This window comes from Triturus cristatus, chromosome 2_1, assembly GCF_964204655.1.
Source record: "Triturus cristatus chromosome 2_1, aTriCri1.1, whole genome shotgun sequence".
In the NCBI taxonomy this organism is placed as follows: domain Eukaryota; kingdom Metazoa; phylum Chordata; class Amphibia; order Caudata; family Salamandridae; genus Triturus; species Triturus cristatus.
This window is the reverse complement of record NC_140581.1, coordinates 174,425,791-174,569,969: the sequence shown is the minus strand read 5'-3', so window position 1 is coordinate 174,569,969 and position 144,179 is coordinate 174,425,791.

The following is a 144,179-nucleotide window of genomic DNA, read 5'->3' as shown; positions in this document are numbered from 1 at the left end:
ATGCCTGTGTTCTCTGAATAATTAAATGTTCAATGTGATGTGTATTATGATGTACCCCCACATGAAAATCCCAATAAAGTTTGTTTAAAAAAAAATAATAATAATGTATGTCCTTGCCTATTACTGGGCTATTATTTTGTAAATACCAGTGTTGTTAGAGTATGTAGAATATTGCAGCATGCTGTTGTTGTGATGGGTGTGCAAAAATTACTCAATCTAGTTTCTTTAGCTTTTTTTCTATGAAGAGACTATTCTCTCTGTTTGATCCCCTACCCCCTGCTTGGCTATATTCAGTGTTGTCTCTGTGTATCCTTTAGATCAAAACCACTTCACCATATGAAAATATGTCCTTCCAAATGTCTCTTTCGTGCTGAAGTCCCTCCTTGCTTTTAACAGTTGACTATGCAGAATACTTTCCTTTAATGCATGCAGATTGAAACTGGTGGCAGGTAAACTGTAGGTACTAATTTTATGTCTTCCACCCTTATTTTAACATCCATTAATTCTAGTTTTTCCTTCTCTACTGTACTACTAAAATGTAACTTCAAGGTATTTTGATTTATCATTGACGCAGATACTATAGCTCCTTGTTTATTGTCTCTCCATATAATAAATAGATCATATATAATTCACAACCAAAGAACAATGACAAGACTCTTCTATGTCTGATTCACTGATTACCTTCTCTCTCCGTAACCCATGTGCAAGTTTGCTTAGCTGGGGGCGAAGCAGGATCCCATCGTTGTGCCCTGATTCTGTTTCAGAAATTAATTGTCAAATATGAATGTTTTCAGTTAAACACAACGTCATCATTCTTACCAGAATCTGTGTTTGGTGGTACAATGTTCTTGGTCTAGATCTTAAAAAATGCTTAGCTGCTCTAAGCCTATCCCCATGTATGATGGTGGGGCCAAGAAGAAGGGAGATTCTAAAACAATTATTTTCCATGTTAATTTTGTATAGGAAATGTCTGTCGCAGCTACAGAAAAAGAAAGCTTAACTAAATTATACCAAGATTGGCAAAAAGTTAAGACTTTACTCTGAAAGTGTGCTTTCCTTTATTTGGTTTAATCTGTGTAACCATTTTCATGAAATTTGCTTTTAAAAAGTTGCTTTGGGTAGTCATGAATGGGTTAAAAAGGTGGGTATATTTGGACGGTATGTCCTGCAGCAGTTCCACAGTAGACTTTTTTTTTTTTAATTAGGGCTTGCTGATTGGTCGAGGGGGCTTTTTAGGGCTGACTGATTGGCCAAGGGTGCTTTTTTCTCCTGTTGGACTGCTCCAGTACAGGTCCCACAGACTTCATGATGTGACTGGCCAGCCACAACTTGGGAGAAAATGTTCCATTCTGCCTGGGATATGACTCCAGGGTTAGACATTTGAGGATACTCTCTCGGAGGACTTTTTGTGTCAGTATCTTGTAGGTCCAAAGCATTTACTTTGAAAAAAATAGAATGTCCAAAGCAATTTTAGAGCCACAGGGGCTACTGGGCTCCAACCATGGTTGTTTGAGATGGATGAGGTTGTTTGCCTTTTGTATCCTAAAGTCTATCCTACTGTAGCTCTGTAAACTGGACCAAATACAACCTTTTACGCACTTGTCTCTCAATGTACAGAGGGAAAGCAATTACAGGCTTCTTGGAACCTAGTGTAGGGTACAAGAGCTCAGGGCTCAATAGACAAAACACAGATCCAATAACGTAACGTTCAGCCAAGCGCAAATCGTTAATGTACAAAGAAAGTACTTTAATCGTACAAGATCAGGGCTTCACACTGCAGCAGAAACATGACTTTCACTAACAGCATCATCAGCGCAGCACCACACTCTTAAGCCCATAGCAAACTGCAGGATGACACAAGATACTTCTTCTATAATAGTGTAATGCAACTGGAAGAGACCCCTTCACAATGCCCATCATTCCTGGTTGTCCTTTGTAGGAATTTCAGCTTTCTCAGGGTGCGCCTCATGTTGGGACATGCTTGGCTTTTCCTCCTTGACAGCCTCTCCTGCTTCAGGCCCAGGCACCATCCTTTCCTCTTTCAGTAGGCAAGCAGATGTCTTGGTGCTTCAGGACCTCGGGTTCCCCAGAAGAGAGTCCAGGTTACAGTTGAGGTTCCCTTACCTCTGTGGAGGCTGCCTGTCAGTCAGATGATAGCCCTGGTTGCACAGCACAGCACTTCCTTTCTTGGTCAAGAAGTTATTAGGAATTGAAACAGAATTGGGTGATTTGAATCCCTTTCTTTACATATTTTCCAAACAGAGCTAGCTGATCCACTGTGTAAGGCTTTAGAACCTGTTTGGGTTGGTTCTCCTTCAGATGTCATTTTCACACTACTCTCCAGATTAAACCTTTGTCCAAAGTGATGGCTCATACAGCAGGTAGCGATGGGGCTACCTCCAATCAGCAGTATCCAAAACAGGCACAATGTAAGGTCTTTCACCTGGCTGTCATCAGCCTTCCTGAAGCAGTAACCAGGAAAAGACAAAAGGCTGGCCCTGTCTGGAAACGTCATCACCATAAAAAATAGAAATTGCATTCCCACCCTCACCAAATGGCAGTGCTCAGGAAGAACTAATCAGCAGCCCTTCGCTAACAAGACCCTCATTGAGTTTCTAGGGGAAACCTTGTCTCCATAATTCATTTCAATGTGTATGGGTCAGCACACTCCAACCACAGAAAAGCATGCAATACAATTCCATTGTTTGAGGAAAATGTCCTCATCTACAAGATGTGACATGCTAAACTAGCAGCATTCAAATTGCATTTCACCAGCCTGATAGATCACACTCATACAATACATAAAGTCCTACTTCCATGCATGCACTTTGCATTCATTGCATCTACAAGCACTCAACATGTCAGTGTAAGGTTTCACATAACAGCAAAACTTTAAACGAGATGAGCCAGTTGACTTGCCTCTCCTTAACCCAGAGAAAAACGCATATTCACAATGTACATGTAAAGAACACTACATGTTGTCACCTCCGCTGTATTTGATGCAGTCAGAGTATGAACAGTGGTCTAACACACTGTATGAAGGCTTAGTGTAATCTGCTAGCTCACAAAACAGCTTCTAGTCCTTCTATTACCAGGAACAGGCCTAGGGCTCTGCGTACAGGCTAAATTAGCATGATGCCAGGACCAAAATAAATGTCAGGATGTCAGTTTCATTCAGGGCATAGTATGTACCCATTCATTTGCAGGGGACATTCCTGTCTCCACAAGCTAGGAAAAATGGAATAGGACTCCCGTTCTATTTTATTTGTTTGCGGAACTTATGCAGTAATTAAGGGGAGCAGCCAGGGGCATTCATATTGGGCTGCTAGAGGTGAGGTTCTTGGACCAGTGCAAGATTAACCAAAGCGAAAACGATTGCTAAGAATGTTTCTTTAATCAAGAATGAAAGTTGGAGGGTTGAAAACAAACATATATTGTTGTAGTTCTGACCATAAACAGTATGGTGCTCTTATTCCCATGAACTGTCAAAATGCTTCTAGGTAACCAAAGACTTTAGGTTCCAAGTGGGATTGTGGTTGCAAAGCTGACACTTAAAGGAATTGATTGAAATGCACAACCAGGAAAAGAACCTGTAGCGTAATTTGACTCAACACAGGAAATCTCACCTAGTCCACATTCAGTGAGGATTAACAGATTAATAGCTCTCTCTTGATGCTGTGGTTGATGGTGCATGGCTAGTTGAGTGATTTGTTTGTATAATTCTAATAACGATCAAGACTCCTCCATGCTTACTAATTACATGGCTCCCAGGTGTTTGCTTTCAACTTCTTTGAGGGACAGATTGCGAGAGCAGCTGCAGGTTAACGATGCCCTTAGATTTCCAGGGCTACATGCACACTTCACTGAAAGAATCAGCATGTGTTTACCCTTTGCCAATAGGTGCAAGTAAATCCAGTGCCCCCTGTTTGTGATAGGGATTGGGGATTACAATTATTTCTCATGAATAAGGAATTCCGATTGAATGGGGGTCAAACAAAAAATTGCTTGATTAAGTCCCAGCTCTTTGTACACATCAATTCTGATGGATACTTCTGCCTGTGGATTCCTCACCTTTTGAATACACCCTGCGTCAGCATTCGGCGGGAAAATTATTTCCTAGCTCTCCCACGTCGACGAGGACGTCACAATGGACCGGCTCCGCTGGCGGCACCGTATGACGTCATCAGAGCCACAAAAGGACCTTGTCGGCGTGCTGACGTCAGTTCCCTTTTTTCCGCACCGTCGACGCTCAATGTTTTTTTTCAGGGCTCTCCATTTTCATCTTGAAAAACTTTGTATCTCGTACTTTGTCAGAATGGCTACTTCTAGGAAGACCGGATTCAAACCCTGCAGAGAGTGTGGCGGACACATGTCTATCACGGATCCGCATGATGACTGCCTGTGGTGTTTATCCTCAGACCACGACGTCGAGGAATGCAGGAGCTGCAGGAAAATGAATCCTAAGGCTATCCAAGAACGTGAAGCCAAATTGTTTATGGCGCAAGCCAAGAAGGAAAAGAGAGGTAGGAAGAGGGCGAAGTCTTCGTCTTCTCACACTTCGAGGTCAAAGAAGCACAAAAAATCCAAGAGGAGACATACCTCTCTACATCGTTCTTCAAAGGCCAGGGTCTCGAGATCGAAGTCGCCGACTCCAGCTGAGCGACCTCGGAGAAGGGACTTCATCTCTCCAACTCTTTCTCCTCAAGCGACGCCAGTGCCATCGCCGGCTGCGGCGTCGCAGATTTCAGAGGCTTCTTCGCTTCATGAAGAATTACCGGCTCCAGCAACGTCACTGGCGCCGGGAGGGTCCTCAGTTGAAGAAAACAAGGACCCCCTGAACAGCAAAATAGTTCTACTCCTAGGACAGGGTAATATACGTATAGTAAAATAAACTCCTAGGCAGTCTCCATATAATAAAAGACCATCTATCAAATTTTGTTATAGGGAAACGAGAAAAATGCTTAAAACATCAATTCAATACAGGCATAATAAATTTTATTTCTTCATGTTGTTCATTTTTTTAGAAAAGGAAATTTCATATCACATATTACATACAATATAAGTTAAAAGAAATGGATCAACAATAATAAAAAAATACACAATACAATACAATATAAAATAGGTGGCAGCTTGTAATGAATAATCGTAATCGACGCGCGTTTCGGCGTTCACAACGCCTTCATCAGGAGTAGCCACAAAAGTATTTAAAATATCACAAATCGATCATTTTTGGGGAAATCTGCATTACCGATGTTGTCTATCCGGTATAGATAATTGTTTCGACAAGTTAGAGGATTGGCAAGTTCGTCTAAGGATCAATCCTATTTTTATGTGAATTTTGATACAAAATCTTTTATCTCTCTTCTGGTTTGGGGGAAATTATTAGTCCAAACTGAGCATTAATCAGCATATTCACGTCGTTTAATTATATAAATAAAATTGATTGAAGAACAAATTCATAGTACGTGTAGCTGTAAGGATAAACGTAGTTGTAGCGTTGTCATATAGTTTAAGGGTGAGTTCCACGAATGATTTTTCAGGAACCTTATTTTGTTTTAGCGGGGCTGAAAATGGCCTCCGGGAGGGTCCTCTCCAGGCCATGTGGCTTCACCTGTGTGGGCGCCGTCCCCGGCTCCGCAGGCTCCAGTGCGACCTCAGGTGACTCCCCTACAGGAAGGTACGGCTCCATATCCTCCTTTTCCTGCTCCTGGGGCTGACTTCGCATTTTCTCAATGCGATGTTTGGTTTATTTACAAGAGCCTCGACTCCTTTCCGGAGCGCCTTCAGGCCCCGTAGGTCCTCTGGCGTTCAACCTGGGTGTGTCTCAGTTCTATCCGCAGGCACCTTTCATGCCTTTTATGCCGTTGACTCCAGCTTGGCATTTCCCGGCGCCGAGATCGTCTACTCCGGCTCCCCGGACTCCTTCAGCTGCTGAGTCTGCTCCACCTCGGATTCGATCGACGTCGACGTTCGATGTCGAGGCTCCTCCATCGACTCCGCTGGTGTCTTCTCCGGCGCCGCGTGTAGCTCCACCGACTTCATTGCCTAAGCAACGCTCCAGGAGAGAGGCTCAGAGATTGCCTGAAGAGGAGGAGTATTTGCAAGAACAGAAGGAAGGAGAAATTGTGGACTCTGTGGATGAGTTTGAAGGCCTTCAGGAAGCTAGTGGCCTAGATACTTCCCCTGAGTATGACTTACCATCTGCAAGTGGTTGTCTTGTGCGGGACGTTGCACCTTATCATGTTGTCATAAAGAATGCAAAACCAAAGGGGATGATGGACGGAGTGGTGAACAATGCAAGCACTCACCCCCAGTCAACTGATCTGGGTTTAATCCATCATCATTCTGTAGCTCACTCCGCCACCCCAGTTCAGACATGGCCATATGCAAATCAGTCTGACCCTGTGCCTCATGGGAACAGTCCAGCCCGAACTGCCAAGCCATGTCTTCCCTGGACCGGAAACAAGCATCCTGGGACCGGTTTCGGGTTCATAACCCTACTCCGCCAGGCTATCTTGAATCCAGTGGCAAAGTGAGCAAGGGACCCACGTCTGGCCATACCCTGCCAACTTAGGGCGAACAAAGCAAAACCAAAGGGGATGATGGACGGAGTGTTGAACAATGCAAGCACTCACCCCCAGTCAACTGATCTGGGTTTAATCCATCATCATTCTTTAGCTCACTCCGCCACCCCAGTACAGACATGGCCATATGCAAATCAGTCTGACCCTGTGCCTCATGGGAACAGTCCAGCCCGAACGGCCAAGCCATGTCTTCCCTGGACCAGAAACAAGCATCCTGGGACCGGTTTCGGGTTCATAACCCTACTCAGCCAGGCTATCTTGAATCCAGTGGCAAAGTGAGCAAGGGACCCACGTCTGGGCATACCCTGCCAACTTAGGGCGAACAAAGCAAAACCAAAGGGGATGATGGACGGAGTGTTGAACAATGCAAGCACTCACCCCCAGTCAACTGATCTGGGTTTAATCTATCATCATTCTTTAGCTCACTCCGCCACCCCAGTACAGACATGGCCATATGCAAATCAGTGTGACCCTGTGCCTCATGGGAACAGTCCAGCCCGAACTGCCAAGCCATGTCTTCCCTGGACCGGACACAAGCATCTGGGGACCGGTTTCGGGATCATAACCCTCCTCAGCCAGGCTATCTTGAATCCAGTGGCAAAGTGAGGAAGGGACCCACGTCTGGGCATACCCTGCCAACTTAAGGGGACAAAGCAAAACCAAAGGGGATGATGGACGGAGTGTTGAACAATGCAAGCACTCACCCCCAGTCAACTGATCTGGGTTTAATCCATCATCATTCTTTAGCTCACTCCGCCACCCCAGTTCAGACATGGCCATATGCAAATCAGTCTGACCCTGTGTCTCATGGGAACAGTCCAGCCCGAACTGCAGAGCCATGTCTTCCCTGGACCGGAAACAAGCATCCTGGGACCGGTTTCGGGTTCATAACCCCCCTCAGCCAGGCTATCTTGAATCCAGTGGCAAAGTGAGTCATAAAGAAGGCATCTGATTTATTGGGCCTTAAACTTCCCTCTGCTAAGATTAGGTCCAACATACTGACAGAAGTTTTGAATATTTCTTCAACTTCTGAGCCCCTACTTCCATTCACAGAGGCTCTGACAGATCCAATGCTGGAGGTGTGGCGGAACCTTTGTCTGCTCTGGCTGTTTCTTGTTGTATCTCGAGAAGATACAAGCCTGCCCCTGGTGATCCGGCTTTTTTGTCATCACATCCGACACCGGAGAGTCTAGTTGTCCAAGCTTCTAGTCTTCTGGTGCTTTTCCTACCATTTTGGGACTCAAAAAAGATGGAGCAATCTGCGAAGGCGTTTTCTTCTGCAAGTATGGCTCTAAAGTCAACTAATGCGACTTGCCTTCTGGGACGATATATATACATGCATTGGTGGACTCTGTTGTTCAGTTGGCTCCTAAGTTGCCTGAGGAGGATCGTGGCAACTTCTTGGAAGTCCTTTCAGATTTGCAGCACGACAAGTGATTCAGTCAGGCATGGACACTGCTGACTCTGTGGCTCGTGTTATGGGGTCTTCTGTGGATACAGGGAGACAGGCATGGCTCAAGTCTTCAGGGTTTTCGGCTGATGTACAGACAACCTTGTTAGATTTGCCCTTCGATGGGTCAAGGCTCTTTGGTTCTAAGGCGGACTCAGCCTTGGAACGTTTCAAATACAGTAGAGCTGCCACAAGATCTTTAGGCCTCCAAGTGCAGTCTAGAGGTTATGGGTACAAGAGATATTGGGGCTTTGGGAGATCTGCTTCCTTTCGTGGCCGCCAACAATTTCAGCAGAGCCATCAACAGCAAAATCCCTTGTACAAATCGTACAGAGGCAAGAATAAGAGAGGCCTCGAGTGCAAATCGTCAACAGGCCTCTTCCTCTACCTCCCCTCCCGCCACCGTTGGTACATCAGGAAAGTAGTTCTAGATTCCCCATCTTGGAACATGTTGGTCCAGTTGGAGGTCGGGTGTCCCACTTTCTACAAGATTGGAGACTGATCACATCAGATCGTTGGGTCTTGAATCTTGTTGCGAATGGGTACGCCCTCCCATTTTTGGAGTTTCCTCCTCCTTACCCTCCTCGCCAGGGTGGTTGTTCAGAAGACCACTCGCTGCTTTTGCAGCAGGAGGTTCTTACATTACTCCAAAAAGGTGCGATAGAGGTGGTTCCGGAGCAGGAAAGGAGTCAGGGTTGTTACTCCCGATATTTCCTGATCCCCAAAAAGGATGGTCGCTTGAGACCAATCTTGGACCTTAGGATTTCGAACCTTTACCTCAGGCAGGAAAAGTTCAAAAATTTGACCTTGGCTCAGGTTCTCCTTGCGCTGCAACAGGAAGACTGGATGGTGTCCATCGATTTGCAGGATGCGTATTTTCATCTTCCCATACTGAAGTCGCATCGGAAGTATCTCTGGTTCACGGTGGGATCGCAACATTACCAGCTTGCGGTTCCTCTGTTTGGTCTCACTTCCGCGCCTCAAGTCTTTACAAAGGTGATGGCGGTGGTAGCGGCTCATCTCAAAAGGTCAGGGGTTCCTGTTTTTCCCTACCTGGACGACTGGCTGTTGAAAGTGGAGTCTCCAGAGTTGGTTTCACGCCACTTGCAAGTGACAACTCATCTGTTGTTCAAACTGGGTTTTTGGATAAATGTACCCAAATCTCACCTGGTGCCTTCTCAGCGCAGCCTGTTCATAGTGGCAATACTGGACACTTCTGTGTGCCGAGCATACCCGCCTCCGGAGAGGCTTCTCGACATACAGGAAATGATTGAGCGATTGTTCCAGTCCTGAAGGCTCTTCGCCTGCTCGGTCTGTTCGCTTCCTGCATTCTGTTGGTCAACCATGCACGCTGGCACATGAGAGCACTCCAGTGGTACCTCCACTAGCAGTGGTATCAGCACAGCGGAGATCTCGGGGAGAACATCAGAATCTCCAGAGAAGCTGCATCGGAGCTGTATTGGTGGAGTGTGCAGGGCAACCTGTCTCAAGGAAAGCCCGTTCAGCCTCCTCCGCCGGTGGCCACAGTGATCACGGATGCCTCCACTCTCGGGTGGGGTGCTCATCTGGGGGATCTGGAGGTCAAAGGCCTTTAGTCTCCAGAAGAACGGTTGCTTCAAATCAACCTTCTGGAATTGCGGGCGATACATTTGGCACTGAAGGCTTTTCTCCCTTCCCTTCGCAGTCAGTCGGTTCAGGTCCTGATGGACAACACTACCGCGATGTGGTACATCAACAAACAGGGAGGTGTAGGGTTGTATCGCCTCTGTCGAGAGGCTCTGCGGCTCTGGTCCTGGGCTCAGGGCCAACAAATTTGTGTGTTTGCAAATCATCTGGCTGGTGTGTTGAATGTTCGTGCGGACAGTCTCAGTCGGCGTTCCTCGGCCGATCACGAGTGGCGGCTTCATCCGGAGGTGGTCCATTGCATCTTTCAGATGTGGGGATCTCCTCGGTTGGACCTGTTTGCCACTCACGAGAATGCGCACTGCCCGTTATTTTGCAGTCTCCAGTTTCCGATGTAGGGAGCTTTGGGGGATGCGTTTCAGATAGATTGGAGCTAACAACTCCTTTACTCGTTTCCTCCCATACCCTTGATTACTCGGGTTCTGAGGAAGATTCGCCAAGACTGGGCCCAAGTTATATTGATCGCCCTGGATTGGCCAAGAAGGGTGTGGTACACAGACCTACTTCACTTCTCATCGCACCCTCCGCTCCATCTCCCTCTCAGGGCACACCTCCTCTCGCAGTCGCAGGGGCAGGTTCTACACCCCCACCTCCAGAGCCTGCACCTTCATGCCTGGAGATTGAACGGGGCAACCTGAGTTCTTTCTCTCTCCCGCCGGAGATAGTGGATGTTATTTTATCATCCAGGCGACACTCCACTAAGTCTCTTTACTCTTCCAGATGGTCCAGGTTTGTTAAGTGGTGCGGAGAGAGAGATATTGACCCTTTGAAGGCCCACTTGTCTAATATTTTGGAGTTTTCTCTTTCTTTAGCACAGCAAGGTTGTGCTGTAGCCACCGTTAAGGGCTATTTATCGGCTTTGTCAGCCTTTTTATGTTTGCCGGACCAGCCGTCTTTATTTAAGGCCCCCATTGTCATGAGGTTCATTAAGGGCCTTACAAATAAGTTTCCTCCCACTCCTTTCATTATGCCTCAGTGGGATTTGAATCTCGTACTCACCTTTTTAATGGGTTCTCCATTTGAGCCTCTTCACTCTTGTCCGTTGAGGCTTCTTTCTTTTAAAATGGTTTTCTTGATAGCCATTACCTCGGCTAGGAGGGTAAGTGAGCTTCAAGCTCTTAGTTCGAAACCTCCTTTCCTGACCATTCATGCGGATAAGTTGGTTTTGAGGACCAGGGCTGCTTTCCTTCCCAAGGTGGTTACCCCTTTTCATATGGGACAATCCATCACTTTACCCACCTTTTATCCTCCCACTCACCCTTCCAAGGAGGAAGAGAGACTGCATTGGTTGGACCCTAAGAGGGCTGTCAGCTTGTATTTGGATCAGACTAGAGATCTGAGGCTAGACGATCAGCTCTTCGTGGGCTATGTTGGGAAAATGAAAGGCAAGGCAGTGCACAAGAGGACGCTTTTCAGGTGTATTATCTTGTGCATCAAGATTTGCTATGCCCTGGCCAAGAAGGAACCGCCTGAAGGTATCGGAGCTCATTCCACCAGAGCTAAGTCTACTTCTTCTGCTTTGGCTAGAGGTGTTCCTGTTCTTGATATCTGTAAGGCAGCAACTTGGGCCTCCCTCCACACCTTTGCAAAGCATTACTGCTTGGACTCTGAGATTAGGAGGGATGGCCATTTTGCTCCCTCTGTTTTGCAGGAGTTTTTGGTCTAGTCAGGTAGACACCCTCCTCCGGGGAGGTATGGCTTTGGGAATCTATTCAAACGGTGAGGAATCCACTGGCAGAAGTATCCATCAGAAGAACAAGTTACTTACCTTCGGTAACACTTTTTCTGGTGGATACAATATCTGCCTGTGGATTCCTCACGCTCCCACCCGCCTCCCCGTTGTCCACCTGTTTCTACCTAAACATATTTTATTTTAATATGTCTTAATCATGTTTATATTTTAATAATGAGAAATACTTACTCTGTTGCTATTTCTCTATAATTTTATTGATTATGCTTTTGTGAATTTATATACATGTATATATTTGGTATGCTATATTTGCATTTGAAAATGTGTCGGTCCGCCCATTTGCCTCAGTGGCACGGAAAAAATGGGTGGAACTGACGTCAGCACGCCAACGAGGTCCTTTTGTGGCTCCGATGACGTCATACGGTGCCGAGTAACGAAGCCGGTCCATTGTGACGTCCTCGTCAATGTGGGAGAGCTAGGAAAGAATTTTCCCGCGGAATGCTGGCGCAAGGGTATTCAAAAGGTGAGGAATCCACAGGCAGATATAGTATCCACCAGAAAAAGCGTTACCGAAGGTAAGTAACTTGTTCATATGGTTCAGTGAGTTCTTCAGATCGGACCGGCTAGATTCAATAATGGCCCTGTTCAAGCACCAAGTAGATGATCAAACCTGACTACCTAGAGGAAGTAAAAGTCATAACAAGGGTTAAAAAAAGTGAACCTGCAACTGGAGGAGCTACCTGAGGGAAGGTGCTAGCCCAACATCAGCTACCTCCCAAATGGAACAAAGGCACATGGCTGACTCGCCCCTTGTGCCTGGTTGGCGGAGTGGTCAACAGCACAAATTGAAGTGCCTTCCTGGGCTGGGCCCTGATGCCTGTGCTCCTCAATCTAGCCTGTCTGTGTTTCAAGCTAGTGGGAGTGACTCATCAGGTAGCAGGACAACCTGCATAGGAAGGCGCCAGTACTATGAGGGAACCCCAGATCCTCTTGATAAAAACACCATGCTGCTCAAACTCCCGGACCTGAACCCCAATAGTTTCAGATACTGGTTGCTTTAAGGGTTTAGAAGGGAGCTACCCTAGCTGCTCAGGCTTCCACAAATGCATCCCAGCGGTCACTGTGTGAGTCGCTATGATTGGCTGTTCTCCGCAGCACCTTCTTTAGCAGAGGGGCCCAGTCCACAGGTACGTCTTAGGGCAGCTGCCAAATTGAGTGGCTCAATGTGCAGAGGTCAAGTCCTGGCTCCTGCCAGCCATGGCAGGTGGTAGATGGCTGATCGGCAGGTAACCCTCCCTTGTTTTCAGGTACCTGGTTGCATGGACCCGGTTAGGGGTTTGAAGACTTGTGTGGTCCTACCCAGGCATCTGTGCCCCCTCCCGGGTGGACTGGCAGCAGAGCTCCTTGCCTCTGCTTCTGTGAGAGCAGCTAGTATACCAGTAGCCATGGAGTAGTGCTCCTGTTTGAGCTTCTGGTAACATGTTTTTAACCGCTGAATGTGACTGGGTGCTAGGTTGTATCACTATGTGAGCAGCAGACAGATGGTGCTGCCTTCCATCCGTCTCTCCTGCTGCTATAGGTCGATGAATGTTGCAAAGATCTCTGTTTGAGGGGTGCTTGATTGTCAGTCACACGGGGGCCTTCCCAGGGTCTGGCTGGGCTTTCTATGGTGAGCTATCCTTCCTTTTCCTCCCAAGGTGAGACCTCGGTCGCCTGTTGCAGAACCCTTAGTCTTGGCACAGATGTTCGCCACCTGTTTGCCTGGCCTCCCTCTCCTAGGGAGGGAGGTGCCTGTCATGTGGCTGAAACACCACAGGTGCCTGTCATGTTGCTGAAACATAAAGAGTGTCTTGTCTGTGTGTCACATGTGGCTACCTAGGGAGGGCTAGGCGCCTGTCATGTGGCTGAAACACCAAGAGTGCCTGTCTGTTGTCGCATGTGGCTATCTGTGATGTCCCATGTGTTCTCTCACATACTGCCTCTGGTGCCCTTACTGTGACTAGGGCTGGGAGGCTTGAGTACCCCTTTGGGGTATGAGTCATGACTCCTACCCCCTGGGCTTCAGATTCTGCTCTTGAAAATGGCACACTGCCATGGCCCCTGGGTGATAGAAGCTCCTGACATGGGTCGCTTTTGCCCAGCTAGTTCATCCATCTTCCTAGGCATTGTCATCCACAATATTGGGGAATGGATTGCGGATGAAAGGGGTCCACCTCCCTCGTCCTAGGGCACCCTTTGCTACATAATTTATAGATGACTTGATTTTGGTTTAGGGTTTCATAAGTAGCTCAGTTGCTATTTTGTTGTGGTTCATTGAAAGTCATCCTTTGAGCCACACATTTGTGTTTGTGGGCGTCTCTACTGTCAGCATTTGTCTATCGCTGAGAGAAGGCACAATGGCCCAAAGGAGGCCCCCTCCATGAATCTATGTGGTGTGAGGGGCCTCTCCCACCCTGCACTGCAGAGTGCAAGGTGGGGTACACAATTCCTTTGCAGTTCAGCATGATAACCAAATGGCCCAAGTGGCCACAAGCGAAGGCAGGCTGGTCGGTGGCTCTAGGGCTTTGTGGTTAGCAGCTCCAGTGGACCTAGGCACTCTGGCTAGCAGCTCTAGTGGGCCTGGTGTATCTGGTAGGTGACAAGCCGTGGCCATCTGGCTGGCAGCTGGCCACAGCCAAAAGGTCAGCTGTTGGTAGACGAGATAGCCAAGGGCTGGCTGGCATGGCCATCTCCAACTTGTCACTCGCTCTGGGTTACATAAGCCACTCCACTTTGTAGGGGCTTAATATTCAAGAAAATGGTGAGATGTTAGTGTGAGGGGAAAGGTTGGGCTGCAGCTCCAGGATCTGGCAGAGCCACTTTTCCTACCCACTGCCCGACTCGGGAGGATTCTTGTGTTTCACCTGGGGCCGAGCTTTGACCAGAGTGGAATGGGGCTCAGTAAAGGCAACCTGGATGCCTGTGGCCTGGTCTCATGGGTCAGAGCTCCAGTGATAACATATTTTGCACCTTGCCAAAATACTCCCAGTTTTTAGAAACTCTAAACCCTCTGACAAAGCGCAGGCTAAAACCAACTTACCAACCTGAGCCAGCGAATGTGGTGGACTGTAAACCACTTATGCATTACATGATAATGGTACATTCTATGCAATGATCTGTTCTGTGAGACTACATATTATTTGTAGTGTTAGTGATTTCTGAAACTCCTTTCACCATGGATATTCACACTCAAGAAATCCACACTATATATTTTAAAGACTTTATTAAAATGAATGTCCTAATCTAGTGTAGATAATGTGTATATGTGAAACTATAAAAATAAATGGCAATGAAATCAATGAATATGCAAAATATTAAAAAGAATTGCAACATTGTTAGATTTCAATAATTCATTGTATTGAATTATCAAATCAGTCTTTCGTAACCCACCTCACTTTTCCAGACCCTAACTAAGTTTCTCTGAGGAGCTAAAAGCCTTCCGTAGGGATGGTTCCAAAAATAAATTAAATGTAGGTAGGGGGTCGGTCCTTTGCACATGGGTTGACCCCAGTTGGGGACCATATATATTTTTTTTACAACATGTGTTTTCCCCTCGCAGGGTGATTGTGCCCCCAGAGGAAACACACATTTTTAAAAAATGCCACATTTGCCACATAACCTATCATCCACTGCATAACATGCAGAGTATATAAGACAAAATGTGTAGCTCAAATTTATCAAATGTTACAAAAAATGTGGCGGTGTTCACATGCAGGGAAGCCCCTGTGCCAAGGCTGACTGGACATCTTTCAGTTGCTTACTTCTATATTTGGTTGCCATACTGATGCAAATGAAGTGAAATCTGTGCACAGGCATTAGCATATTTGCAAATCACAAAATAAAGTAACAATAACAAAAAAATCTGCCCCATTTTGCCGCATAATGTGCCTTTTCTTGCTGCATAATTTAGTCAACCCTGTCGCATAATGTGGTGCTCTCCTGCTGCATAATTCCAGTGACCCTGGTTATAGAACTGTCAGTCTTCACAAGGAGAAGGCCTGGGCACAAAGTTGCAGGGGCTGTTATGTGAAGGTTTACTTCTTGAGAGATTTTTGGCTTCATGAAATAACTTTTATGCTGGCAGTGGCCCAGCAGCACCATCAACAATACATTTTTGCTTAAGCTATGACAAACGTATGCTGTGGTATTGGCTATGTGGCAGGTAAAGTAGTACTGTGGTTTTTTTTAGTCTTTTTTTTTGTGTGTTTGGAGAATCCACAGCTTCAGCGAGAAAGATAAGAGAAAGGTACTTTTTTTGTTAATTTACTGTTGCACACATCTCACAGGCGTACACACCCAACAACCGATTTAGAACAACATTTCTTCCCTCTTCATAGGATAGTGTTTTAGAAAGAAGGTTTTAGCCAGTTGCAGAGATGACTGCTGCCCAGGCCCTAACTCGAGTTATGGAGGACAGGTATGAGGCAGGAACAGATACTGAGACGGCATCTTTGGAAAAGGAAGATTTTTCAGTTGGCGGAGCTCCATCCAAAGACTCGTCTTTCAGCGATTCTGAGGGACAGGATGACAGCAGTCCTGATGTCCCTTCAAAAGTACAATGTGTGCACCGAAGCGACCGGAGCAGGGTAGACCAACCAAGAGAGCAGGCAGATAAAGCAGCAAGCACAGATAAAGTGTTCTCTGGCAGCCCCCCAATTTAGTGCAGCCCCAAATTCCCCCGTTCACTGGTGACGCTAGATGACAGGCAATTTTTTCTCAATTGACTATACCCATTCCTTTTTGGATGTTCACATCCTTCAGCAAATGGTGCAGCAAAGACATTTGTGTGCAGAACAATTTCTGAAGCAGCATGTAGGCATTGTGGGGCCTCGCTGTAGTGCACACCAGTGGACTCCCACCGCACTTGAAGAGTTGAATATATTTTTGGGCCTTACATCAAAATGAGATAGTGCACAAACCAAGCTTGCAGTCCTACTGGTCTACTCGCACGATTTGGGTAACACCCACCTTCGCACTGTACATGTGCAGAGGTCGATTTTGCTTTTGCAGCGTATGCTGCATTTGAGCGCTAATTCTGCTGTATTGCCCCACAGCCATCCAGACCATGACAGATGTTTCAAAATTAGATCTTTCGTGGAAAATTTGTTCACCCAGTTTTCAGAGATGTATACTCCTGGAAAAATATAGCCATTGATAAGTCTTTGATCCTGCACAAAGGGTGGCAGCTGATCTGTTCCAGTCGCAAGCACAAGGCCCAGTCACACAAGTGCCGCAGCATTTTTATCTGCACAAGTAGGGTAATGCTGGATGTTAGGAATTCTGTGGATTCCTGCAGATTCCGGATGTTTCCATTACAGAAATGCAAGGAAAATAAGTGATTTCAGGTAAAGTTAGAGGTTTCCAGTACATTGTGGGTAAGAAAACCTCATGGGAGTGAAGTCGCTCAAGATCCCCTTGGACGTAAAGTGGTTCCTACTAGTGGTGTCGAGGGAGAAGTCTTGGCCCAAATATCAGAAAATCTGATTCTTACGGGCTACAGGGGTGGCCAAGCAGAATATAGAAGTAGGAAAAGGTGTGGGGAGCATGGCGGGCATATAGGGTTTGATGATTACTCATGCTCGAAGGAAGATTAACAACTGCCATATAGAGTGTGATTGGCCATTAAAGCGCCTTTATGAATTGCAACCAGAGTCATGCTTTTGAATGTTGCCTCTTCTTAACAGCGGCGGCTGTCAGAGAACGGGGGTGGCAGACTACAAAAAAAGAAGAAACAAAAAGAACACCTACCTTTTGCCGGCCGCCGTCTCTCCTCCGCTTCAGTCCGTCTTACGCCGCCATCTCTCCTCGGTTGTGGTCTGGAAGCAAGAAGCACCCAGGCTCCCTCCCCTTAGCCAATCACAACACTGCAATGCAGCGTTGTGATTGCTCTGAGTGCCGTGGTTCGGCGCTCAGACAGGGAGAAGGAGCCTGTGCATGTTCCCCACCAGGCTGTGTAAAGCAGCCTGGTCTGGAACATGCAAAGTGCGCATGACTGTTTGGCCGGGCCAAGACGGTAGGCCAAGAAGTCCTGTGCGCTAGGAGTGTGCAAACCACTCCTCCCCCTGTGCCACCAGTCCCGCCCGCTCTAACCCAGCCCCGTAGTGAAAAATGAAATGATAATAACCAGGTTATCATTTTATTTTTTTCATTCTCCTGCTCTGCGAGCAGTGGGGTGATGCTCTTACGTCTTAGCAGAGGAGCCGCCCCTGCTTCTTAAACTGCCATATATGCACCACGATATATGTTGTTTCTTGATTGTAAGCACTGTATGATGAGCATGGTTTCAATAAAAAGATGTGTTAAAAAAAAGAAGACCTCTTGGGATCTAGGCAAGGCACATCACCCTGAAAACCCCTGGTTGTCTAGTTCTCAGAAATGTCTGTGGTTTGCAGGTAAGCATGGGTGTCGTCACAGCACGCTCCCAAATACTGCAGCTAACTCTATTGCTTATCTCTCTACGTAGTGCTTAAGGGCCTTTTGTGTTTGATGTTTCTAAGGGCTTCTGGGTAAAATTGCCTAGTGAGAACCATGCAAACCAGCTGAGCTAGGGTCCAAAATCCACAGCTACCCGATTTAGAAAAAAAGGCTGCATTTTCAATGGAAAAATCTGTACAAATGTGATGTGTTTATGCTGCGTTTTGGGCCCTTTCATGTTACGGGCACTAGGCCAACCCACACAAGTGAGTTGCATTTTGTATCAGAAGGATTGGGGGAATGCTAGGTGGTAAGAAATGTGTAACTTCCTGCAGATTCCAGAAGATTTCCTCACAGAAATGTGCGGAAAATGTGTGTTTGAAAAACTATTGTACGGTGCAGCTCAGTTGTTGGCTGTGGGCACCTTGGATTCTTGGAGAACCTACAAACTCTATATAGCCCCGCAACCGAAGGGTCTAGTGGACGTAATGGTATATTGCTTTTGTAAATAGGCTATCGTGACAAAAAGTTATAGTCCTAGGATCCCGGCTGTGGTTAGGTCCGACGCTAGAGAAGCATCGAATTGATGGTTACTCGCGTCCACCAGTGCCGTGGACAGCCGTGCACATCCTGGCTGAAGTTTCAGCTTAACCCTCCAGAGGTTCGCTAGAAGGACGAGCTTCATAATATGATATGTTAACCCCCTTCACCTTTTTTCTGGATTGATTTGAATCCACCCCATTGGGACGGTACTATTTAGGACACCCCTATGACCGTTACACATACTACAGAGTAGATTAGGTTTTTCAACCCCCACCCACCCCCGGTCCTGAAGAAACGCCACACATCCAGTTGGAGTAATTTAGGCATGAAACATGTCGACCTTTTAATCCACCTGCACCTGTCACTACACGTAATTAGCTGTTACAGGTTGAATGCCTCCTGTCAGCCTAGACTTCAGTAGTCTTTTTTATTAATAGCACAGTGTCCAGTTAATAAAGGTCCCCTGGAACACTGATAGCTATTTTTATTTTTTTACTCACACACACACCACACCCACTCTACTCACTATTCTATGCCCCTCCATCCCCATTCATAGGGCCTCCTGGCGTATTCATCTAAAAAACCTGAGGAGCCAGTTGGGCATTGCAGCACCGGCCCAACTAGGAGCTGCCCTATGATGAAGCATGACACCTCTCGGGTGTGTGAGCGCCCTGCACCTCCGCTTGGGACAACACCTGGTGGCCTGCCGCCCTCAGGACCCCACCCACCCTGACAGACCACGCCCGGAACCTCAGCATCATCCTCGACTCCTCTCTCTCCATGAACCTCCAGATCAATGCCGTCGCATCCACCAGTTTCAACTGCCTCTGCATCCTCCATATCACCTTTAAATGGATCCCCCCTGACTGCAGAAAAACTATCACCCACACACTCATAACCAGCAGACTTGACTACGGCAACACCCTCTACGCCGGACTCAACAGAATTCTTCTACACAAACTCCAAACCATCCACAGTGCCGCAGCCAGACTCGTCCTTGGGACACCGCGTCACAAGCACATGACCCAACACCTACGAGGCCTCCACTGGCTCCCCGTCGAGAAGAGGATCACCTTCAAACTCCTCACCCACGCGTACATATCCCTCAACAACATCGGAACCAAATACCTCATCGACAGAGTATCCTTCCACGTACCCAAAAGGAACCTCCGCTCCGCCGACCTCGCCCTGGCCGAGGTCCAACGCATCCGCAGAAACAGAACCGGCGGGAGATCCTTCACCTACATCGCAGCCAAGACCTGGAACAAGCTCCTGGTTAACATCAAACGCTCCCCGACCCTGCACACATTCAGGAAGGACCTCAAGACCTGGTTCTTCAACTAATCCGGAGCCGCTCCCCCCTACCCCTAGCGCCTTGAGACCCTCACGGGTGAGTAGCGTGCTCCACAAACCCCTGATTTATTGATTGATTGCTCCTAATTGGAGCTCTCCCCTCCCTGATCCTTCTCTCACCTGGGTTCCCCCTTGTCCTTCCTTTCTCTATCGTTCCCTTTCCTTTGCCCTTTCCCCTTCCCCTCCACCCCACCAACCCTCCACTTTCCTCTTAGGAACTGCATACCACTTTTGATTCACAAGTTACATTGTCACAAGTGAACATTTTTTCCTACTGGTTTTCAATACTTCTTTAGTTCAGCAGTTAGTTTCCGTGGGAAAACCTTGAGGATCTATACATGTGACCCCTTGCTGAATTTAGAATTTAGTCTACTTTTCAGAAATCTATAGCTTTCCTAGATCACCACGGGTTATAAACTGGTTTCCACCACAAACTGGAATTAGGTTGAATGCACAAACAATAGGAAAAATGGGCTACATCTTTGAAAAATGTCAAAACCTTCGTAACAAAATGGATTTTGGTTGAGCTCTGCATGTTCCTATAAGCTGGGAAGATGGTGAATTTAGCACAGCAAACCGTTGAGGCCATTTTTAGGAAGAAACAACACTTCTATCTGGAGCACTTTTTTCCTATGTTTCCCAAAAAACTCAAATGTTTCTGTATTTTACCTGTTTTCTCGGTCTTCTCCTAGGGAATCCACTGACTATGTGTACTTTTAGAATACCCAGGAAGTTGGAAAAAAAGGATGCACAATTGTTGTGGATACCTTATGCGGACAAAATATTAATGGAGGCCTAAGCATGAACTACCCCAAATAGTCAAAAAAGAGCTCAGCACTGGGGGAGGGGTATTCTCTAAACCCCCCTTTTTTAACCTGACACCTATCAATTCATAAACCCTAAAACACCATTTCCACTCTATACCCCTACCCGCCCCTAAACCCTAAAACACTGTACCACCCTATACTCCTACCCACCTCTAAACCCTAAAATGCCCTTACCACCCTCTATGCCTCTACCCATCCCTAAAGCCTAAAACCCGCTTACCACCCTATGTCCCTTGCCAGCCTAAAACACCCTTACCACTCTATACCCTTACCCACCCCTAAACACTAAAAATATCCTTTCCACTGTATACTCCTACCCACCCTAAACCCTTAAAATATCTTTACCACCCTTTACTTTTATCCACCACCAAACTCTAAAATGCCTTATCACCCTTTACTCTTACCGACCCTAAACCCTACAAATACCCTTACAACACTATAACCATACCCACCCCAAACCTTAATTTATATATATAGATATATTACCTAGTGGTGGTCACCACAAGGTAGTTATAGTTAGGTCTGCTTTTCCATAGAAAGAGCGTTTTTAGTTTGCTAATAACTTTGGCCTCGTTTCACAAAACGTTCCCCAAAAAACTTTCATCCACCTCAGCTCCATCCTGGAAAGTTTTGGGGTGATCCGTTATAGTGGGAACAGAGAAAAAAGGGGGGTCTCAAAAAGAAAAATTCCCATGCATTTTACATAAGACTTCTTTAGACAAGCCTGCAGCAAAAACTCTTGGTCCGCAGATTGTGATTTGGTGTAAATCTGTTCAGTAGTTTTTGAGAAATGTAGGGTCAAAATTAATTGTATATTTTGTCAGATGGGTCCGCAAGAGTTTCGCGGGTGTCCCGCGAGAGCACAAATTCAAACATGGAGCCCTGTGATTGGTCTAGAGGCCCTTGAGCCTCATGCTCTCTCAGAAGCAGAAGCCTCCTGCAAGTCCCGTGAGAGTGAGCGCTCTGATTGGCTGGCTGTTGGAGTTTTGGAAATGAAATGCTCGCCATTACTGTTTTCCGAGAAAAATTGCAGGTGTTGTGTGACTGAAGTAAAAAGCTATACAAGGGGACAGCACAAAGGCATCCTGTCCCCCTAGATTTGGAGAGGCAGGGCCCGATTCACAAAAGTAAACGTAGACTCTTAATATAAACTTAGACCAAACGTCTTAGTTTATAACTTTGGGAATTCACAAAGGGCATTTACGAGTAATATCTTTATGTCCGCACTGGAGCTGGATCTCTGCCCCGAGTGCGGACATAAAGATAGTACCCGTAAATGCCCTCTATGAATCCCCAAAGTCGTAAACTTAGACGTTTGGTCTAAGTTTAGACCAAATGTACAAGTTTACCTTTGTAAATCGGCCCTGAAGTCTATAAGACATAACTACTATGATGAAAATTAATGTATATTGTTTTTAAAAAAAATTACGATCTCACAGAAATATCGCAGGATCATATATAGTAAAAAAGAGTAGGTGAGTTCTCAATACACTTCACTAGTAGAAATGCTAATTGTGGTGTTTGTGATTGAGAGGAAGTGTGTAAGACATATGTACTGTGATGAGTATAAGGCTAAATAAAAAAAAAAAATAATATTACAATCTCGTGATACTCTTTTTTTTTTTGCAAATCTGTTTTTATTGAGTTTGAGTTTAGACTTTCGTACAGGAAGACATTGTACGGCATCACGTTACACATTCAGTAAGACATAAACTTATACAGACTTATAGAACATGCCGACTGCCAAAACGGGGGGGGGGGAACAGCCTGATGTCTATGTGCGCACCCACCACCACCCCCCCGGGAGCCAGCCACTTCACCCTTGACAATTCCGATGTCCTCTATGCAGGGGGGGCCAGCACCACCACCCACCAGCCAGTGAGCCGTACGAGGGCAACTAAGCTCGCCTACACAACTGAGGCGTCAATAAAGTCGGGAAGGTTACGTGTAATACAAAAGGAAGAACCCATAACAATGGCAGCGTTGACAGCGATTCGCTTGGTGCGCTCCTACCCCCTTCCCACCCCGACCCCCCCCCCCAAACTCCAGGAGTACCCCTCAAAGTCCCAATGGGCGCAGATGTCCCCGAGCGTCCCCATACGCCCCATCCATGAGCCAGCGATAACGGGGGCTATGCTATGCTATGCTATCTCGTCAGCGAGTCTGCCAACACTGCGCCGCCGCCTGCGCCAGTGCCATCCTGTCTGGCCTCGCCTGTGCAGCCTGTGGCACCCTCCCCCTCCGAGCGCCGAAACTCAACAAGCAACTGTTCCCAGCGGTCCGCCATGGGCTCCCTCCGCAGCCCCAGGGTGTCCTCCCTACGGATAGCCGCCCCCTCCGCCCTGGCCCATGCCTGAAACGATAAACTCCAGGCCCGTGCGTGCGGCGGGTCGTGCGCCTTCCATCTCCGGGTGATGAGGCGCTTCGCCACCACGAGCCCCAGATCCAGGAATCCGGACGCTACCTTGTCCCTGGGCGGCCTGGTAAATTGGTGCAAGACGTGCTCGGGCCAGTCGAAGGGAATGCTGCGCCCTGTGCTCCCCTGCAACTGCCCACTAACCGCCCTCCAATAGGTGTGCAACACTGGGCAGCCCCACAGCAAGTGCAGCAGCCCCGCCCCTAGCTCACGGCACCGAGGGCAGAGCGCGTCAGCGCGGTGGAAGTATCTATTAATCAGCTCGGGTGTGAGGTAGGCCCTATGAACTATGAACAGCTGGATTTGACGGAACCGCATATTGCGGGGGATACGCGCTGGGCTCTTGAGGACTCTCTCCCACTTCCTGTCCGTCAGCGGCCTCCCCAGGTCCAGCTCCCACTTGCCGCGGAGTGGGCCCAGATCAACCGCCGTGTGCTCTCGCAACGAGGCGGCGAACCAGCGAACCAGGTGTCCGCCCCTCCCCATGACATGTAGATATTGCATGGTTAGGTGTTGGGCAGGCTCTGTGGCCATGCTTCCCCATTTGGCGGTAAGGCTCGCCAGCAGTGAGCGGTGTGTGAGGAACCCGCCGGGTGGGAGCCCGTCCTCCGACACCAAGGTTTCGTACGGTATCAGCTCACCATCCCTGTATAGGTCCCCCAGCGTGTGTACGTCCGCCGCCCACCAGCCCGTCAGCGCGGGGGCCGCGAGCACCCCCCCACCTCCAGGAGAACCCTCTAGGGGTATCGCCGGCGCATATGGCACCACCGCGCATGTGAGGTATAAGGCCCTCCGGAAGCACCTGTGCGCCACCGCCAGGAGGAGCGGCAGCGGTCCCGCGACCGCAGCCAAGGGGTGGAAAAGCCCGGTCACACGCTCCAGCGAGTAGGGGGCAGCCACCGTGGCTGTGTCATCTCTGCCCCTGTCTGCCAACCAGCGGGCAATCCATTGCAGCTGGGCCGCCAGGTAATAATGCTCAAAGCAGGGCGCCGCCAGACCTTCCCTGTCCGTCGGGAGGAAGAGCTTTGCAAGCGATAACCTGTGCCTGGCGGTGCCCCAGACAAAATCCCGCAGCATCCGGTTAAGTCTGCCAAAAAAGGCGGGGGGGACGTACAGTGGCAGGTTGACAAAGTAGTACAGTAGACGAGGTAGCATGACCATTTTGGCGAGCGCCACCCTGCCCGTGGTCGTCAGCGGGAGCGTGTTCCAAAAGGCCACCTGTGACCCGAGCGCCGTGACCGCCCTCCCCAAGTTGCCATCAAACAGGTCGGCTGGGCAGCGGTAAATGTGTATCCCCAGGTATCGAAAGGTGCCGCCCCTCCACTACAATCTCGTGATACTCTTACGGGATCGTGAAAAATAGGAAGGTGTAGGTAGTCTTTTAATACACTCTGGTATGCACACTTGTTATTATAGGAAGGAGTCTTTTTGGCAATGGTGTTAATCAGAGTCTTCTATTTACGCCCATCGGCTGGAAAGAGTTGTGAGTAGAGATACAGCTCTTCCATACCCTACTATGCACACCTATCATCCAGGAGCGGGATCTCAGTGAAGAAGCCAATCCTACCCCACACCTTAATATGCACACCCGTCATCTGAGAGACGGCTTTGAAAGGAGAGACCAGTTCCTCCCCATAACCGGCTGCGCACACCCGTTATTGCAGAGAGAGACCTCAGCAGAGAGGCCAGTCTCTCCACATATTTTACTACACACAACCGGTATCTGAGAGAGATGTCTGAAAGGAGAAGCCAGTCCCTCCCCACACCGTACCACGCACACCCATCATCTGATAGAGGGGTCTGAAAGGAGAGACCTGTGCCTCCCCACACCCTACTACGCACACCCGTCATCTGAGAGAGGGGTCAGAAAGGAGAGGCTAGTCCCTCCCCACACCCTACTATGCACACCCGTTATTACAGAGAGGGGTCTCCTCAGAGAGCTAAGTCCTTCCACACACTCTACTATGCTCATCCGTCATCTGAGATAGGGGTCTGAAAGGAGAGGCCAGTCCCTCCCCACAAGCTAGTACAAAAACCCATCACCTGAGAGAGGGGTCTGAAAGGAAAGGCCAGTCCCTTACCACACCCTACTATGCACACCCGTCATCTAGGAGAGAAGTCTGAAAGGAGAGGTCCATCCCATATACTACTATTTCCCTTCAAATATGTTGCAATCCTATGAGAATCTCCAGAGAGTATTATGCAAGCTTCAGGGAGTGAAGCTTGTTGCATGAGGTTAGTGCAATCACATGAGCATCCCGCGAAACCCACATGGAAAATTATTGAGCCTGCCACGAGGTCAGTGATGTCATCAATGAAGTCATTTGAGATGTCATCAGGATACTTTATTTGGATTCAAACCATCAAAGAAACAAAAAAATTACCATATACAACGTACAACAACTTTTGCTTCATTCAATAATTTGGTATATAAATATAATATAATGAATAAAACAATAAAATGCAAACATAAAACTTGGCCCCAACAACCACACACAATATGATTTCATTACTGATGTTGCTTTCCAACTATCAAAATAATCCATCACGTTATAATCTTATTTCTACAAAAAGTGTAAAATTCTCCCCAGTTCCTAATGGATAGTATTTGTTATGTATTAAAAAGTGCAATGTTTAAAAAATTGTTTTTAGAGGGAAATAGCCAATAAGTAAAAACTATAAAACATGTTTTCATGTTACATAAATACTTAAAATTGTTTTCTCAAGACAACACATGCACTGAGGATACTTGAATTTACAATACTTTCAAAAACTTCTCCTGCTTAATCCAGATGTTAAACAAGAACCGGCTCACAGAAAACACAACCGGACCAGATGTATCAGTCATTAATATTATTTTCTCCTCTCTAAAATGAAGTACCCCCAAGGACAAACAGATTTGTCGCACCCATTTTCTGCGCGCACCTTGATATTCAGGACATACAAACATCACATGATCAAGGGCCTCAGGATACATACCACAAACTGGGCATGAATCAGGCGAGGAGTTATTATTCCAACGATTGAAGGGGCAAACAACCTGTTCCAAATCTGATAAACAAGCTCTTGGCCAGTGATGGCGTAATAATGTCCATGTAGTTTTCAAAAGCTGGAATAGGTTTAAATGCCAAGAACTTCTCGGTAAGGTTGCCCTGAAAGGCCCTACTTGTCTCTTGCCATACTAGGGACCAGTAGGTCGATTTTAAAATCTGTTTATCCGCCCTACAAAGTACTAAAGGCGAATCTCACATTCTGATCAAACCCAATTTTTTACACAAGTCACATATAAACCTTAACCAAGGGATCTTCATGGCGAGATCCAATTTCATCACATTGCTCAAAGAATCTCTGTATTCGCCTAATTCAGGAGTAATCCAAAGACAAATCCAGAACAGTAATGATTTTAAGTGCGCTTGGTTAGATACTCTTTTTATCCCTGTGTCAAAATAGAGCGGATCCAAAGGTGGTGCTTGTGAGGACCGAGAGCAATGCTTTGAAAAATGAGTTCTCCGTCACTGCGAGCCTAGAGGTGTCAGTGTAACTCCAAACTTCAGTGTCACAGTACAGCGCTTTGGGCCTTCGCTTGATAGACTTCCAAGGCTGAGGAGATAGAATGCGAATATGTATTTTTCTGAAAGCTTAGAATGGCCTTTGATCTATGTGATATTGTGAGGGCTCCTTTATTTATTGGGTTGGCCCACCTAAATGTGTCTGACAGTTTCACCCCCAAATAATCGAAGCTGAAAACACTTTCCATATTGTTATTGTTACTGTTATGTGCTTTTATAACGCGCAATAACTACTCCGAAGAGTGTCCCAGCGCGGAACCAAGAAGAGTCTCTAACTGCACAACCAGCATCTACGGGAACAGATGAGTCTTTAATATTTTCATAAAAGCTAACGGGTTCTGAGTGTTGCGCAGTGAAAATGGGAGGGCATTCCAAGCCTGGTCAGCCTTAACAGCCAGCGAACAGCCACCCAGCTTGTGGCGGAAGAAGCGAGGCACCCTAGCTAGAGGGAGGGCAGAAGATCGTAGTTGTCTTAGCGGGACATAGAAAGAAAACCGTTTCTGTAGGTAGGTGGGCCCGTGAGCATAGAGGGCTCGGTGAGCAATCACCAGAGATTTAAATTTGACCCTATCCACCACGGGAAGCCAATGGAGGGCGCGGAGATGGACACGCACACCACTCCTCTTAGCGATTCCCAGGAGCAGCCCGGCGGCCGCTTTCTGAATTACCTGAAGTCAATTCAGGGAATATCCAGGGATGCCAATATACACTGCATTAGCGTAATCCAATTGAGACAGGATTAATGCCCGAATGACCGTCTCTTTGGCAGACCTAGGAAGGAGAGAAAGAAAATTCCTAAGTGTTTTAAGGAGGCCAAAACAGCTACCTGAGATCTTTTTCACCTGAACAGAAAAGGAGAGGTTGTCCTCAAACCACACTCCTAGATTTTTTTTACGGATTTCCCATTGGAGGTTGGAAAAGGAAATCCAGGAGGCCAAATCGTATTTCTGAATTTAGGGGAAAATTTACCGTAAAGAAGGATCTCAGACTTGTCTTCGTTACACTTGAGTTGTGCCATCGCAACACACTAAAAAACCAAAGACAAGCACTGCTGTACAGACAATACTGAGTCCTCATCCTTACCTCACGTACAGAGAAGCTGGGTGTCGTCAGCATATGCTATCACCTTAGCCCCCAACTCCTCGGCTAAATAAACCAGAGGAGTAACATAGATATTAAAAAGAAGGTGGCTAAGGGAAGACCCCTGTGGGACACCAGTGGTGACCACCTGCGAAGTGGAGGCGGCTGGAGGCAACCAGACCTGTTGGGCCCGCCTCTCCAGGAAGGACCTCAGTCATCCCAAGGCCGCACCAGAGACACCAATCTCAGTGAGACGGGTGAGCAGCTTGGAATGCGGGACCGTATCGAACGCTGCCGACAGGTCGAGCATTACCAGAGCTGCTCTCCCACCGGCATCTAAGCAATCACGGATGGCTTCGGAGATCTCCACCAGCGCTGTCTCTGTACTGTAGGAGGAGCGAAACCCGGACTGCGCTGGGTGCAGGGCGTCTGACTTTTCAACAAACTCAGAAAGTTGTCTGGAGACCACCTTCTCACATACTATGGCTAGGCTGAGTAGGAGGGAAATAGGGCGATAGTTCCCTGGAATCAAAGGGTCAAGGGTAGGCTTCTTCAGAAGAGGAAGGATTTTAGCCTGTTTCCAATCCATCGGTACCGGGGCATCACAAAGGGAGGCGTTAATGATTGCATGAACCTCAGGGTTAATAATCTCCGCTACTGCTGCAAGCAATCTCGCTGCAAATGGATCCGTGGGAGAGCCCGACTTCAGGCCCTTCAGAATTTTGAGAGAGCTGATCAGATCCACAGGGGAGAAGGCTAGCAGAGCGTGCCTTGGGGCAGCCGGCGGTATTGCAGTAGGCCCAGGGACAGAAGGAGGACCAGGGCAGGAAGTAAAGACCGCCTGGATCGCGCATATTTTATCTAAAAAAAAGTTAGATAAAGTATTGCACCAGCCCTCAGTGGCCGGGAGAGCACACGTTTGAGCCGCAGGAGACGTAAAACTCTGAACTATATGGAAAATCTCCATGGAGTTGTTACGGGCCTCCTCAATACGGGCTGTGAAGTATTGCTTTTTAGCTTGTAAAATGGCTGCATAGTAGATTTTTTGCCTGCCCCTGAGAGGAGCCTTAGCCAGGTGGCAGTAATCACTACGGCAGCAGAACCGTTCAAGTTTTTTACATTCCTGTTTTGTGGTAAATATTTCGTTACCGGTACTATTTTTTATGCGGTAAAGTCTATTAAGAACAACTCAGTAAAATGAGATGCAGAATCCGTGATATTAGAGGTTTAAAAAGGCTTTATTCCTATACAAAGGAATACAATTCGAATTGTTGGCGTTCTATTCCATCACCACGAAAGTTCAGGAAGGAAGGGCATATATTATTGACAGGTAATCATTTTTATAGAAAAGGCATTACAGTGAAACAGATGCAGTAGGCGTATCAACTGATAAGACAAAATAGAATATGCATGCGTAACTAGAATAGGCGTAACTAGAAAACGTCATTATACATGATATCAAAAGTGGGTGGATCCATAAGAGAATCCTGCAATGTCAGCAGAAATATTTGGCAGAGATGCGTGCGCAGCCGCATGACGTGTGATTGACGTGCAACTAGAGGGAGAAAGGGACTTGACATTTAGCTCTACATGTGGAGACAGAAGTCTGGGGTTATGTCAACCTAATCCCAAATCATATCTAATATCCTATGTTTAAAGAACTGTGTTATCCAAAAAGAGAGGTCTCTTAGGATAGAATCTTATTCTATACTGACTATACTGACTGTTAGTGCGTGTACAAGCGTCTAAGTGTCTACACTAGATGCGAGGGGGTAGGAATATTCCATGGTAACAGGGCTATGAATTACTTGCATGAGGACAGCGAGGCCTGGCCCTTTGCACGGTAGCTGGAGGAATGTTTACCTAAACTGCTAGACAGGAATGCATCGGATGAGGGGCGGAGGAGATAATCTTGAAGGTGAAATACAGTTTTTGGCAGGCGACGGGCTGGATCAGGCACCGTTAGCCGTGCAGGGAATAAGACAAAGTTCATGGTCACAGATGCGGGCTCAGACTGGAGCTTTCAGAGAGAGAAGGCAGGAAAAGGCTTGATGACAGAATTCGGGCCTACTCGCCTGAATCTGTAAAATGTGGAAAGTGAACCACATAAAGTCGGTGGCCTTTCATACTTAGAAAAGGAATATCTGACCCATTCATGGTGGATCTGAAAGAGGACATATTGACGATGGACGCACATATATTTGCGTCTTCAAAACTGGAGCAGGAGGGAACATACATGTACTTATAGCATGTACATGGAGCCGTTGGGGTCTACGATAGGGGACATAACTGATCACAAAATTCATATTTCCTCATTCCCTCCTTGTCCCCTTCGGACCCTTAGGAGATATCGATCTTCATCAATCCATCGATCTGTTCATATAGCATCATTTGCTCTTCTTTCTTCTTCCGGTATCTCGAACGAAAACTTGGATGTGGGATACACGAGGTGGCACACAGACCACAAATCGCTGGCCCACATTGTAAACATAAGCAGCAACTGAATAGTATGAGAAAGCCAATACCTAGGAAGGAGAGCATTCTCCATCCCCAGGCTGACAACACGCCCCAGAACCAACCGGACCAAGTCCAGGTGCCTGGATTCTGGTGTATCTGGCTTACAATCTTATGAAGGCGGGTTATGGCTTTATATACTGACGGCGAATTTTCTGGTATGAAAATGCAACAACTTGATCCGATGACCCTACAAGCTCCGCCCCTATCGGCCAGGATGACGTCAAGGACAAGACGATTTTGAAGCACAACAATCCGCATAGCAGACTGCTCTTCTGTTAAATTGCCTAAGGCGGAAATAGTTTCGTTCACTACTGCTTCAAGGGTTCTGGTTAATCTACGTATCAGCTTACTATTAGTAACTGTACCTATATAGGGAAAGAAACCTTTATTGAAATCTGTGTATTTTTCCTATGCTGTTTCAGTGTAATCAACAATTGGGAGATCTCTCTGCTGTCTATTGTGTACTAAATGGGTATTTCTGTGATAATCAGGAGGAGCTAGGAAAACAGGTGGTAGAAGGAATGCTATGTAACAGGTACCATCCCAATCTAAAGGTAGACGTATATATGCGGTCTGGCCACATATAAAGTAGGAATGACGAGAAGCTCTAAATGTAGACTTGCCTTGATCACTGAATTTTATTACAGTGGTGCATTTACTATGGCCCATGTGTATGGAGCCATTCTTTCTTATACATAGTTCCCCTTTTACTGGGAATACGGACATGGCGGGCAAGATTGGTGTAGCCTCTGATTCAACGTTCAGGATCATGAGGTTAAGTGTAAAATTACCTAATCCATATACTTCATTTTCTAGATCAGTTCCTGTTCTTTTGGGAAGTCCCTCCTTGTTAGGGTAGCAGACTTTAAGCAAAACTAAGTTCAGGTTTCCCCATACCCAGTTGTCTTGATAAACTGCGGAATTCGAATCTAGGGAATTAATCAAACTAAACCATGCTCCACAGGAGCCATTGTGTGTGAACGGATAGGGAAAGAGGGGCAAAACTCCCTTATAGTTCTGATAGGGAGGGAGTCGGCCACATATCCAACAATTTGTGGCATTGCTGGTTTGATGGGAATGATGTAGCATACTAATGAAAGTGTTATTGCGCAGCGCAAATCTATAAGACAATTCATGTGGAGGTAATTCACTAAAAGAATGTTCTGCAGTTATATTATAAGCACGCTTAGGAATAGGGTAATACATGTGCAATAGGATGCTGACAATGATGATCAAAAGACTTAGAAAAAACAAAATTAATAATGTTACTGTACAATGACTACGAAATGATTTACAATACGCATGCTTCTTGAGCAGCATTTGATTATTTCTTTCTCTATTCCGGTCCAGAGGATACATGTCAGAGACAAATTCAACCGATTCACCTTGGAGAGGACTTAAACAATCAAATTGTCTGACTTACTAGACCTCAATTTTAGTTTATACAGTTCTGGTTTCGTTAATTCAGCCAAAGGAAGCTTTGAGTCTGTCTGTGAGGGAATGCAGGGTTGAGTCTCTACGCTGGATGGTAGTCCATAAAATTTCTTGATATGACTCGAGTGCAACCACCCTTTCCTTCCCTCGATTTTCACAGCTGTCCTTGTGGTAAGTAGAACCAACTTCGGTGACTTCCACCTAGGATCCAGTTGGGTCTTCCGATCGAAATTCCTGACCAAAACCAGATCCCCAGGAACCACGTCATGGGGTTTCACCTCAGTATTGTCGGGAAAAGCTGCGGATACCTGTGAACGACAAGATTGTAGTGCAGACATCAAGGAAGCCAGGTAATCTGTCAGCATATTACAGTCAACGTCAGTTATTTTACGAGGTATAGGCGTCCCCCACATATTTGGTGGTCTACCGAAGATCACCTCATACGGGGATAGCCCTGTTCGAGAATGTGCTACCATTCTCATGTAAAAGAGCGCAACTGGTAAGGCTACTATCCAATCGACTCCTTTTCTCTACATATTTTGGACAATCTAATTTTCAGAGTTTGATTATGACGTTCCACGAGACCTGCCGCCTCGGGATGTCGGACACAGTGGAATTTCCATTGGTATCCTAATAGAAGGGAAACATGTTTCATTAGTTCGGATGAGAACGGCTGGCCGTTATCTGAGTAGACAACACGTGGTAAACCGTACTGTGGGAAGAATTCTCGAACTAACTGTTTGGCAGTAGTCGGGGCAGTGTAATCTGAAACCGGGTATGCTTCTGTCCAACGGGAAAGAGCACAGACAACTACGAGAACATATTTGAATCCTCGACATCGTTCCATCTGGATATAATCCATCTGGAGGACTTCAAAAGCATGATCGGGAGTTTGGAATCCACCCTGTTCTACGGGGATGCTTTTACCTGGATTAAACTGACAACATATCATACAGGTACGAACTTTTTGTTTCGCTGCGGCTCGCAAGTGTTTGTTGAACCAAATGTGTTGAATGCTGTCTAGCATAGCTTTTTCTCCTAGGTGCGCTGGACTATGTATAGTGTTAATGATGACTTGGACCATTGAGTCGGGAAGAAACCATATAGATTTTTCCTTCGTCATCCATCCTTGATCTGTTTGGATCCCTCCTAATTCAGTCCATTTCTTTATTTCTTCTGGTGTAGCATGTGTCTGTATGTCAATTACATCAAGGGCGGGATCCTTAACTGTCATGCAATGTGTTGGTGTCAGGACTATTGTCTTTGTCATGTCAGTTGTGTGAGTCTGATTCTGAGCGGTCTGTTTAGCTGTTCTGTCAGCTAGGTCATTACCCTGAGAAATGATATCGGTAACTTTTGTGTGGGCTTTGCATTTCATAATCGATATTGCAGTAGGTAAATGAATGGCGTCTAATAGGGCTTGAATGAGGGGTCCGTGTTGTATGTGGGCACCGTGAGAAGTTAAATAACCTCTCTCTCGCCACAGTACGCCGAAGTCATGGACGACTCCGAATGCATAACGTGAATCTGTGTATATGTTGACTTTTTTATTTGTGGCTTGAATACAGGCTTGTGTCAGAGCGATGAGCTCTGCTGCTTGAGCTGACAAAGTGTTAATACAATTTGTTTCAATGACTTCAGTATCTGTTGTGACTGCGTAAGCGGCCACTAACTCTCCTGTACTTGTTCTCATACATGACCCATCTACATATAATGTCAAGTCTGGATCTGACAAAGGGATGTCTGTCAAGTCTTGTCTGGGTTTCGTCGTGATAGTAATGACCTCGACACAATCATGTGCCAATGGATCTGTTCCGCCTACTGGTAACAGTGTGGCAGGATTTAACGTATTACAACGTCTGATTTCTATGTGTGGCTGAAACAATGTCAATTCGTAACCGGTGAGTCTCGCTATAGTCAAGTGTTGTGTTTGTGTGCGGTTCAAGAGAACCTCTACTGCGTGTGGTACTTGTACTGTCAATTGATGTCCTAACACTATGGCATCGCTTTGTCTGATTGCTAAAGCTGTTGCTGCCACTGATTTCAGGCACGCTGGAAGTGCCTGAGCTACTGGATCTAATGTACTAGAGAAATAAGCACATGGTTTGTGTGATCCTGCTTGTTCCTGAGTGAGTACTGACAAAGCAGTACCTTCGCGTTCTGTAACAAAGAGTGTAAACTGTTTACTGTAACATGGTGTTGCTAGGACAGGTGCTTGGCATAAAGCTTTCTTTAAGCTTTCAAAGGCATGTGTATGTTCTGGAGTCCAAGGGAGGACAGTCGATGTGGCTGCCTCCTGTGTTGTCAACTGGATGAGTGGTTTTGCTAGAAATGCATATTGAGGGATCCACTGCCTACAGTATGAAGTGAGGCCTATAAAAGCCCGCACCTCCTTTTGTGTCTTGGGTGGTGGCATGTTAGCAATTAACTGGATGCGGTCGGGTGTAAGCTGCCTTCCCTCCTTGGACAGCGAGTGCCCAAGATAAACAACTCGCTGGACACAGAATTGCAGCTTGGAAGGGGACACCTTGTGCCCCTTGTCAGCCAGAAATTTTAAAACCGTCAGTGACGCTTTTTCACATTCAGGTTCGCTTCGGGCGGTGATCAGCAGATCATCGACATATTGAAGCAAGGCAGTGTTAACTGGCATGTGGATACTGTCAAGTTCTCGTTTCAGTGCTTGGCTATAGATGCTGGGGCTTTCTGTAAATCCTTGAGGTGCACGTGTGAATTTAAAACTTCATCCATTTAAACTAAAACCGAAAAGATATTGACTTTCTGGATCAATTGGGACACTAAAGAAAGCATTCTTGAGATCAATTACAGTGAAAAACGTTGCTTCTGAGTCAATAGCTGTGAGTAATGAAGAGATATCTGGGACCACAGGGTATTGTGGTACAATACATTTATTTAATTCGCGCAGATCAATAACCAATCGATATACTGGTGGTGCTTTTGGATCCGTTCTTTTAAGGATCGGAATTATCGGGGAATTACATACATTGGAGTCAGTTTCGACAACCACTCCTTGTGCAATGAGCTCGTCAATGATTTGCAGTAAAGCCACTACAGCATCTGGTGGTAACTTGTATTGTCGCATTCGTGGTAGTACCACTCCTGTCTTTAGTGTGACTCGATATGGTGTAATGTTCATGCAACCAACATCAGTGGAGCCTTGTGCCCATAAATGTGTAGGTAAATTCTGCAGTCGGTGATCCATGTCTCTGGATACGTAGTGACCTTTAAAGTCACGTAAAAATAGTCGTACTCCTTCCGGAGAGCAACATATTATGGCTCCTAGAGCTTTCAATGTTTTTATACCTAACAAGTTTTCTGGACATGATTTAGTAAGCAATAAATCTGTAGTACGTGTTAATGGACCGACTGTAAGTGGAAGAGGTTGTGTTACGTCATTTATTATCGGTTTTCCTGAGAATCCAAGGGAAATATTTTGTGCGCCTGAGAGGGGTGCCCCTGGAACTTCACTGCGTCTTATAGTTGTTCTGCTTGCCCCTGTATCAAGTAAAAACTTTCTGTCTTCCCCTAATAGTTCACTATGTACATAAGGTCCCTCTTGGTCTACAGGAACCTCAATAAGGGGTAAGCCAACTTCCCTCTCTAGGCTATCTCATGAGTATCGTTGATAATCGGGATAATCTGTTTGTGCGTACTGATACATCTGTTGTGTTGTTGCTTGTGTTGCAGCAACAGGCTGCGCTTGTGGTGGTGCTACGATCTGTTGTGGAGCTGCCTGTTGCGGAGCTAGTTGTTGCGGAGCTAACCTACGTTGCGCATTCTGAGGGATTTGTTGTTGATTCTGATCCTGTCTAGGTGGACGTGGTCTCTCATGTGTTCTACCTGTGGCAATATTATGTTTCAGGACTGGACAATCGTGTATATAATGACCTGGTTGTTTACAATAGTTGCATGTCCCTTTCGCAGGACCTGCGGGATCACCCTTTTGATGACTATCGGCTGGAACTGATTGTGCAACAAGCATTTTCATTTTCGTATCTTTCATACGTCTTTGTTCGTGTTCTTGTTCTTCTCTAATTCTATTGTGGTGATATTGTAACATCTGTAGCATCTGTGATGGGGTATTACCTTGCCAGGTACGTTCGAATTTCAATACTCTATTCTTGACTTGTAGCAGAGAATTTTCAACTAATTTTGTCACAAACAGATGTGGATATGACTCACTACTGGCTTTTATGCCACTATTTATACTAAAACATTTTTCAAATCGGGAATAGAAATCACTAGTGTCTTCATCTGGTTTTTGTTTACAGGCTGAGATTGCACCCCAGTCTTCCTTTTTCGTAGTTAATAAACGTGGCAGTACCTGTATTAGTAATCCTGCTAGTGCTGTAGTCTTTTCCCCAAGCCCTGCTCCTGCAGCTCGGGCTTTTTCTTCGTTTTCTAATGCTGTCCAATCTATCTTTTGGTCTCCCACCTCCCATTCTTTTTCTTTGAGTTTCTCATAAACACCGGCGGGTAATAGGACTTTCAATATTTTCATAATATCGGGGTAAGTATACTCTCCCATGAGTAACATGTCTTTTATCTCACGGTGGAAACCTGCTGGGTCCTTGTCATGGCTGGGTACTACTTTCTTCATTTCTAATAATTCCAGTTTAGTTATAGGCGTGTACACAAACACGCGTGTAAAATTATCACCGGCACCTCTTATTGGGTGCACTTCGCGTAACGGATTCTGTCTATCTATGTGATACATTTTTCTTCCCATGATGGGAACTGGAACGTGTTCTGGGCATACGAAATTTAAATATTGGTTTCGGGATTCTAGAATTTCCTTAATCAAATCAGTACCTGACCCTCTCCATATATTCGTGAGTAGTTCTGTCAATATGTCAGGTAAGGGTCCTGGATCGGAGTGTTGTATAATATAAGGAGGTGTTGAATCATGTATATACTAGCTAAACGCTGTTCATATGGGTCTAGATTCAGAAACGTGTGTGCAAGTACATCGTCATTGTATTCGCCGGGACTGTCAGCCCATTGTACTGCTGACCTGGCTAATTCTTGTTCGTCCATGGAATCGAGCACGTGGTACCCCCTTCGATCTCGGAGTAATTTATCAGCGGCTTGGAATAAGTGTTCAGGGGATTTTGTGTTTAGCATAGGATTTGGAAGATGTCTATTACATTCTGGACGTATTGGACGTATTGGGTTGTTAAAACCTCTGGTGTTATTATGGGGTCTTCCTCTACCTACATAAGCTATTGTATCTAATTGGTCTGATTCTTGCTCCCCCTCCTCTCTGTTTAGGTCAGCGGCGTCTATCTCTAATCTTTCTTCGTGTATTCGTTCTACTTCTTTGCGGATCTTTCGGTACATAGCTACTATACATAACTGTTTATCATGTCTCCCTTCTGATATATTCTGGCCCCAAGTGACAAGTTTTTGCATTTCTTCCGGATTTACCCCAGGCCGGTCTTGATTTCTGATTACACAGTTTATAAGGAAACGTAACAGTTGTCCCTGTACCTCCGCTTTCTGGTACTCCATGGCTCTGTTAATACTTTCAGGACCTCGTCCTGACTGGACAAAGTGATATATATTTTCTAAATGTGTAGCCATTCCTGGTAGCTTCGTTAAATATATTGCAGCTCGTCGAATACGTAATGATGACAGCAGCATTTCGTCCCGTTTACCGGGCACAGGATCATATCTACAATCTACTAGAAGTTCCTTAAGCATGTCGGGAGTTGCTAGTTTGGGCGTACGTTGGTGTGCTAATTCTCTAAGGGAAAATTTATTTCCTCTGGGTGGCGTAGAAAAAATGTCTGTCGTACCTCCTGTAGCACCGTCTGGGGTGCTGGACGTGAAAGGATTTGTTGAAGGTGAGACAGCAACCGTCGTTGCGGGAAAAGCTGTAGAAACAGATGTGCTTGTCGGAATGTGTGTCGAAGCTTGTTGTTGTGGAGGTACAGACGGAGAGTCTTGGCGATGAGCATCATCGGCAAGCGGTCTATGTAGTGCGGTATTTGCATACTCGGGAGCTGCGTCGTCTAAATAAGAGGAAAGGAAAACATCTTCTGCGGTTCTGGGATGCCCCTTGGGATGTGCTTTTATCGGAAATAATGGAGGTGGCAAGTCTTTTGGTATTTCCGGAGTAGCCTTAGGTAACCCTTCGGCCAGAAGTGGATACATACCATTCATAAGGGCGTTTCTTTGTCTGTCCATTTGTTCTGATTTTACTCGGGTACCTTCCTCAAGCAATAGATTTTCTCGGACTTTATTTGAATTCTCCTTACCCTTATCTTCCTGTCTGAGTGCTTTTTCTGTACGTCTATATGATTCTTTACGCCATAATTCAATGGCATCTTTCTGCGACTGTCTGGCTTTCTTTTTCCATAATTCTTCTTCTACTCGCATGATGCAATCTGCATCCCAGGTCCCCGCTGCGGGCCATCTCTGACTCTCTGGTAATTCTTTGGTGTAGTCTACCCACAAATCAAGAAATAATACGGCATCTAGGCCATGCTTATGATACATAAAGTACCCTGGAGTGTCCCTAGGTGGGATGGGAACAGCTTCTTCGAGTACACCTTTTCTAGTTTTGATCTGTCTTAGTTTCGAGAAGAGCGGCATTTTTTTTAAACCTTATTACTAGAACACACTTTATAAAAACACAATAATGAACAGTCATTCATACCACAGTATACAGAACGTATTTCAAAACATTTAACACTTAACAGTTTTACGAACAATAATAACTAATAGAAAACTAGTTACTGACATAATACTGACACTAGATAATACTTATTTATATTTATTTATATGCAAAACATACTATATATACTGCTAAACAGTACAGATACACTGCTAAAACAGTGCAGACCGGATTTGTGTACCCAAACCCGTCTTGACCGGCACAGACTATGTGCACGTTAAATGCCTCCCCGGTAATGGTACTCACCGGGTAGCTCGGAACGGAAGGCCTCGGAACGGAACTGAAACTGGACTGGACCGGACTGGACTCGGAACTTCGGAACCTGGCGGGTCTCTGTATACCTCGGATCTTGCTCTCTCAGCTAGGCTCTGGTCGGGATACTTCGCACTTCTCACCGCCTCGTCTGGGTGTTGATCGCAGCCTCAGTCGTCCCCGCTTGGCCGGAGGGAGATACAGGAAATCCTGCAGATACGCGTTTTTGTCCGTTCAGCTGTGGCAGGAGACCGGGCCTGCAACGCACCGCCGGCGCGTGAGATGAGAAAGTGTCCCTGTTCGGGCGCCAATTTATATGGTAAATATTTCGTTACCGGTACTATTTTTTATGCGGTAAAGTCTATTAAGAACAACTCAGTAAAATGAGAGGCAGAATCCGTGATATTAGAGGTTTAAAAAGGCTTTATTCCTATACAAAGGAATACAATTCGAATTGTTGGCGTTCTATTCCATCACCACGAAAGTTCAGGAAGGAAGGGCATATATTATTGACAGGTAATCATTTTTATAGAAAAGGCATTACAGTGAAACAGATGCAGTAGGCGTATCAACTGATAAGACAAAATAGAATATGCATGCGTAACTAGAATAGGCGTAACTAGAAAACGTCATTATACATGATATCAAAAGTGGGTGGATCCATAAGAGAATCCTGCAATGTCAGCAGAAATATTTGGCAGAGATGCGTGCGCAGCCGCATGACGTGTGATTGACGTGCAACTAGAGGGAGAAAGGGACTTGACATTTAGCTCTACATGTGGAGACAGAAGTCTGGGGTTATGTCAACCTAATCCCAAATCATATCTAATATCCTATGTTTAAAGAACTGTGTTATCCAAAAAGAGAGGTCTCTTAGGATAGAATCTTATTCTATACTGACTATACTGACTGTTAGTGCGTGTACAAGCGTCTAAGTGTCTACACTAGATGCGAGGGGGTAGGAATATTCCATGGTAACAGGGCTATGAATTACTTGCATGAGGACAGCGAGGCCTGGCCCTTTGCACGGTAGCTGGAGGAATGTTTACCTAAACTGCTAGACAGGAATGCATCGGATGAGGGGCGGAGGAGATAATCTTGAAGGTGAAATACAGTTTTTGGCAGGCGACGGGCTGGATCAGGCACCGTTAGCCGTGCAGGGAATAAGACAAAGTCCATGGTCACAGATGCGGGCTCAGACTGGAGCTTTCAGAGAGAGAAGGCAGGAAAAGGCTTGATGACAGAATTCGGGCCTACTCGCCTGAATCTGTAAAATGTGGAAAGTGAACCACATAAAGTCGGTGGCCTTTCATACTTAGAAAAGGAATATCTGACCCATTCATGGTGGATCTGAAAGAGGACATATTGACGGTGGACGCACATATATTTGCGTCTTCAAAACTGGAGCAGGAGGGAACATACATGTACTTATAGCATGTACATGGAGCCGTTGGGGTCTACGATAGGGGACATAACTGATCACAAAATTAATATTTCCTCAGTTTAAGCAAGCGCAGGTCGGCTGAGAACCAGGGGTTAGAAGGCGAGGCCCTCGAGAACCTAGACGAAGTAGCAGTAGCAAGCGTGGACATAGAATTGGATAAACAATTAGTGAAGCCCGCAAGACTCCCATCAAGGTCCGGGGTAAGTGCAGGTCTAGATGCCGCCAGAACCAAAGCCAAATTGGAAGGATCAGTTTATTTGAAGGCTGGTTTCCGGGAGCAGGAGCCGACAGGACAGGCCGAAACTAACTTCCAGGAGAAGAAGGTGAGGGAATGTCTGACCATGAGACTGGCAGAGGATCCTCAGCCGTGATAATGAAGTTGGAACATATAGGGTCAAGGATATGACCACCCTGATGAGTGGGGTGAGTGACCCATTGCGACAGTAGGGCGAGCTGGAGAATGTCCCCAAACGCAAGGGTATCTTTCGAATCAGCCTGGTCCAGGTGGATATTCAAATCCCCCAATAACAAGTATTGTGAAAAGCGAAGGGCCCTGGTGGTCAGCACATCACCCCATGATTGCAAAAAGGACCGAGCAGAGCCCGGAGGGCGATAGATCAGCGAGCCTCCCAGCAAGAAATGGGGGGAAAACCTGATACCGAAGTCCAAAGCCTGGCTGTGGTTCAGGGCACCACCGAGCATATTGCAGCCCTCGGACTGCCACGCCACTGACAGGAATCTCTGATCCCTGGCGGTGCCATGGAGGTCTGACTGCCCAAGTTTTAATCCAGTGGTTCGACTGCCGGTGCAGCGGTGGCTGGATGGCCACGGCTGCTCCACCGTGAGTTTGGCGGTATTCGACCACCAAACTCATAATTAGACCCTTAGTATTCTGTTAGATTTCAATGTTGAACTGGTAAATCAACTTTCTTTGTATTTAGTGTTTAGTTTCTTCATCACCATATAATATTTCTTCTAATATTTTTTGGCTATAGATTTTTCTTGTTTATATTGTTATTTTATTTCTTTCGTTTATGTAGCTCGAATTCTCATAAATATGTAAAGGGGCAATATTTTGAACCTCAGAGATGACAAAGTTGTCAATAGTTGAATATGCCATGGAATTTAGAGCAGAATTGCAAAAGTGGACAACGTTTAGGTATGCTACTGTACATTAGGCCTCATTTAAAGCAGTCCCCATATGACAATGGAGCAAAAGTTATAACCTTCGCCACCCCTGGAGGAATGCCGCCTGCCATATTCGACAGAGACGGTTATCTGTTGCGTCTGCCGTGCGGAAGTGATGTGTCCCTATATAGGCACCACCCCAGCAAGTTGGCCTCAGTTCAGATGGGCTTCCCTCAGTTAATGTTTGACTGAATTTTCTTGACCTTTTAGTTGAATCTGTCTAGTGTGCCTTTTTTCTACCTTTTCGGGACATCTCCCTGAAGAAACCTACCAGGTTCAAGCTTTGTGGAGCCTGTCACAGGCACATTTCTGAGATAGACCTCCACTTTGTGTTTCTGTGGTGTCTAGAACGGGACCACATCTCCACGACTTAAGCGGATTGCAGGACCATGAACCCAAAAGCCATCCACAAGGGTGCCATGGAGCTTCTGCCGCTCGCATTGCCACTCCGCGCTACTCCAGGTTCAGTTAGTGAGGGAGGTCTCTGCACTGCTTCCAGAGTTGCTTGAACTGGTCTTTGTCATGATCCTGGACTTGTTCATGTAAGTTTCACAAGAAGTAGAAGTGCTCTTTGAGTTATCTGCGTTGGTCCCATTCATAGAATGATGTGAAGGAATTGCACCACAAATCCAGGCTCCAATTCCAGGGTGTACCTGTGAAGCTGGTATCTGGGAATCGGTCCGCTCTGCGCTTACCCAAGTTTCCCAGAGCAATCCCTGTCCAACTGAGTGCGTTTTACGTGACCATTGCCTCATATTTGGGCAGTCGCCCTTGGCGCCAGTCTGGACCTCAGGATCTATTGGTGGATCTGATTTGGCCCTGGCTATGACTTCCTCTGGGGACCATTCCAGTGGCGCTGTCCCCAGCGCCACCACTGCGGCGCATCGGTGGTGCCGAAACCATCATAATTCCAAACTCCAATATGGAGGCAAACCAGCATCGCCCGAAAATGGCTCCGGTGCTGACCAGGCCCACACGGCCTGAATTGGAGACAGTGGCACATTTCCCTGAAGGGCCCTCTGAGGAACATAAATGGAGGGGATCTGAGGATCCCCTAGCAGAGTCCAGGGTAGATTACACCTGATATGAGGACCTGGCAGATGCCATTGGTCTGGATACCTCACCAGACACTGTCCTTTCTTCTCCTACCTCAGTGCTAATGGAAGAAGGAACTTCCTTCACAATGTTGGTCTGGATGGCAGCTGAGGGTCCGAACATTCAACTGCCCACGGTTGAGGTCAAGACCAATGATTTCAAAGAGGTGCTTGAGCCTGGGGTGTCACAGTCAGAACCCTTACTCCCCATTAATGATGCCCTCACTGATGTCCTGCTCCGGGCCTGAGCCAAACCTTGCCATGCACTCTTGTGCACAGGACTATCTCCTGCTGCCAATGCTCCACGTCCAGAAATCTGGCCTTCCTCACCCAGCACCACACCCCTGAGAGCCTGGTGGTCCAGTCCTCAACTTCAAGGATAAATCCCAGCTTCTTTCCTAGTACACCATCGGATAGGGAATCCAAGGTGTTGGATACCTTTGGAAAGAGGATTTTTGTCTTCCACCAACCTGGCACTGCAGTCTGTAAACACTGCATGCTTTTTGCGCCATTATTCCCATACTGTATGGAATACGGTTCTGCAAGTGCTGCCTTTGTTCTCAGAGAAGGGCCGAGCCATACTCTCCGAAGCTGTTGATGATGGTAGAGATGCGGCAAAGTTCACCATCAGATGCAGATTGGCTACAATCGATGTGCTGGGTAGAGCCATTGCTGTCACTGTGGCGCTCCAATGTCACACCTAGCTGAGGACCACTGGGTTTTCGGGGGGATGTTCAGGCATCCTTTATGGACATGCCCTTCGATGAGACTCCTCTTTTTAGCAATGAAGCGGATTTGACACTTCAACGATTCAAGGACATTAGGCCAATGCTAGGTCATTGGGGCTCACTGTGGCCCCACGACATCTGCATTCTGCCTTATCACTGTTATGTGGCTACTGTAGGGGCTATCAGCTGCGTCCCTTTCCCTCCACCACGGCCAGCAGGCATCAAAGTCTTTTCATGACTGTGGACATGGCTCCCAAAAGCATTGTGGGAACCAGAGGTCGACCTAATCCGCCCACCTCCCTGGCATCCGCAACCTCAAAAACTCTTTAGTTTGCCCTCCTATCATCATGGGCACCCAGTTGGTAGCAGGATCCGGCACCACCTGGCCCAGTGGTAGGACATGTATTGTGACAAATAGGTGCTTCATATTGTCCAGCAGGCCTATGCCCTACCATTCCAACAGACCCTGCTACCCTTGCCACCGTCCACCTGTGGTCTCATGGCTATTCCTCTGAAGGCATTGAAAGTTTACTGAGCTGCCACATTGATTCAAGTGCCACTTAGCAATCTTTTTTAAATATGTTTCCATCCATCATGCTCATAGTCAAAGCCTGAGTACCTGGATCAGTTCCTGATCAAATGTAACTTGATATGTCATTGCCATTTTGAAATTGATTTAACAATGCCTCAGCACATGTAAAAGTTAAAGAGAAGAGCTGACAGGGAGGAACCCTGTGGTATTTCATCTGGTGCCCTTCATGTTGCTCATTCCATTGACACGATGCATGCTCATTGGCTTTGTGAGGAGGAAAGAGCTGAATAATTCCAATTCAATACCAGATACCACAACCCATTTACTTGCCTCAAAGAATCTGATAAGTATTCAGAGCGACTTGCCGACCTTCAGAGTGATGAGTAATGCAAACCTCTTCTATGATATTTGCCTTCATGATTTCTATACCTCTCATTGGTATTAACTCTGAATGATAGTTGTATGGACAGCTCTGCTGAAAAAGTGCAGGTTGGAGATCAGGTTGGAAATCAGCTTGTAATTTGCCAGAATTGTTGTGTCTGCTCATCCTCAGTAGTACCACGTTGAAGGCATATTCCATGGATCTGAAGACAGTCTGCTTGATGAGGAACAAGATTGCTTTGTTTGTGATATCTTCTGTGCAGATGTGCTTATGTATGAAGCTGTACAAGAATCCAACTTTTGAGATCCAATCATGAGCCAGTCTAACCCATCCATTCAGCTTGCAGAAGGAGAGCAAGCTATGTAGAGGAGGTGGGATTATTGAAGGATGCACTGTTGGTTCAAGATTGGTACAGTAGTGTGGTGGAGTTCTGCTATTTTGGCTTTAAAGTGCACTGAACTTTCCTCGCTGTGTTGTTAAAGGGACAATGTTCATAAATTCCAGGTTATAATAATAATAATAATAATATGAAATTTATAATGCGTTCAGCTTACCCGGGGGCATCCCGGCGCAAAAGACCAGAAGGAGAGACACAGCTAATCACTACTATGGAAACAAGTGGGTCTTAAGAAGTTTCCTAAATGGTAGGATCTTGGGCTCTGAGCGAATCTTGAGGGGCAGAGAGTTCCAAAGAGAGGCCACTTGCACAGAGAAACGCCTGCCCCCAGAACGAGCTCTTCTTACTCTCGCTAACTGCAGAAGGTGTTTTTGGTCCGAGCGCAGCAGACGTGGGGGTTTGTAAGGACGGGCCATGTTAGCAAGGATGGGGGGGCCTTTGCCATGTAAAATTTTGTGGGCTGTACATAGCGCTTTAAATTTCACCCGCTCCTTCACGGGGAGCCAGTGAAGCGCTTTGAGGGCCGGGGCAGCAGACTGCCTTCTGGGAACATCCATAAGGACTCTCGCAGCTGCGTTTTGCACCTGTTGGAGGGTTTTGAAGGTCGCTTCAGGAGCACCGAGAAACAGCGCATTCCCATAATCGAGCCTCGATAGAATCAGGCCACGTATCAACAGCTTCCTTACTGAATCAGGAAGCAGAGGTAGCACCTTTCGGGCTGATCTCAGTAAACCAAAGCAAACCCCTGCGGTCTTCCTGGCATGAGTCCTGAAGGACAGGTCTTCTTCCAACCATACTCCCAAGGACTTGATCTCCTTCTTGGGGGATGGTGGGTCACCAAGAGACCGGGGCCAGCAGCTCGCAATAATGGAGGGGCAGGAGTTGCCCAGGAGCATCAGCTCGGTTTTACCTCCATTAAGCTTTAGAGCGGAGATAGACATCCAACGAAAAATATTGGCAAGGCAGTCGTGTAACACCTCAGGTTGTTCCGCCAGCTGAGTGAGGCCCACCACCAGCTGAGTATCATCAGCGTAACTGATGATCTTCACCCCCGAAGGGGCGACCACTCTTTCAAGTGGAGTCATATATATATTAAATAGGGTAGGGCTCAGCGATGAGCCCTGCGGGACTCCACATTGAAGAGGGATTAGTGCAGATTGCTCTGACCCTTCCCAGACTTGGTAGAAGCGGTCAGAAAGAAAGGATCCCAACCATTTCAGGGCCGTCCCTGAGACACCTACCTCTGACAGACGTTGGAGGAGCACCTGATGACTCACGGTGTCAAAGGCAGCACTCAGGTCCAGGAGGATCACTGCCACTGACCCTCCTGTATCTAGAGTGCTCCTTGCCTCCTCCACTACTGCCAGCAAGGCAGTGTCTGTTCCATGGCCGGGGCGGAAACCAGTCTGGGAATCTCCTAGCAGGTGGTTAGACTCAAGATGGTGAGAGAGCTGACGGTTGACCAACTTTTCTGCAATTTTAGAAAATCCAGGCAGAAGTGAAATTGGCCTGAAGTTGGTCAAATTGGATGGATCCAGTCCTGGTTTTTTCAATAGGGCTTTCACCACAGCCTTTTTCCATCTCTGGGGCACTGTGCCCTGAGCGAGTGAGAGGTTCAAGAGATCAGTCAGGGGAGTTGACAAGGTGTTAGCCACGAACTTAAGATGTTTTATGGGAACTGGGTCACTCGGGGAGCCACTCTTCATCTCCAACAGGACTTTTATCACCTCCTCTTCCGAGAAGGGGCCAAAAGATGCTAGCTCAATCGAGTGACTTGTGAGGCTAGTAACCGGTTCATGGCTTTGAGGAATAGTGGGTAAGGAAGATAAGATTTTCTCTATTTTTGAATGGAAGAAACTGGCCAGTTCCTCACATTTTTCTTTGGGGTTATCATACAGCACTGGAGGGACCGGGGCTTTCAGAAGTTCCTTGAAGATTTTAAACGATTCTCCAGAAGAATTGCTTGCTCTCTCAATCCTGTTGCTAAAGAAAATCTTTTTAGCGTCCTTCAGTGCGCTTTTATATTTCCTCAACTCCCTTTTGTAATTGGCCCGGCTTTCTTCCGTCTGCTCTCTCCTCCAAGCACGTTCAAGCCTTTTACAAGAGGTTCTGATGCACCTAAGTTCGGGGGTATACCAGGGGGCCGAGCCAGTTCTTCTCTCCCTGACAAGCCTCCTTTTATTCGGGATCAGTAGGTCCAGAGAATTAGTCAGCCATTCGCCCAAAAGCTGATCAGCGATGTTGGGGTCATCTACGGGGTGAGGACAGGTTTTAGCTAGTTCTTCCGCCCAACTGTCCACCGGGAGCTTCGACCAGAGTCGTTCCACAATATGTTGTCTTGGTGCGGGGTCTCTCCGGTTCCCCAGCAACCAGCTAAACGGAAACAGGTTATGTTGAAGAAATCCCTGAATTAAGACAATTCTTGGCGTGCTCCTGGCCACCTTCAATTGTTCCAGGTTCCTTCGAGTGCTATGCATGTGAAATGACACCGTTTTTTATTTTTTTGTACTGATTGGGGAAATATCTTCACTCAATAGAGAAAATCGTTCCCTGTTTGGGGCTGTTTTATCTTCATTCCCACCATGAATACAGGTTTATTTATTGCCCCAACAGGAGTCGACTACCGGCACAGTGGTGACGTTGTGCTTGTGTTCCCACCCTGAAATTCCCACTTGTGTGGACAGATGTACTTAAAAAATTATATTTGTATGTACTCACAGAATTTGAAGGGTGGGTAAATCCACTTACAAATGCATATTCAAATTTTGTGAAGCGCTAATGAAGATGCAGCACACAAACACCTTGATTACGATTCTAGTGGTCCACGGAGTGGCAGACTCGTGGGGGCGCGGTGGTGGTGGTCTCCAGACCGCCCTAATTGTAATAGGGTGGTCGGGAGACCGCCGCCACCACTGCATCCCCAACAAGGGTGGTCAGGCCGCCATTACCCTGTCGCAGCCGCCAGGGAACCGCTGTTCCCTGGCGGTGTTGTGGCGGTCAGGTGGCAGTAATATGCTTGGCGGGACCGCCGTGGTCATGCAAAGCATATTACAAGCTTACTCTCCGCCATGGTTTTCATGGTGGGGCCCCCTTGTGTCTCTGCGCCATGTGAATGCACACAGAGGGGAACAACATGTGCCCCAGTGTGTGAATGCCCACCAGTTCCTGCACAGCATGGACTTTATAGTCCATGCCGTGCAGAAACTGGTTTTGGCGTTCACATTGCAGTGCCCATTTTCAGGGCACTGACATGCGAACGTCAAAAGCAAAGTCTGCCAGACACGAGGATACTCCTAATGTGGTGGATGGTCTGACCACAGCTTTGGTTGTGCAGCGGTGGGGTGGACCCGGTGCCGTACCGCCAAAGTCTCTTGATTGGCCCATGTGGATTTGTCTGAAAGTGCTAAGTTTCACACTGCAAAGGAGGGCTCAAAAAGCTTAAGGAGTTGCATGACTATAGATTCTTACGAGTCTGAGTGTAGAATATTCAGTTACTCAGATATTTGTGTTTGGCTCAATTGAGGTTTTATCTCTGCCAGCTCTCTGTTAGTCTGTTGGGCAGGGCATAGGACAACAGGAGGAGCAAGCCAGCTATCCACTTCACCAGCGTCAAGCGGAGCTGCTTAGTGTCTTGAACTAACATTGGTGATTGTACACTCCCACCTAACACAGTAGTATTGCCAAGGCTAAACCGCCTCCTTCTCCTATACTTATAGGAGTGTGACGAACAGAGCACTCACTTAGACAAGACCTTATATTGACAATAATCAGGCCTTGTATTTTTAGAGGGAGATGAGGAACATTTACGGCACTCCTAGCATCCATGATCAGGAGCTGTGATTTAGGATTGTCCACCGTCTCTCATCTAAACTGGTGCATTTAGGGAAGCAGGAACGGTGCAACTTTTTTTTTACCATTCCTGGCAAAGTAGCATTTTTCCTGCTGTAACCCTCCGCGTGTGCAAAAAAGGCCATTTATGGCTGATTTGGCACCACCGTAGGGAAGCAATGGAACTGTAGGTATAATATCTGTACCAACTTCCATACTCACATTCTCTCATACTGTGTGTACCCACACCCTTAGAAATTATACAGCCCTTGAAAAGTTGGAGAAAAAATAGTAGAACTTGCTGGCTTAGTAACAAATTATATATATGACCCAAGAGCCTTGCACCTGGTCTACAATGTTTCTGTGTTAATAACATCAGCGCGTGATAAACTGTTTTCATATCTGTGGCCTGCGGGAGAACTAAGGGCAACATTACAATTATCAGAGGCATTAGTAGCCCAGTTATAAAAACAAAAGCACAAAGCATCTGCTTGGCAATTTAGTATGTCATTTGTTCGGGAGTTTAATTGTGTAATTTATTTTTTAATTGGTGAAGCCATTTCATAATTGATGCAATGCACAGTAACAAAGCAAATTACCTACTGGACATTTTTAGGCAGACAGTAAACAAAGTGACTAAGAAACCACAAGCAAGAAACTCACTGCATCTTCCTGCTGCATCTTAAAATGCTGCATTCAAGCCATCCCTTGTTGTACTTGCTGAAGAGGGTTTAACTGGCAGCTGTTAAGCACAAACAGACAAACTCACTGATAAATGCACTCCACTTATCTCCCCTAAGTACACTCCCATAGGTATATTGTAGGCTATTGGGGTATGCCGCCTTCTTGGAGGAAGTATTAACCCAGTGTGAAGTAGGCATCCCAAGAAGCGGAGTGAGGAGAGGAGAAAGAGAGTGTATCTAGTTGAAAACAGCCAAAACAACAAAGCATAAAGGTAATAGATGTAAATATTTTCACCACCTTCAAAGAAAGTAAAAGTTAGCTCCAGAGAAAACAGTGAGACTGTGTACATCTTTGAGGATAATTCCATCAAAATTCGATTTTTCACAACCTGGTGGGCAGAAAATCTGGATTTTATTAAGGACACGGAGGCCAAGATTATGCAAAATTCTCCTTTATTGCCACAGCTCAGCAGTAACAATGAAGAGAGTATAGAACTTCAGTAACATTCTAATACAGTATAAAGCCTATGAACATGCAGCCATCTTCCTTCTTTGTCAGGAGCTGCGAACAAGAATAAATTCAGGAAAAACATGACTTAAAGTTGATGTAGAACGAATAACTCCTTTCTTAAACGATCCGTAGACGAATAACTCCATTCTTAAACAATCCAAAGACTTTTTATTCTGCAAGAAAAAAGACACACCAGGTCAAAATATAAAATCCCTAGGCAGGGATACAAAGTGGAGGGATAATCTTGGCCTCCGTGTCCTTAATAAAATCCAGATTTTCTGCCCACCAGGCTGTGAAAAATCTAAATTTTATGGCACGACACAGAGGCCAACATTATGCAAGTTCAAAGTGAAGCAAGTACATTATCAATCACATTATTGATTGGTCTGAAATAGCAACTCTTAAACATGTTTTCATTTGGCCAGTCAGCTGCTCTAAGGATATCCTGGAGTCCCCCACCTAGCTTAAAAGCTTTAGAAGCAGAAGCGCCTCTAACGGAGTGCGCACCAAAAATAGAAACATCAACACCACTTTCACTCATCACTTCTTTAACCCATCTAGCAAGCGTGGGAGAGGAAACTCCCTTATGAGGAGATCTGTAAGCAATCAACAGTTGAGTTCCAATTCCTCTAAGACTTACCATCCTTTTTTCATACTCTTTGAGACAATTAACGACACATAGACTTTCATTAAGAGGAAAGAAAGGGTAGAAAATAGAGGAAGACATAGTTTTGGTTCTCTTCTTAAGATAACAAACGCCCTCAGGTTGGTAAGACCTGTTACAAACATCTAAAGCCTTAACATCTGAGGTTCGTCTGAAAGAAACCAAGCAAAGTAATACAGTAAGCTTATAAGAAATGCATTTGAGAGAGAGGTTAGCGTTATCTCCCTAAGAAGAGATAAGTTGTAATACCAATTTAACATCCCATAAGGCTGAATATTTTGCAGTTGAAGGATTAAGAATTTGCATGCTTCTCATAATCTTTTTTGTTAAAAGGCTTTGCCCAACTGAGACACCATCAACTTAGGAATGGCCTGCAGCTATTGCTGATCTATAGACATTAACAGTTCTATAACTTAGGCCAGAAGCGAAGAGTTCAGATAGATAATTAACCACGATTAGTAAATCAGCTGAAACGGGATCGTAGTGTCATTGAAGACACCAGCGAACCCATTTATTCCAAGCCAATCGATATTCTTTCCTTGTTCCAGATGCCCAAGACTCAGATATGAGTTGGAAAGCATATGCCGAAAGGCCAGGGATTTGACATTGTCGCCTGAAATCTTCCAGGCCGTCAGAATCAGTAGACCTTGGTCTATGAGAGGGTGAGATTCGCCGTGAGGACCCAAGAGTAATTCCCCGAAGGAGGGTATTAGAATAGGGAAGTCCACAGCCATCTCCAAGATGAGAGGGAACCATGCCTGAGACCTCCAAAGGGGTGTTATCACCACCATGCTCTGCAGGTATCGGCGAGCGTGTAAAAGAAGACGAGGAAGCATGACAAATGGCGGGAAGGCATATGGCTTTAAACCCTGCCAGTCCTGGAGGAAGGCATCCACCCCTATTGCTCGAGGGTCCGGCATCCAGCTGAAGAAATTCATCAACTGAGTATTTATTCGGTCTGCAAAAATATCTGTGCAGAAGGGACCCCAATGGTCTTGAATTGTCATGAATATCTCCCTGTTCAATTTCCAGTTGCTGGAATCCCTGAAATTCCTGGAGAACCAGTCTGCTACTCCATTGTTCCGCTGTGACGGACAGTCCCCTGTTCAGACAATAATCCCAGAAGACTTTCGATACTTCTGTAAGACTCTTTGAATGTGGTCCCTCCATCTTGTTGACGTATCTCACTGTAGAGACATTGTCCATGCGTAACATTATTGAGCACTTGATTGAGTTCTGGGTAAAACTCTGAACTGCAAATGAGCCTGCTAGGAGTTCCAGGCAGTTGATTTGTAGTTCCCTCTCTTCGGGTGTCCAAAGACCTCCCGTTTAAAGGTTGCCACAAGTGGCACCCCAACCTTCTAGACTCGCATGTGAATCTATTATCAAATTTGGGGACTCCCCAAAGATGGCTTTGCCATTCCAGGCTTCTGTATTTTTCAGCCACCAAGATAGTTCCTTCCTCGAGTCTTCGTCCAAGGAGGTCATCTGAGTGTAAGAAAGAGACGATTTCAGAGCTGTCGCTTTGAGTCTCTGGAGGGCCCTGTAGTGTAAAGGGCCTAGAAAGATCGCTTGAATGGTTGAGGATAGGAGACCCAGGATTCTGGCTAAGAGTCTCAAAGTAAAGTTTACACAGTAAGTATCTTCCTGAGTTCCTTTCGGAGTTTCTTGATCTTTTCCCCATGGTAACTTCAGTTCTGTGGAGACTGTATTTACCATGAAGCCCAGGAATTGAGTTCCCAGGAATTGAGTTTCCTGGCTTGGTGTAATGCAAGATTTCTTGGCATTTATGACAAAACCTAGATGTTCCAGGAGGCGAATAGTAAGATTTGTATGGTGAGAGACTGTCGCTTTGGACTGAGCCATGATAAGAATATCATCCAGATAAATGATTAGTCTTATGTCCCTCTCTCTTAGCCACGCTACTACTGGACGAAGAACATTGGTGAAGCACCAGGGGGCTGATGATAGTCCGAACGGGAGAGTACAAAATTCCCAGAGTTTTTCCTCCCAAGTAAATTGGAGGAACCTTCTGTGTGGGGCCAAATTGGGATTGTCAAATAGGCGTCCTTTAAGTCTGAACGTGTTAGCCAGTCCCCTTTTCTCAGGACATCTGTTAGGAGGTGTATTCCCTCCATCTTGAAATGGTGGTAGGATACCCATCCATTTAGACTTTTTAAGTTTATGACAGGTCTCTGTCCCTTGTCATTTTTCTCTACCAAGAACATATTGCTGATAAAACCTGTTCTTGAACTCTCTATTATGGCCTCTTTGGCCAGTAGATCCTTCACCTCTTGAGAAACTAGGTTTTTCTGTTCTTGAGAGAAGATTATTTCGCAAGGTGCCTTTGATTGGAAGGGAATGTCTGTAAATTCTATTTTGTAACCCTTCACGGTTTCGAGAACCCATGGGTCTTGAGTTACCAAGGGCCAGCTCCCAGAGAAAAGGGCTAGTCTCCCTCCCACCTTTATGGGGGTATCTGAATGGTCTTTCAATATTCTTACCTGTTGAGAAAGCTCTACTGGCTCTTCTTTCACCTCGAAATGGTCTACCCCGGCTTCCTTGTCTTTGCTGGAAAAAAGGTTGATTCTGGTAAAAGGACGACTGTTGATATCTTGATCCTCGTCCCAGAAAAGGTCTAGAGATGGCCCTTGGTAACTCAAGACCCATGGGTTCTCGAAACCGTGAAGGGTTACAAAATAGAATTTACAGACATTCCCTTCCAGTCAAAGGCACCTCGCGAAATAATCTTCTCTCAAGAACAGAAAAACCTAGTTTCTCAAGAGGTGAAGGATCTACTGGCCAAAGGGGCTATAATAGAGAGTTCAAGAACAGGTTTTATCAGCAATATTTTCTCGGTAGAGAAAAAAGACAAGGGACAGAGGGTATCCTACCACCATTTCAAGATGAAGGGAATACACCTCCAAAGAGATGTCCTGAGAAAAGGGGACTGGCTAACACGTCTAGACTTAAAGGACGCCTATTTGACAATCCCAACTTGGCCCCCACACAGAAGGTTCCTCCAATTTATTTGGGAGGGAAAACTCTGGGAATTTTGTACTCTCCCGTTCGGACTATCATCAGCCCCCTGGTGCTTCACCAAGGTTCTTCGTCCAGTAGTAGCGTGGCTAAGAGACAGGGGCGTAAGACTAATAATTTATCTGGACGATATTCTTATCATGGCTCAGTCTAAAGCGACAGTCTCTCACCATACAAATCTTACTATTCACCTCCTGAAACATCTAGGTTTCGTCATAAATGCCAAGAAATCTTGCATTACACCAAGCCAGGAAACTCAATTCCTGGGCTTCATGGTAAATACAGTCTCCGCAGAACAGAAGTTACCAAGAGAAAAGATCAAGAAACTCCGAAAGGAACTCAGGAAGATACTTACTATGCAAAACTTTCCTTTGAGACTCTTAGCCAGAATCCTGGGTCTCCTATCCTCAACCATTCATGTGATCTTTCCGGGCCCTTTACATTACAGGGCCTTCCAGAGACTCAAAGCGAAAGCTCTGAAATCGTCTCTTTCTTACACTCAGATGACCTCCTTGGACGAAGACTTGGGGAAGGAACTGTCTTGGTGGCTGAAAAATGCAGAAGCCTGGAATGGCAAAGCCATCTTTGGTGAGTCCCCAGATTTGATAATAGAATCAGATGCGAGTCTAGAAGGTTGGGGTGCCACTTGTGGCAACCTTTCAACGGGAGGTCTTTGGACACGCGAAGAGAGGGAACTACATATCAACTGCCTGGAACTCCTAGCAGGCTCATTTGCAGTTCAGAGTTTTACCCAGAACTCAATCAAGTGCTCAATAATGTTACGCATGGACAATGTCTCTACAGTGAGATACGTCAACATGATGGGGGGACCACATTCAAAGAGTCTTACCGAAGTAGCGAAAGTCTTCTGGGATTATTGTCTGAGCAGGGGACTGTCCGTCACAGCGGAACATATCCCCAGTTTGAACAATGGAGTAGCAGAATTTCAGGGATTCCAGCAACTGGAAATTGAACAGGGAGATATTCATGACAATTCAAGACCATTGGGGTCCCTTCGGCACAGATATTTTTGCAGACCTAATGAATACTCAGTTGATGAATTTCTTCAGCTGGAAGCCGGACCCTCGAGCAATAGGGGTGGATGCCTTCCTCTAGGACTGGCAGGGCTTAAAGCCATATGCCTTCCCGCCATTTGTCATGCTTCGTCTTCTTTTACACGCTCGCCGATACCTGCAGAGCATGGTGGTGATAACCCCCATTTGGAGGTCTCAGGTATGGTTCCCTCTCATCTTGGAGATGGCTGTGGACTTCTCTATTCTAATACCCTCCTTCAGGGAATTACTCTTGGGTCCTCATGGCGAATCTCATCCTCTCATAGACCAAGGTCTACTGATTTTGACGGCCTGGAAGATTTCAGGCGACAATGGCAAATCCCTGGCCTTTCGGCACATGCGTTTCAACTCATATCTGAGTCTTGGGCATCTGGAACAAGGAAAGCATATTGATTGGCTTGGAATAAATGGGTTCACTGGTGTCTTCAACGACACTACGATCCCGTTTCAGCTGATTTAATACACGTGGTTAATTATCTATCTGAACTCTTCGCTTCTGGCCTAAGTTATTGAACTGTTAATGTCTATAGACCAGCAATAGCTGCAGGTCATTCCTTAGTTGATGGTGTCTCAGTTGGGCAAAGCCTTTTAACAAAAAAGATTATGAGAAGCATGCAAATTCTTAATCCTCCAACTGCAAAATATTCAGCCTTATGGGATGTTAAATTGGTATTACAACTTATTTCTTCTTGGGGAGATAACGCTAACCTTTCTCTCAAACGCATTTCTTATAAGCTTACTGTATTACTTTGCTTGGTTTCTTTCATACGAACCTCAGATGTTAAGGCTTTAGATGTTTCTAACAGGTCTTACCGAGACTGTGTACATCTTTGAGGATAATTCCATCAAAATTCTTGATTTCTTTTGCATGACCGCCTTCACCTTTGTTTGGATATGTTGGTCATCGCATGAGTTTGGGCCTTTGCGGGTGCAATAAGAGCATTGAAAGAAAATGCGGATGCAAGTGGAAGGTGGCAATGAGATTGGCAGAAAAGAATTTTGTCGAACAGCGTTTATCAACTTTTTGACTTTTGTGGACCCCCTACTGAATCAGTACTGGAAGTTGGGGACCCCAGCCTAAGCAGTTTCTATATGCTGACCCTTAACACAACACCCATAAAATACAAAACATGTAATTCACAAGAAAAATACAAACAATTTAATTTTTATTTTAGAACTTTATTTTTCATTTTACATATGAAAAGAACAAAAACAAATTGGCATTGGTACAGGGTATAAGGCACACCATCGGATCAACAGTGGTACATAGAACAGGCAGCAGCATCCGGGAAGAAATGCATAACGGGAAACAAATGCCCTTCTAGATGTAATTCAATGAGTAAGGAGCCTGAGACATGTGTCCAACACACACAAGATATCCTAACGTTATTAGTCCTCACTCCCCTGCTGAGGGAGAGGTTCCTCATCCTCATCTGAGCTGCTCCCCCCACTGGAACCCGTATGCTGCGAGGAGGACTCCCCCTCCGCCAACCCAGTAGTGCACAGTTCGCGCCAGGCTGTGAGGTCATCCTGTAGCCTCTATTCCCTTCGGGCGAGTTTCATATGGGCTTCTTCGGCTAGGGACCACTAGCGCACATCTTTAAGCCAGGTGCACACTTCCGACAAACAATTTAATTTTAATGGGAATGTTGAAGTTTTTCAAAATATTTCTTTAAGACGAAGTGAAATGCTAGACTGTAGCATATTACTTTTTTTTTTTGCTCCAAAGTTATTTTCTCTTCTTCTCAGCATATACCAGTTTTTCAATTGAGGCTAGCAATCATTTGTGCTTGATTCTGTTTGCCGTACTTGCACTGCCTCCATGATTCAATCTAAGGTACCAATCTAATTTTTAGCCACCAATTTATTTTCCTTCAGATTTACAGAGCATTTAAAACATTTCAATTTTACTTTTTTGTACATGTTTATTTCATTAATCTGCTAATAATATTTAATTTTCTAAACAGTTACTGATCCCCTGAGTAGACTTAATGCACACTACATTAAGAACCACTTGAGTAGAATTGTGGGGAAATTTGGCAATTATTTAGAGCCAGAGCAAGCTGGGGGTCACCCTGCTATTTCTGCATTTTGCTGGTTTCTATATTTTTGCTGGTTTTAGAACTCTTTGCACTTAATTCCTGCTATACAGTAAAATGCTTTTGCTCCCCATTTAAACGTTGTTGAATTGCCATATTCCTAATTGGTATATCTAACTTACGTATAGGTCCCTAATATTTGGTAGAAAGAGTACCCATGGCCTGTACGTAAATGTCACTAGTGGACTGCAGCACCTATTGTGCCCTCCAGTACTGTGTAAGACATGGCTTCTGGCCTACCAGTGTAGCCTGACTGTGGTAGTTTAAACACTGTAATTCGACCTGTCAGAATAAACTCAGAAATGTAATGTTAACATGTGCTTACAGTGACTAGCACCCAAATATTTTTCACTGTAGCAAGCCTGGCTGTCCTCTGTAGAAAACCAGAGTATAAGTTAAAATCTTAATACTGAATCTCAGTAATGGGACTAGCTAGAAAAATAAATAAAGAGCTATTTTTAATAGTTGTTAATAAATTCCAATTCAATGATGAAGTTAGATTTTTAATATACATTAGGGAAAAAGTTCCCCTTTCCCCTCCTGAACTTCCTATTGGGTACATTTGCATTTGCTCTCCCTCTTCTGCCAGCTAGTAATTAGCATTTGAATAGGTGTGAAGTGCCTCCCAGGAGCAAACAATACGCTGACCTGAAAGCAGTGAGATGATTCTTCTGAACTTGACAGATTATGTAGGGTGGGGCTGTGAGCATCCTTTTTGACATTACAGTGTAAAATTCTGCTTGACATGTCTGCTAGGTTTACATATAACCTTGTGGCAGACTGGAGATGATGGGAAACAGGATGGCAAAACAATGCTTGTGTATCTACTGCTTGGTTGCTGGAAAATCCTACTTCTTCTACCCAACGTCTTTCTCAAGGTTTATTGGGGTTAACATGGCTGCTTCAAATTGGGTTAATGTATCAGATGTGGGAGAACATTAGGGTTACCATACTACACTCCCCACACAAACACACGTAGCCCTCAGAGCCCAAGTTTAGTGTGGCCGAAGATTTTTGCCATCTTGAAACTGCCCAAAGTGGGTAGGGTTGGCCCTGGAACCTTTTACTCTGTTAGTTTAGGTATTCCCTGGAGTAGGGGAATACTTTATTGTTTGATTAATAAAAATCATTACAATGATGAATATGCTACCATAATAAGAACGTGTGTCAAGAATAGATATTAAAATATTTACATTTATACCATCACAATAAGTAAATATACGTCATAAAATAATTTAAAAACTCCTAGAGACCTGTTTTTTATAATGATAAAAAGTATTAACTCATCTAAACGGTACAACCCCCTTTTTTAAAAAAAAGAAAGTGATTAAAAAACAGTTAAGGGCCATAATCCTCCGTGGAGTAATTTCTGCCCTCTAGCTCATGCCAGGCAGAACTGTGGCATCTACTGGTACCCACTACAGGACACTCCTGGACCTGAAAAAAGATCAGACAAGGGCTGAATCTGCGACCTAAAAAATATCCTAAAGAACTAGACCTGCTCTCTCTTATATCCAGGGCAAAGAGGTGAACTCCAGGGTTCCTAAGGTGACCTCCTATTCAAGCTACATGGACACATCAAGCTGCAAGAGGCCTTTTTCTGCAATTGACCAGCTAACCAGTGGCTACTGGAACTGGACTGAACCCTGTTGATTGCCTCTGCCTGACACCTTTTGTGTCTCTAAGTGCCTCCTCTGAGGTAATGGGAGGCTTTAGAGGTGTACTCCTGTTGTGGATTGTGATGTAAAGGACTAAATTTAGAAGGTAAAATCTTTGACCAGGATGGCCCTGGTAGGTGTATCCGACCCGCACTCCATCTTGGTCTTTATGCTTCCTATTCCTGCGTAAAACCTTAATGGATTTATGTAATTATGGGGTTGTTTTGTTTATTACATGTGTTTTCTAATTCATGTTGAGATTTTTTTGTGTTGCATTTCAGCTTTATTATTGTTTTGTTACTGCCCTGAATTAAGCCTGTTTACTCTGTGCCATTGCTACCAGGAGGTTAAGCTCAGGTTAATTTAGTGAGAGGGTTGTGATTGTCACCCACCCCAAATAATAATTCAATTTCCTACAGAGGGCTTATAAAAATGGATATTTCAAAAGGTGTGATTTAGGCAGTTTCGGAGGTATCCTGATTGGTTTTACTTTTATACTAAGTTGCCAGTGATAATATATAGCAGTTCAATAGTCAGTCATTGTACAAGTGGTTTTCTTGGGTCCATGGCACACCCAACAGGGAAAAGATCAATCCTGGATGCCCTCTCTGGGCTTTAACTGGTAACAGAAAGGGCAATGGTAGTCTTACTGGTTTAGATGGAGCGATGGGTGCCACAGTTTTAAGTACAGATGCTAGACATGCTGGGATGCACTGAATATGGAGGGAGAGTGGATGTTTGGATTTGTGTTGAGGTTCCAAATATCTTTCGTTGGTGGATCACTGAAATCAAAAAAATAAGGACAGCTGTTATGCTGGCCTGTAGGAAAGTAGGATCTGCTTTCGTGGTTACCCCCACTTTTTGCTTGGTGTCAGTATGTTTTTGACCTAGTATGACTAGGATCCTGCTAATCAGGACCTCAGTCACTGAGCTTTCGCCCTAAATTGACCATGGTAAGTACTTATGTACATCGACAAGTCGCTACTGGTGTGCCCTTGTAAGTCCCTAGTATATGGTATTAAGGTACCCAGGGCATAGGTACACCATGGGTCTCCCATGGATTGCAGCATGCATTGTGCCACTCATGGGAGTCCACTTAAACTGTGACTACAGGCCTGCAATTGAACCCTGTGTGAGTTGCTGCTTGCACCGCTCACAACAGATATAAGTTTCCTTATATCTGAGGTCACAACACTTAAAACCTATAAGTCACCCTATGGCAGGATCTCAGTCCTGAGGGCAGGGTGCTTGGTTATAAGTGTGAGTATACCTTGCATGAGCAGGACACCCCTACAATCCCCGGAGTTGATTTTCCAGGCTTTGTAAGTGCAGTCAGCCATTTTAATACATGAAGTGGAAATCAGTCATTACGAGATGTCTAACTATATAGTGACTGCACTGAACCCTGTCATTTCTTTCGGATCGAACACAAACTGTGCATCTGGGTAATTTTAAATCAGCTCCTTTTATTTTGCCATGTGGGGTGCCGCAGGGATCCTGCGTTGAGCCCCACGCTTTTTAATATTTATGTCTCTGAATTAGCCTCTTTGATAAGAAGTTTTAACTTATGTCCAACCTCTTACGCCGACGATACCCAGTTGGTCATCTCAGCAGTGGATAAAGATATTAACTATTCCACTAAACTCCATGACTGTATGGTCTCACTAAATGACTGGATGGGTAGGCACTGCCTCAAGCTGAACTCAAGCAAAACGGAGGTGGTGCTTTTTGGGAATCTCTCCCCTCAGTGGTCACCTGCCTGGTGGCCACATACGCTGGGCATAACTCCCATACCGATGGCTAAGGCTAAGAACCTAGGGATTATCGTTGATGACAAACTGAACATGAAGTCCCAGGTTTCTAAGGTGTTTCGTCCGCATTCCTTACTATGAAAATGGTTCGGAAAATTCGGTCTTTCATTCCGACGAACACCAGAAAATTGTGATGACTTCCCTGGTGCTGTCTAAATTGGATTACTGTAATGGATTATACATTAATATCCAATCCAATTTACTTAGAAGGCTGCAGGCAGTACAGAACGCTGCAGCCAGGCTGGTCCTTGATATCCCTAAATTTCAGTCTATTAGTACAGGCCTTGAGAAACTATATTGGCTTCCAGTTGGCCAGAGGATCAAATTCAAAGCGCTTTGCACGGCCTTTAAAGCCCTGCAGGGAGAAGGACCATGTTTTTTGATGGATCTGTTTCAGTGGTACTCTCCTAATAGAGCGCTTCGCTCAGCAAATGCTTTCCTGATGCTCACCCCCAGAATTAAAAGGATTAGTTGGGGGGGAAGGAGTTTCAGTTACAACACCATCAAGGAGTGGAATGCTCTCCCTCTCCCCCTCAGGAAGTCCTCCTCCGTGTTAGTGTTCAGGAAATCGTTTAAAACATGGCTTTTTAGTAATTAGTTCTTTTACTTAGTTATGGAGACCGTGAGCGCCTAGACACCTTCGGGTAGTAGTGCGCTTAATAAATTGTCATAACATAACATAACATGTTTGGTATCAAACATGTTGGAATCATACCCCAACACTAATTCCAGTGTTGGAAGTATGATCCCATGTACTAGGGAGCTCCCTTGGGGTATCCCCCTATACTCCCGGGACCAGCCTTTCAGGATCTGACAGCAAGCCAGTGCTGCTGCTGACTACGGACATGATTCTGCCCTCCTGCTGCTGAGCCAGGCTCGAGCAGGGTAAAGTAGAAGAACAGGTTACCTGTCTCAGGGAGGTGTGATCACTTCCCAGACTGGACTTAGTGTAGTGGGCTGGGGTGGGGACGTTTGCCAGCACAACTGAACTGCTTTGAAGGGTACATTTGCATGCTTCAATTTGAGCCAGTTCATGGAGCACTAGGCTCCCCCTCTGGCACAAAACTGGACAAAGGACATGGGCGTATCCTCCCCTCTGTCCGGCTCCTCCTCTGGGACGGACCCTTGAGTTGTTCCAACCCTTCCCTTAGGGTCTATAAGGACTTACCTGTGGGTTGGTTCTAAGATTCGTTGTGGGGCAAAACTCAAGACTGAAACCATGTCACTCTTCGGCCATCTGGACACTTGAACTTTACTGAACTCCGCCTGGAACAGAGACTGCACCAAGGAAGACTCCTGCTGCTCCTGGTCTCGCTGTTCTGCAAGTCTTCTTCATTGTCTGTGTCTGTGCGTCATCCAGGTTCTTTGACAGAGTAGTGGGCATCAAGGAGACCCGAAATAACCTCCCTCGGAGTAAAGGAGTCACTCCCCTACATCTGCAGGCACCACAATGAAGCTGATCGGTCTGCTGCTTCTGTCGTCCTACAGACTTTTCAAGGCTCAGCAACAAAGGTGGTAGTTCTTCAACTCCCTCGAGACCTGACCTGCCCTCGTTTACATTTTTGGCCAGTATCCCTCATCAGAACAACTGGAATTGAACCCCTGTTCACTGCGTCGACTTGCCATTGCCAAAGCTTGTTGGCTCTGCAGTCCAGAGATCTTCGGGCTACAAGAAGATCCAGCATCTCTTCCCTCCAAGCTCAGCATCCTCACTTCATCCTCTGCACCGTGGGCCTTTTTTCTTGGCGAGCTGCTTGAAGTCCTCTTGCGACTCAGTGCCTTCAGCCTGTGGGACTTCCTGAGGGTTTTCTCCTGCTTCAGTGGGTTCCCCTGCTTGCTCGGGCCTGCTCTGACTCTCCTGCTGTTGATAGGTCCCGTGGACCTTGCTGGTCCCAATGTTGCTCCTTTTTTGTTCCCCGTGCCTGTTGCACCTACCAAGGCTTGTTGGTGCTCCCGCCGGACACTGATCACCTAGTCACTGACATGGGACAACTCGTGCATGGCTCCTGGTCTTCCTCAACATAGCCTGGTACTCACAAATGCAGCAACAAGGTCACTGTCGACTCTTCTGAACCGTCCGACATCTGTGTGCAGTGCTCTTCCATGCCTCCTGGTCACTCCTGAGTGGCATAGACTCTGTCCCCTCTGCTTACAGGTTCTTCACATTCAGAACCCACCCTTGGATTCCATCTGACTTCTTCAACTTCTTCTCCAGAAGCACTTTCTTCCAAGTCTTCAAGTCAAGTCAAGTCAAAAAGCTTTATTTCGATAAAAATTGTATCATAAAAGCATTGACAAACAAACATAAAAAGTACAATTTATCGAAAAAAAAGCATATAAAACAAGTATTAATATCTGGGGATGGACTAACCATCTGATTACTTTACACCAGCCTAAAATAGGTTGCGGTATTAGGGACTTCCATTAGTTATAGATTTAAAATGTGATCATTATAAATAATTTTTTATACAATAAAATCAAGGTTAAAAAAACATTAAACAGGATCATGTAATGAGACGGCGGAGTTTACTTCTAATGTTCCATGACCACCCCAGAAATTTAGCCACGCCACAGACCAGCACTAGGCTGGTATCAGATCGTAATATTCTTAGTGCCACACGGTAGTTTGATGTGCCCAGCATTCGGCAAACGGGGCCTAGCCATCTACTTCTTGGATTTTTGTATGCTGGGCATTCAAACATAATGTGTGCCGTGCTTTCGACCTTCCCCCTGCAACTCGGGCAAGTATCCGGGGTCTGGTGGGGAGGCTTCCATTTGCTAGTAAACTCTCGAGTTGGAAGTGTTTCAAGTCTGAATTGAAGATACAATGACCTATCCCTTGGTTTCTGCACAAAGTCAAGGTAGGACTCGAAACTAACAGCTTGTTTATGAGTGTAAAAGGCTTTGGTTAACCTACCCGTGTTGGTGTTACTAAGCTCCTGGCGGTCGATCCATGCCCAATAGGCTCTTTTGAGGTCTACCTTACTCAGGGGTGCCCCGTGCTCCCAAGCTTCTCTAAAACCTAGCATATTAAGAGACTTCTTGATGTTACAGAGCCAACTTACACTATGTGAGCCCAGAGAGTTCATTACTTCTCGTAGGCCCTCGGCATATTTTGCTAGCTCCGGAGTGCGCCAAAGGCGAGCCCAAAATAGCAAAGGGCGTAGCCTTGCCATGTCCTTGATCGAGCGCCTACCCAGGTCGCTAAAAAGGGGTTTTAGTGGAGTACCCCTTGGAAGAGAAACCAGTTCTCTCAGAAATTTGTTCTCGGACCTGGAAATTTCATCAAGATTATCATAACCCCAAAGTTCGGCTCCATACAGCGCCGAACCAACTGCTTTGGCCTGGTAGATCACTAGCGCGGGAGCGATTGGCTTGATCTGCGAGGAGCGATGTTCTTTTGCAATAGCCCCCGTGGCCCGTTTATGGTTTAGCAGCATCTTATCGATATGGGGTCTCCAGCTTAAACTGTCGGAAATTCTGATACCGAGATAATCAAACAATTTTACGTGCTCCAAAGGGGCTCCATCGAACGTGATGGCGACGCTTGATGATCTACGCGATTTAAAGGATAGAAGCTTGGTCTTTAGGGTGTTAATGGTCAATCCTGTCAGTTTGCAGAACAAGTGGAATCTATCCAGAAGCTTTTGTAGCCCTACTGGTGTTTTGGATATTAATAGGGTATCGTCTGCAAAAAGGAGGGTGGGGACTCTCTCGCCTGCCAGGGCAGGGGCATCAGCTGGAATATCTTGCAAAAACTCCACCACCCTATTCACAAATAAGGAGAAAAGGGTGGGTGCCAATACACAGCCCTGGCGAACTCCTCTGTTAACTGGGATCTTTGCTGTTTTCTGGGCCTGGGTTCCCCACCTCACCTGTGTATAATTGCCCTCATGGAGACGGACCAGTAGGTCGAGGACAGGGGGAGGTACACCCATGTCCTTCAAGACCAACCAAAGGCGATCACGAGGGACCAGGTCAAAGGCAGTCTTCAGATCTATAAAAGCCAAATAAAGACTGCCCATGCCAATCAGGACCACCTTCCAGTATAGTAGAAGCAGCCTAATGACCTGGTCGATCGTGCTCGTGTTTGATCTGAATCCAGCCTGATAGTGGGACAAGATGTTATTCTCATTGGCCCACAATAGGATACGCTCCAGCAGGACCCTGCCAACCACCTTCTGGCTAACGTCAATTAGACTTATTGGTCGGTAGTTGGCAGGGTCCTCCCTAGAGCCCTTTTTAAATAATGGGATCACCTCTGCGTCTTTCCATGACTCAGGGATAGGCGATCCCCTAAGAAATGCATTGAGCAGGATGGTAAAATATACTGCCCAGTGTTTGCGGTCTGATCGAAACAGATCACCAGGAAGGCCATCGGGGCCAGGGGCCTTGGCTGGGACTATTTTGTTAATAGCAATCGTGACCTCCTCTTCCAAAAAAGGGTCATATCTCTCAGAAGTAAGATCGGTCAAAGCGGTGTAAGAAAAAGCCCGAGAGCTTTGAGTATCGTCACCAGAATAAAGTTTTGAAAAATGGACAAACCATTCCTGGTTTGTAATGTGTTTAAAATTGTATCGGGGTAAGAGCCTTTTGAATTTCTACAGAGATTCCAAAATGCAGTCCCGTCTCTAGCTAAGCTAGCAGCTTTCAAGGCCAACCAGTGGGTTTCCTTCCAGGCACACTTGGCTTTAGCCACAGCTTTTCTATAGTCTGATCTAGCAATTTGTACTTGGTGACAATCCCTGTTTTTAACAGCGGTTATAAGATTTTTCTTTCTGACCCTGCATTCCGGAGTATACCAGGAGCCAGAAGCTTTGTACCTATTGGGTTTACAAGTGAGAGAGGATGCCAAAAAGAGTGACCCCATCGAATCAACTGTGGCTGTGTGGATGATCCCAGCCCTTAAACTCCCGTCAGGTTCATCAAATGCTCTCTTGAGTTCGACAGTTTTTGTCAACAAAATCTCTTTTATTGTTATAAGTTTTTGCTCATCACAGGAGATTGTTGGCCATTGAAGATATCTTTTACAATTCGATGGGGTTACTTCTTTGGTGATCATGATAGGGCTAGGGCCAGAACTTGGTAGATCGGAAGACCATGGACTCTTCATATTCAAGCACAGGGGATTATGGTCACTGTCGATGGTTGGGACTATGACCAAATCCACTGCGTTTCGCCATAGTCTGCGATCGATCAGAATGTAGTCGATACGAGATGGGCTGGAAATTCTGTCAAAGTAAATGCACCATGGGCATAGAGAGGGGAGCCGACCATTGGCAGCTCTCAACCCAAATTCCAATGTTAAAGCATTCAGTTGGATTGCCACTTGCGTCCACTTCTTGACTGGAGGGATTACTAGAGGAGGTATACCCCACCTAGCGTCTTCCTCCTCAACCTCTAATAAATCTTCAGAGGGAAGTGGCTCATAGGTGCAATTCATATCTCCGGCCACCAAAAATAATGAGTTTGAGGGACAGGAGGAAAGCTCCTCTCCCAAGGTAGAGACGATCGATGACTTGGTACCACCTTTAGTGCCTCTAATATATACATTAAAGAGCTCAATAGTGGGCCCCCCTTTTGGCCCTCTCATTGTTATGCGCATCACATCTAGTGATGCGCTTTGTGTGTGACAGACTCTACAAGCAAGAGCAATGTTCACCCATATAATGAGGCCTCCTGAGGGGCGCCCTCGGCCGTTGGATACTGCTGGGACACAGTAGCAAGTATAACCAGACTTGTACAATGGTGTCAAGCTCCAGGTCTCTTGAAAAATGCAAATATCATGGGTTGCGATATAATCATTCCAGTCTGGCAATGCAAGCTTGTCTCTCAAACCGGCAATGTTCCATGAGGTAATTTTGACGTCAGTATTTAGTGCGAGGGGCAGTGGAATAACAGTGCCCATAATATGCAAATCGGGAGCTGGAAGATCAATCCCACCTTCCCCCTTTTTTCTCACTAGGGATGTAGGAGGTGGCTGTTGGAGGGAACGATTCACTAACAATATTAGAGGCAACGCAGGAAAATGTGCTGGATTTGGTAGATAAGTTCACAGCAGGTGTTAGTCAGTCAATGTGTTCCAAGGTGGATTGGTCCTCTTTCTGTAAATCAAGTGGCACACCCCTCGTCCTAGTTGGCTCGGGGAAGGTAAGGGGAAAGCGTCTAAATTGGATGGAGGATGAATCTGGGGAAGATGAGCTATATTCAAGAGCTAGAAGACCATCGGCTAATGAATGGTTAGCCAAGGTAAGCTCAATGGTGTCCGTAGGGTTGCCGTCCGTTCTTCGTCTATGGGCCCTAATTAGGTCATCTCTAATAAGAGATCGGCAACCTCTAACATGACGGATCCAGTGAGTTACCTTGTTTTTTAAAGAATCTTCGTCCTCATACCCATCGACCTTAGGGACACCAACCATGAAAACTGTGGGCTTATTGGTAATCGAGGGAGTTTGGGCTTTGTGGGATGGAAAAAGTGAGGAGGGGACAAAGGTTCTATGGAAAAAATTAGGCTGCCTAATATTGGTATGGGAGTTTGAAATTGCACAGGGCTTCTTAGCGGTGTTGCCGGGAATACTCCCAGCTCCAGACATTGAGTTTGGGTCCGTCCTACCATGTGACGGTAGGGTTGCCAGTGGAATCAAGTTGGCAGTATGGGTTCGATTGAGTGGGTGAGTTGGAATAAAAGGAGTTTGTGGGAAAGAAGTACCAAGCGGAGAATTTGATAAGTGCGTGTTCGGCTTTTGGACAATCGACAACAACTCCAGTACCAATTTCTTTAAATCACTGATTTCTTGTCTTAAGGCCTTAATGGTTTCCATTATTTGCCCTGCACCTAATGATGCCCTACCTGACTGCTCTTGATGCACCTCTGCCCCCTCTATCACAACCCTATTTCGATTGTCTGGACCAATACAGAGATCTGTTGTTACAGAAATATCAATATTATCGGTATTAACATCATTATCAGCCAATACCTCAAATCAATTATTACAAACAATAGCAATTGGGTCGAGAGGTACAGAGTTGACGACAGCAACAGTAAGGCCTTATTCTTCTACATTTAGCATGGAATTATCTATGTTACTCTGCCAATCATCCCTTTCAGTTAGTTGATTAAGGGAAGACTTTTTACTAAACATTTGGGGGATGGTGACAGCACCGGATCGGATTTTACTTGAAGACACATTCTCTGAAGGGGATGTGGACATAACATTTGGGGCTGAGACAAGAATGGTTGCACAGTCTTCGACCAGTGTCTCTATACGATCCAGGGTGGCAGATGAAGTAGATTTCTTGGAGATCTTCCTGGCCTTTTTCCTTTTGGCCGCCCCACCGGTATTACTTACAACCCCCCCGTTGGCGTCCAACAGTTTCCTTTTGCCCATCGTGGACCACACACTAGGTAATGTTTAAGATGGCAACAGAAAGAGCTAAAATAAACTGGTAAATGTTATAGCCCTCATTAGTGATAACACAGTACCTTAATCTGGTTCCAGCACAACTGTAAGCAACGGCTACAATATATGGACGGAAGAGAGTTGGCCCAGCCCGGCCTCTTCTGGCCCCTGACGGCCACAGACGGCCCGCCCTTTGCCCAGGCTTAGCCCGGCACCGCCCGCGTCCCGCGACGCGGAGGGAGTCTGTCCTTTTTCTGCGCCTCCGGGCGCGATGGTGGGCGGAAGTGAGGTGATACCGCTAGGCAACCTGGGAGCTGTAGTCTCCCCCAACTGCGGCCAGTGGTCTCAATCGGCGGCAGAGGAGATCTACAGCGTTGCCGTCCCAGTTACGACTGTCGGAGCCCAAGCAGGTACGAGCTCCCAGTCAGACCTCGCTGAGTGTGAATAATGCCCCCCAAGTCTTCCATTGTTGTCTACGGAGGTTTCCGATGTCTCTTCACCCCTGTGCACCTTGCTTCCCTGGTGTAGGTAACCTGGTTCCCAGAATATCCACGGGGAGAGGGGTGCCTCTCCAACCTTCCGTCCCCAAAGGGAATTCTTCAGGGTCCTCTGGGAAGGCTCCTTCCTCTGCAAAACTGCAACCACAACTTCTCCATTGACTTCCATTGGTCACATGACTGTATTCCCACTCTGCACATAGCCTCCGTGGGGTTCCTGGGTACTTACTTTGGGTTGTTCTCTGTGTCCCCGGCTCCTTCTGGTCTAAGTCCCGTCCTCTTCTGCAGTTCACATCCCACTTTCTTAGTATATGGTTTGGTCTCCCCCTGGAGATCACTGTATTTTGTGCTACTTACCTTATTGAGTTTGAAGTATTGTTGTGTATTGTGTTGATATCTCCGAATAGGAGATTTACCAATATGTTAGTAAGTGTTGTGTAAAATATAGGAGTATTTGTATATAAACACTGTGTGGTTCTCTTTCATTTAACTTACACAATAAGGTTAAACAGGTAAAACAAGATGCTTAACACTCCTTCAAGATAAGCCTGACAGCCACAGCTACCACTTTGAGAGCTTTCTATGGTTATCAAATACCACTAAAATCCCCATAAGGGTTGCCTGAACTAGTGCAAGGTACATCACCTAGCCCCTTCAGTGCCACGCCCTTTCCCCCTCCTGTGCCGGGCGTTGCATTAGTGGGTGGGGTTCATGACGAGATAGTCTCGTCATGGGCACAGCGCAACCGTGCTCTATGACGAGACTATCTCGTCATGGGCACTGAAGAGGTTAAATAGGTTGTCACCATATATCAAGCCAGCCTCCTACATGGTCATTATAGGGTTTCCTCCTTTAGGAATGACTGTTATGTTAGGTGTATTTATATGACGAGCATATCACTGGGAGGGTATCCTGCTGCCTCAAGAAAGAGGTGAAGCCCTAGCTTGGGGTCCTTTTGACATTTCAAGGAATGAGCTGGTGGCTCTGATGTAAAGGGGAAGGTTGTTCCAGGCTTTAGGAGCCAGGTATGAGAAAGTGGGCTTGCAGACTTTGTCTCTTTATGGTTTAAATCTTTTATTGCACGTTGCAAAAAAACGAGGCAAGTTCACAGAGGTTAGACCCACGGTCTTGTTAAATGGTAGCGGCAGTCGTAGTCGATAACCTTTCAAGTATTGTTCCGGCGGTAATCGCCTCTTATACCATTCGATGCTAAACCAATAAAGAGGCAGGCGCCGGAGACTGGAAGGCAGGAAACAAAGTTTTATTCCGTCGGAGTGGAACACATCAGATCAGACAGCGAGGTATCGTCACGAGGTGCTCTAACTGCATCTCTGAGGCCTGGCCTCTTATACACAGGTTTATGACTTTATTGCAGGTTTATCATACATGGCACATTCTTGAGATTGTTTTGATACATGAAAGAACATCCTCAGAATCCCCGGCTCAGATCCGATCCCACACATAGATACAGTAGAAGTCCCCACCCCACCCACAGTAGGAGATGGCTATCACACAGCTGGACATTCCGCCAATTCCCGGGGGTGTGTGCGACCGGTCGGGTCTCAGGGGGTGGGGGGGCCTTGATCTACTGTAATCCCTTTGATGTGGGGTGTTTCCCTTACAGTAGGGGCAATAAACTGCATCCGCAGGGCTAGGTGATGGCCTGGGATCGGTTCGGACAATGGGGCGCAGAGGAAGGGGGTTATCAAAGAGATGCATGACCATGTATGGGATGTCGGTCAGGCGTGGGATGTGGTTCCATGGCAGGGTCGCGCAGAAGGAGAGGGTTTATGGCCCGTTATGAGAGAGCGGGGGTGGCCGGCGTGCGGGGGAATGCTTGCAGCGCCAGGGGGACGCGCTGGCGATCGGCAATGAGCAGGGAGAGACCAGGGTGCCTAAAATGGTTGCCGTGCGCTTTCCTGTGTGTCGTGCTGGGGAGAGGCAAGATGGCGCAGATGATGTTCAGTTGTAAACTAAATTTCCACAGTCCTCCCTTTTAACATATCTCGCCAGCTTGCCTGGCCGACATTCACCTTCGTTAACCTTTTAGCCATAACACCGTAAATGTTTTTCATGCATTCCTTAAAAGTACAGAGTCTTTAGGACAGGCAGGAGCAATCTGACACAATTGTACATAGTTACATGTAGTTGGCGTGACAGTTGATGGCGTAGCGTATACAGAATTTCATTGGAACACACACTCGATACTGGAAAAAGGTTCGGTAAAACAAGGGATAATTACGCCCATTTACTTAAGGTCTAGACTTTGCGTGGATCAAGCTAAACGGCATAGTCATGTGTACGGTTGATGTTATACAAATGTCATTATACAAAAATAGAGTTTCTTAACTTATCATTGTACAGTTGGAAGTGACTGATGCAATATCATGAAAACTCGATTGGAAGATAGTCAATATAAAAGCGGTTGGGAGAGGAATTCAACTTAACATGAGTTACAGTCAGGGAAGGGAGTTCTTCTTTCCAGTGTCCTATTATAACGAGCCATCACTGGTAAGCTCTTATTGTTCCTCTTCTTTTGTTGGCACTGTTGAGCACCGGCGGTGGAGCTAAGGTCCAGCTCAAATCCAAGTTTTCACGTAGCAGGGTGTGACCATTCGTTGTTCTCGGATCACAGTCCTGTTCCCTAACACATTTTATCATAGGTACTTTGAGACGGGGTACCCGCTTTTTGTTCTTCTGTTGTTAAGTCAAATTCAAAATCCATATAAAAGAGAGAGAGAGAGAAGGGGTGTGGCGTGCTTTGGGATGCCGAGGGAAGAGGGGGTGGAGTGGGATCGGATCAAAAAGCGGACCAAGGAGAGCAGAATCTTTCAGCACTGGGCCCATCAATCGGGCCCGACGGGTTAGGACTTCAGGCACGTTGGTCAGCGAGCAGGGGGCCTCGAGATAGCCCTTCGTACTATCGCTTATCATACTGATAATGGTGCCTCGTCTCACGCCCTTTTTGCTTCGTTGCTTCCCCCTTGGTCGATGCCATAGATGTTCCATGGTCCGCAGCCAGGCTGTGCGTCACGTCCGACCCCTCTCTTCCGATGGCCGCAGGTTATCTTTGAATGAGTACAAGAAACAAAATCTTAGAGAGTTGGCAGGGAAGACATTTACACACTTCATCCTCTCTCCCAACCACCGAGTAGTTGGGGAAATGCTTTTATCGGTTGCTGTATGATTGATGTCTATTAACTCTTATGTCAGTGTGTGTTACCAATTTATTAATCATTGCTGTGGTGCAGGTTTCTGTGGGTGTTCCTGTCCATCGTCTGGCCCGCTAGGTGTCGATTCCTGTGACCTACTATAATCGTTGCAGGAAGCCTGACATCTGTCAACTTTCTGGTCTATCAAAAATTCGAACCGGCTTCTCCGGTAGAGACTCGTTCATCTTAACACAAGTTCTGTTAATACACATTTTCCTCCGAGGACTGCTAAGTTTATGAAAAAAGTGCGAGGTGCTACTGTCATGGGTTCACAGGTATCTATTTCGGGGAGGGACATAAGCTAAACATTTTTCTTGCTGGAGACAATAGGTAACCCCCATCAGCTTAGGTAATGTACTTTTAGAGAACAAAGTCATCAGTTGTTTTGCTCGAAATACTCTGGGACAGCTAGTACAGAGCTAGGGTGATTCTGGGAGGACGGGTGCTTGGACATTCTAATTCGGAACAATTGGGCGGGGGCAGTTCTGGGCGGTGGAGGTGGTGTCGTTAAAGCTCTAAAAACGAAAACCACTGACATATAGTCCCCGTGATGAGGGCCAGATTGGGAGACATCAGTCGTCTTACCTGTCCTTTCCTTCTCAGCCAATTAAATTCAACATTTTGCAGAAAGGAGAGGTAGTAACGTGGTAAAGTACGGTCGTTTTTGTTTCTGTCAATTTGTTCGAACACCGCCGTGTTCGAGGCCAATTATACACATACTGAGGAGGCATGTGTCGTTAATTTGTTAAAAAAAAAAAGAAAGAGGGCAAGAAAGCCTTCAGCGAGGGAGGGAGAGAGAGTAAGAGAGAGAGAGAGAGAGAGAGAGAGAGAGAGAGAGAGAGAGAGACGTGCGCATCAAGTAGGCTATTTGGCATACGTACGACACAAAACGAGAGAGAGAGAGTGACATGTGTACGATAATAGGCTACTTGGTGCACACACAACATTGGAGTAGCATGGGTCAGTTCTATGTAAGAAAACACAAGCGGGGTAAAGACATAAATTCGGTGATCACGTACACACAAATACCGGATAGGGCGTGACAGTACATACATCAAGCGCAGAAACTTAAGACGGAGATACAGGGCTACGTTGAGTATGGGGACCTCTCCTTTCCTGTCCTCTTTCCTATGCATGCTGCGTATTTTCAGTATTTTTGTAGTTTATCTTGGGGGGGGGAGGGGTGTCGGACCTTTTACTCCCCTCCCTTTGATTGATAGACAAGCACTTCAATCATACGATGACGCTCTCTTCAAGCGACCCAAGCATGAAATGCATACACATTCATACCGTATAATCGTAGCACACACGCACAATCATACCATACAGTTTTTCATGTTCCCAATGGTAGTCTGCACTTTGCGCACTATCCCACAACGTTTGTCTATGTTTTTCCCTATATTGAACACGGTGCGGTCCATGTCCACTCCATTCTTCAGTCGGAACTTCGTCTTGACCTATAGAGAGGGAAAAGAGGGGGGGGGGGGATGTGCAGTATTCAAAGTACATTAGCGCGCGTAGACACGAAAAAGTTCTACTTACCACGTACCAGGCTAGCCGCAGGAGTGGGTAATACCACAGACCTATTATTTTTTTCTTCCGAAACAAAGATGCTCTATTTCATTCATCTCCTAAATTCGGGTTCCCTGGTCGTACATGTATTTCTCAATCGGTCGTATATTATGGTGCAAGATACCATACCTTGCATTCGGCATATACCTTGAGCTATAGTCGACCATTTTCTGACAACTCTTGGAAAAAGACAGGTGTGACGGGTACAAATTCCGTTAATCAAAAAGATTCAGGCAAATGGGGTCTGCATTATCTGTTTTCTATTGCTTGGGAGTAACAATCATTTATTCAAAAAAAAACCTTTACCAACCTAGATGATTTGTCATGACACTGATTCCGTAATTCCTTTAAGAAGCCCTTTATTTAAAACAATGTCAGTATACAAATACGGGCCTACAACCGTTCAGGCCGGCCACGGTGTGAGAGGCGTCTCGGCGCCATTTTGGGGCGAGGTCGGGTGGGTCCAGTGCACAGTCTAAGTCTTTCCACTAACTAGCTGCCGGACCAGAATCCCCTTCGGTAGTTCGAGAACTTTTCGTCAGCGTCAGCTTGCGTCAGCATGGCGTCACCGCGGTCTTGTAGCGATGCCGTGGTCCGTCCTTGGGGCGGGACAGCAGGTGGGTTCTTCCGCCGTCGCCCTGAATCGGTCTTTCTTTTACGGCACCAAAACGGAGGCAAGATGGCTGCCGCCCGGGGCATGGACAAGTTAATGTGGAATAATCAAGCAAATAGCGGCGATTGCCCCCACCGGAGGTCCACGGGAGTCGAGTGTCAATGACTCCCGCAGAATCTGCAAAGCTGAGAGGGTGTTTTTCAAGGGTGGGGGCCCACGCCCGAGCAGACAAGCTTCCGAGTCCAGGGCCGTCTTTCGGTGGGCCAGGCCTGGATTCGAAGAACCGGCCGCCAGAGTCCAGAGGCGGCAGCAGCAGCAGCAGCTCTTCGTTACAGCCACCGGGGTGGGTCCCTCGATCCCTCTGCTGCGGGGGCCCATTTCTGGATCCGCGCCTGAGTGGCTACCCGGCAGGCAAGACTTGAATGGCTGTCTTGCCGCAGCTGGTCGGTGAATGCAGGGGCGCCTACTCATCTGGACGGCGAGTGAAATGGCTGGGTGCAACTCAGCTGGCCGGCGAAAGAAACGGCGGGGTGCAACTCAGCTGGCCGGCGAGTGAAACGGCAGGGTGCAACTCAGCTGGCCGGCGAGTAAAATGGCTGGGTGCAACTCAGCTGGCCGGCGAGTAAAATGGCTGGGGTGCCCTCTTCTGCTGGCGAGCCTCCACCTGGGGAGGCGGGGGAGGCCCGTCCGCGTCGCTTCCCCCCTGCCAGGGCACCCTTCGCTGCCGGTCGAAGCAGAGAATGGGAAGACCAATACAACATGGTGGACTCCATCTTGGCGCCACCAGGGCCTCGGCGCTGCGTGTAGCCTCCGGCCTATTCGCACAATCGTCCGCCACTGATGTTGATGGATTTTTGCATGGCTTTTATAGCCCAAAGCCGACTAAACGGACCGCCCAAAACAGGCCAATGTTGCAACTTCGAGGAAGGAGAGGCGAGGACGGTGTCACGCGGACGTAAATGCTTTGGGATGGAGGTTGCAGCAGACTGTCATGTAAATAGTTGTTTAAAACGTGTTTTAACTTGTTCACCCTGTCGGAATGTTGTTATACCTATAAGTTATTAAAATGTTTTAATCATACTACTTTGTTGGGGTGTTGTACATATTTGCAATCTAGCAACGAGCACAAGGATGTTACTGTGTAATCGGAAAATGGCATAGTCCAATTGTGCGTGATTCTAGTTCGGTTCGGTGACGTCGATGGTGGGTATCAGCAGGCTTCCGGTTGTGCAGGATTTTGTCGTGTTTACTGGGCGGGGTGGGTGGTAGGGCAGACATGTTTAGGCAGCGAGAGCGACGGAGCCGAGTTACCTCGTGGCCGTCTTGACCGTGAGCTTGGCTCCTTCCCCTAGTTTCATATATCCCACAAAGGGCTATTTCCTAGTGTTTCTTTTAGTTTTGTAGGGTCAAAAAGGATCCCACCAGTGGCCACTGACTCTCGGGGTCCCCCTTTGTATATTTATTCCATAGCTTGCTATAAGCGACGGCGACTAGTCCATATTTAGTGAACATGTCCTTATTAGGGGTGCCCTCCAGTGGAGCCGGATGGTCCACCTCTAATAAGCGGTCCGGGCAGAACCAACTACCAATCAGTGGGGAGAAGATAGGCATGACGGATTACAACGGGGACAAAAGTCAGCACTACCTATCTTTTCACTGCTTGCAAAGACTAGACAGAATATCTCTATTCCTCGTTATTTGTAAGCAGAGAATACCTCCAAAGAACCAATATCGAACAACTAGTGTTCGGACAATCAATCAATCAATGGGGAGATAAAGATAGGCACGACGGTTTACAATGGGGACAAAAGTCTGCGTTACCTACCCTTCACTATTTGCAAAGATTAGACAGAATATTTCTATTCTACGTTATTTGCAAACAGAGAATATCTCAAAGAGCACTATCCTTCAAAACAATCAATGTTCGGACAATCAATCAGTGGGGAGATAAAGATAGGCACGACGGGTTACAATGGGGACAAAAGTCTGCGTTACCTACCCTTCACTATCTGCAAAGGGAGAGAGAGAGAGAGTATTTCTACTCCTCCCCGTTTGTAGACAGCGAATATCTCAAAGAGAACAATCAATAAGCAATACTAGTATTTTTCAATCAATCAATCAATCGTTTCGCAATTTGTCGTGTTTCACAACCTTACCCGGACCGCGTGGACAGTTTCTCGTCTTCCGCCTCCAGCGCCCGATCGTCCTCTACTCTCCGTATTTGCCGCGGCACTCCTGATGGTTCCCAGTCAGGACCGTAGATCACTCGAGAGAGGTCTGCTCGGAACCAGTGAAGTTCGGATGATCGGCTGCCAGACGAGGGTCTATCGGGCAGGAGCTCTCCCGATCGTTGCAGTCGTTCACTCTGTCGTCGGGACCTCTCCCACTGGATCCACGTGTCGCTGATGGGCCCCACGCTTGGGACGCCAATTGTTAAATGGTAGCGGCAGTCGTAGTCGATAACCTTTCAAGTATTGCCCGGCGGTAATCGCCTCTTATACCATTCGATGCTAAACCAATAAAGAGGCAGGCGCCGGAGACTGGAAGGCAGGAAACAAAGTTTTATTCCGTCGGAGTGGAACACATCAGATCAGACAGCGAGGTATCGTCACGAGGTGCTCTAACTGCATCTCTGAGGCCTGGCCTCTTATACACAGGTTTATGACTTTATTGCAGGTTTATCATACATGGCACATTCTTGAGATTGTTTTGATACATGAAAGAACATCCTCAGAATCCCCGGCTCAGATCCGATCCCACACATAGATACAGTAGAAGTCCCCACCCCACCCACAGTAGGAGATGGCTATCACACAGCTGGACATTCCGCCAATTCCGGGGGGTGTGTGCGACCGGTCGGGTCTCAGGGGGTGGGGGGCCTTGATCTACTGTAATCCCTTTGATGTGGGGTGTTTCCCTTACAGTAGGGGCAATAAACTGCATCCGCAGGGCTAGGTGATGGCCTGGGATCGGTTCGGACAATGGGGCGCAGAGGAAGGGGGTTATCAAAGAGATGCATGACCATGTATGGGATGTCGGTCAGGCGTGGGATGTGGTTCCATGGCAGGGTCGCGCAGAAGGAGAGGGTTTATGGCCCGTTATGAGAGAGCGGGGGTGGCCGGCGCGCGGGGGAATGCTTGCAGCGCCAGGGGGACGCGCTGGCGATCGGCAATGAGCAGGGAGAGACCAGGGTGCCTAAAATGGTTGCCGTGCGCTTTCCTGTGTGTCGTGCTGGGGAGAGGCAAGATGGCGCAGATGATGTTCAGTTGTAAACTAAATTTCCACAGTCCAACAGCAATACTGATCCGTGCATTTTAAGCTTAATACATCATAAACAAATGAAGATACAAATATTGTCCCACCCACCTCCCTAGAAGACAGGAAAGAAAGAAAGGGAAATCCTAAGGAGAACCACCCCCCACCCTTCCCGGCCAATAATAACGGAGTATCGCAATGTCCAATGAGTCTGCGGTCTCCCTAGCAGACTAACCTAATCAGAGCTATCTGGAGAAGTGAGGCGAAGCAGACGGAGGTATCTCGGGCAGTGGAGTTCCCGGAATTCCGGCGCGAGTAAGGAGAGGAACGGCTGCCAGAAGTCATCAAAGGAGGCCCCCCTTCCCTGCTAGTGTGAGTGAGATTTTCTCCATACCCAATACGTGCCATAGTCGGTATTACCATCCAGAGTGTGCAGGGATGCGGAGCATTCTCCAATGGATCAATATGTTCTGGACTGCGGTACCCAGTGCTATCGCTATCTGCTTCCCTCGCCTAGATTTCAGTGGGTAAGTGAGCGGGTTAGGTACCCCCAAGAGAACATAGGCGGGGAACCTAGGGAGTTCAGTGTTGAGGTGTTTATCTACTTCGTCAATGACTTGCTTACAGTAGGCTTGAAGGTGATCGCACTCCCATAATAAGAGGACCCGTGTGCCTTTCTTCCCACATCCCCGCCAGCACTCAGGACTCTGCAATGGGTCAGCGTGGGAGAGTCGCACCGGAGTATAATACCAGTGGTAGACCAATTTGATGAGGGTCTCAGTGAGGTCCATGTGTGTCGCTGTGTGGCGCGCTCTGTAGCAAGCTCCCGTCCATTCCTTGGAGCTAAGGGAACGGCCTAAGTCTCCCTACAATAGCGCGCGACCCGCATGGTAAGTGTGGGTGTATTTAGAAAGAAGCATCTTGTAGAGGTCGGAGATTAATTTCTTGTCTGAGAACCACGTGATGAGCCACCGTTCAAATGTGGAAAGGAGTCTAGTGGCCTGCGGTGCATAGCCCAGTGACGGGCTTGGAGGTAGTGCATGTGTTCGGATTCCGGGAGGCCATAGTCTGCCCGCAACTGTGAGAAGGGAATGATGTCCCCTTTGGCGAACAAAAGAACCAGCGCTCGACAGCCAGTGTCCCGCCACAAATGGTAGGGCTGAAGGCCCATCCCTGGGCCAAATTCAGGGTTATCCATCAATAGTGTGAGCGGAGACGGGAACGTCGTAAGACCGTGGTGGATGCTGGTCCGATCCCAGACCGTCAGAAGGGAGCGTGTCACTTCAGAGGGTTATAGATTGAGAGGACTGTGTGCTTTCGAGAGGAAGGGTATTTTCATGAGTGACGTACCGGCTACGGCCCTGTCTTGGAAGAGCCAATGCTTTTCAGATTCCGGCTGGATCCACTCCACCATATAGCGGAGCTGTGTGGCGTAGAAATAAAGCGTGAGATCTGGGATGCCCAATCCCCCTTCGTGGGGTGGGAGAAATCCAACAAGCCGCCTGAGTCTCGGTTTACGCCTCTGCCAGATGAAGTGTGAGAGCTCCGATTTCACCCTCCAAAGCCAACCGGTCAGGGGTGGGAGGGGAAGCGTCTGAAATAAATAGAGGATTTTGGGGAGTATGGTCATCTTGACAGCGGCCACACGTCCCAGCCAGGAGATCTGGTGGTGCTTCCACCTCTGCAACTCGGCGCGAATGTGAGAGAGAAGGAGAGAGTAGTTAGAGACACGCATGTCCTGCAGGGTTGGGGACAGCTGTATACCCAGGTAGGGGACAGTGTCTGCGTACCACTGCAGTGGATAGCGAGCCCGCAGTGCCCCCAGTTCCGTCCGCGACAAGGAGAGATTCATCGCTATAGATTTGGTCAGATTGACCTTAAACCCCGAGGCGCCGGCATATAGATCTAGTTCCTCCATAACAGGCCCAAATGTCTGCTCAGGGTTTTCCAGAGTAATGAGCACATCATCGGTGTAGAGGCTAATGGAGTGTGGTCCCCCCCCAAAGCGGATGCCCTGAATCCGGGTGCCGTTTCTGATCCTCTGGGCCAGAGACTCCATGTAAAGCGCGAAGAGCAGGGGCGACAAGGGGCATCCCTGCCGCGTGCCTCTGTGAATGGGAAGGGAAGTAGAGGTGTGTCCGTTGACCCGTACCGTGGTGGTGGGGGATCTGTAACAATTAAAAATGTGCGCCCGCATCTTGTCCCCAATGCCGAAACGAACCAGCGTTTGCTCAAGGTATGGCCAGTGGACCCTATCGATGGCCTTCCCCGCATCTATGGCGAGGAGCATGTATTTCCCAGGAATGCAGGAGGCCTTTTCTATAAGGTGCACCACACGTTTGGTGTTATCGCTGGTCTGTCGCTGTGGAATAAACCCAGCCTGATCGGGGTCCACCAGTCCCTGCATGCAGGGGCCAATCCTGGAGGCCAAAATGCCGGTATAGAGTTTCAAATCCACGTTCAAGAGAGAGATTGGTCGGTATGACCCACAGTCTGACCTGTCCTTCCCTGGTTTGGGGATGACGGCGATCGCTGCCTCAAGCATGGAGGCTGGGATCGCTCCAGTCATTGCAAAAGTATTAAAAAGCCGGGTGAGCAAGAAGGCTAAAATGTCGCGCAAAACTGCTTATTTAAAGCAGCGGTGTATCCATCGCGCCCGGGAGATTTGCCCAGCTTCAGGCGCGAGATGGCCGAGCTAACTTCCTCCGGCCTGATATCCCTCTCTATATGGGCCGATTGGTCTGGTGTTAAGGTGGGGAGGTGGGCCTGATCGAGGTAGGCCTCGACGTCAGTTTCATCGAGGGGCTGCGCATCATAAAGCTGAGCATAGAAATTACGAATGGTTTCGGCAGTGGCCGCATCTTCCGAGTGTAGGGCCCCCGTGGCGACTCTTATTTCCTGAACACCCTCTCGCAGTCGCGCCTCCCGGAGTCGGTTGGCGAGAAGGCGACCACATTTGTCACCGCCCGTATAGAAGGAGTGGCGGAGCCGCAGCGCTGCGTATTCTGCTTTATCACGGTCGATCGCCATTAATTGTGCCCGTGCAGCCGCCAGTTGCCGCCAGACACGAGGTGCCCCGGTGCGTTGGTGTACCTGCTCCAATTCCAATACTTTCTGGGTCAGCTCATCCCTCTTTGTTCTGCGATCCGCGTTATCTGCGGATGCGATGGCGATGACCTCGCCTCGGATTACCGCTTTGTGGGAGTCCCACCGTGTGGAAATAGCTGTGTCGGGGTTGTCATTATGTATAAGGAAGTCATCTAGGACTTTTTGTAGCTGGGCCACTGTGTCAGGTCTGCGCCGCAGGGCATTGCGGAAGCGCCAGTGTCATGTGGGGTGTCGAGGGTGTGAGAAGGCTAAAACAATTTCCACTGGGGCATGGTCAGAGACAGCTGCCATCAGGATGTCAGTGGAGAGCAGAGCGTCGCGGAATACCTTAGAGCCCAGGAAGTAATCTAACCTGGTGTAGGTTTTGTGGGCGTTTTAATAATATGAGAAGGCTCGGGACCGTGGGTGTTGGTGCCTCCAGAGGTCGGTGAGTTCGAGGTCACCTCGTCGGGAGAGACCTGAGGGGGAGAGGGCGCCAACCTGACTTGTGCGCTGCACTGTCCTATCTAGCTCGTTATCGAACACCAGGTTAAGGTCCCCCCCACCAGAATATTTTGGTCCTGCGTGGCCCTCGGTGAGGCCTCCGTGTAAAAACCCTTCCTGTCTCTCATTAGGTGCATATATGGATCCCACGTGTAAAACATGGCCCCCGACAAGGAACCGGTAGGTGAGTAGTCTGCCCCTTATGTCCACCACCTTCTGCAACACCTTCCCTCGAAAGGCCCCGGAGACTAGGATCGCCACCCCCGCCGTCTTAGTGGACGATGAGGAGAAGAACTGGGTCGGGAATGAGACCTAAGGCGGTGGCAGTCCTTAGCAAGAAGATGTGTCTCCTGAAGGAGGCAGATCTCCGCTCTCGTGATTCCAGGTATGAGAGAAGAGTTCTGCGTTTGATGGGGTTGACCTCACGTTAATCGTGAGTATCTTAATGGAAGCCCCACGCATCTAGGGTCAATTGATGCCGTATAAGTGCCGCCTGGTAATAGGAGCCCCTCAGAGCCAGTGTAGGTGATGAGAAGATGTGACCCACAAATAATAAACCCAGGAAACAAAGGCACAACAGGCGTCAGAAGGTGTTTGGAGTTCAGTCATTAGTCCGTCATTCATGAATGACCGGTGAAGAAGTCAATGGGGATGTGGAGTGGCCAATGGGGAACCCCATCCCCCCTCCCCCACCCCGCTCAATTGCAAATCACAGAAAGGATACGGCATCCTGGCAAAACTCAGTCACTTGCTGACGCTGACGCCAGGGTGCCAGGAAGAGCCTCCAGGGCAGCCCGCTGCTCTTGCTTGACCACCTGCGGGTCCGGTCATCGCGTGTTCCGCCACCGTCGGCGCTGCTGCTTCCATCGCGGGCGGTCGTCAGTGGGGTCGGGTACTGTGCGTTGGCTATCTTCTGTGTCCTCCGTACTTTGCTGGCCTGTCAGGGAGTGAAGCTGGAAGAGTTTCCTGTTGTGTCGGAAGTCAAGACGAAACGGGTGTCCCCAGGAATAGGCGATGTTGCGCTGGCGCAGAGCCTCCGTGATGGGCCGGAATGTCCTGCGTTTCTGGAGTGTTATAGCCGCCAGGTCCTGGTACAGTGCCAGTGACTGGTTGCGGAAGGTGATCGGTTGAAGCGTGCGGGCCTTCCGCAAGATTTCTTCCTTAGTGCGGAAATCCTGAACACAGACCAGGATGTTCGCAGGGGGTGCCGATGGTGCCCTGGGTAGGCCCACTCTGTGTGCTCTGTCCAGTTTGAGGTCGGCCTGTGGCGGGTTACCCAAGACGTGGTTGAAAAGAGCGTGCACATATCCAAAAATGTCATCAGCTTCCTCACCAGCTGCCACTCCCCGGATGCGTATGTTATGGCGACGGGAGCGGTTTTCTAGGTCCTTCAGGTGAGACTGGACATGTAACTGCTGTTCGTGGATGCAGAGAACCTCCTGCTGCATGACCGCCAGTTCAGAGTCTTGAGCGTGGCTTTTGTCTTCCAAGGATGCCACCCTCTCGCCAATGTCGTTGACATCTTTGCGTATGTCTTTTATCTCCGCCGTGAGGTCTCGCTTTACCATCTATAGATCGTCATGCAGTGTTGCGAACAGGGATTCCAGAAAGGCCCATGTCACTGGGGCGTCGTCAGCAGTAGCCATCTGCGCCACCTCGCCCTGCCGGTTGGAGGCCGTCTGGCTGGTGCTCTGCACACGAGCAAATAGGTCTTTGACGGAATTCTCCTTGGGAGCAGATTTGTTTCTCTTGCTCCGAGATGAGGTCATGCCACGCTCCTCTCGTCGTACCAGGGCTGGCAAACGCGTTTAAAGTCACTCTCCTCTCTGCTAGGGTAGGCCCACGTCGAGCACGTCTCCCCTCGGATGGCAAGATGGCCGCCTGTGGTCTGCGGGCCCCCTCCTGCCGCAGCAAGGCGTCGTCCCCGAACACCGGACAGCGGAGCGCGGACCCAACCGTCACACCCGGCTCCGACCAGGTTCACGTCGTCTGCCGGGGTCTCACCAGGCCTGGTGCGAGGTGACGCGAAGGGGACACAGGGTCGGAACGCAGTAAGGCCTCGCTAAGCGTCCAGGGGCAGGATCCCAAGGCGTGTGTAGCGGGAAACCCAAGTGGTCTCCTGGTCCAAGGCCCAGTCCAGGGGTAGGTAGCAGTAATGCGCCCGCACCGGGCCGGTTCAGGTCCAGCTTCTTCTCCCCGTGCACAGTCAGTCTCAAAGCAGGGCCCCCGGGTGGTCAGAGGCGGTGGGGGCACCAACAGGGCCGCGGGTCAGCGCGACGCACCAGCGCTGGGGGTAAAGTGTCCCACGCCGTTCAGGAACCAGGCAGCTCCGGATGTGCTATGGCCTGCAGGCGATGTTGTGCTCCTCCGGTGAATCCCCGCGGGGCCGCTCAGCAGGGTCCAGGCTTCCCGTCAACCTGTAACCGCCACCACCGCCATACGGAAGCCACAGATGGCGGGGCCTGCCTCTATGCACAAGCTACTCCACCGCGTCCCACCGCGGGTCGCGGTATAGCGCTTGCCGCTCCGGGCTCATCAACCCCCACGGCGCTTCATCAGGGTCCGTGTTTCTGCTCCGTAGCAGTCGTAGCACCGGCCAGCCGCCCCGGAGGCCTCCGGGTGTCACCAGTTTTCTCAGCGCCCGTCTGATGCATGTGAGCAGGGCGGCGGCAACACTATGTTACGGGCTGAGCCCCCTGGCCGCTGCCGAACTTCTTCACCGCAGGGGGGTCGCAGGCAGCGGAACCCCACTTGGTGTTCTGGGCAGCAAGTGCGCGGCACACCGCCGATCGCGGCACGATAATTGCCGCTCCGGGCCCGGAGGCCGCAGCTGCGCCTCTCCGGTGCTTCACGCTCTATTCCTGGCGGCAGGCCCGTCACCAGTCCGCTGCCGCGGGAGCCCTTCTGGGCCCGCAGATGACACGCTCGGGAGATCCTCGGGCTTTACTAGGTGCCGCAGTGCCCGGCCAAACCTTCGCCAGTGCTGGATAAGGCCAGTATCGGTGCTTTGTCGCGGCGGGTGGAGGAGAGAGGGCGAGACACGTCCTACCTCTCCGCCATCTCGGCCACGCCCCCCCTTTGTCTCTTTAGATGCGGGGGATGTGAGCATGTAGGAGGACGACCGAGGGGCGGTTTCTGGTCGGGGTGTGGAAGCTCATGTGGTTTTTCAGGTAAGCAGGGTTGAGCAAGGCTTTGAATATGTGGGTCCTGGCTGGAGGATGGGCTGGCACCCATGCTCAATTTCTGAGTGGCTCAGAGAATGTTTGCGCAAAATGTCAGAAAATAAATATTGTGATACAAAAATATCGTATGAAGAATATTGGGATGTCAAAAAATATCATCAACAACAATATCGAAGGTAAAAAATATGGTTTTTAGTGTTATTTTTAGTCCTGTAAAAAATATCAATGTAGAAAATATTGTATGTATTATCGTTTTTAAGTGTTAAATAGTATGTAATTTACTGTAGTGTGTTTGATTCTATATTTTTATTTGTGTTTTAGTAAGATAATTTATTAGTTATGAATTAGTTGAAATTTGTTTTTTGTTGTTGTAATAATGTAAATAAATAATGGTTTTATATTTTACTCTATTATTGAAACTTTCATAGATTCACATGCTTGAATCTTCGCACGTTGTCGAGATGGGAGTACCCGGTATATCAAAACAGCAATGCAAAGTTAACATAAACTAGAAAAATAGGCCTAGGCCCATTTTAGTTTTGTAACATATCTCAATTTTTTTGTAAGAGAGACTAAAGATAGACTTCAGCAAATCAGAGCACCCTACCCTCTAGAAAACTCCTGAGGGAACCTCAGACCTTCAGAGTTTCTACCGCACATTCTAGGGAGTCTCCACTGAGCTCTGCTCAGTTTTCCCTTCAATTTTACTATTTCAGGGTTTTTTAGAAACATTTTCTTTATTCTTCTTTAAACAATTTAGTACTGATTGTACCAAATTATTTAGTCTACAAATCCTTTCTCTGAATTTGATGATGTCTGACAAGGAAAAGCGTTTCTTCAGAGCCTGTGCCACCTGCTTGAAGAAAAGCCTTCATACTGATGACCCTCACAGCGACTGCATCTATTGCCTGTATCCCAACCACAAGGCGAAAGATTGCAAGGTATGTTGTACCTTTTATACCAAGACATTAAGAGATTGTGAGGGGTGCCGTCTTATTAGGCTTCAAAAGTTAAAAGGCAGCATGGAACTACTTTCAAGTGACGACAGTGATGAGGCGTCTTCTTGGTCATCAAGAAGATCTCACAAGAGAGAAATATCACCAAATGCTCACTTATCCTGTGAATGTCCAAAAAAAGCCTTGAAAAGACCACTCATGGGCCTTACAGAAGTGAAAAGGAGAGAAAAGGACATTACTCAGGGGACAGTAAAACAAAAAAGGCAAGTTCTGAGCCGCCTACAACACCTACTCAAGGCAGGCATGCTTTTAAAAAGCCTTCATCTGTGCCTCCTGCAGATAAACCATCGATGAAGACTTGGCCGTCGACGAAGACTTTGTCGTAGACGAAACTGTCAACAAAAAATCCTCATTGTCATTGACACGAAACAATGTCCTCCATTTTTCAGCATCCAAAGCCAAGGAGCTGTCTTTGACGCGTTCCACTCCACCGACGGCACCATCGTCGTCGAGGGCCTCACAGTCATCGACTACCATTATCCCGCCGACGTCCATATTGTCGAGTGTAACAGAGGTGGCGATGACAGTGGCGACGGCATCGACAACAACGGTGTCTACGTTGCCACCGGTATTGACAACAACAACGTTAGCTTCATCGACGACACTGTCGATTCGGGAAAATTCACCTAAACAAGAAGAAAAAAATCAGAAGTAGACATCTTACACCAAAGGACACCCTACTTAGTGAGAGACACCTTTACTTCCTTCACGTCTCCTGGAGGAACAGAATTCCGATGAGAATGATGGACCTTTTGAATATGCACACAGCCCATCACAGTTGCATGTGAAGTGTTAGGAGGATGACGATGAAGATGAGTATGAGGAATAACACTATCATATGCCTCACCAAGAGTATCACCAACAATACCAAGAAGAGATGGTCTGCATGCCATTTTCATTGTTCTCGGACTTACAGTTCATGCTATCGGACTATAAGAAAAGGTTCCCGTCAGTGTCTGCTCTTCCTGAACATTCTGCATTGCCACCTCTGCACCTGTCGGTCCCTTCCACTCCACAAAAGGGTCAACATTACAGTCAACAGTTCCTCTGCAATCACCACTGCTTGCTGCTTAGCAGGATCCGTTAACTACAGATGATGACGATGAACAGGGAGAGCTTCCAGATTAGTACCAGGAATGGGATGACTATCTCATACCCACACTATCTTCTCCATCTCCAGTTCCCATCGATTCATCTTCGGAGGACATTGGTGGATTCCATAATTTGCTGGAAAGGGCGGCCAAGTGTTTTGACTTGTCATTGCCATCATCCTAAATGGAATGTTTTCTTTATGACTTTAAAGAATCCTTTAGGAAGTCAATACGAGCCATTCTGATCGTTAACTACATATGGGAGGAAGGCCTCAAAGTCATGAAGACCCCAGCCACGGTGACTCCAGTTCGTTCCAGGTTGGAGACAAAAAATATAAAACTCCAGAGGATGCTCTCGCCTGCCTTGTGGGCCACCGGAAGCCTGACTCTGTGATCGCTTAGGCTACACAGAGAAAGTCTAAGAACCCGTCAGCTCCGATTACAACACCCCCGGATAAAGAAGGCAGACGCCTTGATAGTGCCCACAAATGTTTCATGGTCAGAAGAGCTAATGCTCTTGAGATCTTGGGATGCTATGATCGTCAGATGTGGTGTGATCTAGCTCCACACATTGATCAGCTTCCGGACGACAGTAAGACAGAAGCCAAAAAGATCCTCCAGGAGGGTGAGCGGGCATCCTTGGAGGTTATAGACTACGCAGTGGACATTGCTACTACAGCTTTTAGATCACTGGTAGGCGCAGCAGTCTTACGCCGCCAAGGTTGGCTCAGGGCTACATCTTTATGACCTGAAGTGCAGAATAAAATTCTTGATCTTCCCTTTGATGGGGAAGGCCCTCTTCGGGAAACATATTTATAAGGCACTTCAAGACAGAAAGAAAGACACTGACACTGCCAAGTCGTTAGGGATGCTTCAGTACCGAAAGGTAACCATTTTGAGGAGCGCGAGGAAGAGGTCTTCCATCATATAGAGGAAGATACCAACAATATCGGTATCCATCTTACACCTCCTCTTCTCAACCATATCGGCCTCAGTACACCCGGCATCAGCCACAATCTGCTGCATATTCCAGATCAGTCCTCAGTGGAAGAGCAGGGCGATAGGGGAAGGATTCCTTGCATCACCAATGACAATTTTCAGGCTCTGTCTATCCCTTCCCCTCTTTCTTCACAGGTTACCTTAGGGTAAAAAATATATACGCAACTGCAATATAGGCAGAAAATAACAACGGACCAGTGGGTTCTCAATCTAATTCAGTTTGGCCATACTCTGGAGTTTCTTCAAATTCCAGTATGCACTCCGCCCTCCTGCAAGCGGTGAAACATCTACATCTCTTGCGTTTGGAGGTCCTTTTGATGCTCCAGAAAAGGGCATTAGAAATCCAAAGAGGGAAATTGTTCTGCTTCCGTTTCTTTTTGTTACAGAAAGATTGCAGGTAATGGCGACCTATTCTGGATTCAAGGACTCTCATCACCTACCTCAAAAAACAGTCCTTCCGCGTGGTCACATTGCAGGACATTTTATTACTTCTAAAGCCAGGAGATTGCATGGCCACTCTCGACCTACAGGACACATATTTCCACATCCCCATTCAACACAACTGTGATGCATTATGTCAACAAGCAAGGGGGTACCAGATCTCATCTCTTTTCTCAGGAGGCACAGTGAATCTAGGAATGGGCTATACAAAACTGAGTCTCTAAGACCTAAACACCTTCCGGGAGATCAGAACACAACAGCAGACATGCTAAGCAGGCTCAAGTCGCATCAGGGGACACTCGACAACGTCTTTCTCCAATGGGGCAAGCCAACCATAGATCTATTTGAAACCTCGGAGAACAAGAAATGCTGGTACTTCGCAAGTTGGAATCACTTTAGGGCTGCTCTCCCGGACGTCATTAGTATAGAAGCTCTCGGCTGTGCAAATTTTAATGTGGTTGGCGACCTTAATTTGCATTTTGATTGTCCCTCCCAAGCCCCCATTAGGAGCTGTCTTGCAGATCTGGAAGCTTTGCAGCTTACACAGAGAGTGATGTCCCCCTCCCATTCTGGGGGTCATATACTGGACCCGTTTTTCACTTCCTTAGAGGAGATTACTCTAGGTCACCCCGTCCAGCTGGCCTGGACAGATCATATGTTGGTGAAAGCAGTTCTCCCTGTGGCAGACCCTCTGTACGTGACTCAGAATAAAACATCTCTGTCCCGCCAGTGGTGTAAATTAAAGCTTGATGATTTTTATAGTTTTTTAGGAAATAGTCCTCTACCCCTCTTTGCTGACGTGGACAGTGGGTATGATGCATTCTGCACTTGGATTGGTTCGGCTTTGGACTCTCTAATTCCCTGTGTACGTTCCAATTGCCGGACTAAGGCCCATAGCCCGTGGTATGATGAGACACTGGCGTCTCTTAAGAGAGAATGTAGGCAAGCGGAAAGGCGATGGAGGAAAGCCTATGATCCCGCGCTTAAGATCTGCTACCTTACTGTCTCTAAGGCATACCACAGAGCGGTGTGTCGTACACGCGCAGCTTTCTATGCGCAGGAGTTTCGGAATAGCCCGAACCCCTCCAAAGTGATCTTTAAGGTCCTAAAGGACCTTATAACTAAGAGGACTCCTGCGGCTGAAATATGCACAGACTCCCATTGTGAGCGCCTGGCCTTGTTCTTTGTGCAGAAGGTGCAAGCTATCTATCAAACCTTCCCTACCGCCAAGCACGGTTTGACGCCAGTTGATTGCCCCGAGTTCAAGGATGTGATCTTGGACTGTCTAGCCCCCCTATCAGAGGAGGGCTTTGACTTCTTGAGCCAAAAAATTAAATCTGGCTCCCCGGCAGACCCCCTCAAACCGGCCTTATTTCAAAACCTGCAGGATACATGTCGTGCTCCCTTGCTTTCCCTTATTAATATGTCCCTGGGGTCAGCGATTGTTCCTATCAAGTGGAAGGAAGCGGTAGTCACTCCCATCTTGAAAAAGCCCACCCTCGACCCCACTAAACCTGAGAACTACCGCCCCATCTCCTTGTTGCCGTGGGCTGCCAAAGTCATCGAAACTCATGTGAATGGGATCCTGACGGACCATCTGGATAAAGCTAATATCTTGGACCCCACGCAAAATGGTTTCCGTAAAGCCCACAGCACGGAGACTGCCTTGCTATATATGGCTGAACATCTGCGCTCCGTGCTGGACACCGGACACACAGCGCCACTCCTTTTGTTAGACCTGAGTGCCGCCTTCGATACGGTGTCCCATGACATCTTGATGCGGCGGTTAGAGGAAGCGGGGGTTAGGGGTCTGGCGTTAGGCTGGTTCCGCTCCTTTCTCTCCAACAGATCCTTCCGGGTAGCAATACCACCCGGCAAGTCCACCTCTCACCAGCTTACGCTGGGGGTCCCTCAGGGTTCATCTCTGAGCCCCACTCTTTTTAATCTTTATGTGAGGCCGCTGGCTGCTATTGTCAAAAGCTGGGGCCTGACAATGGTTTCCTATGCGGATGACACGCAGCTGGCGGTCACACTAAGTGGGGACTCAGCTATGGATGCCCGCAACTTCTGTGAGGGGATGCGTTCGGTGGCCAATTGGATGAATCAAAACTGTCTCCAATTGAACACCAAGAAGACAGAGGTGATGGTGTTTGGTTCGCGTTCTGGCTGTTGGAATGAAAGTTGGTGGCCTTCCGAGTTAGGTTTGATCCCCTCTCCTGTAGTTGAGTTAAAGAACCTCGGGGTTTGGCTGGACCCGGCACTTAGTTACACCTGCCATACGAAGAAGGTAGCTGCCTCTTGTTTTGGCATTATCAGGAGCATTAGGCCGGTGCTCAAATTTTTCGACGCCAGTACAAGACAGCTGGTGGTCCAGGCCTCGGTTCTTTCCAGAATAGACTATGCCAGTTCGCTGCTTGCAGGCACGAACAAGGCTGAACTTGCGCGGTTACAACGAGTGCAGAATGCTGCCGCAAGAGCAATATTTGGGTTGCCCAAACGCTGCTCAGTGTCCGGAGTACTGTACACTCTTCACTGGCTACCTGTTGTGCGGCGTATTGAGTTTAAGGTGTTGTGCCTGGCCTTCAAAATTTTAAAAGGCTTGGCCCCTCCTATCCTTATGAATCTCCTTACCCCGTACATTCCCTCTCGCTCGTTGAGATCCTTGGGCCAGAACTTGGCTGTTGTTCCACGCTTTCGGCTGAACAGGACAGGTGGTCGCTCCTTCCGAGTGATAGCGGCCCAGCTCTGGAACGCCCTTCCCGTTGACATCCGTGCTGTGGAAGATTTAACCAGGTTTAGAGGGGCTATTAAAACGTTTCTTTTTAATAAAACAAAGTAATCCCTTGGCATGCTGTGTTGTTGTGTTCACCTTTGGCGCCAGGACGCCCCTTTGCTGGGGCAGCTGTGCGCGGTACAAAAATCAGTAACATAACATAACATAACATAACTATACGGGATCTTGGGGAATGCGTTCTTGCTGGCATGGTCAGGCACCTTTGCATACACTTTTCCGCCCATTCCCCTCCTGGCAATGTTGCTGATAAAGAGGAAGGCAGGACCCTGCAGGAACATCCTCATAGCACCATCTTAGCCGCATCAGCCTTGGTACACGAAACTCCTCCTACTTTGGGATAGACAGCCCATTCTCTTGGATCCCATTCCGTCACTTCAGATGATGTCCCTGGGACAAGTGCTAAATTCAGATCCTAAATAGCTTTGATTAGCGCCATGGCTCCTGAACACACAGAGTTTGACCATCTAATCCTCCTATCTGAATGCAAGAAGATTGACTTCAATTCCCAGGCACAGAGCAGTAACAAAACATATAGAATGAAGTGGAAGCAATTTTGCCTGTGGTGTCAGGAATCAGATGTACATCCTTTCTCTTCTTCGCCGCATGAGATCCATCCTTACATCCTTCTTTTGGCAAAATCTGGAATGGCTCACGCCTCCATTAAGATCCATCTTGCTGCAATTTCTTGTTTTAGTAGAACCTCTTCAGTACCCAATTTATGGTCAGTGAGAATAATTAAATAATTCATGAAAGGGCTGCTTAGGGTCTTTCCACCAGTCAGACCTCCTCCACTGCTCTGGCATCTTAACGTACTCCTGTCGCAGCTCATGAGACATCCTTTTGAGCCTGTCGATAAATCTGATCTCAAGTTTGTAGCATGGAAAGTGGCTCTGCTTCTAGCGTTCACATCTGCTAGAAGAGTCAGTGAACTTCAGGCTCTTACTATCCAGGTACCATTTCCCCAATTCAGGGATGACAGAGTGGTCCTGCGTATCAACTTTAAATTAATTCCCAGAGTTCCTTCGGACTTTCACTTGAACAAGCCTCTTATCCGCCAAACTACTTTCTGCAACCTACAACACCAGCGGGAAAAAGCTCTCCATTCACTGGATATACAGCATTGTCCTAAAATGTATCTTCAAAGAACTAAAGCCTTCCTGAAATCACCTCAACTCTTTATGGCCTAGAGTGTCCCTTAAAAAGGCTATCCCTTATCCAAGCAGAATATTGCTCGTTGGATCTCAAGTGCTATTCAATACTGCCATCACTTTGCAGGAAAACCTCACCAGGTGCCGCTGCGTGCCCATTCTACAAGAGCGTTCTCAGCCTGAACCGCTCTATTTGCTGGAGTACCCATCCAGGACATCCAGAGAGCTGTTACCCGGAAGAGTACCCACACCCTTAACAAGCACTGCTGCTTAAACTCTACGGTTCGCAGTGATACTGCAGTGGGACAAGCGGTGCTGAGAAACCTTTTTCAGTAACGGTGAGCTTTCTCCTTGACTCCTCCTTCCTTTCCTCTGTAACACTGCACACAATTTTTTGTCATCACTAATTTACTCTTTTCCTCCTATTCCCTATTACTTGATAAATAGTTTTGATTTGACGTAGTATTTTGGATTCTGGTTATAAGTTGTATCTCTGTTATTTGTTGCCAATTGAGAAGATCATGGTTTAGAGAATGACTTGTTTTTTAAACGTTTATTGTATGGACACTATAAGCACTATAAGATTATCATTGAACTAAAAGAAAAAGTGCTAATAACTGCTAGCTACTCAGATTCAAGCATGTGAATCTATGGAAGTTCCAATACTGGAGTAAGAAGATAAGTTACTCACCTGTAACTATATTTCTCCATAGATTCACATGAGACTCACCCTCCTCCCCTGAAAAGCTCACCTTTCGAACCTTTCCAGGTGTAGGTATTTCACTAGTGCTAGGAAAATATGAAGGTCTGAGGTTCTCTCAGGAGTATTCCAGAGTATAGGATGTTCTGATTGACTGAGGCAGAGGGGGGAATACAAAATATTAAATTAAACTGACTTACCTGGGTACCGCCGGGGGCTGCCGCCTCTACTCAGTCTCCTCCGCGCTGCAACAGGCAGCTCCCATGCTCCTAGAATCCCCTGTCCAATCACAACGCTGCCCTAACAAGCTTTGTGCTTGGTCTGAACCCTGTGGATCGGCGCTCAGACGGGGGCTTGGAGGCTTTGCATGTTCCTCACCAGGCTGTGTAATGCTGCGTGGTGGGGAAGATGCAAAATGCGCATGACGGTTTGACCGGCCCTCTTGGGCTGGCCAAGCCATCATGCCCAGTTTAGAGTTTGCTTTACACTCCTACCCTGACCCTTACATTGCCCAGAACACCCACCCCGCAGGAGCAAGAAGGGAAACTAAAACAATAATAATATTAGTTATTATCGTTTTAGTTTTCCTTTTGGCGACACTCCTCCGCGGAGGAGCCACCACTGGTATGACCTTGTATAAAATGTTTTCGATTTCAATGGAAATAGTAAATTTCACCTCCTTTGCGTCCAACACATTCTTTAAATAGCCTTAGGTTGTAGTGTGAATAGTAAATGTCATCCCTTTAGTTTCCAACACCTTCCCACAATATGATTAGATTGCATTGGGTATAGTAAATGTCACCCCTTTAGTGTCCAACACCTTCCCCCATTATGGTTAGATTGGAGTGGGACTAGCATTTTTCACCCTTTTAGTGCCCAACACCTTCTTCACATTGGTATAGGTTGCAATGGGAAAAGTAAATTACACCCTTTAAGCGTCCAAGACTTTCTTAAAAATGGTTTATGTTGAAGTGTGATTATTACATTTTATCATTTTAGTCTGAAATCCTTTGTTTAAAATGTATTTGTATTTAGTAGAAATACTTTGTGTTAGTTCATTAGTATTGATGTTTAGAAATATAATTAAAATAGTTGTATGTGGGGAGGAGCCTAGCGCGCAACCAAGATGGCCGCGTAGGCTTGTGGCTCCCGAGGGCCTCCGCAACCTCCCACGTCTATCCTGTCATGATCCTGATCTTTTCGACGGGCTTTTGTCTATGATCTTACGCTAAGGTGCCACTCGTTTTCCAAATCGAAATTGGACTCCGGGAACCTGGTTTTTTGGCGACCTGAAGTTTGCGGCCTTCTCCGGCTTTGGTCCCGGACTCGGGTTGGTGAGGTGCCCGGCTGCAAAGTGAACAACAACGGCATGCCAGGCTGGGCCTGCCCTGGAACTCGTACTTTCACTTTCGAGTTGACCGACCGAAACTGTTGAGGAGACATCAGGAGAGCTGCACCGAGTGCGGAGTGCCAAGCCTGGACATCAGCTAGCAGCCCGGATCCCCGGGCCTTCCTCCGGGTGCTGGAGGGTGCTGACCTTGCTGATCGCCAACGATGACGACAAGAGTGGATGGCGACAAGCTAAAACCCAAATCTACCCGGAGGGGAGCCTATTCTCAGGCCAACAATATGGACCGCTATGCTCAGCCAAAGGGATCCCCTAGTGGATCACGTAAATCGCCTGAGCCGCCCAAGGAGGCCTCGGGCGCATCACCCGAATTGACTCTGCTGGATGTCATGGGGGCCATCGAGGAGATGAAGGTGACCGTGAACCAGCAACTGGATACTCTGGCCAACAAGTTGGACTCGGTGCTGATCGATGTCACCTTGGTCAGAGCAGACCTGTCGAAAACCAACGACCGGGTCGACTCGTTGGCCCAAGCGACTTCGAGCCTAACGGTGGATGTGGCCGCTTTGCAGACGACGGTGCGGAGGTTGCAGCTCGCAAGCGATCTGACCGAGCGTCGCCTCGAGGACTCTGAAGGCAGGGCCAGGCGGAACAACGTCCGCATTATCGGCGTGCCCGAACGATCGGAGGAATCTGCTGTGGACCTCTTTGTGGAGGATCTAGTGGTGACTCATCTAGCACCCAAAGGGCTGAGCAAATTCTTCGCCGTGGAACGGGCCCACAGGGTTCCAGGGGGTGCGCCTAAGGTCGGTGCCCCCCCCGCGGCCGATCATTGCCCGACTTTTTAATTTTCGGGATAGAGACGCTATCCTGCAGGCGTCGAGGGTGGCGGGCCATTACGCCTTGAGAACTCTAATGTTAGCTTTTACCCAGATTTTACGCAAGCGGTTCAAAAGCAACGGATGGGTTTCTCGGCCATCAAACGGCGCTTGAGAGACATGGACTTTAAGTATGCGATGCTCTTCCCGGCTAGGCTGCGAGTCGAGCTCGATGGTCGCTCACACTTCTTCGACCGGCCGGAGGCGGTGGGAGAGTGGCTGGATGCCCTGCCCAAGAGTCGGGAGCCGGAGGGGCGGATGACGGAGAGCGGAGAAGGTTCGCCGGAGTAGGAATGGATCTGTGCTTCTGGCGCTGGACTGCTTTGGTAACGTTTTGCGCCTGTGGCTGCACCGGACTCCAGTTGTTGACACTTTGCCCCGTGGTGTTTGGAGGTTGCGGGGGGCTTGCTGGGGCCCTTTCCTCCTTCTGGGGTTCTTTTTTTGTCCTTTTTGTAGTGAATTTTATAATGGGGCGACAGGCACACTGCAGGTTGGGGGGGCTGTTTGGGCTCACGCAGGGGTGCAGGGAGGGGGGAGTTTTGTTGGGGTTGATGGGACGGGGTTGGGGATTGTTTGTTTTTTTCACAAGGCGGGATAATATTTCATGCTGTTCTACTATGATTGTGCCACCCGGGAGGGGGATGTTCTGTGCTGGGAGGGATGGGGGGTAGGGGGCTGAAACTTCTTTCCTGGAATGTGAATGGGCTGGGGGACAGGATAAAGCGGGGGGTAGTCCTGCAGTTTCTGAAACGTATCTGGCCAGACATTGTGTTCCTGCAGGAGACACACCTCATAGGGAACTCTTTCCACGCCATGAATAGACGAGGGTATCGCCTTCTGGCCCATTCTGGCTTCACTTCTGGCTCGAGTGGAGTGGGCATTTTGGTCAGGACCTCTCTCCCGTTAGTGGTGGATGAGGTGATCCACGACGACAGAGGGCGCTACGCTGCGCTGGTGGGGAGGTGGGAGGGTAGATTGATTACGCTGGTCACGGTCTACGTCCCGCCGGGCCTGCAGACCGCCACCTATGCTGATTTGGGACGTCTGCTGCTAGGGCTCCCGGGGGGGGGTGGTGGTCCTGGGGGGGGATTTTAACGCTGTTGTTTCCGGAGTTGAGGATCGATGCCCCCCTAGGGACCTCCCTCGGGCCCAGAGTTGGTTGGGGGGTTTTCTGGATGCCCTGGGACTGATAGATTGCTGGCGGTTGAAACACCCTGGACAGGCGCAGTATACCTTCCATTCTGGGACCCATGGTAGTCTTTCGAGGCTTGACTATATGCTAGTTCCTGCGGCCCAAGCTGGGATGATCGGGGAGGTGAGACACTTGGCACGCGGTATTTCAGATCACTCCCCCCTTTTGTTGCACTTGGATATCGCCCTGGGGGCGGAGGGGAGGGTGGCGCTGATCAACCCCTGGTACCTACGGAACCCCGTGATTCGTGCAGACTTGGTCAAGTCCCTGGAACATTACTTCAAGGACAACGTGGGGTCGGTGTCTTCCGCCATCTCCCTTTGGGAGGCCTTTAAAACGGTGCTCAGGGGACAGGCCCTATCTCTCATTTCCTCCACCAAAAAATGCGCTGCGCAGGAGGTTGTTCGGCTAGAAAATGAGATTACTGAGTTGGAGAGTGAGTTGGAGCAAGGTGTAACGGGTGACAGATTGCATATCTTGGACCTCAAGCAGGCCGACTACAAGGCGCTGGTTACTGAATCTGCTAGGAGTGTGAGCAGGGAGCAACAGGGACGTTTGTATGATATGGGTGATAAGGCCGGGAAATTGATTGCTTGGTTGGATAAGAAGGAGAGAGCGAGTCGAGTGGTACCGGAGGTTGAGAGGGTGGACGGTGTGCGTGTGACGGACCCCGGTGATATAGTTGATTGCTTTGCGGAGTATTTTCACGGGGTCTACTCTCCGGTCTCGGAACGCTCGGAGGAAGACTCTCGACTGCTGCTTCGGGACGTAGCTCTGCCCTCCTTGTCCAATGAGGATAAAGTAGTGATGGATGCGGCCCTGTCGTCAGATGAGATTGCTTTGGCCATCCGCTCGATTGCATCGGGCAAGGCCATGGGTCCTAACGGACTCCCCATTGAATTATACAAGTTGCGCCCAGATGTTATTGCGCCTTATCTCAGGGACATGTTCCTTGAGGCTAGGGCGGCAGGCTCTCTCCCCTCTGACCAACGTCTCGCTACCATTGTTGTTATCCATAAGGAGGGGAAGCCCCGTGATCGATGTGCTTCTTACAGGCCCATCTCCTTGTTAAACGCGGAACCTAAAATCCTCGCCAAGGTACTGGCCAATCGTCTGATCCGGGTTGTGGGCGACCTGGTTCATCAGGATCAATCCGGCTTTATACCCCATCGCAATACCGCTTTGAACCTGCGGCGGTTGCATGGCGTCCTTGCTCGCGCACCATTCCTTCGTGAGCCGGCCATCTTGGTGTCCTTGGACGCTACCATGGCGTTTGATACCCTGGAATGGCCATACATCTGGGCAGCATTGGCGAAGTTTGGTTTTGGCCCGGGCTTCATCGGTTGGGTGAAATTGCTCTATGACAATCCGCTGGCACAGGTAGTGGTCAACGGACGGGTATCGGCTCCCTTTCTCTTGGGCAGGGGCACCCGACAGGGTTGCCCGCTGTCGCCTCTCCTATTTGCGCTTTGTTTGGAGCCCCTTGCGGAGTGGTTGCGATGGGAACCCTCGATGCGTGGTCTTAGATGGACGCCGGAATACGAGGACCGGGTCTCCCTATACGCGGACGATATACTTTTGTATCTCGCATCACCGTGCAAATCGCTCATCGTGTTGGTGGACGTTTTGAGCTCCTTTGGTCGCAACTCCGGATTGGTCATCAACTGGGCTAAGTCCTGTGTGTACGTTCTTTCCGGGGAGGCCCCCCCCCTTCCGCGGGGGTGCCCTATCCAGATTGCGACATCGGGATTCACTTATTTGGGTATTTTTATAACACTGGACCCAGTGGCCCGCTACGAACGGAATCTTCTCCCCCCCCTCCAGCGCCTAAGGGCGGACGTGGCGGGTTGGCGGCGGCTGCCGCTTTCGCCACTTGGCCGGGCAGCGTTGTTCAAAATGATGTCGCTGCCCCGCTTTTTGTACGCCCTACAGAACACCATGGACCTGGTGCCGGCCCGTTATTTTTGGGAGGTGGAGTGTCTCCAGCGTCGATTGTTTTGGGATGGGCGGCCGCGGATTGCTCTTGCCAAACTAACCCTGCCATGGTACGATGGGGGGGTCGCCCTCCCGGACATTAAGCGATACTACTGGGCCTCCCAGTTGGCTGCCGTCAATCACGGGATGTATGGCCCTGCTTTGAACCCGGCTTTTGAGATGGACAAATTGCTATTGCCGGGCGGTGACTATAATCGAGCATTATACTCGGGGTCCCTCGATGCGCGGTTGACGGGCCCGACGCGGGTCGCGGTACAGGTGTGGCATGCAGCAAATGCGGCGATGGGGTGGAGGGATCGCTTGACTCGGGCTACACCACTGTATACATCTCAGCGCTTGGGCTATCTGTATACTACGAAAGGCTTTGAGAAGTGGGATACGATTGGTATCAGCACGGTAGGGGATCTCTGGACGAAAGGGAAATTCAAGACGTTCGACATGCTGAAAACTGAATATCAGTTGAATGATAGGGAATACTATCGGTATGCTCAGGTTCATCATGCCCTGTGCTCCGTGTTTCCGGACGCGGCGGCTATTCCGGAGAATTCCCCGTTGGAGGACAGGGTCTTGGACGGCCATGTGCCGGATAGCACCATTTCGCTGATTTACAAGAAGCTTATTAATGATCGGGTGGGTTTGCTGGCCTCATTGCGGGAGACTTGGATTGCCGACGGTTTGAAGCTGGACGACGAGGATTGGGTGTCAGCGGTGGCCTCCCCGAAAGAGGTGGCTATCCCGGCCCGATTGCGGTTCGTCCAGCTTAAAATACTCCACAGAGTGTACGTCACGGGGCCTGGTTTGATGCGTATGGGATATTCGGTGGATGGGTTGTGTAAGCGAGGCTGTGGGCTACTGGGGAGTTTCCTCCATATCCTGTGGGAATGTCCGGAGGTGACTCGGTTTTGGTGCAGAGTGCATGCTGTGTTAGAAGAAGTCACGCATGTGGCCTTGTTGCCGGAGGCACGGCGATGTCTGTTGAATGTCTGGGAGCCTACTGATTACAATGCGACGCAGACGCAGTGGGTGACTCTGGGCTATATGGTAGCGAAGCGTGACATTGCACAATTGTGGGGCTCCCAGAGGCCGCCCACGGTCAGCGAGTGGAAAGAACACATGGACTAGTGTATGTTCAGAGAGAAAACGGTGTACGTGGCGAGAGGCAAGCCTGGCAAGTGGAGTAAGGTGTGGGGTCCTTGGAACTCCTATCACGGGGATATATGTGCCCCGCCTCAGACGCGTGAGATAGATGCCGCGCTGTCGCCCTAGCCCGCGCATTCCTGTACGCTCCTGCGACATGCGAGTTTGGTTTCTTCGGCCTTGCCCCCCTCCCCCTCTGTTTACCCGGGTTGGTTTACTTCCCCGATACGATGGGCACATGCTACTGCTCTAAAATTCCTTGCCTTGTGTGTTTGTTGTTTTTCGTTTCTTAAAAATATGAAACCTTTGTTTGTTCATGGACTGCAACTGCGGCCGACGGCAAGGATTTACACTCCAGTGACCCCCTTTTATGGCTTCATCGACGTGAATGTTCCAGTTGTACCTAGGGTCACACTGCATTTTAGCGGCCGGCCTATTGGTTGTAGGCCCATACTTGTATTTCTCTGAAATTGTAATAAAGGTTTTTAAAAAAAAAAAAAAAAAAAAATAGTTGTATGTTTGTAAGTTATAATATCATTAATTACATTTATTAAAGAAGAAAAACGTAGAATTTTTCCTATTTTATTTATTTTCATAGTTTATTTAATGTACATTTTTATATTTTGGTATCTGGTCTTGTGGTTAGTGCTTTGGTGCTCCCACGGCGGTGCCGTTCTAAGGCTCACATGTGAGCCTTAGAACCGCCATAGGACTGCTAAAGCACGTTCCTGCATGGCACGGACTGCACCATGTTAGGCTGCCCATGCCGTGCAGCAACAGTAGGTGCATAAATACAACATGTGCCCCCTGCATGTATCCCCTGGCCCAGAGGCACTTTGGTTTCCTCCCCGCTGCCCATTTTTTGCGGTGGGCTCACCGCCATGAAAAGGAGGGCGGTGAGGAAACTCGCAATATTCTTGCCCCAGCATATTGCGGCCTCACACCCCTGCAATACTGGGGAGGGATCACAGATTTCCAGCAGTTGCAGCGGTCATGTCCGCCAAACTTGTAATCGGATGGTTAAACCGCCAGTGCAGCGGTGCCTACACTGCCACCAGGGCTGTGGCAGTCCATAGTACCGCTGTAGTTGTAATAAGCTATATAGTCTTATTTTTGGTTTAATGTAACAGTAATTGTTTTGTAACTGCTACCTTCTATTTTGTAATCTCTTTGTATTCTTTTTAGTTTATTTTCCTACAACCAGGTTGCGGTAAGGTGCTGCTGTTCGTCGAACAGGTAAGTCTTTTTTTAAGGATTTGTTAAGGATTTTGAGGATGGGGGACTAGGGAGGAGATCTAGAAGTTAGTTATAGCGTTTGTGGGTTTTTCTATGAATAGATGTATTAATAGTAGTGTGTTTCACTAGTTTGTAGTTTGGGGTTTTTGTATATTATTTTAGTAATGTATCATTATGTTATTTATATTTGTGTTATGTTATATTTTAATGATTAAGGGCCTCACTATGTTGTTGGTCGAAGTTGCCTCTGGCCGACATCACCGTGGATACGGAACCGACTGACGGCGGAAAGGCCATCCTTAAGGGATTATGTGCCCATTCCGAACAGCAGACGGGCTCTTTGAGCCCGTCGGAACTGAGTCAGTTTCCCCGGTAGGTTTACACTCCGACCACCGACATTGTAATTTGGCGGTCAAAATATAAACCTTCCATGTGGGTCGGAAAGCCTACGATCAGAGGTCGGAGGCTTTCCGACCGACATTGAAATAATGCCCTCAGTGTAATGTATATGTATTTTTGGGAATGTAATGTGTTTTGTGAATGGGTTTTCTTGTTTACTTTACAGGTTTTTGTCTATGATTATCCTATAGGCATTGGGAGTTACCATTTGATTTTTTAAAGGATGTCACTTTTGGTTTATAATAAACCAAGACCAAGATACTTTAGATTGCTTTGAGGGATCTCTTTTGGATTCATTTTATTTTTGCATTTTTGGGGTGATTTTTGGAAAATATTTTTCTTGTTTTTGGGGGATTATTATTTTTTTGACTACGTGGATACAGAAGAAGATATGCCGCTACAGAACAGTAAGTCGTATTTATTTTATTTGTTTTGGGTGGGAAATGTCATATTTTGTTGTTTCTCCAAATATTATGTGATTATGTGATTGTTATTTGGAAATGTGTGGTTTATGTGTTGTATTTATTTTATGTGATAGATTGAGTTTGTTCCTTGAACTTTTTGGTTTGAGAGTTTGAGATTTTTCATGTAAATAATGTCTATATTATTTTATTATCTCAGTCATATTTAAAATTGGAGTTTTATTTAATGTCTAGACTGATGTAATAAAATATTATGTTTATCATTTATATAAAAAATAATTTGTCATCTTGGTTTACTTTTTGCCCCCAGTTTTTGGCACTTTTGTAGGTTTATATTTATTTTATAATATGCTTTTGGGTATTATTTTGAAGTACTCTATTCCCTTGTTGTTTATGAAGATTTTGACTTTGCATTGTAGCATGTTGTACATTCTTTTGGTTTGTTTTCTAAATGAAGGTGCAATTTGGGTAATAGATTGCTGCCTTCATTGTTGTTGGTAGCTTTGCTCTTTTTGAAAGGCTTCTATACATTTACAGAGTGTAGATCGGCAAGTTTGTCTTCAATTTGTTGGTAGAAAGGGCTTTCTGTTAATAAATTGTAATGATTAGATACCTCTGTGACAAGGGCATATACCAGCTAGCATTTTTTAATTTCAAAGGCAAATTGGCTGTTTGTAGAATAGTCTACACTCGGTGCAGATTGTTGGAGGTGTCTTGATATGCTTTGACTGAAATGATAGCAACAACCTTGTATAATTGTGTGGGGATATTTTTTTTAAATGGTTTGAATCATGGCTAGCTCAAAGTCTTTGATTACTTTTAGGGGTAGTAGTTATTTGTTTTATGTTTAATGTGGTTTAATAGGTTGTAGTAAGTGCCGCTTTGTTTATTTGCTAGTAAGACATTAATAAAATATATATTTGTGTTTTGATATTCACCATGTATGGTGTATATCTGAGTGAATGGTTTGGGACACGTCTATCATCCAGGTGGTTTGACACTGGCTTAGTTTTATTAAGTTATTTGCTGTAGAGAATATTTATTAGGATTTGTTTCTCATTGTTTAGGTTGTCATGTTAAAGGAAAGGTTCCTCATTATGTGTTGTTAAATACTCAGGTATTTTTATGTCTCTGTATCTTCTAGGGGCAGGAGGAGTATGTATTGTTGGTGGCTTTTTTAGTTTGTGCAATTAAACTTTCCAGTGGTAGTTGGCCAGTGATGTGTTTGGGCACTTTAGGAAGTAAATCTTTAAAGATTTTGGTTGTGGTTTCCTGGGACCTAGTGCTTGCCTCTAATATATCCTGCAATACCTCCCTTACTTCTATTTCTGTAACATTTGGGGTGTGTTTGTGCTCTTTTACATGAAATACAGCATAATCGTTTGTAGTTGCCCTCCCAAATCATGCAGTGGAATAATATTTTATATAGACATTTCTAATTTAGATTTTCTGTTGATGCGCTTTCTTGGCTGTAGGTGTAGCCCATGCAAATTAGTAACTGCTTTCCTTTCTGCGATGTTATGTATTTTGCTGCCTCTGTCATTGTATCTGAAAGTAGTGTAATACTCTAAATATATAGAATATTTAAAAGTTTGCCGGTTTGTTATTTACATGAATATGTATGCAACTACTTCAATTTTGTATACTTACATGTATGTTCTGTTTAGATGTTTCACACTATTTTGCAGCTTTTCTGTTGGGAATGTCCTATGTGGAGCAGGTGATTTCTTTTCACTTGGATGGGGAAAAAAGTCAGTTTCATTTTAAATGTTAATTTGTTGGTAGTTTGTAGAGGTTGAGGTCCTTACATTTATTTTTATGTGCTGTTTGGGTGAGTTTATAGTTTTTTTATTAATTTATGTACATTTTGTTATATCCTTTTGCTGGTTTGTGATAGTTGTTTCTTTCTGGTAGTTTATTTTCCATTTCATATTTTTTTCTTTTAGGAAGTCTATGTAAAGAGATAGAAGTTGGAAAGTCTTTAATGGTCTGCTCTGAGAATCTGGCAGAGATTTCCCTTCCTGCATTGTTTTTCATTTTCGATGTAATTAGTGTGCCTTTTATATTGTTGATTTCCTTGTTTGTCTGATTTATTTTTTGCTTAAAGTTGTTTATACTTTGATTTTATTTGTTAGTTTAGTTGAAATTTTATTTACCAATTATGTCCTTCTATGGTAAATGATAACTAAGTGGCCCGATTACTACTTTGCCCATTTTAGCGCCACCCGTCCACGGTGGTGGTTCACAGAATGCCTCCAAGCCGGCAGCATCCAGCTCACGGTATTATAACATTACCGCAGGGCTGGTGATGTTTGGGCGGTGGAGTTGTGGCAGTGGTACGCTTCGGCTCTGTAAAGAGCCTAAAGCCATTACTGGTCGTGCTATACTGCCTCCAGCCAGTCGGGCGCACTTCTTGTTTGAATTACATTTTGCAAGAGAAACATTGCCCGCACACGACCCGAAGGCATTGGAGGTAAAACATGAGTATCAGTTACATTTCAAAAGGGCACATTTGTCCTGAAATGTCAGCAGTACAGGTGATCTTGTGTCTCACCGCACATATCATAATCCGGCAGTTGATATCAATCAAACACAAACTCACTGCCTGAAAATGATTTATAAATAAGTTATACGTCAAGGATCAAAGGAAGGGAAAACAAATCATCCCATCCCCATAAGGCATAAAACAGTGTGCGGAAGGAAAAAGGGAAAAACTGTACAACTACACCATGTAGCAATTGTTTTGGGAAATGTACCTTAAGTTTAATATGCAAATTAATAATATATCAAAATGACATGAATAACTATTATAATAAATACAATGACAGATCTATAAACAGTAGTACATACTTATGATACTGAAGCGCAAAAACATACAGGTTAAATACACCATACTAACAACTAGCCATGCAAGCCATTCAGAACCATACTCATTCACTCACACAACACACTGCACAATGGCACCCCACTACATCAGACACAATAACCTCAACAGGTAATGGTCCAAGATATAATACAAATAATTTCAAACAGAAACCATAATTGTTGTTTCATAAAACAAAATTTCAACGGTTTAACAATTTTTATCCAATGGGTGGGTAATGCATATTTTTTAAGACCGACATTGAAATAGGGCGAAAGTGTAATGTATATGTATTTTTGGGAACGTACTGTGTTTTGTGAATGGGTTTTCTTGTTTACTTTACAGGGTTTTGTCATAAAATAATGATTATAATGAGGAGGTCGTGCCGATCAGTTGGAGACCTGCACTGAAGAGGCGGCGGTCAGACCGCTGAAAATGCATTCCCAAGACCTCCATCATCATAATCAGGCCCCTAGGTTTTATCTATAATGAATGATATATAGTTTTGAATAGAAGATTATTTGTATGTGTGTGTGTATGTGTATATATATATATATATATCACCAACAGTCCCGATAATGGAGAAGGCTGTCAGATAGGGCGGTCCGAGTTGGGGTAATCGGCAGCCCCAATTATAAAACTCCAAACTTTTCTTATGCAAAAGTAAACACGGACTCCCAGGAGATTTGCAGTTCTAAAGCTTGTTTAATAGCCTGCACACAACAACGCGTTTCAGCTTTCGCCTTGTTCACGTTAAAGAAAATACTGTTTGAATAAAGTTAAATACAATTGATTAAGCGCAAAATAGACAACAGACTCAACTAAACCACATAATGGTACAGGGAGATGGTAATATGGCGGCCATCTTAGCCTGGTGCAAAATTCATTAAAAAAACTTGTAATGTGAAATAACACTACAAAAATTATAAATAAATAAAACAACAGTCATTAACTTTGATTATCACAGCTCAATAATGTTTTCAGTAAATGTGAAAAGCAAATCATACCCCATATCATACCAAAAGACGTATATAAATATACATCAAGCAAATGCGCTAATATAGCCCTAGTGGGCAAAACATAGGTGTTTAAACCTAGATACCTTCATACAAAAATTACTTGCCTAATAAGCAAATCTCTATTACTGTATCAGATGAAGTCATCGATGTACAAAATTCCTCCTACATCTATAGCCCCAGTGGGCAAAAGAAAAGTACAATGCTATAGATAATTTACTTAAGCGTGATACGAATTTCAAGTTCATCAGAAGGCCTCAGCATAATAATGGTACCAATCCCTGAAAAACATAATAAAACAAAGCAAAACAGATTTAATATCACATAGTTCTAGCTTCAGTAATAACAATATAATAATAACAGTTTTAGTTGTGCAGATGTACAGATAACTCCTCACTCGAATTCAACCCTTTTGGAAACATAGTCTCGAAGTCCACAATAAATCTAGACTCCAATTGTCTTAAATGAAGTACTTTGTTCCCTCCACGTACAGTATCCATAACAGCATCTAATACCACCATTTTAAGCAGCCGTTCATTTTGGGCATGTTGCTCTAAAAAGTGTCGTGCTACAGGGTATTGTTTATTGTTATGGCGCAGCGCCCTTACATGTTCTAGCACTCTTTTTTTGCACGATGAATGGTGCTACCAATATATGCCTTATTACAAGGACATACTAGTGCATAAACACAATACATAGTGTTACAAGTGAGTGCTTTTTTGATCTTAAATTTATTTTTATTTTTTTGAAAAACCTTTATTAGCATTTCAACCAATAACAAGTATGGGCCTACAACCCCCCGGGGCCGGCCGCTAAGCAGTCAAAACAACAGAGATCCAATGTTGACACAGGCAGTACCTCGGGGAGCAGAATCTCCATGCTAATATATTCTCGGCCAGTGAATGGCGCAAGTAGGACACCAGGATTAAGAAGGCTTTCATTTTATAATAGGGAAAGACAAAAGGATCAGGTGCCAAGCAATTTCCCAGCAGCGAAAAATGGCAGGCAGAGTAACAGACGTAAACAATAAACGGCAATCTATCGAGTCAATGGCGCCAAAACAGGAAGTGCAGGATGTAGAGAAGTATCATGACCAGTTGCGCCTGCAGTCCCATGCCATAAAGCCCAGAAAACACCCCGGAAATTGTGGCACACATGAAAAGCAATGATTCACAACAAAGGAGTTGTACCACGCTGATCCCAGAAAAGAAAAACAAAGAAGAATCAAAGAAGAAAAAGGAGGCCATGGAAAAAAAAGGGTAAAGACTAAAGAATCCCCTTCCCCAACCCCCCACCCTGCACCTCTGCAGATGAGTACGGCCCCCCCCCCCCCCCAGCAGTGTGCCTGTCGCCCTGGAACCAGACCCGAAATATGGAAGAACAGAGAAAAGGGAGTAAGAAAAGAACCCCACCAGACGGGGGGGTAGAGAGAATATTAATAAACTGGAGGAGGGCCTTCAAAACATGCCCCCAGATTCTCCCTCCCGCACGGTAAGTTTTCCCCAAGGCAAACAGTAAGCAACACAAAATCGACCATGTCAAAGAAAGATGGGGCGCATTATGCACCAATTATACTAATAGCTATGTCATGAGAGCACGCAACCCCTGAGCCCGCCCGTCTACTAGATGACCACCCCTGAAGGATCAGCCTTATCCTTGACCACTCTTTGCAAATCTGCCCATGCATACCCCTCGACCCAGCGCCATGTCCAATGTTACAAGGTAAAGGAGTGTCCAAAAACGACCGGGAAGCGACGCACACAGGTGGGGTGGAAGTCTCTGAGTACGAACACAGTCCGCATCATGGAGGGACGTCTTTCCCAGTGTTGCCCCAGGATCCGCACTGCACACAAGGTCCAGGAAGGCGGAATCAGCCAAAGTAGACAACTGTTGCTTGAATTTTCCCTGGGTCGCCGGAGGCCGTGCACGGGACGAGGCCACCACCTCCCACGCAGGTCCAATACCTCCGGAACAGATCAGACCCACAGCCAACCGATCACACGGAAGCATACTGTCCGGAGTTACCAGCTGTTCACTAATCTCCGGGGTGGCCGCGACATTGTCCTCCTGTGTGTAGTGTGGGAAGTCCCTGTGTACCTGAGGACAGGCAGGCCGCAACTGTCCCGACGCTGAGGCCACACCATCAAGCTTACTCCCCAAGACCCCGATGCCATGAACCAAGGTGGAATGAAGGGCACCGAGAGCCTCGAGGATGTCGCCGCACCCCAGCACAGCTCTCTGCGATCGCTTCGCCACACTCCCAAAAGTCACACACTCCCAATCCTGCTGTGACCCGGTGGACAGGATGGTAGGCTTCATCATAACAAGATGGCCGCCGGGTAGGCCCGACCCGTATTGGGACCGGGACCCAGAGACAAGCGCCTCAAGGTCCACGACGCTGGAAACAGGGTTCCGGGGGCAGGCAAAAATTATCCGTTGTGCGGTCACGGGCAACAGTCGTCCCCACCACGAACCAGCGCCCGCGAAAGTCCGGGAGCAGCCCGCAAGAATCAGGGCGAGTCACGGGCGGCGTCCGGCCAGCTCACCGTCAGAGGCAGGGGCAGTCACCGGAGAATCCCAGAATTGCCACCCCGGGCATGCACTCGGTCCGCTACGCTTAGCGGTAGGAACGAGCACGGCGAATTGTAGGCCGAGGTGTGCACCGCTCCGGTGGTCCGACTCCACCCAGTCACCACAGGCCGCTGTTGTTGAACTGCCACCCGGCCAAGGCGTCCACTCGAGGTCCTGGCTCCAGGGCTGCACGGGCCGCAAATTTCAAAGGCACATTTCTCCGGCGGTACCGCCGCCAGAAACTTCGGAGTCACACGGTCGGTTGCCACTCTCATTCACAGATACGAGCGCGTAGCGCTGGCTGAGGATCTCATGCAGGATATCCGTGCGGGATGCGGAGGTTCACGGAGCCGGGAGTCTACGCTGCCGTCCCGGTCGCCATCTTGGCTCCTCCCCCTGATCTTAAATTTTTGACTCATGCTGCAGAATTGTATCTCCGTACAATCCACACTGTATCTGCAAGCCTTACAGTTTTTGCAGCAACGGAATCCTGGCCTGCCACTACTCTTTAAGGTTGTGTCACTAGTAATAACATTAGGACTTAGCTCATCCCTCAGAGAGTTGCTTCTCTTAAAAGTGACTTGCGGATGGTTCGTCATATGTTTTTTAAGGTTATTGTCAGTCATCAACACGTGCCAGTGTTTATCCAGAACACGGCGCAAATCATGCGCCTTTCCAGAATATGTGGTTATGAAATGGAGGCTTTCCATTTCTGATGCACGTGGTGCTGGATGTAACAACTCGTTCCGTGCCACAGCATCAGCTTTTTTACAAGCTTCTTTGATGGTATGTGAGTGATAGCCTCTGTCTTTAAAGCGTTGCACCATATTGGCTTTTTCATTAAGATAGCTGTTCTCTGTACTACAATTGCGCTTCGCGCGTAGTAATTCCCCATATGGGATGCTGCATACCAATTTTCGAGGATGGGAGCTTGACGCACTTAGAATGCTGTTACCGGCGGTCTTTTTACGGTAAAGATGTGTGTGTATAGTTTGGTCACTGATCTCCACCCTAACATCTAGGAACTCAACAGAGGTTCTACTAGCATGCTTGGTGAAGACCAAATTGTATGGGTTGTCATTCAGTTTATCTACAAAAGCACTGGCAGAGTTGAGGTCACCTTTCCAAATTAAAAAGATGTCGTCAATATATCGGAGCCACAGGACACAGTTGGAAAAGTCTTCCAACTGCCAGGCCACCTGCTCCTCCCACCAGCCCATGACAAGATTGGCATAGCTGGGGGCGAAGCAGGTGCCCATCGCCGTGCCCTGTGACTGCCGATACACGACATCATCAAACAGAAAAAAATTATTGGTCAAACAAAATTCGATCATAGCCATGATCATTTCAGAATGGTGTAGGAGAGAAATAGAGCGGGCTTTGAGGAAGTGTTGCACGGCCCTTAAACCCAACTGATGCTGTATGCTTGTATACAAGCTGCCAACATCCAAGGTAACCAGAATATAATCAGGTTCCCAGTGTATCCCATCGATGATGGTCAGAAAGTGGGTGGTGTCCCCTACATAAGCCGGCAAGGCAACTACATATGATCTTAAGTAGTGATCGATATAGCGGGAAGTATTTTCCAACAAAGACCCAATAGAAGAAACTATAGGTCTGCCCGGCGGGTTAATGGGGTCCTTGTGCAGCTTAGGGAGTAAATATAGCACAGGAATCTGAGGGTGAGAACATCTCAGGTAGTTAAATTCCTCCCATTCGAGTAACCCTTTTTCCCTCCATTCTACTAGAAGTTCTCCATACTTAGTATTGGACAATGTTATGGCCTTCCTATCAGAAACCTCATAGCAAGTCTGATCTTTTAGTTGTCTGAAACCTTCACGCAAATAAGCTAGTTTGTCCTGAATAACGACATTACCACCCTTGTCCGATTGCCGAACAACGATGGTATTGTCAGCCTTCAATTTTTGCAATGCCTGTATTTGTCGCCAATTGAGATTTTTCTCACACGCTGGAATTCTACCATATCTCAGTTTCTTTAAATCATTTAGGACACCTCTCTCAAATACTTCAATGGCATCACACTCAATAATCGGTAGAAACACAGATTTAGGTTTGAAATGACTGCCTAGATTGATATTAGTATCAATAGCAAACTCATCCAAATTCAAACAAGAATCAACATTACAATCATCTGAATTAGACATAGTTGATAATGCATGTAGGACTTCAATATCATCAAAATTGAGATTACTCAACGGCACAGTCACAGGTGTTATATCGGTCTTACTATGTTTGGTCTCAAACCATTTTTTTAGTTTCAATTTGCGTGAAAAGTAAAATAGATCAATTCGTGTCTGAACAAAATTAAAATTGGAGGTAGGGCAAAAGGACAAACCTAGACCAAGGAGATCTTTCTCATCTTCAGACAGGATTCGTTCAGATAGGTTGATGACAGTCATTGTTGAACTTTCTTGCCCCTTGTCATCATTCCCATTGGGCTTCCTGTTTCTTTTCCTGCTCCTCTGTTTGGCCTGTTTGTTCCTCTGGTTCTTCCTCTGCCGCCTCGCCCTCTGCCTCTCTGACCAGTTTGGTCTTGATATTGCTCTGTCCGTCCCTGATTTAGCATCTGGAACTGGGCTAAAAAATTCGCTTTTTTTGGGAGATCTTGACTCACCAAGCTGCCAGCCACTGCCATAGGTATATCCGGTAAGCTGCCGTCTGAGACATCGCTCTCAATAATGTCTACATTAACTGATGCTGTTGGTGGTGGCATGGACACTAAGCCATTTGTGTCAAACAAGTGATCGTATTTTTTATGAAAAGTCAGAGTCCGGCCTGATTGATAATCCTTAAAATCTCTTAAGAATTTACGTTGCTTTTTGGCCGTAATCTCTTCCTCTAACTTGTCCATACGTTGTAATAGGGCTTTCATAAAGGTTTCTAGTTTTTCTTTGGCCACCAATTTTTCCAGTTCGGCTGATAGTTGGTCAATCTCAGCCAACAATTTGCTCCGATCTTTTAATGCAAATTTAACTAGTATACACATCATAGTGATGGAACAGGCAGCATAATTATTCGACCATTCCTCCAGCATGCTGGAGGAATAATCTCCAGCATGCTGGAGGAATGGTCGAATAATTCTGCTGCCTGTTCCATCACTATGATGCGTATACTAGTTAAATTTGCATTAAAAGATCGGAGCAAATTGTTGGCTGAGATTGACCAACTATCAGCCGAACTGGAAAAATTGGTGGCCAAAGAAAAACTAGAAACCTTTATGAAAGCCCTATTACAACGTATGGACAAGGTAGAGGAAGAGATTACGGCCAAAAAGCAACGTAAATTCTTAAGAGATTTTAAGGATTATCAATCAGGCCGGACTCTGACTTTTCATAAAAAATACGATCACTTGTTTGACACAAATGGCTTAGTGTCCATGCCACCACCAACAGCATCAGTTAATGTAGACATTATTGAGAGCGATGTCTCAGACGGCAGCTTACCGGATATACCTATGGCAGTGGCTGGCAGCTTGGTGAGTCAAGATCTCCCAAAAAAAGCGATTTTTTTAGCCCAGTTCCAGATGCTAAATCAGGGACGGACAGAGCAATATCAAGACCAAACTGGGCAGAGAGGCAGAGGGCGAGGCGGCAGAGGAAGAACCAGAGGAACAAACAGGCCAAACAGAGGAGCAGGAAAAGAAACAGGAAGCCCAATGGGAATGATGACAAGGGGCAAGAAAGTTCAACAATGACTGTCATCAACCTATCTGAACGAATCCTGTCTGAAGATGAGAAAGATCTCCTTGGTCTAGGTTTGTCCTTTTGCCCTACCTCCAATTTTAATTTTGTTCAGACACGAATTGATCTATTTTACTTTTCACGCAAATTGAAACTAAAAAAATGGTTTGAGACCAAACATAGTAAGACCGATATAACACCTGTGACTGTGCCGTTGAGTAATCTCAATTTTGATGATATTGAAGTCCTACATGCATTATCAACTATGTCTAATTCAGATGATTGTAATGTTGATTCTTGTTTGAATTTGGATGAGTTTGCTATTGATACTTAAATCAATCTAGGCAGTCATTTCAAACCTAAATCTGTGTTTCTACCGATTATTGAGTGTGATGCCATTGAAGTATTTGAGAGAGGTGTCCTAAATGATTTAAAGAAACTGAGATATGGTAGAATTCCAGCGTGTGAGAAAAATCTCAATTGGCGACAAATACAGGTATTGCAAAAATTGAAGGCTGACAATACCATCGTTGTTCGGCAATCGGACAAGGGTGGTAATGTCGTTATTCAGGACAAACTAGCTTATTTGCGTGAAGGTTTCAGACAACTAAAAGATCAGACTTGCTATGAGGTTTCCGATAGGAAGGCCATAACATTGTCCAATACTAAGTATGGAGAACTTCTAGTAGAATGGAGGGAAAAAGGGTTACTCGAATGGGAGGAATTTAACTACCTGAGATGTTCTCACCCTCAGATTCCTGTGCTATATTTACTCCCTAAGCTGCACAAGGACCCCATTAACCCGCCGGGCAGACCTATAGTTTCTTCTATTGGGTCTTTGTTGGAAAATACTTCCCGCTATATCGATCACTACTTAAGATCATATGTAGTTGCCTTGCCGGCTTATGTACGGGACACCACCCACTTTCTGACCATCATCGATGGGATACACTGGGAACCTGATTATATTCTGGTTACCTTGGATGTTGGCAGCTTGTATACAAGCATACAGCATCAGTTGGGTTTAAGGGCCGTGCAACACTTCCTCAAAGCCCGCTCTATTTCTCTCCTACACCATTCTGAAATGATCATGGCTATGATCGAATTTTGTTTGACCAATAATTTTTTTCTGTTTGATGATGTCGTGTATCGGCAGTCACAGGGCACGGCGATGGGCACCTGCTTCGCCCCCAGCTATGCCAATCTTGTCATGGGCTGGTGGGAGGAGCAGGTGGCCTGGCAGTTGGAAGACTTTTCCAACTGTGTCCTGTGGCTCCGATATATTGACGACATCTTTTTAATTTGGAAAGTGGACCTCTACTCTGCCAGTGCTTTTGTAGATAAACTGAATGACAACCCATACAATTTGGTCTTCACCAAGCATGCTAGCAGAACCTCTGTTGAGTTCCTAGATTTTAGGGTGGAGATCAGTGACCAAACTATACACACACATCTTTACCGTAAAAAGACCGCCGGTAACAGCATTCTAAGTGCGTCAAGCTCCCATCCTCGGAAATTGGTATGCAGCATCCCATATGGGGAATTACTACGCGCGAAGCGCAATTGTAGTACAGAGAACAGCTATCTTAATGAAAAAGCCAATATGGTGCAACGCTTTAAAGACAGAGGCTATCACTCACATACCATCAAAGAAGCTTGTAAAAAAGCTGATGCTGTGGCACGGAACGAGTTGTTACATCCAGCACCACGTGCATCAGAAATGGAAAGCCTCCGTTTCATAACCACATATTCTGGAAAGGCGCATGATTTGCGCCGTGTTCTGGATAAACACTGGCACGTGTTGATGACTGACAATAACCTTAAAAAACATATGACGAACCATCCGCAAGTCACTTTTAAGAGAAGCAACTCTCTGAGGGATGAGCTAAGTCCTAATGTTATTACTAGTGACACGACCTTAAAGAGTAGTGGCAGGCCAGGATTCCGTTGCTGCAAAAACTGTAAGGCTTGCAGATACAGTGTGGATTGTACGGAGATACAATTCTGCAGCATGAGTCAAAAATTTAAGATCAAAAAAGCACTCACTTGTAACACTATGTATTGTGTTTATGCACTAGTATGTCCTTGTAATAAGGCATATATTGGTAGCACCATTCATCGTGCAAAAAAAAGAGTGCTAGAACATGTAAGGGCGCTGCGCCATAACAATAAACAATACCCAGTGGCACGACACTTTTTCGAGCAACATGCCCAAAATGAACGGCTGCTTAAAATGGTGGTATTAGATGCTGTTATGGATACTGTACGTGGAGGGAACAAAGTACTTCATTTAAGACAATTGGAGTCTAGATTTATTGTGGACTTCGAGACTATGTTTCCAAAAGGGTTGAATTCGAGTGAGGAGTTATCTGTACATCTGCACAACTAAAACTGTTATTATTATATTGTTATTACTGAGGCTAGAACTATGTGATATTAAATCTGTTTTGCTTTGTTTTATTATGTTTTTCAGGGATTGGTACCATTATTATGCTGAGTCCTTCTGATGAACTTGAAATTCGTATCACGCTTAAGTAAATTATCTATAGCATTGTACTTTTCTTTTGCCCACTGGGGCTATATATGTAGGAGGAATTTTGTACATCGATGACTCCATCTGATACAGTAATAGAGATTTGCTTATTAGGCAAGTAATTTTTGTATGAAGGTATCTAGGTTTAAACACCTGTGTTTTGCCCACTAGGGCTATATTAGCGCATTTGCTTGATGTATATTTATATACGTCTTTTGGTATGATATGGGGTATGATTTGCTTTTCACATTTACTGAAAACATTATTGAGCTGTGATAATCAAAGTTAATGACTGTTGTTTTATTTATTTATAATTTTTGTAGTGTTATTTCACATTACAAGTTTTTTTAATGAATTTTGCACCAGGCTAAGATGGCCGCCATATTACCATCTCCCTGTACCATTATGTGGTTTAGTTGAGTCTGTTGTCTATTTTGCGCTTAATCAATTGTATTTAACTTTATTCAAACAGTATTTTCTTTAACGTGAACAAGGCGAAAGCTGAAACGCGTTGTTGTGTGCAGTCTATTAAACAAGCTTTAGAACTGCAAATCTCCTGGGAGTCCGTGTTTACTTTTGCATAAGAAAAGTTTGGATTTTCATATATATATATATATATATATATATATATATTTATTTAGGTTGTTGTCCAAATGTTTGTAGTTAATGCTAATTTTGGGGGGGATTGTATAGTTATGATTTTAGTTATATAATTTATTGGGGCGAATGGTAAATATTTAGGTGATGTAATATAGTGATATTTATTTTAAACGTGTATAAAACATTTTCGTTTATTTCAAATGATTATTTTGTGTAAAAGTTTTTTTTTCCAAACATATTTTCATTGAAGTTTTTGACATAGTACAGCATATAGCATTAACGTCATAGTCTTCACATGAGTGACATTAAAGAATGTTTACAAGATTGAAACTGTGAAGGGTCATACCTATCGTCAGAGCTAGTCTTCGACCCAATCCCAGTGGAGTGCACAATTAAGGTATACAGTTTCGAACGTAACTGAGCCTAGGAAAGTCTCTGCGTTCCTCACAGGTCTCGCCTTTGGGACCTTATAAGTGTTTAGCCATACTAAATACTTATAAGGTCTCAAAGCGAGACCTATTGGCTATGCAAAGTGGCCGCGAAAGTGAAAGTGATCGCAATCGCGATCACACATCAAAGCGAAAGTGAAAGTAATCGCAGTAAAGCGCGGCGCGCGCGCCCGCGCACATGCACTGTAGCTCTAGGCTGGCCTGATAGCACTTTTTGGAGCCCTCTCAATAAGTCTCGCCAAACCAGCACATGCGCTGGGTCAGGCGAGACCTAAAAATGACCCATCATCCTTTGTGATGGCTCGCCCTAGATTCCTTCCAGTCCGAGGGCATTATACGAGAAGTACTACAGTTGAAGTAAAACAGCTCCTAACTATGGAGCAGTTAACACAAAGTAAATAACCAACCCTATTCCAACCCCCTCCCCCCCTTAACATGGTGGCGCCACATAGTAAGGAAAAATGCGGTCTTCAGGTTGCTTGACTGGTTGCACTTCATATCTGAAAGAGGTGTAGCGTTCTGATAGAGGAAGGACAAACAGCGGATGGTAGTCCACGGGAAAGAAAGGTGACTAGGGGACCCCATTTAAATTCAAAGTTCTTAAAATTATCCCTGAAAATGTCCGACATTCGTTCAAGGCTAAGGAGCTTCCATAGCTTAGAGTGCTAGAGGGAAATTGCCGGAGCTTCTCTCCGTTTCCAGGCCACTGCAAATATTCGCCGCCCCTATACAGAGCCACATGATCATTTTATCAGTCCGGGTCTGGTGTTCTAAGGATGGGTCCCGAAGTCCAGGAAGAACCTCCGCCATACCAGTCGGGATGGGGTATCCCAGCATATCCTTGATATGTGCAAGGATTTCTTCCCAGAAAGGCCTATGTGCGGACAATCCCACCAGATGTGCTGGAAGTCCCCCAGTAGCCCACAACCCCTCCAGCATCTATCAGAGGAGTCGGGGAAGATCTGTCGGAGTTTGGTGGGATGGAGGTACCAGTCCATCATAGTCTTAAGGTGTGCCTCCCTGAGGTCGACGGAGTGGGTGAACTTCGTGATGTCAGACTATAAATGGGACCATGCCTCGTCTGAGATGTCTCTTTGTAGGATACCCTCCCACATGGACATATACCGTGGTCGTGGAGAGTGTGTGGTGGTGAGGAGAAACTTATATATAAAGGAAATCGGGGCTTTCATGGAGGTCGCCTTAGTGAGAAAGGATTCAAATTTTGTCAGGGGGCGAGTAGCTGCCTCTCGTACCTGTGGTGTGAGGGACCAATGTAGTAATTGGTTATAGCGATATCTTTCTGTGTTCTGTAGGTTGTATTCCCTTTTGCAGCTGTCAAAAGTAAGAGGATCAAAGTTATGGAAAAGGTGTGATAGGGCTAGACATCCTCCCTCTAGCCAAGCATCAAATGGACCCACCTGTTGGCCTGGGGGAAATACAGGGTTAAAATGTTGCGGTGTAAAAGGGGAGGGACGGGAGATCCATCTCTCGTCACCTGACACCGAGTCCCATACCTTAAGCGTGGTGCGTGTAGGGGTGCTAATATAGGTGTTCTTAGGTCTGTCATGTTTGGGGCGCCAGATCAGATCCCATATAGTCCGTCCTGTCACACTTCGAACCATATGTAACCAGTGTTTGTCTGATGCATGTTTCGACCATTCAGTCAGGACGCGTAATTGGGCGGCCTTGTAATATAAGTAAATATCTGGAAGTCCGACCCCACCCTCCCCTCTGGAGCGACAAAGTATCGAAAAGGAGAAGCGTGCCCGCCTCCCTTGCCATATAAAATTCAAGATCATGGCTTTAATGCGCCGAAAGTAGTCCCTCTCCAGTTCAATGGGTAGAGCTTGAAACAGATAGAGGAGCTTGGGGAGAAGAGTCATCTTTATGGCGTGAATTCGGCCCAGCCAAGTCAGGAAAAGGGGCTTCCATTTATTGAGCTCTGTTTGGATACGCGCAAGCATAGGGGGGAAGTTAGCAGAATAGAGTCCGTCCACTTTTGGTGTGAGCTGGAATTCCACTGGCAGGAGAATGAGGTTGAGGATAAACGACTTACCTAGATTTACTTTAAAGCCTGCTACTGTTTCAAATCGAACTAATTCCGATTGTAGGGGTGGGAGGGACACGGCTGGGTCTGTGAGCAATAACAGGACATCATCTGCGAAAAGGGAGATTTTGTGTTGTTCCCCCGTGAAGGGGATCCCCTGTATGACAGGGTGTGCTCTAATTGCCGCTGCTAGGGGCTCGATACTAAGGGCGAAAAGTAGGGGGAATAAGGGACACCCCTGTCTAGTGCCTCTGGAATGGAAGAAGGAGGGTGATGGCGCACCGTTAACCATTACTTTAGAGTGGGGTTGAAGGTAATTAGCCAGAATCATAGTGAGGAATTTGGGTGCAAAACCGAAAGCCGTGAGGGTAAGGAACAGGAACTCCCAGTCTACCCTATCAAAAGCTTTTTCCGCGTCCAACCCGACTAGGACCGCGGGGATCTGGCGTCTATTGGCCTTCTCGATTAAGTGTACAATGCAACAGGTGTTATTGTGTGTTTTGCGTCCCTTAATAAATCCCGATTGGTCTGGATGTATGAGATCGGGCATAAGATCATTCAGCCTCTTGGCTAAAATGGAGGAGTATAGTTTTGCATCGAGATTGAGCAAAGCGATAGGCCTGTAAGAAGCGCAAGCCTCAGGGTCCTTTCCCGGCTTAGGTATAACAGTGATCACTGCTTCCGATAAGGAGCCAGTGGTTGAGCCTTCCTCCGCCATCTTATTAAAGAGCTGTGTAAGATGTGGGGCGATGTCGTGGGCAAAGGTTTTGTAAAATAGAGCGGTATACCCATCCTGCCCTGGTGCTTTATGTAGTTTGAGAGCCTTAATAGCAGAGGTAACATCCTCAGTAGTGATAGGGGCGGAAAGTAGCTCACTCCATTCTGGGGAGACTTGTGGGAGTTGCAGGGTATGGAGGTAATCTCGTTGGGCATCTGGATCTAAGCGGTCCCAAGTGTAGAGGGTTTTGTAAAACGATCCGAAGAGTTCCGCTTTTTCCTTGTCACTATGGGTAAGGTCTCCGTGTGGTCCCCCGATGCCACCAATGTACTCCTGTATTCGTTTATCCTTGAGTTGCCTAGCAAGGTGTTTGCCAATCTTGTTGCCCTGGGAATAAGATAAGTGACGTAATTTCAGTAGTGTAAATTCTGCCCTGTTGTTATAAATGGCTCGGATTTTACCCCTAAGCGCTGTTAGACTACGAAGGGTTTGCCTAGTGGGGTTCTGTTTATGAGCTTGTTCCGTGGAGGCCAGTTCCGTCTCCAACATTTCCCTTTCTTTGGTGCGTTGTGAGTTTAATGTGAAGTTAAGGGAAATACATTTTCCCCGGAAGACCGCCTTAAAGGCGTCTCAGGTGATACATTCCGATGTATCTTCTGATTTGTTAATGTTGAAAAATTCAGTGATAGCCTGTGTGAGCGTAGTCGGGAAATACCACCTGGGAGAGGTAGAAGTGTTTACCCGCCAGGACATAGAAATTGCGAGGTGACGGTGATCTGATATTGAAAGAGGGAATATTTAAGCTTCTTGTAGGTCACCTAGGAGTGATTGGCTGATAAAGATGTAATCGAGGCGTGAGTACGTGCGATGTACATGTGAGTAGAATGTGTAATCTTGAGAGTGAGGATATAAGGTACGCCAAGAATCTAAAAGTCCCAAGTCGTGAATTTGCTATCGAGTATCCGTGGAGAATGAACCCATGTCTGAGCGTTGGGGGTGGGTGCTGTCCAAGTCCTTCTGCCACGTTAAATTGAAGTTGCCCATAAGTACTACCGGCCCTTCAAAAAAGTCCACTAGTTTCCCCAGCAGAGTGTGTAGGAAGAGCGCCTGGCCAGTGTTGGGGGCGTATACCTCCACGAAAGTACAAAGTTTCCCCATCGGGCGACCCTTTACCATAATCCTGGTGGAGGAACGAAATAAGAGTGCAACCCCCCTGTGTTTCGTTAGTGCTGAGGATCTATAAATCAGTTGGTATTGTTTGTGACGAAGCCGAGTGTCCTCAGTTCTAGCTAGATGTCTTTCCTGGAGGGCCACTACATCTAGGTGGTGATCAGTGATGTATTTCCATACCTTCTGGCGTTTCTGAGGAGAGTTAAGACCCTTAATATTCCAGGTGTCTATGGTAAGTGTCATAGCGTCAGTAGGTAAAGGAAGATCTGAATGAAAGCCCCGCCAGACCTGACATGGCCCGTGTCGTCAGTTGCCCCCAAGGACTAGCCCACCCTCCTCTAATGCGATAGAAAATCACTGTGCAATCCGTAACCCAATCTAGACCTAGTATTAAAAAGCGGCCACCATACCCACCCCAACCCTCCCTTCAAATCCCCCCCCCCCCCCAAAAAAGAACTAAGTCCGAACCATTCAAAAAACAGTACAAAAAACATTGTCGGTTACCCGGTAGGAGTAATAAAACCCACAGGTGTACTGGAAGGCGACAGGTCCGAGGGCCCCGTCCGCGCCCATCCCGGAGCAGTGCAAAACGGATCTGCAGCAAAGCGTCTGTGAGGCGCAAATGAGATCTCGTTAAGGTGCGCCCCCACTTGCTGTAAGCATGTCCTATGCCTATGGACCCGCTTCAATACTGTAAAGACTGGCCTCAAGAAAGAAGAGATAGATCAAATATACATAGGAAGCCAAGCATACGTAGATCTAACATCATCATGGGGGGAAGTCCACAGTTCCCGGTCATATCGTGGGGCAGGGAATAGGGTATCCTGAGTGATAGATGTTAACATGAGATCAAGAAGGATAAGGCAGCCAGTAGAAGGGAGCCCTCGCCACCCTCCCCCGTCGTATTGAGGAAGTGACCAAAGCAACATCCCGTAGTTATGATGTTACTAGGTGTAGGGCCCTCGAGCCAGCAAGATGATTTCTCTCCATGAGGCACACCTCAAGGATTCATCTGCGGCCCCTACGTGAACCCTCAGACCACGCCAATGCTTTTGGCACGGTCTTGTGAGAGTCACCGGTCTTATCTTGGGTAGAGTCGATGTCGTCAGTGGAGAGACCAAGAAGATTCAAGCCTTCCTGCAGATCCGATATGTGGCGCTGTTTATTATGAAATTCGAAACTAAGTCCAAATGGAAAGGTCCATCGATATCTGAACTTCTCGTCTCGTAGTTTGGCGGTGATTGGTCTGAACAACTGTCTCCATGCCAGAGTGGCGGGTGCCAGATCCTGGTAGATCGTACAGGAATGGTTTTGGAACGAGATGGATCCCTTCGACCTAGCCGCTACGAGGACCGCCTCTTTGACTTTAAAGGAGTGGAATTTTGCTAAAATGTCTCGAGGTCTCCTCTTTCCGCCATGTTGCAATACCCCCTCTCTGTGAACTCGTTCGAGTTTTATTTTGAGGGATTGTGGACTCAAGATTTCCGCGAAGAGCTCCTCCAGAAAGGCCCCCAAGTCGGGCCCCTCCGCCCCCTCCTCCAGGTCCTTAATCCATATGTTCGCCCTCCGAGCCCTATTGTCAAGGTCTTCTGACTTGAGTTGCGACTGGAGTACTTGGTCACGGAGGGATCGGACCTCATCTCGAAGTTCTGACCTCAGTTTGTCTTGATCTTGAGAGTGCGCCTCCAAATCCACCACCTGGGTGCCCACAGAGTCCACATCTTGTTGGAGGGAAGTTAGCTTTTCGGTCAGATCGGCCCTTAGCTGCTCCATGGATGATTTAATGTCCTGGCCAAGCTCTTTACGCAACTCAGATTTGAAGTCTTTAAACATGGCCAGAAGGTCTGCCTTCGTGAGAGCCATAGCAGCCGTTTTGTCGTCCGCGCGCAAGGCTGGACGCCGGTCCGAGGCCGTGAAGAAATCAGAGACCTTAGTGGTTGTTCTAGTCGTCGCCTTCTTGGGAGGCATGCGGGCCGGCCCTAGGGCGCCCCCCTTGGTTGCAGTCACGGCGGTCACGAAATCCGCTTAGTAGGGTGTGGGGCCGGGGCGGCCGCAGCGCACGAGGTGGTTGTTGTGAGTCCTGAAGTGATGGGTATGAGGTGGGGGTCCCAGAGGGGCAGGAGAGGAGGAGCATGCGAGGCAGATCGTCGCAGGAGAAAGTTGCGTATGTGAATAGGGGGCCTATCTAGGAGGCCGCGGAAGCCATTCAGGTGAGGGCAGCCACTAACCGCAATATTTATAGGTTCCGTCGAGGGTGGACAGGTGCTGATACAGTTCCTTCAGCAGGAAAGGCAAGACGCCATCTGGAGTTCATCTGTGAACGAAGATGTGGACCAACATGCAGCAGAAAGGTGTATGGGTCGCAGATTTATCTGCTTCTGACTCGGGGGGGGGGGGATGCTGCCAAATCAAGGGGCCCCCAGACGATGTGTAGCCGCCTCAGATCGCTGGTTTGAAAGTCCGGGGGAGAGTCATTGGCACCTATGTCCTAAAGGCGCTGCCATCTTGGGGTCAGGTATGCGGGCCGCGGAGCCATGCAGTCGGGTGCGCTCCTCAGGAGAAAGCAGCGAGAGCGCTGCGAATGTCGCGCGAAGGCCTGGCTCACCTCAAACGCGGAATCAATTGATGGGAGGCCGAGATCTGGAGGCGGCGTCCTCCGCGAGCACTAGCAGGGTCCGGAGCTCAAAGCCGCCAGGCAGCCGCCATTGTAACTCATGGCCCCGAGATCTTTCCGAGGACGGATCGGGAACGATCCCGCGTTTGCCGAGGCAGGTAAGCGCTTCCAAGCTGCGCACTACGGGCCCGATTCACAGAACTAACTTAAGACAAAATCCTAAACTTACTACCATTTTCGTATTCACAGAAGGCTCTTACTCATTTTGGTATTCACAGAAGACACTTACTCACTTCGGTATTCACAGAAGTTAGGAGTCCTAACTTTAGGACTCCTAAATGCCTTCTGTGAATACCGAAAGTCTTAAAATTAGGATTTTTCTCAGTTTGGTAGTAGTATAGTTAGGACTCCTAACTTTAGGACTCCTAAATGCCTTCTGTGAATACCGAAAGTCTTAAAATTAGGATTTTTCTCAATTTAGTAGTAGTAAAGTTAGGACTCCTAACTTTAGGACTCCTAAATGCCTTCTGTGAATACCGAAAGTCTTAAAATTAGGATTTTTCTCAGTTTAGTAGTAGTAAAGTTAGGAGTCCTAACTTTAGGACTCCTAAACTGAGAAAAATCCTAATTTTAAGACTTTCGGTATTCACAGAAGGCATTTAGGAGTCCTAAAGTTAGGACTCCTAACTTCTGTGAATACCGAAGTGAGTAAGTGTCTTTTGTGAATACCAAAATGAGTAAGTGCCTTCTGTGAATACGAAAATGGTAGTAAGTTTAGAATGTTGTCTTAAGTTAGTTCTGTGAATCGGGCCCTACATCTTCCGCCACCGAATGCTGCTAAATTCAGCCCCCGGGGCTCCGGGGGACCGCCGATTTCAGCTCCTGGCTTGAGCGCGGACCGGGAGCCAAGAAGGATTACGACCTCTCGGCCAACCACACCCCAAAAGTTATTTTTTAATAATTATTAATGATGATTTAATTAATTTGACAATATCATTATAGATGACATTATGTGAATCAATATTTTTGACATATGTTTATTTAAAAAATTTCTTTATGATATATGTGTTTTCTATATAAGTAAAAATTGATCATTTTAACTGTGATATTTGTGTTTTCGATACTTGTGGTTTTATTAGTTAAGTATAAGAAGTCAATATTCTTGTTATCGATATTTAATTTCTGATATTTATGTGTTTCAATATTCTAGGCATCAATATTATGTCAATGATCATGCTCAGATCAGGTTGTGGGCCACTGAATAGATTGGTGTGCTTGGCTAAGAGCCGGTGAAGTGCTGTTGGATCACATGTATGACAACTTGGAATGCTAGCGGCTTGCACTCAAAATTCACATAAAGGAAAGTCACTAAATGAATTAATCAGCACAGTTGATTACCCTAAATGTTACAGAAATTCCTTTAAATGTTAAACAACAAGGCAACGATGGCCTTGGCAAGAAGGTCTTCTTAGCCCACTGCTCTTACACCAGAAGGGTGTTTTTGTGCAGTGATTGCTGTGTATTACCTTCAATGTTTGCGGCTAATTAAGTGTGATTGTGGCAGACATGTTACAATGAAAGGTGCGTGAGTTGATGTTCAAGTTGCACTGATAAACTCTCACATACCTGTTTATAATTACCCAGATTTTGTCCAGGATTTGAATTGTCTACCAATGCCTGACCACATTATTATGTGTAGGACCCTTTAATATCGCACAAAATTCAACAGTAGTTCAGTCGTCCTCAGTCCGGTTATGTGGAACATCAGTATTTCTGGTGTGGGAGATGCTGGGAGGACCGGTTTCATACTATATTATTGTTAGTAACAATTATTCCTGCATGGATTAATTTGTATTGCCCCAAGCCTCAACCTTTCTAGTCAATGGTGATATCCTATTTCCACAGACCATATCAGCCCACAGCCCACATTTGCCAACATTTCTCTCATTGAGGATATATTAGCAAGTTTGTGAATCAAAAATACTTTTATCCATGAGTTACCATGTCTTACTTCTGGAAATTCAAGAGTTAATCACATCTAACCTTGGTATGAAGCACAATTATTTACAAAAACATGTTTTTGGTATCAGGGATAGAAATTCAGTAGTAATTTGCACATAAGACAGGACTAATACACAATTACTCATGGAAAAGCTGTGTGAGGGTGGCCAATAGGCCTTAAGTGAGAGAGTACAAGAGTGCATTCAATTCTAAGTCAGGACTGGAGGTGAGGATTATGCTCAACCTTTCTTTATTCCTCTTCCAGCAGATTCAACTTAAACTATCCTTCCCATGATACACATGGTAAAGGTCATCAACAATCCACCAATAGAGAGGAGGAGCCTAGCGCGCAACCAAGATGGCTGCGTAGGTGCGAGGCTCCCGAGGACCTCCGCAACCTCCTACGTTTATCCTGTCTTCATCCTGAATCGGTTGAGGGGACTGTGTCGGTGAACCTGAGCCGAGGTGGTACCCGTTTTCCATTTTTGAATCGGACCCCGGGTGCCGGGGTGAGCATCGACTGAAGTTTGCTGCCTGCTTCTCTCCTGACCCCGGACTCGAGTTGGGGGGTGACCCAGTGGCGAAGTGAATAACAACGGCAGGCCGAGCCTGGCGAGTTGCGTACCCCACACTTTCACTTTCGCTTTTGAGTCCCCTTGCCGTCATTGCGAGTGGGACTACGGCGCTTCTTTGTGTGGTGGTGGCCTCGCTGGGGGACCCTGCCTGCCTGCCTGCGGGGACCCGCTCCGCCTTCCTGAGGTGACCCCCCGGGGCTCTCGGCCTTGATTGCTTGCTCTCCACTGCGTGACTAGTGAGGGTGCGAGATACACGACGATGGCCACGAAGCAGGATGGAGATCGGCTGAAGGCCAAATCGACCCGGCGTGGCACCGGTCTTCAAGTCAACAGTATGGATCGCTACACCCTCCCGAAGGGGTCTCCCGGCGGATCGCATAAGTCTTCCGAGTGTCCCCCGGATGCCCCGGATTTGCCTACGGATCTGACCTTGCAGGACGTCATGGGCGCCATTGCTGAGATGAAGACCTCAGTGGGCCAACAATTCGACACCTTGGCGCACAAACTCGATGCGGTCCTCATCGATGTCAACCTTGTTAGAGCAGATCTATCTAAGACAAATGACCGGGTTGACTCCTTGGCCCATACCGCGTCGGGCCTCACGACTGAGGTAGCGGCCCTTCAGACGGAGGTGCGCCGGCTCCGGCAGGCAAGTGCGCTCATGGATCGGCGCCTGGAGGACTCCGAGAGCAGGGCCCGGAAGAATAACATTCGCATTATCGGAGTGCCCGAGGGACGGGAGGATTCGGCGGCTGATCTCTTTGTGGAGGACCTGATTTCTACCCATCTCCAGCCTCGAGGACTGAGTAAATTCTTTGCGGTGGAGAGGGCCCATAGAATTCCTGGCGGCAGACCGAAGGTCGGAGCTCCTCCGCGGCCTCTTATTGCCCGTATCTTCAACTTTCGGGACAGGGATGCGATTTTGCAAGCTTCCAGACTGCAAGGGCCGCTTAAGCTGGAGAACATGGAGGTGAACTTTTATCCTGATTTCACGCAGGCGGTCCAGAAGCAGAGATTGAGTTTCATGGGCGTCAAGCGGCGGCTTCGAGACATGAACTTAAAATACGCCATGCTTTTCCCGGCCAGGCTGCGTGTGGAGGCTGATGGTCGCACTCACTTTTTTGACCGTCCTGAGACGGCCGGGGACTGGTTGGACACTTTGTCTGGGGGACATGATCGGGATGGGATGGGGGCGGCGGGAGGAGAGTGCCCACCGGACCGGGTATGAGGTATTGACACTGGGGCTCATTCCTGATGATGCCACTTTTCGGCCAAGCTTAGGGTCTCTTGACTGTTGTGTCTTGTTTCCCCTCCATTGGAGGTGGTGCTGTGTCTCGAGGGGGTTCTCTTTCCTCCTCTAGGGGGTCTTTGTAGTTTAGTTTACACAGGGGCGACAGGCACACTGCAAGTTGGGGGGGCTGTTTGGGCTCATGCAGGGGTGCAGGGAGGGGGGAGTTTTGTTTGGGATGTTGGGTTGGGGTTGGGTATTGTTTATTTGTACCACAAGGCAGAAGTATTGTTGTGCTATCTCTAAAGTGCTCTCTTGGGGGAGATTGATCGGTTTTGGCTATGATGGGGAGTAGGGGACTGAGCCTTTTGTCCTGGAATGCTAATGGACTGGGGGACAGGATAAAACGGGGGGTGGTCCTGCAGTTCTTAAAACGATTTTCACCCGATATAGTATTTCTGCAGGAAACACACCTCATTGGAAACTCCTTTCGTGCCATGAACAGACGGGGCTATCGTCTTGTAGCCCACTCGGGCTTCACATCTGGTTCGAGGGGTGTGGGCATTATGGTTAAAACCTCGCTCCCGTTGGAGGTTGATGAGGTGCTCCATGATGATAGGGGACGATATACGGCTCTGGTGGGTAGACTGGAGGGTAAAGTGATTGTTTTGGTTTCTGTTTATGTCCCGCCAGGGTTGCAGACAACTACTTTTTGCTGATTTGGGGCGCCTTCTTCTGGGCCTGCCGGAGGGGATTCTAGTGGTTGGGGGGGATTTTAACGCTGTAATTTCCGGAACTGAGGATCGTCACCCTCCCAGGGACCTCCCCCGTGCCCAAGCTTGGTTACCTGGCCTCTTGGATACCCTGGGGCTGGTGGATTGTTGGCGGCTGAAACACCCTACGCAGATACAATACACCTTTCATTCCGGGGCTCATGGCAGTCTTTCGAGGCTTGATTATGTTCTGATGCCAGCAGCACAGGCGGGGAGGGTTGGGGAGGTACGACATCTGGCTCGGGGTATTTCAGATCACTCCCCGCTCCTGTTGCACTTCGACATTGTCCCGAGGGGGGAGGGGAGGGTGGTCCCGATTAATCCCTGGTACCTGCGCGACCCCACAATTCGCGCAGATTTGGTTAAATCTCTTGAGCGATATTTTGAAGACAATGTGGGGTCTGTGTCGTCTGCGGTTTCTTTGTGGGAGGCGTTTAAGCCGACTGATTACACGGTGCCGCAGACGTGGTGGGTGACTCTGGGATATATGGTGGCCAAGCGTGACATAGCACAACTGTGGGGCTCCCAGAGGTCACCAACGGTTTCGGTGTGGAAGGACAACATGGATTGGTGTATGTTTCGGGAGAAGGTAGTGTATGTGGCGAGAGGTAAGCCTGGGAAATGGGTGAAAGTGTGGGGCCCCTGGAACTCCTATCGTGGCGGGATTTGTGCCCCGCCGCTGACGCCTGACTTGGCAGTGGCCCAGTCTCCCTAGTCTGCTTGTCACCTTGGTTTTGGGTATTGTGTCCACTTTGTTTCTGTCCCGGCCTGTCCCCCCCCCCCTATTCCTGTGGATCGGTAGGGTCCTCCCCAGGGGAGCTCATAATGCTGCTTTGACTTTTGCTGCCTTGTGGATTTGTTTGTAGTTTCTTATAAAAAATGGAACCGTCATTTGGGGGGTCCAGACGGTGTGGCCGCCAACGCTTCCTTCGACTTCTGGGACCTTTATCACTTGCCGCTTGGGTTTAATAACTGTATTTTATGCTCTCACTGTTTGCTAGCGGCCGGCCTGAAGGTTGTAGGCCCATCTTTGTATATCTTTTGCATTCTGTAATAAAGGTTTAAAAAAAAAAAAAAAAACAATCCACCAATTGTCAGTCCACACTATCTCCCAAAGGCGTGTCCTTCCTGGTTGACTTCCTCTTTCTTTTCCTGTTTCTAGCAAGATAAGTACTCATTTTTCATCCCTCTCTCATGATGGCCCTTAACTTGTGAAATGCAGCGTTTGTAATTGTTTTCACTGATTCACAGTATACGCATGTTGTTTCTTATTGTGTGGTTCCCTTTTCAGACTTGCTGAAAAAGTTTTTGCTTTACCGGGTCCCGCTAGAAGTCTCAAGCAGCGGTGCGGTGTGCACCTGTTGTTAGGGGCACGTGTCTCGGCGCGTGTCGTTGGTCCGCGCGGTGCGTTTGTCGGCATTGGGAGCATAGAGGCCACAGCGCCCACAGTACCAACGCTGCTCGAGCCAACTGGTAGCCGGATGCCCATACGATGTACAGGTCTGTATATTAACGTTCAGCCTGACGCCTGATCGCGGGTCAGTATTCAATCCCCATAACGGTGTAAACTTGCGCAATACTCTTTTCTTCCTGCGAGGCTGACAGGGGCAGGCCCAAGCGTTACTGACACCCGCTACAGCTCAAGGGTAAGTCGCCCAGGGCAGAGTTCTTACTTCTGCACTGTGCGCTTGGTGTGCACCAAATCAATGAACTTAGTTAAGCCAGTTCTAGCCTTCGGCTGCTAAATTCCTTGCATTTTTTCCCTCTGCCTTCATTTGGACTGCGGGTTAACCTTAGGGTAGCTATGTTTACCTCCAAGCAGTTTTCACCTATAGTTCCCAAGGGTTATACCTAGTTTCTTGTAATCATGGAAGAAGACTATACAGATGATTCTCTGCAGGTCCTTCCACTTGATGACGAGTTTTGTGAGGCAGTGGCAGTGGCCATGGGGCCCTAGGAGCGCCGCATCATGCAGGTTGCCCTAGCTTGCCAGGGAAATCAATCCCAACGTGCCCCTAATCACAAAAGTGCCTCGGGTATCGACATTGGGGCATTCGAGCACTTGAAGAGAGCCTTCTTACTCCAAGCGGGTGGGGGTTCGCAGGACAACCTTTCTGAGGCCCCTGCGGTTCCCTCTCAACAAGGTCTGGGTGAGGAAGGGGAGAACTCCCAAGGAAAGTCCGTGGACAAGGCTGGCCCCTCCAGAACTTGGTGCCCTTTTGTGCCGCCCCCTCAGACCTAGCAAATGACTCAGAGGACATTTCTGACATGCTGTTCCCTGAGGACCTGGTGCACCCCGCTCTTCGGAGTGGGCCCCCTCCCACAAGATTTCCACGTTTATCGCAGGGTACCTGCGCAAGCCTCTAGAGAAGAAGGTCAGTGCTTGTCTCAGGGCTAATTGCCCTCACCCCGCCCTACCGGGCAAGGTGGCGATAACACCAGAAATTGACTCAAAGATGGCTACTTTTCTCCAGAAGTACATAAGAGATCCTAAAAAAGGAAATGCTAGGTCCTGGAAATCATGTCAGGATAAATCGCTGGATATCTCCGGCCCTATTACCAAAATCCTGGAGCTGGCAAGAAGAGGCCAAGCTATCAGGAGATCCACTTTACCCGGAAAGAGTTTCCAGTTGGGCGCAGCACGTAATCATCTTTCTCGGAAACGCTAACTGTGCACTCTCGACGGAGAGGCGGCGCTCCCTCCTTTTGAAGGTGGATCCCAGGTTGAGAGATTTGGCTTCCTCCGAGAAGGGCATGGTGGCGCAAGGTGGGGTTTGGGGACCCGTTCATTCAGGAATTAACTAAATTTGTCACCACTTTTACTTCCTTTCACAAGGCGCAGTCCTCTATTACGAAGATTTTCCACCCTCAAATTTTTGTGGTGGCAGGGGGTGCTGGACTGGCCGCTTCTTCACACAAGGCCCTCAAAGAGGCGGCAGAAGACTCCAGGAATCAACAAAGCAAGGGGAATTTTTCCAAACAAGAAGAAGCTTCCCAGGCCGCAACAGGTGAGGCTTTCCCCTTTTTCTCAACTGAAGGTGGGTGGCAGGTTGGCGTTGTTCGAAAACAACTGGAGGTCCATCACCTCCGATGCTTGGGTGTTACAGACCATAAAGGGGTTTCACACAGAGTTTTTCGGATTCCCGGTGCAAGCTTCACGCTGTCGCCAGCTGATTTTTGCAGATAATCAGGTCAATCTCATAGATCAGGAGGTGACGGATCTGCTGCAAAAAGGAGCTATTGTACCCACTAGTCTTCACCCAAGGGAGTTTCTCAGCAATATTTTCCTTTTGGACAAAACCGATGAGGGCCAGCATTTATTAAATCTAAAGGAGTTCAACCAGTGCTTGGTATACTGCCACTTCAAAATGAAGGGCATCCACCTCCTACGGGATCTCCTTCAACCCGACTTGTAGGACGTGTACCTGGCAGTACCTATCTTTACTCCGCACCCTCGGTTTCTACAGTTCTTTTGGAAAGACCAAGGGTACGAGTTCACCACCCTTCTGTTCGTTCTTTCTTCGGCCCATTGGTGTTTCACCAAGGTGCTCAAGCCAGTGGTGGAGACGCAAAGGGCAAAAAGCCTCCGTCTCGTCATTTACCTGGATAACATCCTGCTTCTGGATCAGTGTCCACAGCGACTGTCCCAGCAGCTGCAAGAGACGATAGATCTTCTCCAGAACCTGGGGTTCGTGATCAATGCCAAGAAGTCTCTTTTAGCGCCGGCCAAACAGAAGACCTTCCTGGGTTTCGTCATAGACTCAGCATCACACACGTTGAGCCTCCCGACATGCAAAATGGCAAAAATCCACAGGGAACTGAGACGGAGGCTGGCACGTTCCACCACTTCATTGAGGCAAGTGGCTCAGATGGTAGGCCTCCTAACCTTGTCAAGACAGGTGATCTTTCCGGGGCCGCTCCACTACAGAGCCTTGCAACGCCTCAAGGCATCTCACCTTCGCAGAGGCCTGCAGTACTCAGATCAGGTACCTGTAATGGATGAAGTGCGGGTAGAGATACAATTGTGGCTGGATCATATGGATGCCTGGAACGGCAGAGCCATCTTTAGCTCCGATCCGGACATGGTGATAGAATCAGACGCCAGCAAGTCCGGGTGGGGGGCTCGAACTGGAGATTCATTTACCGGAGGAAAATGCCCGCAGAAGAAAGCCAGTTACACATCAATTGCCTGGAACCCATGGCAGGTTCTGTCGCTATCAAATGTTGGACGAAGGACAAAGTATTGTGCAGTGTCCTCTTGAAGATGAACGTTTCGGCAGTCGCTACATAAATCGTCGGGGGGGGGGGACAAAGTCCAGGGTCTTGGCGGATCTGGCCAAAGATTTTTGGACGTTCTGTCTCTCCCACAATGTGTCGGTGACGGCGGAATACCTTCCAGGAACCTCCAATGTGATAGCGGATTGGTACTCTAGGAGGTGGGTGGATATGAGGCTGTGGCAACTACATCCGCCGCTCTTCCGAAGACTACTCGATCTCTGGGGATCATTCTCGGCTGATCTTTTCGCGTCTCGACTGGACCACCAACTTCCCAGGTTTTTCAGTTGGAAACCAGATCCGCTCGCTGCGGCGACGGACGCCTTCCTGCAAGATTGGTCACGGGAGACGGGGTACGCTTTTCCTCCGTTCGCAATGATAAGAAGACTCACTGCACAAGTCTGCAGACAGCAGGCGAAGGTAGTGCTGATCACGCCTTTTTGGAGGTTTCAAGTGGGGTTTCCAGTTCTTCTGGAACTTTCTTGGGATTCTCCAATCCTTCTATCCCGAGATCCAGCTATTCTGCGAGTTCCCCAGGTAAATCTCTATCCTCTAGTCCAACAAGGGTGAATGCCCCTCGTAGCTTGGCGGATTTCAGGCATCGCTGGAGAATCTCGGGCCTATCGTCGATGCTGAAAGGTTACTGGGAGCGACATGTGCTGACAGCACCAGCAAGTGTTACAGATCATCATGGTCCAGGTGGGTTTGTTGGTGTGTACGACACGAGGATCCCATGGGGTGCGAGGTGGTAGCGATTTTGAATTTTCGTGCATCCTTGGCGTCCCAGGTCCTAGCGTATCGCACTATAATTTCTTATAGATCAGCTATTTCAGCTGGTCATTTCCCGGTTCAAGGGGCTCTGGTAGGAGAACATCAGATGATCTATATACTCATGCAGGGGATTTGTCTAACGCTCCTTCTGGAACCCAATTATTTGTCTTTATGGGGCGTTGATAAGGTTCTCCATTTATTCCGGTCTTGGCAGTCTAACAAATATCTGTCTTGCAAAGAGTTGTCGGTCAGGCTGGTCATGCTCCTTTGCCTGGTGTCCTGCCGAAGAGTGTCTGATGTTTGGGCTCTGGATATTTCAGGAAGAGTTTTCACTCCTCAGATTGTCACCTTTCACATTGTTTGTAGAACCAAGTCTGACTCCAGGGTGGTGTCCTACCCGGTATTTCGATAAGTTCCCAAAGTTGTGTGTAGTCCGCTGCCTCAAGGCATATGAGAGTATGACTGAGGAGCAGCGGCCACCAGGGGAACGACTGTTATTGATTTCCCTTAGGAAGCCTTTCAAAGCGGTTACGCCACCAACTATAGCCCGCTGGATCAGATGGGTCATGCAAGAAGCGGTTATAGATGTCTCACATTTTAGAGCATTTTGGAGCACATTCAGTGAGGGGAGCAATAGTGTCTAAAGCTTTCTCCCTAGGTGCTCGTTTGGAAGATATTATAAATGCTGTGGACTGGTCTTCTGACTCTATGTTAAAGCGGTTCTATTTTAAGCCAGTCGTAGATATAGCATCGTTGTTTTTTTTTTTTTTTTTTTTTTTTGTTGTTTTTTTTTTTAAACCGTTTATTGCAATCTCAAATAGTTACAGGTATGGGCCTACAACCGTCTGGCCGGCCGCTAGAGTGGCAGAAGCATATGACATATATACAGAAAAATCTTTTGGCGGTGCAAAAAGGGTAAATCAGGAGATATCAGTAGTGCAGGCCACATAACTCCAAGCCCACAATACGGTTTCCTTTTGTCGAAACACAACAACACAACAAAAACCACACCCGCAAGGCAACCCGCAATCCCAAGTGACAGCACGCGCTCCTTAAGTGGGGGACCCCAACCAATCGCCAAACTCTGAAGAGGGGAATGAGAACAGATCAGGGACTGGGGAACCACGTGCCCATGGCTGGAGGAGGGGGTCGGCTAGGGGGACGGAGCTGGTGAGGCAGCCGGCAGCAGTGGCGGCTCGCAAATACCCCCGCGATAGGCGTTCCAGGGGCCCCAGATTTTCACCCACGCCCCAGGCTTACCCCTCGCAACATACACCACCTTTTCACGAAACATACACCAATCCATGTGTTCTTTCCAGGCCGACACCGCCGGGGGCCTCTGGGATCCCCACAATTGAGCAATGTCACGCTTAGCTATCATGTATCCCAGAGTCACCCACCGCGTCTGCGGAACCGAATAGTCAGTTGGCTCCCACACATTCAGCAAGCATCTCCTCGCTTCTGGCAACAGCGCGACACGCGTAACCATTCGCAGGACCTCTTGCACACCACGCCAGAATCGCTCCACCTTTGGGCATTCCCACAGAATATGCAAGAAAGTTGCCAAAGCACCACAGCCACGCTTACACAGTCCATCCTCAGCAAAGCCCATACGTAGAAGCCTTGGCCCCGTCACGTAAACCCGGTGGAGGATCTTAAGCTGGACGAAGCGAAGGCGAGCCGGGATGGCCACCTCCTTCGGAGAGGCCACCACGGAAATCCAGTCCTCGTCGTCCAGTTCCAGCCCATCGGCAACCCAGGCCTCGCGGAGGCCAGTCAGCAGGCCCGCTCGGTCGTTGATCAGTTTTTTATATATAAGGGAGATCGGGCTGTCTGGGACATGGCCATCCAGCACTCTGTCCTCCAGGGGGGAAGACTCCGGAATGGACGCGACATCCGGGAAGACGGAGCCCAGCGCGTGGCGGACTTGTAAGTACCGAAAGTATTCACTGCCTTGCAACTGAAACTCCGTCTGCAGCGTCTCGAAAGTTTTGAATCCCCCCCTCGTCCAGAGATCTCCCACTGTGCTGATGCCGATCGTGTCCCACTTCTCGAAGCCCTTCGAGGTCCACAGGGAGCCCAACCTCGCAGACGCATATAGCGGTGACGCCCGGGTCAAACGGTCCTTCCACCCCATAGCTGCGTTAGCCGCGTGCCATACACGCACCATGACACACGTCGGTCCCGTCAGGCGAGGGTCCGGCGCGCCAGAGTAGAGCGCTCGATTGTAGTCGCCACCGGGCAGGAGCATCTTGTCCATTTCAAATGCCGGGTTCAGGGCGGGCCCGTAAAGGCCATGATTAATCGCAGCTAGCTGGGAGGCCCAGTAATACCGTTTAATATCCGGGAGGGCAACCCCCCCATCGTACCACGGGAGCGTCAATTTAGCCAAGGCAATACGTGGCCTCCCGTCCCAGAACAGGCGACGCTGCAAACTCTCCACCTCACGGAAGTAGCGCGCCGGGACCAAGTCCATAGTGTTCTGGAGAGCGTACAGAAAGCGCGGCAACGACATCATCTTAAACAAGGCCGCTCGGCCGAGCGGCGAAAGCGGCAGACGCCGCCAACGCACCACGTCCTCCTTCAAGCGCTGGAGGGGGGGCAGCAAATTCCGCTCGTAGCGGGCCTCCGGGTCCAGAGTAATATATATACCCAGGTACCGAAACCCCTGGGAGGCAATCTGGATCGGACAGTCCCGTGATAGGACCGGAGCCTCCCCGGCAAGCACATATACACAGGATTTCGCCCAGTTGATGACGAGGCCTGAGTTGCGACCGAATGAGCGCAAAACATCAACTAGGACGATCAGTGATTTACGCGGGGAGGCGAGATATAGAAGGATATCATCAGCGTAGAGGGACACACGGTCCTCATGCTCGGGGGTCCAGCGGAGACCACGGATGGAAGGGTGCCACCGCAGCCACTCCGCCAGGGGCTCCAGGGCCAGTGCAAACAGGAGAGGCGACAGGGGGCAACCCTGTCGCGTGCCCCGTCCCAGTGCGAATGGGGCCGAAACTCGTCCATTCACCACCACCTGCGCCAATGGGCCGGAATACAACAACTTGACCCAGCTGATGAAGCCCGGTCCGAAGCCAAACTTCGCCAGCATCGCCCAAATGTATGGCCACTCGAGCGTATCAAACGCCATGGTGGCGTCCAAGGACGCCAAGATGGCCGGTTCCCGCACGAACGGGACACGCGCGAGCACCCCGTGCAAGCGTCGCAGATTAAGGGCCGTGTTACGATGGGGTATGAAGCCGGACTGGTCTTGGTGGACCAAATCGCCCACCACGCCGACCAGCCGGTTGGCCAGCACCTTGGCGAGGATTTTGGGCTCCGCGTTCAAGAGCGAGATAGGCCTATAGGATGTGACCCGCTCACGGGGTCTCCCCTCCTTGTGGATCACCACGATCGTGGCCAGACGCTGGTCCGGCGGAAGGGAACCCCGCGAGCGGGCCGCCAGGAACATCGCGCGCAGGTGGGGCGCCAGTACATCCGGTCGCAGCTTATACAGCTCGATAGGGATGCCATTGGGGCCCATGGCCTTGCCAGATGCGACCGAGCGGATAGCAAGGGCAATTTCGTCCGAGGTGGGAGGAGCGTCCAGCGAATCCCTGTCCTCCACCGAAAGGGAGGGCAGCGCGATGTCCCGAAGCAGGGCATGGGAATCCTCCTCCGAGCAGGGAGAAACCGGGGAATACACCTCGCGGAAATAATCCGCGAAGCAGGAGACAATGGCGTCCGGCTCGGTGACACACACACCATCCATTCTCTCGATCAACGGAACCACACGACTCGCTCTCTCCTTTTTGTCCAACCACGCAATCAATTTACCAGCCTTATCACCCACATCATACAGTCGCCCCTGTTGCTCTCTACTGAGGCCCCTGGCCGCCTCCGTGACGAGGGCCCTATAGGCCGCCTGCTTGAGGTGTAGAACATGCAATGTGGCATCCGTCACCCCGCTCCCCAGGTCACCCTCTAGTTCAGTAATTTCGGCCTCCACCCGGGTTACCTCCTCCCGCTCGCGCCTCCGGGCGTGGGAGATAAAGGAGAGGGCCTCCCCCCTGAGAACTACCTTAAAAGCCTCCCAAAGGGAGATAGCCGAAGGGACAGACCCCACATTCTCCTCAAAGTACCGCTGCAAGGATTTGGTCAAGTCGGCTCGAATAGTGGGGTTGCGCAGGTACCAGGCATTGATTGGGGCTACCCTGCCCTCCCCCCTCGGGAAGACATCAAAGTGCAACAGTAGTGGGGAGTGATCTGAAATACCCCGCGCCAAATGGCGCACCTCTCCCACTCTCCCAGCATAGGCCGCAGGGACAAGGACATAATCAAGCCGCGAGAGGCTACCATGGGCACCCGAGTGGAAGGTGTATTGCAGCTGCGCGGGATGCTTTAGTCGCCAGCAATCCACCAATCCTAGTGTATCTAAAAGGCCAGACAGCCACGCCTGTGCCCGGGGGAGGTCCCTGGGGGGATGACGATCCATAGACCCAGAAGCCACCGCATTGAAGTCCCCCCCAACTACCAGAAGCCCACCCGGGAGGTCAAGGAGGAGGCGCCCCAGGTCCGCAAACGTGGTAGATTGCAACCCCGGCGGAACGTACACTGATACAAAAACGACCACTCTGCCCTCCATTCTACCCACCAAGACAGTGTAACGTCCCCTCTCATCATGGCGCACCTCATCAATCTCCAATGGGAGCGAGTTCTTAATCAGGATGCCCACCCCCCGCGAGCCCGAGGTGAAGCCCGAATGGGCCACCAAGCGATAGCCTCGCCGATTCATGGCATGAAAGGAATTACCTATAAGGTGTGTCTCCTGCAGGAAGACCACATCTGGTGAAATTCGTTTCAGATACTACAGGACCACACCACGCTTAATCCTATCCCCCAGTCCGTTAACGTTCCATGATAACACAGTCAAATCCCTACCCCCCATCGTACATGGAAGCCATCAGTCGTCCCCCAAAGAGCATCTCGAAAAAAACAATACAGTAAAGGGTTCGCCTTGCGGTGCAAACAAACAACACTCCACCCCCGCCCACCCATCCCAACAGAACTCCCCCCTCCCTGCACCCCTGCATGAGCCCAGACAGCCCCCCCAAAGTGCAGTGTGCCTGTCGCCCCATAGACGAAAAACTAACTAGTCCCCCAGAGGAGGAGGGAAAGCCCCCAATGGACCCCGTACGACCTCCATAGGAGGGGAACATACACGATTAGTGAATGGTAACCGGAATGTTGTCCAGAGCAAGGCCTACTATTCACCCCTCAGTTCTGATCCGGCGAGCCCTCCCCGCCAACCGCACCCCCCCGACCCCCCCGGCCCCGATCCCCAGGCAGAGCATCCAACCAGTCCCCAGCCGCCTCGGGACGGTCAAAAAAGTGCGTGCGACCATCCACCTCCACCCTCAGTTTAGCTGGAAAAAGCATTGAGTACTTAAGGTTCAGGTCCCGTAGGCGGCGTTTAACTCCGAGAAAACTCAGTCTCTGCTTTTGGACCGTCGGAGTAAAGTCAGGGTAGAAATTCACGTCCATATTATCGAGCTTGACCGGTCCCTGTAGCCTGGAAGTCTGCAGGATAGCGTCTCTGTCCCGAAAGTTAAAAATCCGGGCAATGAGAGGCCGCGGCGGGGCTCCGGCCTTAGGTCTTCCTCCGGGGACCCTGTGAGCACGTTCCACCGCAAAAAGTTTACTCAGCCCCCGGGGCTGGAGACGGGTGAGGATCAGGTCTTCCACAAACAAATCTGCCGCCTCCTCCTCCCGTCCCTCCGGCACCCCGACAATGCGAACGTTGTTCCTCCGGGCCCGACCCTCGGAGTCCTCCAATCGACGGTCCATCAGGGCGCTCGCCTGGCCAAGCCGGTGCACCTCCTTTTGAAGGGCTGCCACGTCTGTAGTGAGACTCGAGGTGGTGTGGGCCAGGGAATCGACCCGGTCATTTGTTTTAGACAAGTCGGCTCTCACCAGGCCCACATCCACCAGGGCCGAGTCTATCTTCTGCGCCAGAGTATCAAAGCGCTGGTCCACCGAGGCCTTCATCTCGGCAATGGCGCCCATGACGTCCCGGAGGGTCAGATCCGCGGGCTGAGCAGACGCCTCAATCGGGCCCGCGGGGGATGTACGCTGTGCCTCTGGAGATCCCTTCTGGAGGGTGTAGCGGTCCATGCTGTTAGACTGATGTGCCGGGCCACGGCGGGTCGATTTCACCTTTGCCCGGTCGCCATCTTGCTTTGTGGACATGTCGCACTCCCAAAGTCGTGCCAATCTCCTCGAAAGGGTCGATAAACCAGTTCACGGGTTCCGGGGGGGGGTGACCACTGGACCGCAGGACAACTCACAGCCGGCGGGTCAGCCGGGCACCGGGACAAGGCCACACCACCGCACCCCGCTCCGCAACCCTACCTCGCTTGAGGGCAAGGAGGGCGCAAAAGCGAAAGTGAAAGCGCGGGGTACGCGAGTCGCCCAGCCCTGCCCGCCGCTGTTGTTCGCTTTGTCCCCGGATCGCCCCACAACTCCAATCCGGGGGGCCGGCGCGGAGAAGGCCGCAATCTTCGATCGGTGCTCCCACCAGTGTCCGGGGTCCGATTCGAAAACGGAAAACGGGTGCCGCCTCAGCTCGGGTACACAGACACAGTCCCCTCATCAAAGACAGGATATAATCAGGATTAATTCAGGAGGTCGCGGAGGTCCTCGGGAGCTTCGCACCTACGCGGCCATCTTGGTTGCGCGCTAGGCTCCTCCTATCTATAGCATCGTTGTTAAGTATAATTCTTGCCTCCGGTCCTGACATAGAATGAAAAATTTCTTAGTAATCATAACAGAAAGTTACAATTATGTTAAGGACACGGAGGCGAGGATTATTCCAGCCCGAGGCTCATTGAGTCCTGAACCCACCCCGAAAGATTTTGATAAGAGTCCAGCGGGGATATGCTTCTTTGTATGGTAGAGGTATTTGCACCTTTTCTTGGTGTTATATGTCTACTCGTATGTATTAATTAGTTTTTTCTGAGTGGCTAATACATTCTATTTTATTCTATGTTGCTTAAAGCTTTGCATGTATAAATAGTGTTGTTTGACTTTATTTTTCATTTGATTATTTAATATCAGCTTCATTGGATTTCATTTGACTTTTCAGGTCTGAGAGTTCCAAGGCAGACTGATGGGATATGCGAATGATCTGGTCGCAGTCAAGAAAGAGGAAGTCAACCAGGAAGGACACGCCTTTGGGAAATAGTGTAGACTTCCTATTGGTGGATTGTTGATGACCTTTACCATGTGTATCATGGGAAGGATAGTTTTCTGTTTGTTTTGTTTAAGTTGAGTCTGCTGGAAGAGGATTAAAGAAAGTTTGAGCATAATCCTCGCCTCCGTGTCCTTAATAGAATTTAAACTTTCCGTTATGATTATTAGGAAATTTTTCATGATCATGCTTTCATATCCTACTTAGGTTCCTCTGCATCTCTTTACATTTTATTTTACTTAGTTACAGCTACTTTTAAAAAAATGTCGTGTCTGTATCTTTCAAAAATTGTATCTTAAATACTTCTTTGCCTTTCAAATATATCATTTATTTAGCCCCAGAGCATAGGATATGATACTCTGGCCAATTGCAATGTAGATAGCCAGTGGCATAGGTGTGATCTATATTTTTATGCTGCCCATTTTAAACTCACTGATGAATTGTCAGAAGACAGCAATCATATGCCACACATTAAAATAGAGAAGAACTTAGCTTTTCCTGACAAAGGGAGATCGCTTGTCAAGGGTAGTGGGGAAAGGCAGTGGTCAAGGCCGGGACGACCAACATGTGGGGTTACGTAGGTCCGTGTCTCCCACATCTACTCCTTATCCTCTTCATCAGACATAGTAGACGTGGTATCACAGGGTGGAAGAGCTGGACAATTCCAGAGGCTGCCAATGATGATAATCCATCTCCCTGGACTGCTCCTGTGACTGGGTTGGAGCGGCCCGGCTGCTGGGTCTCGTACAGCTGGCCTGACATCTGCGCAGCAGAGGCTCCCAGTTTCGCGCTGTGATTTGGAAGGTTTCTCCTACAGTCTTCCCTGCTCCTATTGATGCAGCCAGGGAGCGCTGTCTAGATCTGTGAGGTCTTTAAACACCAAGAGGCAGCATGCTTGGAAGCTTTCTGACAGGATCGCTCCTTCTGAAGATTCCGGCCAATGCTGTTGGGAAACGAGGCCCTGCCCCCCAGCTGGAGATGGCTGTCTGGCCTACTGCTCTTTCGACCTGTGGAGTGGTTAGGCTCCCGAGAGGGGGCTGTGTCTTGTTGGGCCTCCCCATTTGTGAACTTGATCCCCAGTGCCAGGCTGCACATGGTGGACACCGCACGACCTGAGAACCACTCAGCTTCGACCTGCACTCTAGGATTAGGTGCATGTACATGTTGGAGAAACTCATTTGTGGCCCAATTGGGGTCTTCGTACAGACAGTGCATCATTGAAACCCTGCTATGTTGATGGCTGTCCCTCTGTGATGGGGACCCCCCTCTTCTAGGCCATTGCCAATCCAGCTGATTCTGGCCAGGCAGAGCAGTAGCAATTGGGCCTGTGCCTGGGGTTGTGACTATTGAGACTGCAATGAAACCTCCCCTTTCTGATTCACTTGGCCCCGCCTGTGTTTAAATAGGTACCTGCTGAGGATGCTACAAACCATTCATCACAAAGGGAGGGACTGGGGCTTGGTAGGTCCAGCATACGAGCCCTGTTTCGCTATAGCAAAAACAAGGCTATGCAGTTCCTATGGGGAGGAGTGAAGAAAGGAAAAAGGCGGGGATACCAAGTGTTTGCAAGGGAAAGAAGAGGTGAAGGTGGAAGTGGAATAGCTCCAATTAGGAGCAAGAGCCCTCAGACACCCGAGGGGTGTGATGCTTCATCATCGGGCAGCTCCTCATTGAACCCAGCTAATAAGATATTCTGTGGGATTCCGATAGCTATTTTTAATCCACACGCACCTTCTTCCCTTCTCTACTCACTACACATACGTCCCACTCAGGGATGATGAATTTAATAAAATATCTACTTGCCCATGGGACAGGTTGCTTCACAAATTTACTTGTCGTGTAACAAAATCCATTTGTCCCTTTTGTGCCATGTAATGCGGCAACAAATTATGTCAGCAATCTCTTTATATAAGATCTCTGATATAGCCTCTCTGATTATGCCAGGCTCATACCATACTAGGGTTTGAACACTAGCCATTCCCTTATGTTGCCACGTTTCCGCAGATCTACATACTAGGGCTGAAGGTAGTGGTAAGCAATAGTTCCAGGGTTGGAATGTCATTTTGAGTCTGTGCAAACCTACTAACTTGCATGTTTTAAGGATTTTCCGCAACTCTTCTCTAATCTTTTCTCATACTGAGAAAGGTTGGAACTCCTGACCATGGCAGGTGTACAAATTCTTCCAGGGTTGGGAAAAAAGTGGTTGGAGGGATAGTGAACTTGCTAACACTCAGATTTTAGCATGAGCAAATCTACACATGCACATTTGCTCATGCTAAAATGCAGTTCACAAATAGAGGTGTGGTGCCGCAGCCAGGGTGACTGACGCTGGAATCTGGGGCTCAGGGTTCGATCCCCGGCACCGGCGGCAAGTCAGCCCAGCACCATGTGACTCTGGGCAATAGCGTGCTTAATCTTTCCGACGGCCCCCAGCGCCGGGATGCCTTCGGGTAGCTGTTCGCGCTTTACAAATACTGGATTTACATTTTGCCATCAATTTCAGACTTGCTGGCTTTGCCAATGCATATTTATTTTTATGTTTCTCACAATCTTATTGAAACTCAACTTCTGAACGGGGAATGGGCTCTGATGATGCTAGACATCGCAGCAGAAGAAACAGTAGCTCTCCAGAACCTGATGGAATTTCTGGTGACAGCGGAGTTGAATGAGCATATCACGGTGGAAACACGGGTAAGTGTCCCACATCGGTTACATGCGATAACACTCGAAATGGAGGGGGAAAACCCATAAAAATTAAAGGTCTCTTTTGGGAGGACCTGATTTTTGGCTATGACATCCTTTTTGCTGAAAGAGATTGGCCGCCTAAAATTAATATGGATTTCCTAAAGGGAGAAACTGTAATTTTACCAGCTTTTTCCGACTTCGTTCCAATATACTTAAAACACACATACGCGCAGGAGTATGTCTGTACGCGCAGGAGCTCCAGTACTATACCACAACCATGTTGGGTGGGATGCTCAGTCACCTCAACATGTAATCCCAGTAAAAACGACTACAACTCCACAGAGAAAGTACCCAATAAAACAAGAAGCGAAAAGAAAGGTCAATACCATGGTGTAATTGAAACTTGCCCCCTCCAATGAATAATCCTTTGTTTCCCGTAATGAAACCCGATAATTCATACCATCTACAGAACACATGCACAAAAACATTTGCAGTACAGAATGCACATAGTGTTTCATTAATGAATTACATTGTGCGGGGAAAAAATACAAAACAACACTAGATATCTCGAATGGATTTTTCTGCCAAAATATAGCACCTGAAAGCAGGTATTTGACAGCATTTTCTGCGCTAGGTTGTTAGATTCAATTGTGTTGACTCCCCCAAGGGTATAAGAATAGCCCTGGGTTGTTCTCCGCTAGGATAACAGAGTTACTTCAGAATTTGGATGAAGAGGCATTGTTCTATGTAGATGATATTTATCTGACGGATGATGATTTAAAGGATCACTTGGCCAGGGTGAGCAACATAATTTTGGGGTTCGCCTCTGAGAGCTACAAATTCAACATTAAAAAATCAAAAATAGCCCACCTCAATGTCCTATTTTTGGGATATGAGTTAGCAAGTGAAGGGAAAAGCCTGGCAGCTAACCTTTTAGAAAAGCGTGCGCTGCTCCAACCTCCTAAATCTTTGAAAAACTTACAATCCATATTGGGATTTCTAAATTTTGGCAGAACATACATTTTAGATTACGCAGAAAAGTAAACCCTTTCTACAGCTTAATAAGACCTGATTTTTCAGTTAAGCATTGGACACATAGATATCCTTCCTTCCCTTCAAGCTAACATGATAGCATCAAAACACTTGCAGACACGTGTGAATGTCCGCAATTTGGTGATCCGTGTTGTACCGGGTCAATCTGGGTACACTTACTTAACCTTCAATGAAGGGGAAATAGTACCCATAGCATACAAATCACACTTCTACACAAACGCCTAAATGCACCTTGCTTCTACAGAAAATATCCTGACAGTAGTACAGACCGCTGTAGTAAGAGAAAGAGCACTGGCTCAGGGGAAACAAATAATTGTCGTAACTTCGGTACCAGCCGTAGAGGCTGCTGCAAAGGCAAGTGTTCCAAATGCTAAAGCCTTACATCCAAGATGGATACAATGCCCTAATTCTCTCACTGCAACTGATGCAACTGATGTAGAATACAGATATGACCCTAGTTTAAAAACACAAGCATTCCTGCAATATGATCAATAATATCCTCTACCAAATGAAATAATTCCTCTAGATCAGTATGAATTTATCATTTACAGTGACAGATCTAATCAGCCGGCCGTAGGAAGGAAACAACAATACAGCGCCACTTGTGTGATTGTAAAAGGTCGTATGCAGGGTGGGAAGTTCCAGCCCAGCGATACGAAGACACAGTCTCTAGGAGACTGTACAGCTCAGCTGGCAGAACTTAAAGCCCTATTACTGGCACTAATAAATATGGATCGAGAATTCCCCACACTGATTGTGTGCGATTCTTTTTACTGTGTCCAGTGATACAATTAATATCTACACTAATGGGGTCAAAATGGGTTTAAAGACTCAAAAGGTGGCACAATTAAGCATAAAATGCTATGGGTACAGGTAGCTGAGTTGAGAAACGAACTACCAAGAGCTCACGCGATACACACGCTGAGTCATCAACGTGATGGCGTTTACGTTGAAGGGAATTAATTGGCTGATGAAGCCGCGAAGGGAGCAGTACAACTGCTGCCGTAGCTGCAATCACTCGTTCAAAATAGAATAGACAGACAGATAATGGTAGCTGTCATTGCTTCATGCAAATGTATTCAAAAAAGGAGTTATAGAGGGAAAATGTATACCAGGTCGCCCTCCACTCAGTCAGTACTACAACAAAACAAACCTGGTAACAACAAGGCACACCTTTAAATTGATTTCATGGGATCATTAAAAGGGTAATGTAGACATCTATTACTCCTCCATTGGTAGTTCTAAATATGAACTATCATTATATCCCTGGTGCCTATACAACTTAATATTTAATAATCCCAATCGGTGAAAATATCCATCCGTGTGTATAGTCACTCAACCATTATCTATAGTGCATAAACACAAAAAGTGATGAAAAAAAGTGTGAAAAAATGAGAAAGTATCTCACGTGCACAACACCAAGAGAGCTGCTGGTAGGTTCTCACCAGTTTGCTCACTATTTCATCATCAATATATTTCTCATTAAAAATAATAATGTCCCAAATAAAGGAAAAAGTGAAAAAAAATTTTTAAACATAAATAGTTTTTGTGCAGACCAAGACCCGTGTAGTCTTAAATAAAATTAGGTATGGCTCACATATACAGTTCCATTTTCTTTATTCCATTGTGTGAGTCATCCCAAAATTAAAAGCACGGTCATGTCAAATAACCACCTTTAGGACTGGCCAACATGTTTCATTGCCTTATCAAGTTTAAGGCAAATTCGTCAGGGCATGAAAGGTCTGCGTTCACTTTCCCTGGACCTTTTTCTTTTTCTTTTTTCAAAAGAAGAGTGACTGCAGATATGCAAAGATAAAAAGCACACACATATGGCTGGTAAATTCATGAGAGACACCATCCCTCCCACTTCATGACTATTAAACAATGCACTTGTAACACCGGCCATTAGCCCACGGTGTCAATTACCTAATGAGAGCCACGGGCCCGCATACCGGCTCTCAATTGGTTCAGGGAGTTGGAGTTGATTATTCTTCTTCCACAAGAAGATCTTAATGAATATAAGACCTACATGGTCAACCAAAAGATCAAAGGGCTGAGGAGAAACTTAGAAAGATACTCACACGAGTGGGCTTTTCCTTACACTGAGGATAAATATTATCAACAAGGAAGTGAACAGGTGTCCCAAAATAGATATCAGAGGGGAGGCCGAGCACAAACCAGACGCACCCCTCAAAACTGGACATTTGATAACACCTCTAGTGAGGAAGAAGAAGGGGCACAGGCACCTGAACAAGGGAGGGTAAGATTCAATCCCCAAGTGCAGTCCAATCAAGAGTTGGGTGGACTATTGCGCTCTTTTTTAGCCCAAACCCAACGAGGAAACAGGGGAGGTTGGAGGGGTCGAGGCCGAGCACGTCATAATCAGCCACAGACATGGCAATCCTTCTCCCCTCGTGTAACCAGGAGCAGGGGCAGGATGCCGACATAAACAATATTGTAGTAAATATATCAGATCACCAATTAACTCCAGACGAATTGAGAGTGCCTAATAAAGGTTTGGGATATGTTCCCACTCCTTGCCACGACTCATTTAAATGCAGATTGGAACTGCAAGAAGCTATGAGAAAGATAAAGATAAGAACGTTTTTTGCTCATAAAGACTCGGATCCCCCCTCAGTTTTCTCAACCAATCTTCATCGCCCTTCACATTTTTGCCCTCCAATCCATGCGGTCGGCCCAGAAGTCGTTGTTTTTGAGAAAAAGGTCCTGGATGACATCAGGTCACTTGAGGAAACACAGCAGAAGCAAACATTTAAGAATATGAGTAAGGATGATTGGCAGGCAATTAAATCTCTTCAAGAGAATACCACCCTTACTATAAAATCAGCAGATAAGGGAGGGGCCATAGTCCTGATGAACACCGTGGACTATGAGAAAGAAGTGCTGAGGCTACTAGATGATAAAAAGAACTATCAACCCTTGGTTAGAGATCCCACCATCGAACTCTTAGGGATAATCACCACGATGGTAGGAAATGCAAGAGAGAAGAAATGAAAAAAGAAAAAGTAAAAGGTCCAGGGAAAGTGAACGTAGACCTTTCATGCCCTGACGAATTTGCCGTAAACTTGATAAGGCAATGAAACATGTTGGCCAGTCCTAAAGGTGGTTATTTGACATGACCGTGCTTTTAATTTTGGGATGACTCACACAATGGAATAAAGAAAATGGAACTGTATATGTGAGCCATACCTAATTTTATTTAAGACTACACGGGTCTTGATCTGCACAAAAACTATTTTTTTTTTTTTTTTAATTCACTTTTTCCTTTATTTGGGACATTATTATTTTTAATGAGAAAGATATCGATGATGAAATAGTGAGCAAACTGGTGAGAACCTACCAGCAGCTCTCTTGGTGTTGCGCACGTGATATACTTTCTCATTTTTTCACACTTTTTTTCATCACTTTTTGTGTTTATGCACTATAGATAATGGTTGAGTGACTATACACACGGTTGGATATTTTCACCGAT